At 43.2% G+C, this 134,654-nt stretch overlaps 5 protein-coding genes, 1 long non-coding RNA gene and 1 pseudogene across 12 annotated transcripts; 3 read left to right on the forward strand and 4 right to left on the reverse strand.

The window, feature by feature from the left end:
- Positions 1-785: 785 nt before the first annotated feature.
- Marchf9 (membrane associated ring-CH-type finger 9) lies at positions 786-4,809 on the reverse strand. The gene is made up of 4 exons (XM_027925915.2): positions 3,987-4,809; positions 2,777-2,932; positions 1,904-2,096; positions 786-1,645 (listed from the first exon to the last, which is right to left on the reverse strand). Exons 1-4 carry the CDS (start codon positions 4,341-4,343, stop codon positions 1,311-1,313), a joined length of 1,041 nt encoding a protein of 346 aa, XP_027781716.1. The 5' UTR covers positions 4,344-4,809; the 3' UTR covers positions 786-1,310.
- A 3,210-nt stretch (positions 4,810-8,019) lies between these two features.
- On the forward strand, positions 8,020-11,030 carry Cdk4 (cyclin dependent kinase 4). Its single transcript, XM_027925927.3, has 8 exons — positions 8,020-8,248; positions 8,676-8,912; positions 9,071-9,206; positions 9,319-9,486; positions 9,634-9,743; positions 10,101-10,151; positions 10,281-10,416; positions 10,629-11,030. Exons 2-8 carry the CDS (start codon positions 8,695-8,697, stop codon positions 10,716-10,718), a joined length of 909 nt encoding a protein of 302 aa, XP_027781728.1. The 5' UTR covers positions 8,020-8,248; positions 8,676-8,694; the 3' UTR covers positions 10,719-11,030.
- On the reverse strand, positions 11,031-13,900 carry Tspan31 (tetraspanin 31). Of its 4 annotated transcripts, none has more exons than XM_027925935.2 (6): positions 13,712-13,900; positions 13,031-13,198; positions 12,540-12,620; positions 12,076-12,204; positions 11,733-11,846; positions 11,031-11,638 (listed from the first exon to the last, which is right to left on the reverse strand). In XM_027925935.2, the coding sequence occupies exons 1-6, from the start codon at positions 13,772-13,774 to the stop codon at positions 11,564-11,566; spliced, it is 630 nt and encodes a 209-aa protein (XP_027781736.1). In that variant the 5' UTR covers positions 13,775-13,900; the 3' UTR covers positions 11,031-11,563. The 4 variants fall into 4 exon arrangements, with proteins under 4 accessions (XP_027781736.1, XP_027781754.1, XP_027781745.1 ...); XM_027925953.2 differs by lacking the exon at positions 13,031-13,198 and adding an exon at positions 13,224-13,381 and having other exon boundaries at positions 13,712-13,897; XM_027925944.3 differs by lacking the exon at positions 13,031-13,198.
- Positions 13,901-16,166: 2,266 nt separating this feature from the next.
- Positions 16,167-32,860, forward strand: Agap2 (ArfGAP with GTPase domain, ankyrin repeat and PH domain 2). 2 transcript variants are annotated; one of them, XM_027925983.2, is made up of 18 exons: positions 16,167-16,431; positions 23,546-23,604; positions 24,146-24,233; positions 24,418-24,503; positions 24,652-24,799; positions 25,819-25,953; positions 26,286-26,395; positions 26,806-26,964; positions 27,122-27,208; positions 27,290-27,394; positions 27,784-27,946; positions 28,130-28,249; positions 29,399-29,527; positions 30,698-30,846; positions 30,946-31,036; positions 31,153-31,375; positions 31,504-31,759; positions 31,944-32,860. In XM_027925983.2, exons 1-18 carry the CDS (start codon positions 16,272-16,274, stop codon positions 32,184-32,186), a joined length of 2,511 nt encoding a protein of 836 aa, XP_027781784.1. In that variant the 5' UTR covers positions 16,167-16,271; the 3' UTR covers positions 32,187-32,860. The 2 variants fall into 2 exon arrangements, with proteins under 2 accessions (XP_027781784.1, XP_027781775.1); XM_027925974.2 differs by lacking the exon at positions 16,167-16,431 and adding an exon at positions 20,546-21,832.
- Positions 32,861-35,228: 2,368 nt separating this feature from the next.
- Os9 (OS9 endoplasmic reticulum lectin) lies at positions 35,229-62,889 on the reverse strand. Of its 3 annotated transcripts, none has more exons than XM_027925995.2 (15): positions 62,697-62,889; positions 62,096-62,266; positions 61,239-61,302; positions 60,736-60,812; positions 60,416-60,514; positions 42,129-42,339; positions 41,935-42,036; positions 41,625-41,725; positions 41,386-41,440; positions 40,638-40,726; positions 40,157-40,432; positions 39,709-39,898; positions 38,643-38,807; positions 38,362-38,474; positions 35,229-38,040 (listed from the first exon to the last, which is right to left on the reverse strand). In XM_027925995.2, the coding sequence occupies exons 1-15, from the start codon at positions 62,856-62,858 to the stop codon at positions 37,915-37,917; spliced, it is 2,001 nt and encodes a 666-aa protein (XP_027781796.1). In that variant the 5' UTR covers positions 62,859-62,889; the 3' UTR covers positions 35,229-37,914. The 3 variants fall into 3 exon arrangements, with proteins under 3 accessions (XP_027781796.1, XP_071465815.1, XP_027781804.1); XM_071609714.1 differs by having other exon boundaries at positions 39,709-39,894; positions 40,153-40,432; XM_027926003.2 differs by lacking the exon at positions 38,643-38,807.
- A 12,827-nt stretch (positions 62,890-75,716) lies between these two features.
- LOC139705186 (uncharacterized) lies at positions 75,717-81,341 on the reverse strand. Its single transcript, XR_011707065.1, has 2 exons — positions 80,780-81,341; positions 75,717-76,593 (listed from the first exon to the last, which is right to left on the reverse strand). It is a non-coding gene; the product is annotated as an uncharacterized lncRNA (long non-coding RNA).
- On the forward strand, positions 77,624-91,356 carry LOC114083877 (tubulin beta chain pseudogene; annotated as a pseudogene).
- Positions 91,357-134,654: the final 43,298 nt, after the last annotated feature.

Raw genomic sequence — 134,654 nt, forward strand, 5'->3', positions numbered from 1 at the left:
CTTCCACTTAATACTACTAACTGGGCAAACCAGGATCAGACCTGTGATCCTGAACTGCCATCAAAATAGGTCGGGGGGACTCCCTCCATGGGTCCATATTCACTTCATACCACTTTTCTGAGGAAGCACAGTACCTGAGAAGAATAGAATTCAGATGACCTCCAGAATAAGATGGACATCTCCAACCTTTCCCCACCACCAGGCTCTAACGTTCAGAGAGAGGGTCTGAAGAGTTCTCAAGCAAGTGCTATACCCCTGAACTACATCCTTGGCCCAAGGAGTTCTTATTCTTACAAACAACCACCATCCTTCACATTTGCAGTGTCTATTACCCCTCATGTTTCCATATCTATTATAACACTCAAAACAAAATTCCAAGGTTCTGTGCAACTCCTGATGAAAAACACATTTTGGAATTTGTTATACCAGTTACTATTTGAAATAAATGAACCATCAACTAGTCTAGAAATATTTATGCCATTGTTGATTTTCTTTGCAATGGCATCCAACCTGTCCCTCGTTTATCCTCATTCCAACTCTATGAGGTAGACAGGAAAACTATAGCTTAGAGATTTTTTCCTAAATCACACAACTTAAAGGTGGCAGGTCTACCCTCCTTAGATAGCATTGAGCACTGCCATCTAGCAGCCAAAGTGACTTATTCTCTAGCAAGTGGGAGTCACAACTTCAACTCAGAACCCACTGCTGCATTTAGAATTTGCAACATGTGAACAGAAGCCTCCCAGCCCTCCAGAAAACCCCCAGATGAGAAAGGAGTCTCCACGTGCATATAAATGATTCTTTATGCCCTTCCCCCATGCAATGGGGGATGGAGCAGGGGGAAGTCCCCCGCCCTCATGCAGGGAACGGGAGGTCAATGTATACTAGTCTTATTGCCAGATGCCCTGTGGCCATGGGATGGGGAATGGGGGTCTACAGCCCCTTTCTTCTGGCATTGGTCCCCCTTTGCCAAGTCACCATGGTGGAGCTGGGGTGAGGGGGGCTGGAGGCCCTAGGAGCTGAGGTAAAGACGGTTCTTTCCAGGGAAGAAAAGCTGCTCTCCCCACCTGCCCACTGACCATCTCAGGATGAGTATGAGGAGCTGTCAATGGTGGCTAGAATGTCATCCAGGTGTCTACTCAGTGGGCAGTAGAGAACAGACAATGTCTCCAGCCTGAGGCTGCCCACAAAGATCCTCAGTGGTGGGGGCCACTGCCCCAAACACCTTGTCCAGGTGGTTCCTCCAGCAGCCATGAGAGCTTGTGTCTGGCTGATGCATTGACTTAAGATCCCTGCTCTTGGAATCCAGATCAGACGGTGGTGACCCTCATGACAACTTCTCGACCAGAATGGGAGCTGGAACGGGCATCTGGTGGCCGCAGCTGTCCAAGGAGGTGCAGGATTGTATAACCACAGCGCTGAGGCAAGAGCGTCCGCATGCGCTGGGCAGCTGGGGGACGGCTGGTAGCCCCATTGGGGGGGCCCGTCCGTGAGGTCCTGGGGCCTGGCTTCCCTGCTGTCCCTCCCCCTGCATCTCCTCCTATGTCTTTTGTCTTGTCATAATTCAGCACCTTCCACTGCTGGTTCACTGCCTGCCAGCGCTTGAAGATTCGGTAGACAGAAGAGCCTTCATGAACGATGAGGCCTGAACAAGAAGGATAAAAAATCTGGGATCAACTGCTGTTGAGACGGAGGCCAAAGGTCCTTAAAACACACATAACAGAGTGAGATGACACAGCTGCAAAGGATCCTGAAGAAGCAGGGAAGGGAGGGATATCAGGATACCTCTAAGGACCCCAATGGCAGAAAACAAAGCCATGAAACTGAGGGGATAGACAGGAAAGTTAAGTGAGTGACTAAAAGGAAGATGCTAAGCACATAAGGGAGAGAGAGGTGCCCTCACCTATGCAGACAACATCCATGAAGCCGTACATGCCGTAACAGATCTGAAAGAGCAGATCTTGACGTTGCCACTTGGCTGAAGGGCTGAGTGAGGACCAGATAAGCCAGGAGATGCTGGCGACGAGGAAGAGCGAGCCCAGAACTATGGCTGCAATCTGGACTTTCTCGATGACTGTCAGGGAGATGGCCTGCCACTGTGTAAGAGAAAAGACTCCAAATGGTCACAGAAAGGGACAGAGTACTGGGTAATGGGCAATCCTGAAAAGGAGGAGGCTCAGGGGCCTTCTCTACATCCTTTAGGTAGGATTTACATCTGTCTTCTCTGTGATGTAATCAAACCTAAAATGTGACACTCACCTGACACTATTTATCTGTCTTATTTTACAAAGGCAGAATCAGGCAAGTGCTCTAAAGCCAAAACATCTAGGTATAAATTCCAAATCTTAACTCTATCCCTTACTGGTTGAATAACCTTATGCAAGTTTTTAAATCCCTTTGTGCATCAGGGTTCTCATCTGTAAAATGGGGAAAATGTATCTAATTAATAGGATTATTATGAAGCTTAAAAGAATTAAAGAGTTAATGTATAATCACACTTGATAAACAGAAAACACTGCATTTGCTATCATTATCATCATCATCAACTTTCTTTTCCTTTTCTGTTGTCCCAGTGCCTGAAGCAGTGTCTGGAATACAAGTGGCACCCAATAAATGTCTTTGTGAATAAATGAATAAAGGATTTACAGACAGGAAACTTCCATAATGGTGGGGAGCAGTGTCTTTGGAAAAAAAGAGTAAATGAGATAAAATAGGCTCCCTGATCCCTATAGCAGAAAGGCCTTCCCCCATTCTGAGTCCCCTCTTTGCACCTCACCTGCAATGGGTTCTTGGTGCTGATCGCCAGGACCTGGTACTTGAAGTAGCAGAGTTCACAGCTCCAGGAGCCCCTCTCACTGATCCAGCGGATGAGGCAGGGCTGGTGAGTGCAGCGCACCGATCCGTCACAGCGGCAGGGGCTCAGGAGCTCCCCCTGGAGGAAGTGTGAGGAAAGGCCCTGTCAGTCATCACCATCCCACCTGATTCTGTGCTCCTGTTGAGGGAAACCTCTTAAATTCAGACCTGGACTAGGGAGGTAGCTCAGTAGTAGAGTGCTTATTTAATATGTGTGAGGCTCTAGGTTTGATCCCCAAAAGTGGGGGGGGGAGACAAAAACCCCTCAGGTCTTTCACCCAACACTGGGCAAAAGGCTAACGCTGCAGCAGAAAAGAAGGAAGTTAGAGTTCAAGAAACACTTCCCATACTAAAGTAATGCGGTATAGGGGTTGGGGGTAAGACTGGTCCTTCTCTTTTCCTAGAACTTGCAAAAGGTAGTTTTCAATATTTCTTAGAGGGAAGGCTTTGCCCTAGGATGCGGAGGGACAGAAGGGTGAGAGTTTCTGAACCATGGTTTCCTTCCCCCATCCTATCATTGTAAAGTACAGCGTTTCATAGATCTGATGGAGACTAGAATGGATTATTGGTCTTCATTTCCACAAGGGTAACTCTTGAAGGTGGGAGTGAAGCATGTTCCCCTTTAGTCAAGGAATCATTTCTCATTACACAGAGACACCCTCTGGCACTATCCCGGGACAACTTTGTCCATAAAATTTAACAAAGGCGGCTCTTTGGAATGAGAAAGTTGCAGAATGTGAAGTGAAAAGTGCCCCAGCGGGAGAAATAGTGAGGCAGGGTTCTAGTTTGGTCCCTCCCCTGAAGATGGGAACAGATGCATTCTCCATAGGTCCCCTCAGTCAATGGCGACCCTGGCTAAGGGGAGCAGGAGACAATGCTGTCCCCATTAATGGGAGAGAGGAATCATGACCCCTCCCAGGAAAAAGCCCCACCTCTTCTAAGGACCCCCGCCACCCCAACCCAAACACACTCTCCAGGAATCTCCAGCCAGCTGCCCGACCTCGCCCTATTCCCACCCAGGTCCTGGGTCCCGCCCAGCCTCCTCAGGCCCCGCCCCCTGCTCACGGTCCCCGCGGACAGCCCAGGTGCGCGCCCCCCACCCCTCCCTGTCCAGCCAGGTGCCCAGGCCTGACCTGCTCTGGGCCCTGGAAGCAGATCCGGCACTGAGGGGTTCGGAGTCCGCTATCCAGGCTGCTGCTGAGCGACAGGGCATCCAGTGCGCCCGGGGGCGGTGGTGGCGGCGCGGGCGGTGGCGGGGGTCCGGTCCGCGGCTCCTTGTCCCCGGCCAGGCCCCGGGCCCGCGGCTCCGACCCGTAGTACTCCTCCTCGTCGCCGTCGCCGTCCCGGGTGGAGCAGCCGGCGAAAGGCGCCCAGCCGCAGCCGCCTCCCCCGCCCCCCCGGGGCTGCGGCTCGGCCCGGGGCCGCCCCCCGCCCGTCAGCACCAGCAGCTTCAGCTCGTTCAGGAACATGCGGAGCCGAGACTTGAGCATCGTCCGGGCGCCGGGGGGCGGGGGGCGGCGTGCAAGGGGGGCTCTTGGGCGGCGGGGGGAAGGGAAGGGACAAGGCCGGGAAGGGGGCGCGCGCTGGAGAGCCGAGCCGGGCTGGGGTCTTCCGGGCCTGCAAACGCCGTTCACTGCTGACACCACCGGAGCTCCGGGGCTCGCGAGGCCGAGAGGGCTGGTGGCCCAGGGGCGGCAGGGTAGGCAACCATGACCGGGGCAGGGGGCGGGGAGGGGGGCTCAGGGTGCCGCGCCCTGCGGGTCCGGGTCCGGAGCGGGCCGGGCCCCCGGGGTTACGCGCCCGGGTCCTCCTGCGGCGGGGCCGCCCCCCATCGCCGTCCTCCGGCCCCAGTCCCGCTCCGGCTCCCGGATCCGGCTCGGCTCGGCCCGTGCGCTCGGCGGTGGCAAATGGCGGCTCCTTCCGGCGGCGGCGGCGGCGGAGACCCCCCCGGAGCGGCGGGCGGGCGGGGCGGGCGGGGCGGGCGGGGCGGGAGCCGGGGAGCCGGTGAGGGATGGAGGGAGGGGCGGGGAGGGAGAGAAGGAGAAGGGGCCGCGGCTGCGCATCCCCGCCCTGCCCCACACGAGCAGGTGTCCCCAGGGGCGGGGCGAGTGTGCTAGCCCCGGCAGGGTGGAGGGAGGGGAGTGGCCGAGGAAGGGGAGTGTGCACATGGGTAGGAGAATAGGTGTGTGTGTGGGAGTGGGTGTGTGTGCGAGAGAAAATGTAAGAAAAGGTAAGTGGTGAAAGGATGCAGGTGTACCGGGGGAGAGGTTTATGCGAAATGTGAGTGTGCACAGAGCTGAGCAACGTCTGAGGTTGAGCAAGGGATTGACTCAAGCAATAAACACTCTTATGCAAAAGACTGAAAAGTATGCTAGGCATTGGACTGTAAAAGAGAGCTGTGTGTGTAAGGAATAGAATCGGATTATGAGAGAAACAGAAGCGTTTCATTGTAACCATTGTAACACGTCAGGGAGGTGAATGAGCAAGACAAATAGTAGTGCCAAAGGGATGGGAGTATATTTCCCGATACCTTCTTGCCCTCACCTCCACTACACTGAAGACAGACACACTCTCTCTTCTCTCTCTCTCTCACACACACACACACACACACACACCTTTGTTTTTATGGGGGCCTTGAGCCTGAGAAACAATTCTCCCCGATCCCTTTTCTTTTTTTTCTTCCTGTTTTACACTTAACATCCTCCCTCTCACCCTTTTGCAAAGCTGAGGGAAAAGAGATTCCAGGGGAGCCCACTGGGTCAAACATGCTGGGAAAAAATTAATTAGTAAAAGAGTAATTAACAGGAGAAAGGAGGAGATGGAGCCAGGGACAGACTGCCAAATTAAGGCTCCCAACAGAAAGTGACAGAGAAGAGGCAATGTTTTTATGAAGTATTCAAATGTTTTGGATGGACAAATGAATGAATCAGAAAGAGAGGCTGGAAATCAGGCAGACATAGAGGATAGTTTCTGTTTTAGAGACAATAAGCTGCAGTAGTCTTAGTAGGGGGAAGGTAAGGGAACTAGTATATGAAGGGAGTTTGACAAACTTGCAGACATTTAGCTTAGACTTCCAGAAGCCATATAAACCAACCATCCCTAGCAAGGAAGCCAATAAAATATTTACCTCTCCAGCCTGGGCATGGGAGGTGTTTGTTGTTGTTTTGTGTTTTTGCAGTTTGAACCCAGGAACCCATTACTACCTAGGTACATCCACAGTCCTGTGTGTGTGTGTGTGTATGTGTGTGTGTGTGTAATTATTATTTTTGAAACAGGGTCTAAGTTGGCTAGGCTAGCCTCAAACTTTCCATCCTCCTGCTCACTATGGTGGCAAACACCTATAATTCTACTGTGGAGGTTTTTCTTTTGAGTGTCCCAGGTGCTCTTGCCAGCAAGGGCCCAGAGCTGCATCAGAATGAAAAGCAAGAAGAAATCTATAGCAACATGTCTTCCTATTTTACCCTGAATCATGGCTTACATTTCTCTTTATATGAACTCTTACATTGTTAGCCAGATAGTTAGGGAAATTACAAATTTGGATAAAAGAAGTGGCGAATGCAAATGATAATAAAATAGTTACAGACTTTAGGGCTAGGGGTGCAGTTCAGTGGTAGAGCACATGCTTACCATTCCAAGCCCTTGGGTTCAATTCCCCAGCAACCAACCACCCCAATTTTTTTTGTGCCGGTACTGGGGATTGACCCAAGGCCTTGCACATGCTAGGCAAGTGTTCTACCACTGAGCTATATCCCCAGCCCACCAAAAAATAATTTTTATATGGTTCCATATTTTAGACAAATTCCCACAAATGGGATAGTAATCCCTTAGTCCCACACTCCCAAAGAGCTCAAAGATAATAAAGTTGGAGTTAATAATACAAGAGAAGTCAGAGATGGGCTTGCACTGTAGCTCAGTGGCAAAGGGCTTACTTAGCAGGTGTGAGGCACTGGGTTCAATCCTTAGCACCACATAAAAATAAACAAAATAAAGGCATGCTGCCCATCTACAACTACAATTTTTTTTTTTTTTTTTTAAAGAGAAGTCAGAGAAATCTTCCTCTATCTAGGTGTGTGTGGACAGGATCCTTTTGAAAACAACAACTACTACTTCTGGGCAGGGATAAGGGGTAAGAAAGCTGCACTGGGAGAAGAGAGGGAAGCACAATGATCTCTCTGAGTAGTCATAAGATTTGCAGAGGGGCACAAGTCATTCTCATATTACGTAGTGGTCTGTGGGGAGGATGACTTCCTTGGACATGCACACCCCTATATCTACCTGTCTGTATACAACACACACATCACAGAACCGCAGAATCTTAGTGCCAAAAAGAACTTTTCAGGTCAAGTATTCCAGTTCAGCTCATCGATAACTGTCTCTGCCAAGTGACATCTAGTCTCTGGCTTTAACACCCCCTAGGAGGTTTGGGAGTTGGGAAGAGGGGAGGGAATTACCTTGTCACTCTTCCTATTAGATTATTGTATTATCTCCTGTCCATTTTTTAAGTCCTACTTTGGTCCTCACATGGGAATTGTCTACTCTATTTTATAAGATCACACGATTGGCTGCATCTTTATAGACAGCCTTATCACTACTTCGGAGAGCTAGTGACTGAGATGCCAAAACCTAACCAAAACAAAAACACCACCTACAAACTGGAAGTAAGCACTTAACAAAAATTTTGTTGAATGAATGAGTGAAACAAAGACCCAAATGAGAATCTGTTTTCCCATGGCGATGGAGCGAAAAGATGACAGCACCACCTCTAGTACTCGGATCCCTCATCCTCACACGGACCACAACCTGGCCACCAATACGGAAGAGACTGAGAGACAAGCAAGAGACTGGAGTAACGCTCAGGTTCAGCCTTCAGCCAGGAGTTGAAAGCTGGGTGGCCCAGGTTGCCATGGCACCGCCTTGGGCTCCACCCTCCCTCGCCCCCGTGCGCCCCCCCTCCACAGACCGGGTTTTGTCAGCCAGTCATGTGTCTCGCTGCGTAACCACACCTCTGCTCCTACGAGCAATGTTAAGCGGTCACGTGTGATAGCAACAGGTCACGTGGCTACCGTCGCCCCTCGGCCCCCTTCCCTCATCACTCTCCTTCCTTCATCGCCCCCCTCTCAAAGAGGCTCCGACGGACCCTCTGCGCATGGGTAGCAGTCACGTGTCCCGAACGTCCGGCGTTCGCCCCTCCCTCCCCGTTTCCGCGCGCCTATTTGGCAGCTGGTCACATGGTGAGGGTGGGGGAGAGGGGGCCTCTCTAGCCTGCGGCCTGTGTCTATGGTCCCGCCCGTAACGTCCAGCTGCCCCGGACGGAGCTCGAGTGTATGGCGCCGAAGGAACCGGCTCCGGGGTCCCGATAACGGGCCTGCCCTCGTAGCTCTTGGCCTGCAGTGAGGTAAATGCAGCCACTTCTCAGGAATGGGGGCCAGTCTCCGCCTCCCAAGACTTCCGATGCGTGCGCCTGGCGGGCTGCTTTTGGAAGGGTCGCCCAAGGGCGGGAAGTGGGGCCTTTGTGTTGGTGGAAAGGTGTAACTTTAGGGACTGGGGTGTAAAATCGTCGATGCTAGATGTGCCATGTGTGATCTCCTTTGTGCACGGCACAGTGGTCCCCAAGAGAAAAGCGTATATTTTTCTTTCAGTTTCACGTGGCCAGAGGAGTTGCTGGTAGAGTCATTGTGTTACCTGAGCGCGGCCTCTGGACTGTTGGGAAGGGGATGGGATGCTGATGATGGTGTTCATGTGGGAATCGCTTTACTGCTACATGCTGCTATTATCCTAACTCTGGAAGGAAATTTTAATGGTAGATGTCTCTGTGATTGTAGGGTCTCCCCTTATCTGAGAATGGCTACCTCACGATATGAGCCAGTGGCTGAAATTGGTGTCGGTGCCTATGGGACGGTGTACAAAGCCCGTGATCCCCACAGTGGCCACTTTGTGGCCCTCAAGAGTGTGAGAGTCCCCAATGGAGGAGGAGCTGGAGGGGGCCTTCCCATCAGCACAGTTCGTGAGGTGGCCTTATTGAGGCGCCTGGAGGCTTTTGAACATCCGAACGTTGTCCGGTGAGAAGAAGGTGGAAGGGTGGGAGTGGGAGTAAGGGAAAAGACAACCTTTAAGTGGGATGCGTGGTCAGAAAAAAAGTGGGGAACCTGAGAGAATATGGGAAACTGTTATCAGATCAAAGGGGATTGAGCAATATGTGACCATTTATTCTGGCCAGGCTGATGGATGTCTGTGCCACTTCCCGGACCGACCGGGAAATCAAGGTGACCCTAGTGTTTGAGCATGTTGACCAAGACTTAAGGACCTATTTAGACAAGGCACCACCACCAGGCTTGCCAGCCGAGACCATCAAGGTGAGTATTGTGGGTAGATCTTGAGAGATGGATTGGGATCTATGTTTAGAGCTTGGAATTTCAGGTATGGTGTCTGTTTCCAGTGAGTCTGTACCTCCCCCTTCCAAACCAGGATCTGATGCGCCAGTTTCTAAGAGGCCTAGATTTTCTTCATGCCAATTGCATCGTTCATCGGGACCTGAAGCCAGAAAATATTCTGGTGACAAGTGGTGGGACAGTCAAGCTGGCTGACTTTGGCCTGGCCAGAATATACAGCTACCAGATGGCCCTTACACCTGTGGTCAGTAGAAAGATGGGAGCTAAAATGGGTTCTGGTTGGTGGTAAGAGAGTATGTATAGTATTTGAGAAGTTCTGTGCTTCATGTCTTCAGTCACACAGTTGTGATTCATAACTAGGAGCACCCTCACCCACTCCTGTTCCCTTTAGGTTGTTACACTCTGGTACCGTGCTCCTGAAGTTCTTCTGCAGTCTACATATGCAACCCCTGTGGACATGTGGAGCGTTGGCTGTATCTTTGCAGAGATGTTTCGTCGGAAGTATGGAACCCCAAAATCCTAAACTGTATCGAATTCTCCAAACCTTTTATTCATCAGCCATTATCTATATATACCATTCCCATATTCCCCCCCATGCCCATTGATCCCCTTAGTGCTGGGGATCAAAACTAGTGCCTTGTGTGTGCTTGGCAAGCATTCTGCCACTAAGCTATGTCCCCAGTCCACTCTGCCCTTTGTTTTACTTGAGTATTACTGACCACCTTTATCTTTAACCAGAGACACTGAAATTTCCCGGAGTTAGTAATTTACTATCACTGTTCGTTTTGAACCGCTTAACACTAGTCGTTCCACTACTTTCTTTGAAAATGATCACTACTTAAATCTTTTTCACCTCAGGCCTCTCTTCTGTGGAAACTCTGAAGCTGACCAGTTGGGCAAAATCTTTGAGTAAGTACCCAACAAGGAGAAAATGAATTTCCCATTTTGAGTCCTATTTCTGCTGAGCTCTAGATAGCAACAGGCTCTTTCCCTGGGGAACTGGAAAAGGTCCTGACCAGATTTCTTCTGTCCCCACAGCCTGATCGGGCTGCCTCCAGAGGATGACTGGCCCCGAGATGTATCTCTACCCCGAGGAGCCTTTCCCCCAAGAGGACCTCGCCCGGTGCAGTCAGTGGTGCCTGAGATGGAGGAGTCTGGAGCTCAGTTGCTGCTGGTACTAGTAACAGGCATGGGGTGGGATTGGGATGAGAAATGTAGTAGGTAAGAACCCAGATCATTGTAGTTCATGAGACCTTATTGGTGGATGGGCTGCAGTTATTACTGCTGTGAATGGCCAGAAAGGGGCATAGAAGTAGCTCATTCCAGGATGTTGGAGGTGCAGGGTTTTTTCCCCCATAGCTTTCTAACCTTTGCCTCTCCCCTTAGGAAATGCTGACTTTTAACCCACACAAGCGAATCTCTGCCTTCCGAGCCCTGCAGCACTCTTATCTACATAAGGAAGATGATCCAGAGTGAGCATTGGAGTGGCTGCCACAGAAGGAAGAGATGATGCCATTTTCCCTCTTCTGGACACTTGAGTGGAGAAAATGCCATTGAGAAGGCGACCTCTGCCTTTCTCTCTGAGGCTGTGAAGACTCCTCCAACTTTTTACAGAGAATTTTTTTGCTGCCTTAATGAAATTTTATACTCACCCTTCCTTTTGAGGCTTATCCTTCTCCTGCCCCCCGCTCCCATTTCTATACACTAAGGGGTCTATCTTTCCTCCTCTTCCCTACCTTGATATTGGGGTCCTTTTTTTATACAGGAAAACAAAACAAGACAAAGAAATATGGTCTTTTTTTTAATGTTTCTTACTCTGATTGGCTTTGCCATTGGGTGATTTGAAAAACCACTTGAAAGAAGGAACTTCCCTGCACAACTATAAAGACTCTTTCATTAAGTTACACAGGGCCTAGGCTGTCAGTGGAGCTCTTTGACTGGAGGTTAAGGCGGCTTATGTTCACTAAGTTTTCTCAAAGTGGGTCTTGCATCTGATTTACTCTTGGAGCCAGGCCAAAGCATGTTGAGGTGGTCTAGCATGCAGAAGAGTGAAAAAAAAGAAAAAGCTATGAGTGAGTGACTCTACCCCACATCCATGCACTCCCAGGCTCTGTCTATATCCATAAAACAGGGAGTATTTCCTCCTCCTTACTTACTCTTGTTCCAAAATATGTCAGGACTTAAAGCCTAGCCATTCAATTAGTTTTAGGGAATGTGGCAAAGGGCCTTTCCTTTTTCTTAAACAAAAAGGGCTTTAGACCCTAAATTTTCCCAAAGGGAGGAATAAAAAGCTGAGAGAAAAGTCAGAAGGGTCCTTAGTCTCATAGAAAGGCACTAGGGTTAGCTCGAGGGTCCTTCTGATTCCGAAATCTCATTGCTAGCCAAACGCCAAGGATCTATGGAAACAAAGGAAGAGAAGCACAAGTTAGTTTTGAAATTTGGGGGATACACTTACTAGAGAAAGTGTATGAGGGAACTGAAGAATATTACCTCCGTAAAGCTAAAGAATAATCCAACACCCCCCAGGATTTTCAGGGCTTCGTCTGAATGCTTAAGAAACTTTTCTCCACACATCTGGCATGTGGAACTCCTGTTCTTGCAAATCTGAGGATTACAAAATGTGTTTACAGATAATGCAAAGTCCCTAGTAACAAAAATCCCACTTAGCTATGTTCCCAGCATCCATATCCATATCTTCTCTTGTGCCAGTACAGTCCCAATACAAAGCTGCTAAAGAGGTAATGAGATTCCAATTAAATCGGCCAATGTGGGCATTGTCCTGATCTAGGTTGCTATTTTTCTCCCTGTTGTGCTTCTCCATCCACCAACTCACTGCATTGCAGGAAGGATCATCTTGGTACACAGTTGTGAGGTTGAACAAGCCACAGCAATCAAAACTTCTTTCCAGTTCATGCCTGGTGCTGTTGCTCATGACCCACCAAGAAGCATTGATGACATCTGTCTAGAGAATACAAGCAAAGGGAAGTTATCTCCTATTCCCCTACATCCTGATCTTGGTTCAAGTGTCTCAGTTTCCCTGTTCTAACAAAAGAAGTCAACATCCTTTGGAAAGGAATGTATGTCACAATTACAGTGATAAATGTCTGCTTTGTCAGGTTCTCTAGATAACCCTCATGGAGAATTAACCATGTATCTCAGAGGAAGCGCATGGCTGAAGTAGTGGACCTAGGATGATTTGGGGGAGCAAAGTCAAGACTTAAAGTAAGGAGTTACATCAGAATCCCACTTGGTAAGGTGGCGAAAGGCAAGCAAATACTTGAAAGGGCATCCCCTTACCTGTTTGCTTCGGTTAATAGCCAAACATGAGCAAGAGATTCCAAACTGGAAGATGAAGACCAAACCAAGGATGATCATGTACTGAGAGGAAGAGTTAATGGAATAAAGTAACCAGATATATTTTTTTAATTTGACCTTTCTTTACATATATTAGTTGTAGATGGACACAATACCTTTATTTTATATAACTATGTGGTGCTGAGGATCGAACCCTGTGCCTCACATGTGCTAGGTAAGCATTCTACCACTGAGATACATCTCCAGCCCCAGTAACCAGATTCTTTTATGTTCCATTTAAAATAACCATCTGGTCTCATATGTTCATAGAAATTACACAATCATGTCAAGTTGAAACATCAGCTTTTGCTGTTTTGCAGACTATGATACAGGGAAGGTCAAAGAGACATGTCCCTACAATCAGAGTCCCATACCCTTTCTAACTTATTCCTAGACAAGAGCCCAGGTGTCCCTATCATTTCACACCAGGATACAAAGAATAGCAGGACTTGGTGGTGGTTGACAGCACCCACTAGTCCTGCAACTGCAATTAGGAGAAGGAAGACTCCCACAGCAATGACTCCTCCAATGATGTGGATGCTGGACACCAGACCCAGGCCCTTGCCCCAAGCAGCCACTCCAATGAGCAACAAGCCCACCAGCTATAGGAAACAGAAAGCAGGATACATCTCAAAAGAATTCTGGCATACAGCACAGTCAAAGGCTATCACAAAGGGAATCTGGCAAAAACTGGACAATCCAGGTGCGTGAATGGTGGGGGGTGGGGGAACGGGTGCTACAGAAACAGCTTTCCTGGGTTCTCTTTCCAAAGTAGGTCAGAATGGCTGGGATAGGGAGACAAGGGAAATAATATACACATTGAATCCTTAGCGCTGTCTACCACTTGTTTTGGAAAGAGACCGGTTCACGAAGTGAGGGATGGGACTTTATACCCACAGCCTTCACTTCTTAGCCCCCATCCTCAGACAAGGCCCCTGATCACCGGAAGTCTCTCCTCTTCCACGGAAATCCCCAGGAATCCCCTCCTCGCCGGAAGTTCCTGGGAATCTTCCCGGAACCCCCAGTACACCCCTCTCCCCACCGGAAGTCCCCTAGAGATTCACCCCCCTCGCTTTTCCCCCCCGCGAAGCTTTCCCCCACTTCCAACATCTCACCATGTAGACCACGTTGAGAGCGCACAGCGCATTCTTGGAGCAGGCAAAGCCTCCGCAAACCATCTCCCCAGCTCTGGGGACCCAAGTGGTCCCAAGGACTTGGGGGGAGGGTCTTAGGGGACCGTCTTCAAGGAACCCGACAGCTTCTGTCTCTTTAAATCGAAGACGGCCAAACTAATTCTCTGCGCCTGCACGGTCCCACCCCTGCCTGTGGATTGGCGAAGCTCGAGGCTAATCCAGGACGTTGATGGCCTGAATGCCAATCAATCTGCTTTACGTCACCGACCCGCCTCCCGGTCCCTCCTTTAGTTTCTTCATTGGATGAAATTTATAACTGGGGGCCGGGTTTCTAGACAGTCTCATACCCACCGGAGCCTAAACTTCAAAGGCCCGGATTGAAAGCTGAGCTTTCAATGCTTAGGGTTGAGAGAGGGCTGATCTGGGGTGGGAGGCTCTGGAGAAGCTCAGGGGAAAAGCGAGAAAAGGGGTTTCGAAAGCTGGACGAAAGGGCTCTGCCCCTCGAAGGCGAGCCTTCCCCCCCCCGCCCCCGCCTCTTTCCCCTTGTCTTGCGGTGACCTCATGATGACACCATTATCTTGTTATTGCGTCACACTGGGGAACGCCCAAAGGAGACAAATATTGAGCTATTTGACCAGGCCACTCAGGCCTCGGGTTGAGCATAGCACCACCCAGCAAACCCTCACACGTTTTGTGTACACTAGTACACAAGTTCTGTTCGGTATCCCCGATTACCAGGGTGTGAATATGCAAGAAATTCAATTTGGAAAACAGCGGCCTTCGACTGGTGCTTTCCTGTTTGTGACAAAGCCACAAGAACACACACGGGTGTGCTGGGCATCTTGCAAGCCTGATCCAGGGCTTGTGTTGGCGCGGGGGGGACGGGGAGGGGGGGCGGGGACATAAAGGGAGGGGTCCGGAATATGAATAAATATGAGAGGATTCTCACGTTATCACTCAGAGGTGGGTACAATGGTTGGTCAATAACCGTCTTTTATTGCATAAATGCTTTGACACACCTACACACCTCCCTTTTCATAGGAGTGGGGAAAGACATAATCCCTTTCTCCCCCAGGAGAAAGGAGCAGTCTTAGTGGGAATGATTTGTGTGTACTTAGATTCTATGTTGCCTAAGCAATATAGTCTCACTGAGTCCGACTGCATGGGTTCCAACTTTGCCAGTTCCTAACCTTTGGCTAGGTATTTAAACTCTGTTCCCATTTCCTCATCTGTAAAGCATAACAATACACTTACTTTAATAACACACCTCTAACAGTTCTGGATTGTTGTGAGGATTACCTGGTTACCCCCCCACACACTTTATGTGTGTGTGTGTGTGTGTATATATATATATTTATATATTTATTTTATGTATGTATTGTAAACTATTATACATTATACACGTTAATTATGAAACTAATTGAACACACAACACAATAGTTTTATCTGGTTATAGGTTACTTTCCTTCTTTATAACTCATTCTACACACACACACACACACACACACACGCACACACACACAAGAAATTGGCAGGCCGGCAGGTTTAAGTCTTGAAACAAAGTAACTAAGTCACACTACCTACCAACTTTTACCCCTAATCCTACCCTCCACTTCCATTTCTCCTTCAATTCCTTATGCACCCTCTTCTCTTACAGGTTCTAATTAAAGGTCTGACTATATTAGGGAGAAGGGAAACTGTCTGGCAGGCATCTTGGTGTTGTGTGTGTGTGTGATGAAAAGGTCATTAAAATTGTAATCAGAAGACCATATCTTTGTTGAAAAGCTCACCTGTTTCTGGCCTCTCTGAGCCTTAATTTCCTTTTCTATATAATAAAGATAAATAATCCTTCCCTTTGGGCCTGTTATGAAGACAATATATATGAAAGTATTAACTATTATACATTATACACGTTAATTATTATGAAAATAATTGAACACACATCATGATAGTTTTATCTGTTTATTGGTTACTTTCATTCTTTATAACTCATTCTCCCCATAACTAAAGGGTTACATTACAAGATATTAGTCTTCAGGGCTCATTAAAGGGTGTGGAGAGTGGTAAGTATAACTGTACACTAGAATTCAGGGCTATGAGTAATAGACTACTTGTGTATGTATTTCTGTGTGAGTTTGAGACAACACAAGTTTGCAGATCCCCAACTTTGGATTTGTACCCGAGACTGGCTGGCCACATTTTCCCACAACTGACACCCATCTTAATTAGCCACCTCCCACAGGAGGCTCTGGGACACTTGCTAAGGTTCTCCCTCTACCTGACTGGGAAATCATACCAGGGGCTGGCTGGCAGGGCTAATGAGCCAACGCTAGAGGGAGTGGGAGGTGCAGGAGGTAGTGCTGTCCCAGGCTGTGGGTTTGAAACTCACCAGTCAGGAAGTGAGGCCGACAGACGGAAGGGCAGGCAGGGGCGGGGAGTTCTGGGGCACAGCAAAAGGGGCCTTCTAAGGTTTGGGGGCTACAGAATCATGGGCTTCAGGGCAGGAGGTTGCTGTTAGTCTGGCAAGACAGGTCTGGGCAACATGCATGCCCAGAGGCAGTTGGCTATAGCCACAGTGAGAGCAGAAGTCAGACGACATGAGGTGGCCAAGCAGGCTCTAAGCCACCTCAGGAAGCTGGCAGAAAGAGTGGGTGACCCTGATCTTCGGGACAGCATCCAGGCCTCGCTGAACAACATACAAGGTAAGAGAAGTATCAGTCCCCCAACTTGTATGTATCGGGAACCAGCAAGGGCATAGAAGAGCTAGCAGTATCATGTATCGTTTCTCAATCAGCTACTTCCTAGTCCCCAGGACAGAGCTAGGACTCTAGGGAAGAATACATTTGGGGAGGATTGAAAAAGACACGGGAGGTTATCATCCTTCCTTTTCCACAACTCTAATCCTTCTCCCAAGAGAACAAAATACAGGTCACTGTTGACCTGACCTTCTTGGCAGTGGAGAAGCATGGGGAAGCATGGGGAAGACGGGCTGTGACAGACCCATGGTAGATGTATTCCCTGCTTAGGGAGTATAGAACAGGAAGCAGTCGGGGCAAGAGGTTCTGGGACTGGATATTGTGTTCATTCCCAGGACCCACTAAGGATAAATGACCTCTTGTTTTCCAGTTGTAGACACACAGACAGACACACATACACACACTCTGGCTTCCAGGCACATTTAAAGACCATGCTCAGCACAGCTAAAGTGAAGAGAGGGTCCCTATGACTCTCCTTGGTCCCCTCTCCTCCTCATGTTCCTGTTCCTGTCTTCCCCCCACATACCTTCCGCTCTACCTCCTTAGTGCCATTAGAGCAAGTGATGACAACACAGGGAGGAAGTGCTGCCATGGCAACACCATCCGCCACATCCTCCTGCCCACCCCAGCCTTCAATCCTGTGGTGGGGCCCTGGCAGGAACAGAATCTCTCCATCCATAAGGCCTCACCACTAAGGAACTGGTGGAACTGGATGTCACTTTCAGCTTGTTCTCATCTCATTCACCTCTGATGTAGCAAAGAACTCACAAAGGGAAGCTCCCTAGTTCATGAAGGGTGTCTGGTAGAAGCACATCCTCCATCATATCCTGATCTTTTCCAGTCACTTCAGTCTTTCTCCATTTTTTTTTTTTTTTTGTGCTGATCCCAGGCCCTTGTGCATGCAAGGCAAGCACTCTGCCAACTGAGCTATATTCCCAGCCCTCCATTCTTTTTTTTCCTTCCTCTTCTTCTCCTCCTCCTCCTTTTCCCACCCCCACCCCCAGTAATGGGGAGATTGAACCCAGGGTCTCTCACATGTTAGGCAAACATTCTACCACTGAACTACATCCCCAGTCCTTTTTCATTTTGACACATGGTTTGGCTAATTTGCTTAGAGCCTCCTTAACTTGCTCAGGCTTGCCCTTTAACTTTTGATCCTCCTGCCTCAGTCTCCTGAGTCCCTGTGGTTGCAGGCTTGCACCACCACACCTAGCTAGTCCTCTCCATTCCTAGATGCTACTTAGGGACTCAAGAGAACATTCTTTCCACCATGGATAGCTTCTGCCACATCTCTCTGATGGGCCACCAGAGCATGGGGGAAGAAATGGTTGGTTTGGGTTCCTAGTAGGACAGTATGATTCCCTTCCCATGTCTCCCTCTTTCCATTGTCCTTCTGAGGCTAGTGCTCCTCTCAGCTTCTGTCCCCACCCTTTGATAGTAACTACACCTGACTTTTCCCCTGATAGCCTTTGCATTTGGAAAGGCAGACCTCAGGGGAGTGGCACATGGGGCCTCCTAGGAAAGAACTCTTAAGGTCCCCTGACTTTAAAAGGGGGGCTCTGATGTTATAGTTCAGTGGTCAAATGCTTGCCTTGCATACACAAGGCTTTGGGTTTGATCCCCAGCACTTGGGGTGGGGAGTGTCCGTGGAAAGCATACAATGAAAATATCCTTTAAAAAAAAAAAACAAAGGAGGAGAGAGGTGTAGGCCAGGTAAAGAAGCTCCCTTTAGCTCTGGAAAAGGAGAGAGAAAGGAAGGTAGAGGCTGATGAGACTCCGTGTGTGTGTGTGTGTGTGTGTGTGTGTGTGTGTTTTTACTGGTGATAGAACCAAGGGCCTCAAGCAGGCAACTGCTCTACCACTGAGACCCCTAGCTCAAGGCTGTATTCTATATAAGTGATTTGTTCTACTCCTTCCCCGAGTCAGAAATCTGTTACTATTGAATCCTCAAGGAAAACTGAGGCCATCAAAAGAAGGAAGATAAAGGCAGAGCCAATAATTGTTCTTCACCTTCTCCTTCAAAAAAGACCAGTGAAGGGTCTCCTGAAATGGGGATGGTGGTGTCATGGTTCTACAGGGTGTGGGGAAGAAGCTGTTGACCTCCAGGACAGGACCTGGGAGGGACTGGATACAGGCCTCTTGAAGAGCAAAGGGCTCCTGGCATCCTGGTTCAGCCCCCCCAGACCGAGTGTGCCTTGGGCTCCTGCCTCCAAGAGCCGCCCACGGCAGCACTTAATATAGTCTCTGCGTCAGGAGGGTGGGATGCCAAATTAAGGGACCGCTTAGACTCTCCAAATCCTTAGGAGGGGGTCTCCAAAAGGCTGCAGGGAGACCTCCTCCTTCCCAGCCCACTCCTGCCACTCCTGGGGTCTCAGCCTATCTTCCTCATAGGCCTAATTGCTCATGCTTCTTTTTCTCTGGGGCTAGAGGACAGAAAGCTTTGAACTCCAAGGCTTCTAGAAGGGTGGGGGACACAGTAAATGATGTCCAGTTTGCTCTGCCTACTTCCTCTTTAACCTTCTGAAAGAGCCCTGCCCCATAAACCTCAGGAGACTGAATGGAAACCCAGAAGAGGCTGGCTCTTGCTGCTTCAACTAAGGGGTCTTTATATTCTAGGAGCAAAATCCCCCACAGGTGGGTAACCAGGGGTGAGGGTAGTACCTTCACTAACCCAGCATCCCCTGTCAGGTCCCCCACCTACTCTACACACTGATCCCTCCTCTCCCTCTCATCCCCACGTTTCTGAGGCACTCTTGGAGCTGCGGTTGCTATGGAGACTGGATGCATTTTGGTATTAGGGGGGGCTGTCAGTTCTACATGTATTTCTTCTTGTTTCACCTTGAGCTGGGGCCTTTGACTCACTGGGCAGCTTAGGCTCCTGAGCCCTCAGATCTCTCCACTACTCTCTCTCTCTCTCTCTCTCTCTCACACACACACACACACACACACACACCCCTTTTCTTATCCTGCTAAGTCCCATGTTTGTCCCCATCCCTAGGGAACACTTTCCAAGTTCACTTTGGGGCCATCAAATCAAGTTGGAACCCGTCAAAGAATTAAATGTAGGGGTATAGGTGGAGAGGGAGCTGGGTGAATGAGAAAGGAACAGCATCTGGTCCCCTGGGAGGGTCTCGGGAAAGGGATTTCAGGGTTCCCCACTTTCCCACTTCAGCTTCCCCAGAATTTTCAGCGACCCCAAGTTTGCTATGTTCCTGGCATCTGCCCATTCAATAAGTCTATATTTACCCCTGTCCCTAAGTGCCACACCCCACAGTGTTGCTCACCAGCCTCGGTGTTCAAGAGGAGGGGGCTAGGTTGTTGGATATGAGTCCAAGTCCCAGGAAATCCAGCCCAGGATTTGGGAGGGAAATCCAGTCCTGGATTTTGCACCGCCCTCGCAGACAGCGGTGCTGCTAGAGAGGTGGTGGGGGGGAAGGGGTAGGGGGGGCCGGGGGCCGCCTCCTCCTCAATGTGAGGGGAGCGCCCGGACACAGCGCGCATCCGGACCCAGCCGAGCCCGGGCAAGGCCCCCGGACTCTTCACCGGGATCTCACGCCCCTTCCCTCCCAGACCCCAGATCCGTTGGTTCCCACCCCCTCCTGTCCCCTCCTTCCACCCCCGCCGCCTCCTACATCTCCATCCCCAGCATCCTCCCCGCGCCCCTGCGAATCCCCAGCACCGCAAGCCCCACTAGCTTTCCACCCTCCTCAAGACCCCCTCTCACACCGCATCCCTGGCCCCTGGCCCTTCAGTCCCCATTCCATTCCCTTGCCTCCCCCGCATTGGTTCTTCTCTCCTAGCCTTCGGTCCCCTTTTCTGCCCCCTTTTCCTCCCTCTCTCTCATTTGCCCCCACTACTGTCCTCCCCGCCCTCCTCCGCCCATCTCAGCGCCCCCACCCAGGCCGGGGTGCACGGTCCGGCGCGCCTCCCCGGAGCATCACCAAGGTCCCGGGGCTCTACGGGGGTGGGGGCGCAGGGTGGGGAGCATGGGGAGGGGGAGCCCCATGTGATGGGAGGGGGGCGCAAGCGGAGGCGGCGGAGGCGGCGGCGACAGCGGAGCCGGACTGTGGGCTCAGCGGGGTCCGGGGGCTGGGGGCAGCGAGCAGGGCGGCCCCATGGCCGGGCCCCCCTGAGGCAGTCCGGGGGAGTCCCCTCCCCTCCCCAGCTCGGGGGTCTCCGGGCCCCATGAGCCGGGGCGCGGGCGCGCTTCAGCGCCGGACAACGACCTACCTCATCTCGCTGACCCTGGTCAAGCTCGAGTCGGTTCCTCCGCCGCCGCCTTCTCCGTCTGCTATCGCGGCCGGCGCCCCTGGGGCCAGAGGCTCCGAAACCGGGGATCCTGGCAGCCCCCGAGGCGCGGAGGAGTCGGGCAAGAAGCGGCACGAGCGTCTTTTCCACCGACAGGATGCGCTGTGGATCAGTACTAGCAGCGCGGGAGCGGGGGGTGCGGAGCCCCCAGCCCTGTCCCCGGCTCCGGCCAGTCCGGCTCGCCCGGTCTCCCCCGCTCCGGGCCGCCGACTCTCCCTCTGGGCGGCCCCTCCGGGACCCCAGCTCTCCGGGGGACTGAGCCCCGACCCCAAACCCGGGGGCGCCCCCACCTCCTCCCGACGCCCTCTACTCAGCAGCCCGAGCTGGGGGGGCCCGGAACCCGAAGGTCGGCCAGTCGGCGGCGTCCCCGGTTCGTCCTCCCCTCATCCTGGCACAGGCAGCCGGAGGCTCAAGGTGGCGCCTCCTCCGCCGGCTCCCAAGCCTTGCAAGACCGTGACCACGAGTGGAGCCAAAGCCGGCGGGGGCAAGGGCGCCGGTAGCCGCCTGTCATGGCCCGAAAGCGAAGGCAAGCCCAGGGTCAAGGGGCCAAAGAGCAGCGCCGGGACTGGAGCTTCAGCCGCGGCCGCTGCTGCCACCGGCGGGGGAGGGGGCGCTGCAGCCGCGACCTCTGGTGGGGTCGTGGTTGGGGCTGGAGTCCGAGGGAAGCTGTCCCCTCGAAAAGGCAAGAGTAAGACCTTGGACAACAGTGACTTGCACCCAGGACCGCCTGCCGGCTCTCCTCCTCCTCTAACCATCCCAGCAATCCCGGCTTCTGGCGCTGCAGTTACCGCCACCTCCGCGCAGCCCCCCGGGCCAGCACCTCCAATCACTCTGGAGCCTCCAGCTCCGGGGCTGAAACGGGGCAGGGAGGGGGGCCGAGCATCCACTCGCGACCGCAAGATGCTCAAGTTTATCAGCGGTATCTTCACCAAGAGTACAGGGGGGCCTCCTGGCTCAGGGCCCCTTCCAGGTCCCGTGGGCCTGTCTTCTGGCAGCGGGTCCAGGGAGCTGCTGGGTGCTGATCTCCGCGCCTCCCCTAGTGAGTAGGATCAGGGCCTGAGAACAAGGAGGGGAGGGCACCTGGAATGCTCAATTGGGGGTGGAGGAGCAGAAAACTAGGAAAGCTTTTCCCTTGGGTGGACGGGGAACCAGGCTCACTCCTCTGCTAAGGACTGAGGCAAATAAGAGGTCCCTGACGCGGGAGGAGCAGTTACACTGTGCACCGTGAGTGATGACTTGATTTTGGAGGGATTCAGAGAGCCTCAGAGCTTTTTTTTTTTTTTTTTTTTTTTTTTTTTTTTTTTGGTGGTGGTGGTGGTGGTGTGGGGGTGAATGCCCTTGGTCAGAGTGACTGTAGGAAATTGCTACCAGAGAAGTCCCAGATCCCACTTTCATCCTCCGCTGGATTCTGGGAGCGCAGAAACGTGCTTTGCCTTGTCTAGAGGGGCACTGAAGGTGAAGGGGATGAGAAAACCTCAGTTTTCCCTGAGCACTTAGGGCAGGTGGCATGATAGTGACCTTGCAGACAGCTCCTCGCCAGGAACAGGTCTTCTAGGTTGAGAGCAGGCTAGTGGTGTTTTCCGTGCAGGAAAGGCGGACTGGGCGGTCCGCAAGTGCGCGGGGGCTGGAACGTGCTTGAATATTCAAACGTGAAGTGAGAGAACGCGGATAGGAAGCCTCACTTCCCCCACTGCCCACCCCCGCTCCACAGCAGCGTCGAAACCCGCCTGGGGCTGACCCCGGAGTGAGTGGGGTGGGGGGCGGAACTGTTGCAAAGGCAATTCTTACACCAGGAGAATTGGGAGGCCGTACAGGGGAAGGTAGTGCCACCCAGGGGTGTCTTTATTATTATTATTTTTAACTGAGGTAAACAGGCAGGGGACTGAGTTCGGCTCACAAGCTCACACTCCCCTGAGGGGAGGCGGGTCTGGAAGCGGGGGCGGCCCCTGGGGTTTGGCTCCGGAGCGGGTGGGAGCAGATGGCTCCGGATCCCAGAGTTCCCGCGGCAGCTGTGGCGCCCCGGGAACGTCCGGCCAGTGTCAGGCGCGGGGGCTGGACCTGGCGGGGCGGAAGGAGCATCCTTCCCCCCACCCCACCCTAGGTCTGTGGTTTCTCTAGGGCAGGGGATGGATCCTTTCCCCATAGTTCTTTTAGAGGGTGTTTCGAGGGAAGCCGTGGGAGAGGGAGGTATAGGAAAATCCAAGCCCTATCCCTTGGAGTGTGTGTGTGTGTGGGGGGGTGGTCAGAGCCACTGTGCGGTTGACCTTGAAAAGGGGGAGGGAAAGCCCTCACCTCAGTTTCTCTATGTGAAATAGAGATTGAGGAAGACTCACTCCCTTCTAAGTGCCAGAACCTCCTCCCAGGATCGGTCCTGGGAATCTTTCCGTCAGGGAGGAGCCCCTCCTCTTTCTTCCAGAGGGAAGAAGTTGCCACCGTGAGAGCCTTGTCTCCCGGTCTGGGGCAGGGACCCACCGTTTAGGGATGTGCTTTAAGGGAGATGCCAACTGAAGTATTTTTGTCTTGCTAGCTCTGTTGCTAAGCAACCACTGAGCGGTGGCAACAGCTGTGGGGAGAGCGGTTAGGATGGGAGGACTGGGGACCACTCTCAGACCTATCTGTTGCACAAACCTCTCCAGAGCAGGCAGGCAGGGTCCTGGGTATTAAGGGACACTCAAAGAGAGGAGGGGTTGATGAGGGTTGGGAGTCCTCCTGGGCAGCAGCCTCCCCTCTTACTGCCCCTCTTTCCTTACAGAGGCTGTGGTCAATAGCCAGGAATGGACTTTGAGCCGCTCCATTCCCGAACTGCGCCTGGTAGGTAACCCAGGCCCTTGGCCGCCTCATAGGACCTGGAATGGTTTTCCAACTCTCCTGGGAGTCTACCTTCATTGCACTATTGTGGGGCTTGATACACCCTCACAACTTTTTCTTCATTTTTTATGCTCTTGTTTCCCTGTTTGTCCAGGGCCCTCTTCCAGGCTTCTCATTTCTGACATCTGCCCTTTGTACCATTCATGTACCATTGCCTAGAATTGGGTACTACTTTCCAACTAGTGTCTAGGCCTGTGACATGCCATGCACACACAGGTCTAATGTTTCCTAAACAACACAAAAGAACTGGCACTGTGCTGCTTATGTTTTTCAGTGATGCACTTCAAGCTTGAGTTTATTTCTTACCCTACTTAAGCCATACTTATCACAACTGCTCTCTCTTAACTGACAGTTGTGCAGGACCTCTAGGACCTACTTGGGTGATTTAACACTGCCAGCCCCTTGGAAGTCTCTGGCGTGTGTAGACCCAAGCATTTCCCCCCTCATAATTCCCATTGTCTCTGCCTCACAACCTTGCTTTCAGGGTGTACTGGGTGATGCCAGGAGTGGAAAGTCATCGCTCATCCACCGATTCCTGACTGGTTCTTACCAGGTGCTGGAGAAGACTGAGAGTGAGTTCTCAGGAGCAAGAGTAAGCTAAGGATTGGCGTGGGGTTTCAGGAGTAAAATCAATGTCTGGGTAGTTATGAAGACCATGGGAATGGTGAAGCCATAGTAGCTAAAGTACAAGGAACTGGAAAGGTTTGATGACCTGGCTACCTCTGACCTATTAATCCTTTCAACTCTTCTGGACAGGTGAGCAGTACAAGAAAGAGATGTTGGTGGATGGACAGACTCATCTGGTGCTGATACGAGAGGAAGCTGGGGCACCTGATGCCAAGGTGAGGGGCAGAAGCAGTGGGGAGGGTAGATTGATTGAGGACAGCACTGAATACGGGAGAGGACTCTGGTTTCCTAGTTCTCCCTCTGGGTAGTCCAGAGAGGTAGTGGACCTGTATGACCCTCCATTTGCCACTTCACCCCCACAAGTTCTCAGGCTGGGCAGACGCCGTGATCTTCGTCTTCAGCCTGGAGGATGAGAACAGTTTCCAAGCTGTGAGCCGTCTTCACGGGCAGCTGAGCTCCCTTCGGGGGGAGGGACGAGGAGGCCTGGCCCTGGCACTGGTGGGGACACAAGGTAAGGAGGGGTTGAAGAGATAGTGCTTTCAGGGGAGGTCTTGGGATGCCCCTAGGATATTGCCCAGTGCAGTTGAGTTCAGTAAGGTGTAGAAATGGCTACTTGAATTTCAGTAAACCTCTGGAGGGAGCCTGATCTTTCAATAAGGAAGTCATGAAAGCATCACAAACTTTCCAACATCTGAGCAGAGAAAAGGGGACTGCCAGGGTGGAAAAGGCAGCCATAATGGCCATCTCTGTTCCTTTCCTGAGATGTCACCTACCTTGTGTTCTCACACTGCCATTTCCCAATGCCACCACCAAAGCACATAGAGAATCCCAAGTAGGATAGATACAAAGCCTTTTCCATTTCCGCCTTGCTACAGATGGGTCAGGCTGGCACCTTTTGAAGGAACTTATCTGAAAACAAAGAGAAAGCACCTGGAGAAAACAGAAGGGCAGAAAACCCCTTTTAGTTCTCAAAGTAGTGATTCAGGCTCTCAAACTTCACTGGGACAGGAAAAGCTTTGCCAGTACCCACCTGTATCTACCTGGCAGGCTCTCTGTCTGGATGCCTGTGCTGCAGGTGCCAGCCTCCACCTGTTGCTTTCCTCTTGGTTTCTCACTATAGAATGAGCAGTGCACCTGTTACTGATGGGCATACAACCTTTTCCTCATCTGCACTGCCATGTGATCTCTCGGATCATGGTTCCATAGATTTCCAGGGCAGGGTAATTATCACTCACGAGTTTCAGCCACTTCAGATGGGGTCAGGAAGCTACCCTGTCAGGATAGCTCCACTCTCCTCTGGAGTATTTTTTGAACTGCTTATGCCTTGCCTTCTTACTTGCAGCTGCGCATATGACCTGGGCCCTACACTCAGAACTTACATACTGCCATTCTATTTGAGCAAGGACAGATGCTCGTTGATACTCTGCCTTCAGTGGGTTCAGCATAAGCCTGGAGCATAGATAAAGAGAATCATGAATAGTGGGGGGAAGGGGCCCCTCATCGTATCCTGCCCCTTTCCTATTCCCTCAGACAGGATCAGTGCTTCCTCTCCTCGGGTGGTTGGTGATGCTCGTGCCAGGGCTCTGTGTGCAGAAATGAAACGCTGCAGCTACTATGAGACTTGTGCAACCTATGGGCTGAATGTGGATCGGGTCTTCCAGGAGGGTGAGTGTGGCTATCCCCAGTGTATGCAGGAAGCAGGGAGCTGAGAGCCTGGGATATTCTAGAGGACTGGAATCCAGGCCTCTTTGTCAGCCAATGACAAAGGAAATTAGCTTCTGTGGAAGGGAGAGAGACCAGGGAGACCAGAGAAGTTTTGCTTTATAGCACAAGATCTTTCTGGGCTCAGGAACTGGCAAGGCTACAGGGGGCATAGGCCACAGTGACAAGGAAGTTGGAGCCTATGTTATCTGCTGGGGATTTCTCAAAGCTGGACATGGAAGGGTGGTCTTGTGTATCTGCTGTGCTCATTCCTCTCCCTCACTCGTTCCTTCAAGTGGCCCAGAAGGTGGTGACCTTGCGCAAACAGCAACAGCTTCTGGCTGCCTGCAAGTCCCTGCCCAGCTCCCCAAGTCACTCAGCTGCTTCCACCCCTGTAGCTGGGCAGGTGAGTTGGGGTTTGAGGGACAACAGAAAATGGGCTGGGATCTGAAGATAGACACAGAATACCAAAGAGGTTTGGGGAGCAGGAGAAAAAAGAGGGAATGGTGGTGATACTAAGTGTAGAAAGTGCATTTGAGGAAATCAACCAAGTTTGAGTCACCATTTGTCCTTGAGCAAGTCGCCTCACTTCCCAAGATTATCTAGAAAATTGTATGGCATGATACTTGTGAAGTCAACCTTTGCAAAACTTAAAGCACAGTAACAATGCTAGTATATATTTTTACTATTAATTATAATGTAAATGAAGAGTGAGAAGATCAAGTAATGTCTCCAGTTCCCCAGAATCAGATGTAAGAGTAGCTTGTCTGGGGGAGGAAATAGCTCAGCTCTGCTGACCCCTCCATATGTCCTCAGGCTAGTAATGGAGGCCACACTAGCGACTACTCTTCCTCTCTACCATCCTCACCCAATGTTGGTCACCGGGAGCTTCGAGCTGAGGCAGCTGCAGTGGCTGGATTGAGCACTCCAGGGTCCTTGCACCGGGCAGCCAAGCGCAGGACCAGTCTTTTTGCGGTATTGGGCATACTGACTCCTTATTCTCCTGTCCTCTGTTACTTGCACATCTTTCCTCATCCTTAGACCCCTCTGTTGGACCCTTCTTTATTTGTCTTCCCTGTCCTTCCATCAGTGTATCTCTCTATCAATCCTCTGATTCCAATAATCATTCCAGAATCGTCGGGGTAGTGACTCTGAAAAGAGGAGCTTGGACAGTCGGGGAGAGACAACCGGAAGTGGGCGAGCCATCCCTATCAAACAAGTGAGTAGTCTAGGGATTGGGGGAAGGCAGGGAGTTGGTGTTAGCTGGCTTTTCTTTCACACCCCTTTTTCTGTACTCCAGAGCTTCCTACTAAAGCGAAGTGGCAATTCCTTGAACAAAGAATGGAAGAAGAAATATGTGACTCTGTCCAGTAATGGCTTCCTACTCTACCACCCCAGCATTAATGTGAGTAGCAGAGACTGGGCATCCTGGCCAGCCTCGGAATACCCTTCCAGCTCTACCTGTCTGTGTTTCTGATAAGCACTAACATAATCTCTGGGGAGATCTAGTTCTATTCTTTTAAGTTTAGGAAGCATGTTAAGAACCTGCTGTCTGCCCATGCTGGCAGTCTAGAGAGAGAACACTTAGGAAGGGCCTGTTCCTGGTCTGCCACTCAGATAATGCTTTATGGAGGAAATAATTCTGGAACAAGTCTGATGGGCTCCTCTCTTAGAAGTTCATTCCAGTCCTGTCAGTGCCTGGGGCCCCCTTTCCATCCCATACTATTGACTGCTTCCTAGAACCACCAAGGATCCTAACCTTCTCCACACTCTCAACTTTCTGTACCCCTCCAGGATTATATCCACAGTACCCATGGCAAGGAGATGGACTTGCTGCGAACAACAGTCAAAGTCCCAGGAAAGCGGCCTCCAAGGGCCATATCTGCTTTTGGTCCCTCAGCCAGCATCAACGGGCTGGTCAAAGACATGAGCACTGTCCAGATGGGTGAAGGCCCTGGTGAGTGGGGCTCATGACAAGGGGGAAGGAGAGGATCCAGAGATGGATAAAAGAGAGGGATAAGAGGGGAATAGGGGCTGACCCTGGATAAGTGGGAAAGTAGGTGATCAGGAGGGACCAAATAAGGAAGGGTACAGGAACACAGAAGTTCACTGACATTTTATCCTCTTTTCCTTCCAACAGAAGCCACGACTCCCATGCCCAGCCCCAGCCCCAGCCCCAGTTCCCTGCAGCCACCACCAGACCAGAGCACCAGGCACCTGCTGAAACCAGATCGGAATTTGGCCCGAGCCCTCAGCACTGGTCAGTGGGATCACCCTTCATCCACTATCTTTCAGAGCCAAATAGGATGTAGATGGGAAGTACAGTGGGGTTAGAGGCCTGGATCTGGAATAAATGCACAAGTGGACACATGGAGTGTCTGCTGGGTGCCCAGCACCAAACAGCCACACTGTGTCTATCATGATGGTTAAGACACATGGGCTCTAGAGCCAAACTGCCAGAACCCATATCCTGACTTATCACATGGGCAAATTATTCAAACTCTCCATGTCTAAATTTCCTCATTGTTAAAATGGAGATAATAGTTTCTACCTCATGGGCTTGAGACTTAAACAAACTGAGAACATTGTCCAGCATCAACATTTAGAATGTCTGAAAATAAAAAATAATATCTACATACGTCTGTATAAAACATTGTAATAAATGATCCTCAAAACAACTTTATCAGGTCAAGATTACTCTCCATGTTTTAGTGATGAAGAAATTGAGACTTACAAGATTAAGTAACTTACTCAACGTCTCAAGGCCAATAAGTGGCAGAGTGAGGATCTCAGTTCATATCTGACTCTAAACATGTCCATCTCCCCAGGAATGATCCAGGGGGCTTCTCCTGGAGAGGGACAGTTGAGGAAGGACACCCCAAAATGCCAAAGCTAGTTCAGAGGAGAAGACAGGCTATCAAGAAATCAGGGGTGGGAATAAGCTCAATGGAAGAGTAACTTGCCTATTATGTGGGAGGTCCTGGGTTCAATCCCCAGTACCACCAAAAAAAATAAAAAATAAAATTTAAAAAGAGGAAGAAGAGGGTGTGGTGGCACATGCCTATAATCCCAGCAGCTCTGGAGGCTAAGGCAGGAGGATTGTAGGTTCTAAGTCAACCTCAGCAACTTAGCAAGGCTGTAAGCAACCTAGCAAAAGCCTGTCATAAAATTTAAAAAATAAAATAAAATAAAAAGGTCTGGGGATGTAGCTCAGTGGTTAAGTGACCCTGGGTTCAATCCCTGGTACCAAAAAAGAAAAGAAATCAGGAAATCTGGGCAGGGGCTAGAGCTCAGTGGTAGAGTGTTTACCTAAGCATCCTCAAGGTCCTAAGTTCAATCTCCAGTAACCCCCCCAAAAGCAGGAAATTTGTGGAGGGGCAACTGAGGTAGCTGTGTCCCCCTCCCTAAGACTGTACCCCATCTGGAGACCTGAGCCCCCTGAGTCGGGAACCCCCTCCTTCTCCCATGGTGAAGAAACAGAGGAGAAAAAAACTGACAACACCATCCAAGACCGAAGGCTCGGCTGTGCAGGCTGAAGGTGAGGCTCTGGTTGGCCATTCCATTCCCACGCTGGACCCTCATCCCCAACAGCAGATCCCTGGCCTAGTTCCTGCAGCAGGAGGAAAAGTGCCTGAGCTGAGTGCTTGACTCTCATTACCACTGCACATAAATGAGTGGAATAATGGATGGACTTTTCTCAGCCCATCCTTCCCCTGTTCCTCAGCCAGTGCCTTTCCCCCAGTAATCTCCAGCCCCTGTTCTCAATGACATTATAAGTCTGAAGCTCCTGCTCCCCCTCCTAATGACTCTCTAGTGCCTGTTCCTATCCTCATCTCTACTTATGACCCCATCCCCTGTACCCCCAACCCTAATGACTCAGCCCCTGATCTCAGTGTCCCCATTGACTCCCCAACTCCTGGACTCTGGCCACCCAACCCCTGCTTCAATAACTTTAAGTGATCACCAGGCTCCCTCAACAAACCTGTCCACAGCAATACCATTCCTGACCCCCAGTAACCCACCCCAGGCATCAGTGATTCCTAGGTCCCAGGGACCTCTCATTCCAGCCTGTGTCCCAGCTTCTGTTCCCTTCCCCCATGTTCACTCAGATCCTGACCCTCCCTCCTCCTGCAGAGACCCCCGGCTCCTCTCTGATCATGATAACTGTCCCTACTGCCCCTGCTTTCTGCCGGGTGCTCAGACCCGGGTTCCAGATCTGCCTACTCTCATGGCTCTTGGCTTCCGCTCCACTCTGCTCTGGGGCCACTGACTTTAGTTCTGCTTTCTCTCCCCATCTGTCTGTCCTGCTTTGTCTCTGGCACTCTGTCACTCTCTCCATCTCTATATCTGCCTCTCTTTTCTTGGTCTCTCTGTTCTGCTCTCCATTCTATCTCTATCTCCTTCGCTTCGGGAAACCAGCCAAGCGCAAAATGTGGAAACTAAAATCCTTTGGTAGTTTAAGAAATATTTATAAAGCAGGTAACAAGCGGGAGCCTGGAGGGGCGCTCAGCTGGGGTGCAGAGGGGTGGGGGTACCCCTGCCTCTCCCTGCATGTGCTCGGGCTTCCTGCTCTCCCTGACCCTCTGCTTCCCCTTCCCCCACTGCCCCACTCCCAGGGGCTCGGGATGGACATCAGGGAGGAAGGGTCTGAGAAGGCAGCCCCTGCTTGAACTCTGTCCCTTATGCCACCATCCCATCCCCCACCCAGAGGAAAACTTTGAGTTCCTGATCGTATCCAGCACTGGTCAGACGTGGCACTTTGAGGCAGCCAGCTTTGAGGAGAGGGACTCCTGGGTCCAGGCCATCGAGAGTCAGATTTTAGCCAGTCTGCAGTGCTGTGAGAGCAGCAAGGTCAAGGTAATGGTTGAGGGGATGAGAGGAGAGAGGGGTGAGAAGAGAGAGGGAGGAGAGGGGAGTTCCTTTAAGAGTCAATAGTAATCCTAGCCCTCTCTGCAGCTGCGCACAGACAGCCAAAGTGAAGCCGTGGCCATCCAGGCGATCCGGAACGCCAAAGGAAACTCTATCTGCGTCGACTGCGGGGCCCCCAGTGAGTGCAAAGGGGCAGCAGAGGGTCCTTGGAGGTGGTGTCTCTGGCTAGGGAGTATGGTTCGCTGTAGGTGTAGTCGGTAAAACCGGAAACCGATCCCCGCACTCCGTCCCCAGACCCCACGTGGGCCAGCTTGAACCTGGGCGCACTCATCTGTATCGAGTGTTCTGGTATCCACCGGAACCTGGGCACACACCTGTCTCGCGTACGTTCGCTCGACTTGGATGACTGGCCGCGGGAGCTGACCCTGGTGCTGACGGCTATTGGCAACGACACGGCCAACAGCGTGTGGGAAAGCGACACTAGGGGCCGCGCCAAACCCACACGGGACTCTTCGCGGTAGGTGTGAAGGAACAGAGGCGTCGGGGACGGGCAGTTGCTGGGGCCCGAAAGGATCCCCTGAGTAGAGGACAGAGGTCCTAGTTAGAGGTTTCTAGAACCTTTTCCATTGCTCCCTGGTTCTGTAGGGAGGAGCGTGAGTCATGGATTCGCGCCAAATATGAGCAGCTGCTGTTCTTGGCGCCGCTGGGCACGACCGAGGAGCCGCTGGGCCGCCAGCTGTGGGCCGCTGTGCAGGCCCAGGACGTGGCCAATGTTCTGCTGCTTCTGGCCCATGCGCGACACGGGCCGCTCGACACCAGCGTAGAGGACCCACAGCTCCGTTCCCCACTTCACCTGGCGGCCGAGCTTGCCCACGTCGTCATCACGCAACTGCTACTGTGGGTACGTGAATGGGGGACGAGTAGGTAAAGGAATCTTTGAGGACTTCATCTCAGAACACGACTAGCGCGGTAGAGTCCGATGTTCCCAGAGAAACCCTGGAGGTGGGCTTGGAACTCTTGGGGTGTCGGTGTGTGGGTGTGGGCCCCTCGGGGACGCGCGGTCACGCGGCGATTTCTCTCTCTAGTATGGCGCGGACGTGGCGGCCCGCGACGCGCAGGGCCGCACGGCGCTGTTCTACGCCCGTCAGGCTGGAAGCCAGCTGTGTGCCGACATCCTTCTGCAGCACGGGTGTCCAGGCGAGGGAGGCAGCACAGCCACCACGCCCAGCGCGGCCACCACGCCCAGCATTACTGCCACGCCCAGCCCCCGCCGCCGGAGCAGCGCAGCCAGCGTGGGCCGTGCGGACGCCCCGCTCGCGCTGGTATAGTTGCCCAACAGCGGGAGAGACACCCCTACCCCCATGCGGGCCGGGCACGAACACACCGGGTGGACAGCTGGACAGATGCACTCACTCACCTCTCCAATCCGCACCCCGCCCCACGGGAGCACTTCCTACCCTCACGAGGGCACAGCCCCCACGCCTCCCAGAAGACACAAACTCACCTCCCTCTCCCCAATGAGGCATGGAGACACCCCAGCTCAACACGCTCCCTCTCCACTGTTTCCACCCTCGGATTGCTCTGGGTCTACCCGCTCGGTGTTTGCAGAAAGGGACGTCCCTGCCGCGGTACCGGTTCCAGGGCGCTTGGACATGCCCGCCCGCGCCCTCTAGGGGCGGGAAAAAGACCCAGTCCTGCCTGCATTCAACAATCCACGGCAGGAGCCCAAACCCAGGCTGGCTCCTGGGGCGACGCCACGCCAGAGGGAGGGGTTAGTACGTGGAGCGCTAGCCCTGGGACTTGGGGCCGATACCGGGGCCCCCGACCCTTCAATGCTGATCTCACTGCCCAGTAAATGGGGGAAGGGCAGCGAGGGGCAGGACCCCTGCTGCCTGTGGAGGTGGAGGGGTCCCCAACCCTTTCCGTGAAAGGGACCATGAGGAAATAAGGATGTTCCCCTACACCTACCCATGGGTAACAGTAAAAGGCCAGGGGGAGCCAAGATCCTGGGTCCTTCCCCTAATATCTTGGGAGGGAGAAAGGATGAAGCAGGAGCAGGCTAAGGGGGCTGGGGAGGGGCCTTGTAATTTATTGCTTTGTTCCCCAACATGGGAGTGGGGTGGGCATGGGCGTGGGGAGGGCGTTCTGGGGTAGGGGGAGCCAAGGGTGGGCAGGGGGTGGGGTGGGGTGGGGGTGCTCTCGGGTTGTGTCTGTGCCTGTGACTGCGTACCTGTGACTGTGCAGCGCCCGTGGTGATCTGGGGTAGGGGGCACCCCTGAAATGGGACCCCTCCCCCATTATTTCTTTCTGTCCAGCCCCTCCCTCCCACTGGAGCAGCTCCAGACCTGTCCCTCACCCCAGTGCTCTCTCCCAGCCAGGGCTGAGAGGATGTGCAGTGGTTGGATTTCCAGGCCCCCTGCCCCATCCCCAGAATGGGGGTGGTGGGGTGAACTTAACCTGAGCCCTGCCTCCCTCAATCAACCCAGTCCTTGGGCTGTCTGTGTCAGTGGTTTCCGGTCTTTTTTTTTTTTTCCTGGCTAAAATAATTTGCAAAAGACCAGGTAATTGGGGAGGGAGCGGGGGTGGGGGAGCAAGGGATGCCCCCCTCATCTCCTCTGAGGCAGGTGGTGTGAAACTTCAACAGCAATTAAAGAGGAAGTGATTTTGTCTAGGGGGTGAGCTGCTGGTCTGTTCTTGAAGAGACAAGTCAGGGTACGGCCTTGGTGAAGGCCCAGAACTGGAGGTGGGAAAGGGCCAGGCAGAAGTCCCTCCCACTGACCTGAAGCAGGGAAGTACCAATGGGCATGGAGGTGGTTCCCTCTTGTACAACAGTCCTGGGTTCATGCAGTGGAAAGAACTGTGGGGAACTTGGAAGCAAAGAAGTCACATTTAGAAGATGATACCAGTTCTGGAAGAGTTCGAATGTGATGCTTGGAGGAACAGATAAGGCTGTGGTAGGTGGTGGGTGTGTGGTGAAATGACGTGGTCACCCTGGTTAAGAGTAGGAACAGATCTGATTTTGAAACCTGACCCTCCATTCCCTAACTAGGGGACCTGAGGCAGTTGACCTTGGAGGCATCTATTTATTTGTGATCTGAGAAATCCGTTCAGAAGACACCTGGTAGGTGCTCTAGCCCTGGAGGACTGCCCTACTCCAGCCTACTCACCTTGAGTACCAAGTACTAGAGTAGAGCTAATAATAGGGATCCTGTTCCTGGCCCCAGTCAGGGGGTGCTAGGGAGAGCAGGGTTGAAAGATCTGGGAATGATTTCCCAGCCAGTTGTAGGTCCCTGATGTCCATAAACTCCATACTAGCTGATGCATTTGCCCACCTGTGTCATCAGTGGGGCCACCCTTATCACAGTTGCTGGAGCTGCTGTACCGCCTCAGTAGCCAGTTCCACCATTTCCTGTATATAGCTGAAAGCATCTGCCCTGATGGAGAGGCTGGGCAGGGTGGTGCTGTAGGCCACTAACTGGTGCAGGTTGGACACAGATGCCACATGTTGCATTCCATCACACGTTGGTGGCACCAGTATCTTTGGGTAGGGTAGTTCCAACTTATGGTGCCTCTCAGCCCTCAGACACTCAGCTATAGATATTCCAGCAAGCTGATGAAGTATAATTGCAGTGCCAGGCCCAGGTCCAACTCACATGCTGCCTTCTGCTGTGTAGCATGGATGATCACCAAGGACCACAGAGAGGTAGATGCAGTGATGCAGGGACAGGGACAGGTGTGTGGTCTGGGTGAAGTGAGAGGAAGATGGTCCTCCTAGAGGACCTGGTCATTTGTCCCTTAGCTCAGACCTGAACTCCCTTACTTCATCTTCACCTTCCTTCATCATGGCTAAAGCTCACTCACTTCCTAAAAAACTCTGAGTGTGAGTACAGGGAGGAAACAAGAACCCCAAGAGAATAAAGCTACCTGCAAAGGGAACCACAGGCCAAAGGGAAGGTCCTTTTATTTCTAGACAGCAAAAATGGTTGAGGTGTTGGCAAACTGCACAGCAGATCCCACCAACAAATAATCCACCTGACCCTTTTTTTTTTTTTTTTTAATGTCCTGTATTTTTGGTCTTGAGGAGAGATAGATGGAGGTGACAAAAAAATTAAACCTTCTAGGTTATGGCATAATAAGACTCTAGAAGGGGACGCCCTAGGTGGGTGAAGGAGAGTTGCTGCTGCCCCTTTATGTCTGTGTGCCTCACAGCTCACCATGGGTTTCCTTGCTTGGGTTCCTGTTGCCATCCCTCAACCCACTCCTCATCCCCTCCAAGAAGCCATCTGACACACACCCTGTTCCCTTCCTTCTGTTTGCCTTAGCACAGCTGGGGCAGACTGACTTCCATGGGAGTTTTGCCAAAAGCCAAAGGAAGTAAAAAGGAATTTATTATTGAAAGTACAAAATGATTAAATACAGTGATGTTTCCAGAATTCAGTTTTCTGATCTTGCTGGGACTCCATCCCCGTCAAACCAAAGATAACCTCCTGTCCCAGCATCTCACCCTTCCCATTCTTAAAGATTCTACTGTAGCATCTGATCAACTTTTGGAATTCCTTTTAAGACTCTTCCTCTACAAATACTCTATATCTTGTGAACTTGGAAGCTGGTTTATAAGTTACTATGGACAGATCCTGTGTGAAGGGCATGAACAGTAGGGCCAGTGATACTTCTAGCCACAGCGTACCAATGAGGAAACACAATTTGAAAAATGAAATGATGCACACGTCTAACCCCAGCGGCTCAGGAAGCCAAGACAGGAGAATGGCAAGTTCAAAGCCAAACTCCCTCAGCAGTTTAGCAAGACCCTAAACAACTTAGTGAGACCCTGTCTCAAAATAAAAAATAAAAAGGAGGCTTGTAGCTCAATGGTAGAGTGCTTGCCTAGCATATGTGAGGCACTGGGTTCAATCCTCAACACCACATAAAAATAAACAAAATAAAGGTATTGTGTCCATCTACAAGTAAAAAAAAAATTTAAATATAAAATTAAAAGGGCTGGAAGTGTGGCTCAGTGGTAAAACACCTCTGGGTTCAATCCTCGGTATTAAAAAAATGGTGAAATGACGTGTTCAAGGCCCACTTACGGAGATAGAAGAGTAATGATTTGAACTTAGTGCTCTGTCTATAAGCCATTCCCAAGGCATTTCTTTTTTGTTGAGACAGTTCTAGCTACATTGCAGAGGCTGGCCTTGAACTCATGATCCTTCTGCCTCAGCATCCTAAGTAACTGGAATTAAAGGTGTAAGCCATTAGGCCTGGCTCCAAAGGACAGTTTCTAAATTCTTGCCCAGCTGAAGCACCCCTCTCAAGATACACACATGAATCTCAGGAATCAGGATTTATAAATCTACCCACTTACATTTAAAAACAAAACAATTTAAGCATAACGCACACAATAACCACTAGTCCATATGAAACTTCCTTCAACAACTGAATCCCTCCCCTCTCACTTTTGAAGACATTCTGTGTCTTCTGTCCCTTTCCTTATCTTGTAAGCCAGTGGAGACTTCAGCAGGAAGGCTGTACACCTCTGAGCTGTGGAGCAACAGGAGAGTCTCTGCCCTTGGAGAAGGAAGAAGGAATGTGGGGGGATCCACACCTACACTTGGCAGGCCCACCTACCCCTGGCATATTAAGAAGCAGGCATGCATGAGTGTCAGCCCTCTCTGGAAAAAAAAGGTTGATGTTTTTTGGTTTCAACAACAAAAAACTGCCTTGGGGGCTGGGGAGATAGCTCAGCGGTAAAGCACCTGCCTACCAAGCATGAGGCCCTGAGTTCAATCCCCATCACCACATAAAAAATAAACAAAAATAAAAAATGATATTTAAAAAAATCTGCCTTGGAAATGGCTTATAGGCAGAGCATTAAGTTCAAGTCTTCACTCTTCTATCTCCTAAAAGTGGGCCTTGAACAAGTCATTTCACTATTTTTCCCCTCTGGGGAATAGCCGTGAGGAGCATGGGGTGTGGCTGGCAAATGGAACCTGGAATATGCTGCAGGGAAAGAGCTCAGCAAAAGGAAGATGTCCAGGTCTGGGGTCAGGGGTACAACTCCACAGTGTGCATATGGTACATGATGTCAAGGGGGAGAAGATAAGGAAGGAGTTGGTGCTAAGGAAGGGAGGGAAGTGAGCTGGAGGTACAGCTTAGTGGTAGCATGTGCAAGGCTCTGGATTAAAGGCCCAGCAAGGCAGAAGTTTAAAAAAATAAAAAGGGAAGAAACAACAGATGAAGATATGGAGAGAGAACAGTATTATAGGTCTTTAGCTCCCTGCCAGGTGGCTTTGTCGTGGTCTGTGTGTATGTATACCACGCTCACTGATACCACCTGGGATGTGTGCCCTCTGGTCTGAAAAGAACAGCAAGCCTCCTCCCTATGAGAGCACCCTCCACCTACCCCCTCCCATCCCCCAAAAAGGCTGATGGACTGATGGTCCAGTTCTTTATTTAGAAACCTGATTGTTGAAGAACACAGCGGGTGGGTCTGCACCCCACCCTCTTTGCTGGGACTGTGTCTGAGGTATGTGCAATGGTCTCCCATTTCCTCAGCAACAGAGGTGAAGGATCCTCGACTCAGAATTGCAGATTGTAGAGGACAGTGGGAACAGGGAAAGGGAGAAGGAAATCCCAAGTCAATCCAAGAGATGGGGGGTAAAACAACTCCACACAGCAACAGGGCAGGGGTGGGCAGCCACTTTCTTGGAGCCTGCTAAACGCCCTGCTAGTTCAAAAGATCTCACTGAATCTCTAGGTAGGAGGAAGAAAAAACCAACAAGTTGGGGGATAATAGCAAGGAAAGCTGAGGAAGAAAGAAAGAGCATATGGGGGAGCCTGGGAGAGCAAAATCCCAAGCCCAATGAGGTGTGAGGCAGCTGGGTAGCTCCAGCAGAACTCACCCCATGCCCTCCACACCCTAGAGCTGGGGGCTCAGATGCCTACAGCTCAGTTCCTCTTCACCATTTTGCCTTCAGGGCCCCAGGGGTGGGAGATGAGGAGGAGGCAGGGCCATTCAGGAAGACTCTGTACTCTTTGGAGGGTCTTGTTGTGGTAGTTTCAGAAGTCAAACTCATCCAGGTCCCCTGTGCCTTCTCCATCTTGAGAGCCCCACACTCGGCGATAGTTGCTCTCCAGTTCTTTTTGCCGCTGGCGCTCTTTGTGGGCTTCTTCAGCTCCCTGCACCTGGTGGCAGGATAGGGGTGAGCAGGAGATGCTGTCTGCGGGCTAAGGGAAGTGCTGGGTGCTTCAGGATCCAGAGAGGTACTGAGACTGGGAGTGGTGAAGGCAGGGACTAGGAACACAGATTCCTAAGGGGCTCTTCCTGAATGGCAGGCAGCCCATACTCAGCCAGAACATTAGCTTTGCTTTACAGTCTTACAGACCACAGCTCAGCATGGGGCAAGGCTGGGACATGCCATTGTGACTTTAAACCATACTCCCAGCAGCACAATGTGCTAGAAGAGGGAAGGCTGGAGTTGGGGACTTTGGGGTAGGATGCCTCACCAAAATATTGAAGAAAATCTCCTTGAGGTTTTTCGTGTCCTCATCAGTTAGCCAACGTGCATCCTCCTCAGTCCCTTCAGCCCCAGGGCGGACAATTTTGATCTCAATTTTCCCTGTAGAGGAGCAGTATGGGTAATGAGGAGGGAAGGCTGGGAGCCTAAGGGCAGGTCCCCTGCCCCCAGGTTCCCAGCTGAAGTTTCCAGTCCACCTTGACCCAGCCCCTCCACTTCAGCGGCAAGCCCTTCCAACAGCTCTTAATCAGCCCGCCCTCCAGGGCCCACCTTCAGCTGTGAGTCCCTCCCTCTCCAGCAGTTCTTTCACCAGCCCCTCGATTTGTTTCAGTTGTGGGTTTTCCCGTTTCATCTCGAGGACAGTCAGATCCTGATTGGGGCCTCCGTGACGGAGCTTGGTGACCCGGACCCGGACTCTGTGCTCAGGATCCTCCTCTTAGAGGGGGAGACACACAGGGAGACACAAAGCAGAGCCGTGACTCCAGGGTTAGGGGCTAGGGTGGTCACCTCTTCCTAAGCCGTGAATTGGTTTTGGTGGCTATATATGTCAACATGTAAGTGAGCCAGGGCTCAAAAAAAAAAAAAAAAAAAATCCGTCCCCCACATCCCCACCCTGGCCATCACTATAGCATTGTTTCTTCCCATCCCAGCCAGTAATTCTGCTCATCATCTACAGGAAAATGTCTGTTTTCTGAAAGCAAATATCAGGCTGCCTGCACCAACAAAGAAGTTTTGTTTTAAGGAGCAGGCTGGAAAAATGTAGTTTGGCTCTCCACATTCTGGAACTTTACAGACCTTTCAATGTTTACAGAAAGAATGAGGAAGGTCTGAAACTAGAATGTTCCATCTGGAATGTCTGATCTCCACATCTATGGAATTCCCCTGTGGCATGAACACAAGGGGATACAAGAAAGAAAAACTTTAAAAAGTTTTGTACAGCCTGGTGGCTTATGTGCCACTGGGCTTGCCTATTCATACCCTGACAGCTGGGGACTCTCCCAGTGCAAAGTCCTAAAGTTGACAGACTTCACAGATTGTGGTTTTCAGCATTTATGCTCATGGCCAATCAGATTATATCTATGAGCCAGCCAGAGTGGTAGGCTCTGGATGCACAGAAAGCAAACCAGAAATCAAGACAGACATACTTAAAGGCTGCTTTCCAAAAGCATGACTAGGAGGTCATGCAAAGGGAAGACAGTGGTAAGAAGTGTTCTAGAAATCAGGAAGAGAATGTGCACTCTCAGAAGGGAAAGAACACGGTGCCCTCCAGGAACAGCACCAGCTGAGGGATAGAGACAGCAAACCCAGCTGCTCCTTCTTATCTGACAGCTCTCACCTGTAGGGTGGGGTGAGGGTGGAGGCTTTTTGGGGACAACTCTCTTTTTCTTGTACTTTTTCACCAGCTCTGGACTCTGTTTTTCCTCCAGCTTTTTGATGAGTTTGTTAAGTGTGGATGTCAGAGCCAGCATTGCCCGATCACGCTCCGACTCCTTCTTCAGCCCATCTGGGTCCAGCTCCTTTTCTGTCTGAAATGCCCAAGACAGGGCAGAGAGTCAAGGGCCTGGGGAGTTGAGGACAGTGGGTTTGCTTTTCTCTGCAGGATTCTAATAACTGGGTCTTATCCCTTTCTCTATTGTCTCTTCCCTATCACCCCCTTTTAATTAAGTAAACAACCATCATGTTGAAGTGCCTGTGCCATGACCTGAGCTGTGCTCGGTGCTGTACCATCCTGCCCCATAGGAGCTGGCAACTGTGGGAGCCTCAGGAATAAGAGCTGGACTTGCCTCCTGGATGATATTCTCCAGCTCCCGTTCCATGCCAGCCTTCACCTCTGAACGGAACCGCTCTCGGTCTGATGGGAGCAATATCCCTTCCAGTTCCTTCTCAAATTCTCCCAGTAGTTGACGTTCATCCTCATCCTCATCCTCATCTTCATCATTGTCCTCTTCTTCTGCCTCACCCTGACGTTCTGTGTCACCCTTTCCCTTCACTACAGGTTCCTGTTGAGGGGCTTCCATAGCATCATCTCCAGGCTGCTCTTGGCCAGCATTTGGCTTTCCCTGGGTGGAAAGAAAGAAAAACAGTTTTGGTGTTCTAGTAGCAAATCATGGGGGATAGACAGGCAGTGATGGGGTGTATGGGGGGGACTCAGAGTCAAATACAGGAGTCAGCTCTGTCAATTCAGTTCAGATTACAGGAAAGGGGTGTCTTTAAATGCTCCCAACCAAAAGGTATGACCACCCCTCCCCCAAGCAGGTACCATACCTTTTTTGTTCCACCTTTCAGCTCTTCTATCAATCGAATCAAGTCTGCAGGACTCCGAATAACTTTGACCTGTACGTTGTTCTGAAAATCTGAGATGAGAGAATAGGTATGGACTTGTGTTTTAAATTCTGATTCCTTAGGAGAGTCAATGAGAGACCAAAGAGAGGGGCATGGTATCTGTCTGAGAGCTGAGATGGGGCAAACACATCCTACAAGGAGTACTGTCTTAAGATGGGCTCTAACAGGGAGATGGATACTACAAGGTGCTAAGTCTCCAGGTCTTCCACAAACTTCTGAGTCCCTTTCTTTGCAAACTCTGGCTTTTGGGACTACAGAAGAAATTCTGGGGCTAAAGGCTCTTCTTCTCTGGACCTTCTCTCTCCCCTTTCCACAAATATTAACCATTCATTATCTGTTCAGTTCTAGGTATTCTATTATGAATTAAAGATCCAGGTCAAAGTCAACGAGTGGTGGAGCCTCTGAGCTTTGCTATCTCCCTCAAACAGTGCTGCTGTCCATAATGAGTACTAACTCAGGTACAAGTGAATTCCCTGGGGCTGGATGTAGCTCAGTGACAGAACATCTGTTTAGCAACCAACACACACACAAAAAATTTTTTTTTCCTGCTGGCCTGTCTAACCTCCCTCCCAGGGGTTAGCTATACCTCTGTTCCCCCCGCCCCCAGTCCTATTAATCCTACATTACACTCAAGCATAAGCTGTAAAAGAGAAAGAGAGGGTTGATTCACCATCAGGAGGGCCTGGAGCTGGATCCACTGCAGCCTCAAGGTTCAGGTCTTGCTCCTAATCAGGAGAAAAGAGCTGATTCAATCACAAAAGCTTGTTTATGCCTAGCATGCTCTTCAGGAAATGGTTCTGAGGCTATCCTTACATCCCTGAACATATGTAGGTCACCTCATAATGACCTCCCCATCCCAAAGCCCAGATCCAAGCTCATAAAAGAAGTACATGGGAAGATGGTTCTCACCTCTGCTTGTACCTCTTCTCCTCCTGGAACCGGGTCCTCTGGTTCATGAAGCATCTTCCAAAAATCAGATTCCTTACTGTCATCCTTGGTTGGGCTTGCACCTGGGAAACAGAGAACAGAAGGGAATCTAGAAGGAGGAGAAAAAGGAAAGGAGAAAATAGGATGGGGTATGCTGCCTCCTCAATTGCCAAGAGGTGAGAACCCATGACAATCTTTCAGCCCAGCCTAATCAGTCAGTACAGACCAGTAAGATTAGAGGAAAGGAAGAAGTAGAGGTCAGTTTCATGGAACAAGTAAAATCAGGTCTTACCTGCTTTCTTTGGAGGCACTGCCTCAGACTTGGTCTCACTCCACATTTGGGGGTCCAGGTCTTGGAGCTCCTCTGTGATTTTGTCATCATACTGCTTTGACTCTACCAAGAAACAACATGCAACAGGATAGGGACACATTCTTATCTTCCACCTGAACCTCCCTACATCTCTCCTTCCTCTTCCAATCACTCACCAGCTTGCCTCTGAAGGTAGGCCATGTACTCCTCAGGCTGCAGGGAGGGGTGACAGAGAATGGCCTGCGGAGCAGCACTGGGTGGAGGACGGAGGAGAGGGTGGGGGCAGAGCCGAGGAGTCCGAATAGTTAGCACATAAGAGCAGGACAAGGGCTCATCCACACGATCAATGTAGTCCCCAGAGATACTTGCACCCTCATCACAAAGGAACTGCCAGGACAGAATGGAAAATATATTGTAATTACTGCCAATAAATGGCTTTAGTCCTTGGAGTAGCTATCTTTTATTATATGCTTATTATGTGTCAGGCACTGTGCATACACTGTGTATATGACACATTACATAGATTAGCTCATTTGATTGTCATAAAAACCCAACAAGGCCGGTATTAGTATCAACTTTGAGGCTTAAGAAACAGATTTGATGTGGGGAAGAAACTTGTTCAGCTTGACTGGCTCGTAAATGGTAAAATAGGAACCAAACTCAGGCAGCTTAATTGTAGGTAACCAGCCAATTTTTGTTTTTTTACTTATACTTTTTATGAATATATATATATACACACACACACACACACACACACACACACACATATATATGTATACACACACACACACTCTCACACACACACACACGTTTATTTAGAAATAAGTACAAGTTGTTTATGGTAAAAAACAACTTCAAACAGTTCTAAGGTCCTAATTATCATTCAGAAAGACAGTGAAGAATTTGGCTCAATGGCACATGCCAACAAACCCAGCAATTCAGGAGGCTAAGGCAGGAGAATTGCAAGTTCAAGGCCAGCCTCAGCAACTTATCAAGGTCCTAAGCAACTTAGGGAGACCCTGTCTCAAAATAAAAAAATAAAAAGGGGCTGGAGATGTAGCTTATTGATAAAGTGCTGCTGGGTTAAATCCCCAGTAGTCCCCCCCCACCCCCGCCAAAAAAAAGAGTGAAGATACTGATTAATGTTGGCCTTTAATAAATTAAGCACACATTATTGTAATTTGTGTTTACATGATGGGGGGAGCTGGGGATTGAACCCAGGAGCTATCTATCACTGAGCCACATCCTCAGCACTATCTATCTGTTTATCTATCCATCCATCTAGCCATACTAGGGATTGAACCCAGCGGTGCTTTAACACTAAGATACATCCCAGACTGCACCCCGCCCCCAGACTTTTTTTCTTGAGACAGGGCCTTGCTAAGTTGCTGAGGCTGACCCAGACTTGCAATCCACCTGCCTCAGCCTTCTGAATCAATGGGATTATAGCTATGTGATACTGCCTGCCCTGCTCTTTCTTTTAATATTTATTTTAAAAATTACAATGGCCATGCTAGGGTGGATATGGTGGTACATGCCTATAATCTCAGTGGCTGGGGGACTGAGGCAGGGGAAAGGAAAGTTTGAGGCCAGCCTGGGCAGTTTAATGAGACACTATTTCAAAATGAAAATCAATCAATCAATAAAAGGCTAGGAATGTAGTTAGTGGTATATCACCCCTAGCTTCAATCCCTAGTACCAAAAAAGGTAAAAGAAAGAGAGGTCTTATAAGGTACTACTTCTGTAGCATTAGGGGCTGTGCAGTCTTGCTTTAATTTGATAACTGCTAAAAATGTAAAAAAACAAAACATCCCAAGTCCTTGGAGATTTTCCTAAGGACATATAACAAATGATGAAATATTTAAGAAAATATACTGAATCTTTAACAATAGGAGTTTGTGGCACTTGAGCCATGACCTACTCCTTCCCCACCCCACAGCTCAGTCTGACAGAAACTCCACTACAGGTGAGTATAGTATGGTCAGAAAAATGAGGCTTCCACATTAGTCACAGATGTGGTATTTTACAACGAGGCATAGGCTGTCTATATTGCTCAAATCCTCCCCAGAGTCAAGTCTTGGAGACTAAATCCCTGGCAAATTTGGCCATGAGATCAACAGTTCTCTTCCTACACTCAGCTCCACTCACAGGGCAGAGGCTTCATCTCGAGTGCAAGAGGATAAGAATCTGAGGACCCTGATTACATTCACTTGAGCTCACTCATAGGGTGAAGGTTTCACATAAGAAGATGCAAACTGAGAGATCAGAGGCTCTCATCCCTGCTCAGTTCCTTTCTAAAAAAGCAGGACGGTCACTCCTGCAAACTACTGACCCTGACACCAGCTCCACAGCAAGGTCTCAGATTTTGCCCAGGGAGAGAAGATCACAAGAACAGGGAGCTCCAAATCTGTCCAATGGACATGACTTTAAGTGAAACAGAATAGGAAAATTCAAGGTTGCCAAGATAATTCAATGGGATTAATCTTTCCAACAAATGATGCAGGAACATCTGCATACCTGCATGTAAAAAAAAAGGAAGGTGAACTTCTGCATAATACTACATGCAAAAATTAACTCAAATGGATGAAAGATGTAAAATTTAAAACTCTTACACGAAAAGATAAGTGTTAAGTCTTCATAACTTCAGATGACACTAAAGTTGAATAGCTACGATGTCAAAAGCAAAAGAAACAAAATAAATAAGTAGATAAATTGGACTTCATCAAAATCTAAAGATTTTGTGGTACAGAGGGCACCATCAAGAATGTGAATTTAGGGCTGGGATTGCCGCTTATTGGTAGAATGCTTGCCTAGCATGTGTGAGGCACTGGGTTTGATCCTCAGCAGCGCATAAAAATAAATAAATAAAATAAAGATATTGTGTCCATCTACAACTAAAAAAAAAATTTTAAGTGTGAATTTATAACACACAGAATAGGAGAAAATATCTAAAAATCATGTATCTGATAAAGAACTTGTACCCAGAAGATATAAAAATGCTTATGCCTCAATAACAATGAGACAAATACCCAAATTAAAAAACAGGAAAATTATCTGATTAGACCAAACAGTAACTCATTGAAAGCTGTTAATATATATTAATATCACATAAGAGATTTTCAAAAATTACTAAATTAGGTCACTTTGTAATATTAAAAGGTTCAATTTTGGAAGAAGTTAATTTTAAAATTGTAATTCTTTATCTTGTTCTTGTCTGTCTCTCTCAATTTACAGCAGGAAATTTTGTCTGTTTTGTTTACTGAAATATTCCTATAGCAACGAGAACAATGCTTATCACAGAGAAGCACTTCATAAATATTTGTTGAATAAATAGCCCAAAGATATAAAGAATAACAATTGACAGTATAAGAAGGAATAAATTGAACAACTAATAAGGAATAATACACAAATCCATAATTATATCAGGAGACCAATAAGGATACAAGAGATTTGAGCAATGTAATTAACAATTATGATCTGTTAAAATGCATAGTCTACATAGTAGCCAACATTAGAGTACACATTCTTTTCAGGCACAAAAAACAGTCACAGAAATTAATGTATATTGGACTGTTCTACAAACTCAACAAACTTAAAAGGCCTCAAGTTAAATGGTACAACTTATCTGACCACAATTTAATTTAGCAAGAAATCAATAAAAGATAATTAGAATGAACCCAATTATTCAAAGAAGTAACTTACAAAAAACTCACAGTTCAAAGACAACAGTGATGGGGATGTAGCTCAGGAGCAGAGTGCTTTTGTGCCTAGCATGCACCAGGTCCTGGGTGTGATCCCCAGCACCACAGAGGAAATAACAGAAGTAAAAATAATACATCAATATTTAGAATTGAAAATTATTGTTCATCAACGCTATGAAACGAAAAGAGAAAGAAAAAGAAAGATATCTAAAATCTGATCAGGACCTACCAGATCTACCAATTTACAGGAAATAACAGGAAGACTAAAAAATACATTAAAAGAAATTCTTGGGGCTGGGGTTGTGGCTCAGTGGTAGAGTGCTCACCTAGCATGTGAGAGGCCCTGGGTTCAATCCTCAGCACCACATAAAAATAAAGATATTGTGTCCAACTAAAAAATAAATATTTAAAAAAAAAGAAATTCTGAGGATGCAACTAGCAAAACCAGACTATGGAAAACTGTTGTATTTCACCATGTAATAGTCACAGACTTTATTTTACAAAAAAAAAAGGGGGTGGGGTGGGATTTTAACTATTATGTGAAGCTTTTTGTGAAAAACAAAACAAAAAACACCTTTTCTCCTCCTGAAAACTCTTTCTTCAGCTGTTTTCATGATGTTTAGTGAACATAATCACTTTCTGCTTGAAGTCCGCAGAATAGTTTTTTATTTACCCACAATCAGAAAGAAATGCTTCATACATTAATGTATTGCTGGTAGACAGAAATGTAGTTAGCCGTTGTGGGAAGGTTTGAGTCTTACCATATCATGCAACTTAGGCATGGCAGCTTCGTCTGCCCACCTGCTCCCTTTGCACCTATCTCCGCTTGAGCCTACAGCTCTTCATTAGGTTGGGTGACAATAGAGGTAGTATTCCAAGGCTCTAAACCACCCAAGTCAGCTTTTGGAAATACACTTAGATTGTGCATCTGCTCAGATCCTAGGTTCATGGCTCATAGTGTAGGAGAAGACAAATGTACATCCATATGTCATTGGTGAGTACAGTGCTGCACTGTTTACCTTTTAAGCAGATGTCAAATAGAATCATATCATGCCAGATTATGCAAGTAAGGGTTATAAAACATTTTTTTGGACTGAAAAAACAGGATGTTACAATTATGCAGTGAAATACGGTACAGTAAAAAGTTTCTTCACCAAACTGTGAGGAAATAAGAAAAGATGGAGGGGCTATCAAGATATTAAAGACTTAAGAGCCACAATCTTCCAATATATTAAATGAACCTTATTTGGGTTGTAAGTCAAAGAAGCCTACTTACCTACCTACCTATAGAAATATGATAATTAAACTTAGAAAATATCACATATTGGATGGTCATAAGAAATTATTATTTTAAAAAAATCTTTTCTTTGCATTTTATTAATTTTTAGTATGATATGGCATATACTTAAGTTTTTAAGAGTTCTTAACTTTTAGGGTTATAGAAATATTTATAAATGAGCTGGGCTTGATAGCACATGCCTGTAATTCCAGCAGCCTGGGAGGCTGAGGCAGGAAGATGCCCAAGTTCAAAGCCAGTTTCAGCAACTTAGCAAGGCCCTGAGCAACTTAGTGAGACCCTGTCTTAAAAGATAAAAAGGGGCCTGGCATGGTGATAGACACCTGTAATCCCAGTGGCTCATGCCGCAGTCTGGCTGGGCACAAATAACCGAGCCGCCACGAAGCACTTGTAGGTTCAAACAGCAACTCTTTATTCCCAAACTCCACCAGCACACTCCACACAGGCTCACCGGGGAACACTCTCACCCTCCACCAGGCTCCGGCGCACTCCAAAGTAGTGGGCGCCCTATTGCCAGACAGCAAAGGTCTATATACAACTGAATACATAGCTTAACTTAACCATCATCATCTCAATGGCTCGCTGCGGTCACCTCTTAACCACTCCTTCTGGCAAAATGCCATGCGCCATCCCAATCCGGCTGTGGCCCTCAACAGGCTCAGGAGGCTGGGACAAGAGGATCTGGAGTTCAAAGCCAGCCTCAGCAACAGGAGGTGCTAAGCAACTCAGTGAGACCCTGTCTCTAAATAAAATACAAAATAGGGTTGGGGATTTGAGGATGTGGCTCAGTGGCCAAGTGCCCCTGAGTTCAATTCCTGGTACATCCCCCCCCCCAAAAAAAAAAGATAAAAAGGACTGGGGATGTGGTTCAGTGGTTAAGAGCCCTTGGGTTCAATCCCTGGTATCCCCCAAAATGAAAAAGAAATATTATATTATTATATTCATAATGAAATAATATGATGTCTGTGATCCACTTCTATATTTTCTGGGAGTAGAGGTGGTAGTGGGGGGGGAGGTAGGCAAGGGGGTAAATGAAATGGCTTGGCCATATTTGTTGAAGCTAGGTAATACGCAGCCTGTCACAGCACAATTATCTCTGACTTTATGTGGTTTTATATTTATTTTTTGGGGGGAGGGGTTTCACTATATTGCCCTGCTTAGCCTCAAATTCCTGGGCTCAAGTGATCCTCCTGCCCTTCTGCCTCAGTCACCCAAATAGCTGACATTATAGGTATATAGAATCATCCCTAGTTTGATTTTTATAATTGTTCCTTTCTTTATTTCTTCTTCTTCTTCTTTTATACTAGGGATAGAACACAGGGCCATGCACATGCTAGGCAAGTGCTATCCCACGGAGCTACATGCCCAGCCCAGTAAGATTTTAAAAACTAAGCCTTAAATATACATAACCTACACCCAGAAATTATACTTAGGATATATTTACACATGCACAGATGTGTAATATAATAATTTTTTTTGTACCAGGGATTGAACTCAGAGGCACTTGTATTTTATCTAGAGACAAGGTATTGCTGAGTTACTTAGGGCTTCACTAAGTTGCTGAGGCTGGCTTTGAATACATTATCTTCCTGCCTCAGCTTCCCAAGCTGCTGGGATTACAGTCATGTACCACTGTGCCCAGCATCTATAATAATCTTTTTAGTTGTAAATGGATGCAATACCTTTATTTTGTTTATTTTTGTTGTTGTTGTTTTGTTTATTTTTATGTGGTGCTGAGGATTGAACCCAGTGCCTCACATGTGCAAGGCAAGCACTCTACCGCTGAGCCCGAGCCCCTATAATAGCAAGGCCCTAAGCAACTTTGAACTCGCAAGAGATTAATTTTTTAATAAATAAAAGAAAAAGTAGGCCCTAATCTCCATCATATGGGATTACGCCCCAACTTCCTTAATAAGACTCCTATAGCGCAAGAATTAAAATCAAGAATCAATAAATGAGATGGATTCAAACTAAAAAGTTTCTTCTCAGCAAAAGAAACAATCTGTGAGGTGAATAGAGAGCATACATCTTGGGAGCAAATTTTTACCCCTCACACATCAGAGAGATCACTAATCTCTAGGGTATATAAAGAATTCAAAAAGCTAAACACCAAAAAACCAAATAACCCAATCAATAAATGAGCCAAGGACCTGAACAGACACTTCTCAGAAGATGATATTCAATCAATCAACAAATATATGAAAAAATGTTCATCATTGCTAGCAATTATAGAAATGCAAATCAAAACTACTCTAATTTTTCATCTCACTCCAGTCAGAATGGCAGCAATTATGAATACAAACAACAATAAGTGTTGGCGAGGATGTGGGGAAAAAGGTATGCTCATACACTGCTGGTGGGACTGCAAATTGGCACAGCCAATATGGAAAGCAGTATGGAGATTCCTTGGAAAACTAGGAATGGAACCACCATTTGACCCAACTATCTCTCTCCTCGTTCAATACCCAAAGGACTTAAAAACAGCATACTACAGGGACTCAGCCACAACAATGTTTATAGCGGCACAATTCACAATAGTTAACTTGTGGAACCAACCTAGATGCCCTTCAGTAGATGAGTGGATAAAAAAATGCGGAATTTATACACAATGGAATATTACTCAGCAATAAAAGAATAAAATCATGCCACTTGCAGGTATATGGATGGAGTTGGAGAATATAATGCTAAGCAAAGTTAGTCAATCCCAAAAAACCAAATGCTGAATGTTTTCTCTATGGGAGAAATAGAAGAACCCCAGATAGGGCAGACGGGTGAGAGGGGAAAGGAGGGGGCATGGGGTTAGAAATGATAGTGGAATGTGATAGTCATCATTATCCAAAGTACATGTATGAAAACATGAATGGTGTGAATATACTTTATATATAACCAGAGATATGAAAAATTGTGCTCTATATTTGTAATATGAATTGTAATGCATTCTGCTGTCATATATAAATTTTTAAAAAAATTAATAAAAATTTTTTTCAGTGATGGGGATTAAATCTCATGAACTCTACCACTGAGATACAACCCCAGGCCCACATTTTTTTTTTTTCAGTTGTAGATGGACACAATACCTTTATTTATTTATTTATTTATTTTGTGGTGCTGAGGATCAAACCCAGTGCTTCATGTGTGCTAGGTGAGTACTCTACCACTGAGCCACAACCCCAGCCACCCAATCCCAATTTTTATTTTAATGACGTAACAATTGTTCATATTTATGTGATATAGTGTGATAATTTGATACATGTAGACAATGTGTAATGATCAAATCAAAGCAATTAGCATTTCTTTATCCTTAAACACTTTTTTTTTTTTTTTTGGCACTTAGCCACTAAGCCATATCCCCAGCCCTTTTTAATATTTTATTTAGAGACAGGACTTGCTGAGTTGCTTAAGGACTCACTAAGTTGCTGAGGCTGGCTTTGAACTTCTAATCTCCTGCCTCAGCCTTTTCAGCCATTGGGATTACAGGCGTGTGCCACTGTGCCCAGGTAAACATTTATTTTATAAATAATCTTTGTGATAACAAAATATTGGAGGAAAAGCTATTTAAATTAGTACAGTAATGGTGACAGGACAATGGAACATACATGTAATGGAATATTATACAGCTGTAAAAACAAATAAGAAAGCACTAGATGTACTGCTATTGAAAGATCTCTTAAGAATTATTGTCAAGGCAAATAGAAACAAGGAAGAGGTGTACTTACTATATTTTGTGTATGAAGAGAGAGAAAGGAAATCAGAATCTTTATTAATAACTGCTTAGAAGTAAACAAAAAGAAGCTGGAAGAAGACATGAAAAACTAAGAACAGGGGTTCCCATGGGGCAAGGGCAAGTTGAGAAATGAGCAAGTGAGAAATAAGTCTTGGAAGGATACTTTTCACTGTATGTCTTTTTATATTTTCTGGGTTTTATATCATGGGAAAATAATATCTATTTAATAATTAGATAAGGAATTTGAAATAGCCATAAAACTTGTCAGAGATATAAGTAGTACTTGCAGAAAATTTTATAAGAGAGCTATTAGAGAAAAAGAAAAGGTAAAAATGAATGAGATAGGCATTTCAATAAGTTAAATAACAGTAAAAATAAAAAAAGTAAAAGGAAGGAAAGATTAAAGATTAGAGTGGGGACTGAAGGGCAGGAGGACTGCAAGTTGGAGGCCACCTCAACAACTCAGCGAGACCCTCAGTAACTTAGTAAGAGACTCTTTTTCAAAATAAAAAATAAAAAATGCTGGGGATGTAGCTTAGTGGTAAAGTACCCCTTGGTTCACAAAGAAAGCGTAGTCCAAGATGACTTTACAAGTGAATTCAAATATTTCAAGAATAAAAAGTTCCTATCTTACATAATCCTCAGAACATAGAAAAAAATGAAAAGATTTTTGAATTTATTTTTTAAGGTTACCATGATCATTCTAACCAAACATTAGAAGAAGAGTACTAAGAAGGAAAATTACAGGTCAATATCTCTGATTTACTTATATATAAAAGTCCTTTTATTTATTTATTTATTTATTTAGGTACTAGAGATTGAACCCAGGGGCACTCAACAACTGAACCACACCTGGAGCCCTTTTATTTTATTTTATTTAGTGACAGGGTCTCACTGAGTTACTTTGAATTCTCAATCCTTCTGCCTCAGCTTCCTGAGCTATTGGGATTACAGGTGTGCACCACCACACCGGGCATAAAAATCCTCTTAAAAATTAGCAAATTGAAACAGGTGCAGTAATCCCAGAGACTTGGGAGGTTGAGGCAAGAGGATCGCAAGTTCAAAGCCAACCTCAGCAGTTTAGCAAGACCCTAAGCAACTTAGTGAGACCCTGTCTCAAAATAAAAAATGAAAAGGGTTGGGGATGTGTTTCAGTGGTTAAGCACCCCTGGTTCAATCCCCAGTACCAAAATTTTAAAAAAATTTAGCAAATTGAATCCTGGAAGATATGAAAAGAATAATCAAGGATAATACATATGACTAGTTGGGTCCATCTCAAGAATGAAAAATTAGTTCAACATTAGAAAACCTATAAATCATTTATAAATTAAAATAGGCTCAAAACATATGGAGGAAAAATTAATAAAACCACCAAATCCACCATTATAGTAGGAATTTCATCATACCCCTTTCAATAATGTTTGATCAATTCAACATAAGATTATAGAAAATTTGAACAATATGATCAGTATCATTGGTTTTGAGACAGGGGTTTGCCATATTTCCTAGCTAGTCTCAAACTTCTAGGCTCAAGAGATTCTCTTGCTTCAATCTCTTGGGACCACAGGTGTACTGCACCCAAGCACTGATTAGAAACCTGAACTGAGTTATTAGAAAAAGTATATGCTGGGGCTGGGGATATAGCTCAGTTGGTAGAGTGCTTGCCTTGCATGCACAAGCCCCTGGGTTCGATCCCCAGGAACAAAAAACAAAACAAAACAAAACAAAAAAAAAGAAAAAACATATGCTTTCAAGCACAAACATACCATTTTTAAAAATTCATCACAAAGAAAGTTTCAACAATCATCAAAGAATCGTTGACAAAATGGCACATTATAAAATCAACAACAATCTTATAAAAATAACAAAAGCAAAACATACTTGTTTAGAAATATAATAAGCATAATTTTAAATAAATTCTGAGCAAGGTCAAGATGAAAATGGAAGTACCACATGTCAAAATTTGAGAGATGCAACCAAAATAGTACTTAGAGTGAAAAGAATAGCTATAAATGTATAATTAAGAAAGACTAAAACCAGAGAGGTAAGCATCCCACTCAAGAAGTTACAGAAATAGGGGCTGGGAGTATATAGCTCAGTGGTAGAATGCATGCTTAGCATTTGCAAGACACGCATGCACACTTGTACACACACACACACACACACACACAGAGTTACAAGAATAGTTGTAAATCATAATACAGTCAAAAGATTGATCTTTATAATGCATAAAAAGTCCTTATAAATTGAGAAGAAAAAGCTCAATAAGCCAGTAAGAAAACAAGCAAAGAACATGGATTATTGAAAGAAAGGAATAAAAGAGAGACAAACAGCTCTTAAATAAGATTACATCTTTTCATAAGAGAAATGCAAATTAAAAACTCACTAAGAAATAATTATCATATCCCTGATGATTGGCCCAAATCCAAAACTTTAAAAATACACCAGGTTGGCATGGCTATAAAGAAATTGGCATTCTCATACATTGCTAGAAGGAGAGTACTTTACCTAAGCAGGGTAATTTGGCAGTACATACCAAAATTACACAATTCTACTTCCACGAATTTGATCTACATATATTCAGTAGATACAAGATTATTCATTGCAGCACTTTTGTGTTAATAAAGATTTAAAACAGGGGGCCAGTGTTATGGTTCAGGGATATGGTTCAGCAGCAACTGATGGAGCATTTGCCTAGTATGTGTGAGGCACTGGGTTCAATCCCACATAAAAGATAAATAAAATAATGGTATTGTGTCCATATACAACACACATATATATATATATATATATATATATATATATATATATATATATATATTTTTTTTTTTTTTTTTTTTTTTTTTTTTTTTTTCTTTTTTTTTTTTTAAAGATTTAAAACAGGAGGACTGGGATAGTGGCTCAGCAGTACAGTGCTCACCTAGCACATATGAGGCACTGGGTTTGATCTTCAGCACCACATATTAATAAATAAAATTAAGTTATTGTGTCTACCTAACAGCTAAAAATAATTTAAAAAAAAACAGGGCTGGGTTTGTGGCTCAGTGGTAGAGCACTTGCCTAGCACATATGAGACACTGGGTTACATCCTCAGCACCACATAAAAATAAAGAAATAAAATAAAGGTATTGTGTCCATCTACAACTGAAAGATATTTTTTAAAAAAATGTAAAATAAGCTAAATGTCCATCAATAGGGAACTGAAGGTACAGATGTATAACAGAAAAGCAGCAACTGAATATAAGAACAAGGGAGGTTTTTATATATTAATCTAGACAGAGCTCAAAGAAATGCTTATAAGTATATCTTTAAAAATCTGAGAATAGAAAAAGAAACTAGCAGTGGGGGCTGGGGAAGTAGATCAGTGGGAGAGCATCAATTTAGCACGCATGAGGCACTGGGTTCAGTCCCCAGAAACACACACATACACACAGAAAACTACAATGGTTACCCTTTTAATGAAAATGAGAACAGGCTGAAGAGAGCCAAGGGGTGTTGAGATTTTTCTCTGTATACTTTTAAAGCACTTTTACATTTGAGCTATTTTAAAATTATGAAATTTTTAATTGTTGAAAAATACAAAAATCTAGAATGAGAACAGAATACACAGATAAAAAAGGAAAGGAATAATTAATATAAAATAGTGAAGATATTAATAAAATAATAAAGAAACAACAGAAAAGATAAACAAAATCAAGAACGGTTCTTGGACTAATTAAATAGATAAGTCTCTGGCAACAAAACTGACAAAAGGAGAAAAGGCAAAATCAACATTAGGAATAAAAAAGGGGAAACAGCTATAAGAACAGATTATTAAAAAATAAAAATACTATAATTTTATGCTAATACATTTGAAAATTTAGGCAAATAATGGTTTTTGAAATTATAAAAATCTTCATGTGTAGCAAACCTAAAAAGCCTCAATCATTAAATACATAAGTAGTAAAAAATTACACCTCCAATATAACAGTTCTGTTATATACTGTGGGGATAGAACAGCCTTACAGAGTTCTATCAGATCTTGAAAGAATATATTAATCTCTACCTTAGCAAACTATTCCAGAGAACTGAAAAGGAGGGAAATTCCTCAAGGCAGTTTATGAACTCAATATAACCTGATATCAAAACAAATAAGGATAATATAAGAAGAGAAAATTACAGATCCAAATTACTTATGAAAACACCCATAAAAGCCAATTACAGTATTAGGATATTGAATATAGTATCTGTTAAAAAACATTTTATGATATCAAACTAAAAAGCTTCTGCATAACAAAGGACAGGGCTGGGGCTGGGACTCAGCAGTAGAGCGCTCACCTGGCACGTGCAAGGTGCTGGGTTTGATCCTCAGCACCACATAAAAATACATAAATTTAAAGGTATTGTGTCCAATTACAACAACAAAAACTTAAAAAAAAAAAAAGCTTCTGTACAACAAAGGAAACAAGAAAAAAGAGACTCTACAGAATGGGAGAAAATATTCTAAAACTACATTTGACAAAGGGTTAACAACCAGAATATATAAGGAACTCAGATAATTCCACATTAAAAAAATCAAATAATATGATTAAAAATAGGCAATAGACCTAAATTGACTTCTCAAAGAAAGACACACATAGCCAACAAGTATATGAAAAGATGCTCAGCATCACTAATTAATTGGGAAATGCAAATCACAATGAGATATCACCTCTCTCCAATTAAAAGTTATTATCAAGCCGGTGCAGTGGCACATGCACATGTGAGCCTGGGTGACTTGGCAAGCCCCAGTCTCAAAATAAAATTAAAAAAAAAAAAAAAAACAGGCATGGGTCAGCCGTGGTGGCACATGCCTGTAATCCCAGTGGAGGCTGAGACTGGAGGATCTCGAGTTCAAAACCAGCCTCAGCAACATCGAGGTGCTAAGCAACTTAGTGAGACCCTGTCTCTAAATATTAAAGTACAAAATAGGGATGGGGATGTGGCTCAGTAGTCAAGTGCTATCCTAGGTTAGTTCAATGCTAGGTTACCCACCACTACCAAAAAAAGAAAAACAACTGTGATATTACTAGAATCATGAAAGAAATGAATAGGGATCTAAATTTATTTAATTCCATATTGCTAACAATTTGTATCCAAGCCCTTATGAAGACTGCTCTTTCAACAAATACTATGCACTACTTCTACTAAGGAGGCATGGGGACCATGAAACTTCACCATGCCTGATGGAGTTGGAGGATTTACCCAATCACACAGAACATTAACTTGGGAGTCCATGAGGACATAATAACTAAAAATGAAAAGCAACCAGACAGAAATGCCCTCAGCGTTCTGCCATCAAACATCCAGAGTCACCAGCAAAAACACCATCCTTTCATTTTAGGTACAACCCCAGAGCCCTCCTCCTGAGGCCAATTGTTCTTCCTGTGTTCTGTTTCTTGGTTCTGTCCATATTCTCTTCTCATTCTTTCTTCTGTACATCAATCTCTCCTGTCTACTGCAATTAGTGCTTACCTTTGCCCCATCCTTCACATCCAAACTTCTTCAAAGATTCCCACTTCACTTTCCTCAACATTTACCTTCACTCCATTGAAATTGTTCTGGCAAAGATCACTGAGACTTTTGCCATTGAGTCCAACCAATGGGCTGGTCAGGGGCGATGCGATATAGAGGATTCATACTTTTCATCGGGTTCCTTTTCCCCACTAACTGAATTTTTTATTTCCATGTAAATATTTTGCTTTTAAAATAATCCTTGTCATCACCTCCATATTAATATGCCCCTCTGTGATATGTACGTAATCTGTGATATTATTTATTCTGCTTGTTGTATTGTTTACTTAACATCTATCTCCTGAGGGCAGGACCAGATCTCTTGGTCATCCTTTTATCTCCAGAAATACAATCATAAGCAGTTTTCTTTTTTTGGTGGGTGGGGGCGGGGTGGGGATAGGGTACCAGGGATTGAACCCAGGGAACTCAACTACTGAGCCACATACCTAGCCTTTTTTTTTTTTAATATTTATTTTTTAGTTTTCAGTGGACTATTTTATTTTTATGTGGTGCTCAGGATCCGAACCCAGCGCCCCGCGCATGCCAGGCGAGCGCGTTACCACTTGAGCCACATCCCCAGCCCCCATACCTAGCCCTTTTTATTTTTCATTTTGAGACAGGATCTCACTAAATCTTTTAGGGCCTAAGTTGTTGAGACTGACTTGAACTTGTGATTCTTCTGCCTTGGTCAGCCGTCTGAGTCACGGGGATTATAGGTGAACACCACCATGCCCAGCTCTTAAGCAGTTTTCAATCCTCCTCTTCCTTGAAAGTTCAGAGCAGTCAACACCATGGATCTGTCTTGAGACTCTTTTTGGGTTCCATGTCACTGTAGTCCTCTGTGACCTCTTCTTGGTGAAGCTCTTTTCTGTCAATGTTTTCTATGATGGCTTCCTCAAGTTCTGTCCCCCTTTCCTCACCATACGCTGTTTATATGAAGATTTCATGGATACCCATGTCCTCCATCACAACTGAGATGATGATGACCCCCCATCTCTGGCCTTTCTCCTGAGTTCCAGATCCTGTAGATCCATAGTATCCTCAGAAATCTCTACTTGGATGACTGGTGGCCTCTAGAAGTATCATATTCAAAATCAAAGTCATCTTGTTCTTTTACAAACATTCCTTTTCCCACTAATCTCAGTAAGAGGAAATACCATCTATCCAGGAATCATTCTTGACTCCTCCTTCTTATGCTATTGATCCCCCCCTCTCCCGGAAATATCTTTCTCAATAAATCACTTCTTCATCCCCAAGCCACCTTTATTTCTCACCTGGCTTTCTACAGTGTCTATAACTAACCTCTCAAACATTTGCTAATACTCCATCTAGAGTGAGCCTTCAAAACCAAAACTGAATGTCATTGTTAGGTTTACAATACTTCATGGCTCTCCATTATCTTGTGGTTATCCAAATTCCAGTTAGAGAGCCCTCATGATCTGTGATCTGTCCCCTAATGACTGCCCAGCCTCATTTTCCACATCTTCTTCCCATGATTATCCCTCCTGTGGACTTTTAGGACATGCCACTGGCTCCTGTTCCCCAGGCCTTTTGTACTTATTGTACCTTTCACCTGGCACTCTTCTTACCCTCTCCTGCCCCACCACATCTGCTGGGCTAGCTTCTCATCCTTCAATCATCAGTTCAAAAGTCACTTTCCCACAAGGACTTCCCTTTATCCTATACTCAGTTCCTCTATTGTGTGCTCCCTTGCTGTGCATTTCACCAGTCACAATGTTTATCCCGCTTAGTTGTGATGGAAGCCGTGGGTATCAATGAAATACTTCTAAGAAACAGTATATGGTAAGGAAAGGGGAACAGAACTTTGAGGAAGCCATCATAGAAAGCATAGGCAGAAGGGGGCTTCACCAAAAGAGGATAATACAGTGATATGGGACCCAAAAAGGACTTACCTCAAGGACAGACAGGACCATGATGTTGATCTATCTCCTAAAGGCAGGATGAAGGCTCTCAGTGCACTGGGTATGTGTTCAATAGATAAGAGGAAGATATGGTCTTTGACCTCAGTTACCAGCCTACCAAAAGTACAAACACTGAAAGAACTCATTAGAACACAATGACGTTAAATGCTATGATAGTCATGTAGATGCTGGAGGGTATACAGATGTGAATGTCTGTATGTGAAGGACCAAAGGAACTCAGCTTTCTGGGTTATTCAAGAAAGGTGACATTTGAACTGGCTTATAACTCACTCCATTCATTCAGTAGAAAAGTGGATACTACTTGGTGCCAAGCACCACTGCAGGCACTGAGGATACAGCAGAAAATAAGGCAGACTGTCCCTTCCTTCTTGGATCTTATTTTAATAGGGTTACGCAGAAACAGATATTAAACAATTTCAGATAATGATACATGCCTTGAAACACTATCATTGTAAAACACTGTAGCTGCTCACCAGGATGGGAGTGGAAATGTGTGTGTATCAGATCTCCCTATATAGGTGTCATTTAATTATATCTTGAATGAGGGGATAGAGCCAGCCTTTGGAATACTTGTGGGATGAATGTTCTAGGCAGAAGGAACAATGAGACACATTGGTTCAAAGGACAGAAATAAGGCCAGTGTGGCAGAAATACAATGAGTATTTTTATCTCCAGCCTATATCTTGTCCCTGAATTCCTGAGTCACAGAGCTAACTGCCAAATGAAAATCACTACTGGGATGTCTAACAGGCATCTCGACCTTCATATGTCCAAAACTAACCTAATTTCTTCCCTTCGCCCTGCTCCTTCACACTTCAATAAGAATAATTCTATCATTTCAGTTGCTCAAGTTAAAAACCTGGGAATCATACTTACCTCTGCCCCACAGTCAACCCATTAACAAATTTTATTGGCTCTACCTTCAAAATATATCTAGAATCTGTTTCCTACCACTTCCACTGCTACTACCCTAGTCAGTGCTAAAGCTTTGGATAGTATTCTTTGTACAAAGAATCACTGAAGGTTTCTAGCACTGAGAAGAAACAAGTGCCTCTAGTGATATGTTAGAGTTAGCTCAATTAGCTCACAAGAGCCAAGTGGTAAATTCTTGCAAATGTTGCAAGATGGATTATATCACATTGATAGGAGGGAATATTTATACCACAGATATTGATTGGCAAAAGCTGCAAATCAGAACTTCTCGCCAATTCGGGGATATGCGTATTCAACACTTTCCAGCACCCAATTGCCTGTGCAAATCTTTATTATAGAAAAATAACTGATTGGTGCCATGTGGTTCTCTACAGGTGTGTATGTTTTTGACTGTATTAGAATCACCTGAACTTTTTCTACCATAGAGCTGCTTAACTGCCTACCTGCCTGTCTCCACTCAGTTAAGGACTACCAGATTAGAACTGCTTGTTAAGAGGTTACTGATAGTGCTGCAGATGAGAAATGAAGACACCAATCATAAGAAAGGAGAATTTTAGAAATACCTAGTTAAAATCATGAATGGGCTTTGTCATTCACTCAGAGAACTAGATTCCTTTCTTTCATCTTGGTTCTTAGTAATTACAGACACCAGCACACAATTGCCTGTGAAAATCAAAAGACTCTGATTCTTTTGTTAGCCATCTGTCTTCCTCTCTAGATGGTGCATTACTGAAGGTCACTAAATCTTCACATCTGAGACCAAATGCCTCAACACCCAACTATAAGACCTTCGTAAAGAGATGTTAAATGAAGAATGCAGAACAATGAAGCCAAGTGAATTGGCACATGTCTGTAATCCCAGAGATTCATAGGCTAGGAAGGAATATTGCAAGTTCAAGTAGCCTTCAGTTCAACTAGCCTCAGCAACTCAGCAACATCCTGTCTCAAAAATTAAAAACAAAAAGGACTACGGATGTAGCTCAGTGGTAAAGTGCCCCTGGGTTCAATCCCTGGTACCAAAAAAAAAAAAAAGAAAAGGCAGGACAATGAAAGAGGAAGAGTCAAGAACTGACACCCAGGTTTACAGCTTATGTGACAAAAAGGAGGAATGTGGCTGAGGGTACACTAACAGGAGGGGAGGATCTGGAAAATGTTGACTTGAAATACCCCTGAATAGTCAGACAATGACATCTAGCTAGCAGGGAAATGAGTCTTAAACTTTGGGTTCAGGCTCTAGGACAGACCTTCTCAACTAAACATCCAACACTACCTCCCTCCCATAGAATGTGGATTGTCAATGAGGTAGTATCAACTTCCCTTCCTCAAGACTCACCCGAACCTCAGCCTCCCGGGGCCTTCCATTGAGGTCACACTTGGATCCGTTACCATAGGTCTGGCTGTGGTAGCGTTTCAGCCGATGCTGCTTGGAGGCCTGGAGAAGACATCAGGTGGTGGTGGTGGGGGGGACATAAGAAAGACAGCAAGGTGGAAAAAGGCACTCTGCCCCCACAGGGACTTTCAGAATCCAAGCCCTAGGGGACTTTGTCTTGATGGCTACCAAGCCCCAAGAAACACATCAGCTAATCCTCGCCTTGTCCCAAATGTCAGTCTGCAGTCAGACCCATCTCTCTCCCAACCCCACACTTCTCCCACCTTGGCTGTCTCATCATCCCAGTCGAAGGCCGATTGGTAGTAGCCGAGATAGAGGACGTCACCTTTGATCTCTGAATCTGCAAGAAAAACCACAATGAAGTATGTCATTCTCTCTCTCTCTCTCTCTTTTTAAATACTAGGGATCAAACCCAGGACCCCATGCAAGTGCTCCACCACTGAGCCACTGAACCACATCCCCAGCCCCATGTCATTCTCTCTTAAGAGGACAGAAAAACCATAACCAGGCTCAAAATAACATGGTGAGTGTTCAACAGGATAGGAAACAGTGTTGAGCATCCAGGTGAACATAGGCCTCGATTGTACAAGTTTTTCAGAGCATAGAAATTGTTCAATATCCACATATGTTTAAGGATCTTATCCTTAGTAAATCTTGATAAAAATGAATGGAAAAAAAAAAGACTAGAAGAGAAGGAGACTGGGGAGGTAGGTCACCTTCTATATTAGGGTGCTGAGAACTTAGGGAAAATGTAGGAGTGATTCACCTTCCATGTGATACTGCTGGATGTGGCGTCCATAACAGAATTCATAGGTCCACCAGTCCTTGGTCTGACAATTAAAAAATGAAAAATCAGGGGGACAGAGTGCAGATCCCTTTTCTTAGAACCAGAATCTTCTGGCTTATCTACTTCTCTCCCTCTACTTCCATACTAATTTTTCAAGACTCTCAGTGAGCAGGGACAGCTGTTTTCTTTCCACGATTGGAGATATACCTCTAAAATCCGGCTGTTTTCCACCTGTAATCTTTCCATTTCTCCTGTTTTAACTTTTTTTAAATACTTCCCCCTCCTCGTAAAGAAGTCATGGTATCCTAGAAGCATTCAGACCAGGGAAACAGAGAAGGCCCTAAAATCAAGTATTACTTGAACTTCTACCACATTTCTTACACTATTTTAGCCACTAGGGATACAGCTTTGACAAGATAAATTCCCTGACCTCATTAGTGCTAGTTTTCAGACCAACAATAAACAAACTGATTCATCTAATAAAATGACTTTGGATCACGAAGAATGATATGATGAAAATAAAGTAGGATACTGGGGCACAGGGTGATAGGATAGGTGGTAACTTATGTGGGCTTCTCTAATGAAGGGCCTGCCCGTTCTACCCACACTGACCTTCTTTAGGCACCTCAATCTTGATTTAACCTAGTTTGAGATATTTTATCCTCTCTTCTATATTTAGCAAAGTGTTATAGAGTCTTTGCTTCTTTCTTGTCTGGATTATTATGTCTAGTCCAACAAAAGCCTCAACTCCTACAGGTCCTCTAGATCCTGCTCCACTGTTCTCAGATGGACTGTTAGTTCCCAAGCCCTCGTTCCATTCATCCCAATTCTTTCACCTTCAGCAGGCAGGGAGCATCTCTCATTGGGCTCAACAACTCAGGGATCCCAGGCCCTTGGTAGGCAGGTGCCTCCTCCTCCCTTTCACGCTGGAAGTGAATAGCTCCAGCTGGCAGGCGACACTCGTAGCGCTGTTTGTACTTAGAAGAAACAATCACCACGTCCGAAGCCTGGGTCAGGGAAAGAAGGGAGAGTCGGAGACATGGAAGCAAAGAGAGGCTGGTATCAGAGAGAACAACGAGATCCCTCTTCAGACCCTGGGGAAGAGCCCAGTCGAAGACAAATCCTCCAGCTGTACTGGGGTATGTGTGTGTTAGGGGCGGGTGGAAGGATACTCCCACTTATCCACTGGGGCGGAGTCTCAGTGTTTTCTTGAGGAACTGGAACCTGAGGCCGACAGTAGGAAGCCCCACCCCTCCCATGCTGGGTCTCTGGGGGAATGCGTCTGCCTGAGATCCCCAGGTGTCACCGTAGAAGCCCTACCTACGCTTCCGGACTCCCTTAGTCTCCTACCCCAGATTCCGCAGCTGCCCTTTCTCCTCTACCTTTCCTCCTCTTCCTCTTCTCCCCAGGACCTTCGTCCCTTCTACGCCTCCTCACCTGCCCTCCCAAGACAGGCAACGGCAGGATCTGTATTCCATATCGCATTTCACTCAGTTCTTCCAGGTTCAGGCTCCCAACACCGCCTGTCAGGCTTGCAGGTAATATGAAACCCAGAAACAGCAGCCCCAACAGACTGGACAGCAGCGTTTCCGCCGCCATCTTTCGTTCCCTTTCTTATCCCGACACTCCTTCCGCCCTAAACCTGGCAGCAGCCTCACCGCGCCCATTAGCGCCGCAAGCTCTCATTGGCTGTATTTTATGTCCCTCTTACGTATCCTATTCCCATTTGTAAACGTGGCCTCAAACCCTTCGGGGAGGTGGATCCAGACGATAAGCAAAATCAATTGCTGCGCATGATTGGTCAGAGAGATCAACCAATCATCAGCGAGGTTAAACCCCCACCCTCTCTATCAGTTTCAGAGAGGCGTGGCCTATGCTCTCTCTGGGTTCTTCTAAGCGATTTTTCTCTGGCCTAGCCCAGCTGTCATGCGCATTTTTCTTAGTTTTTCAGACCTTTTTTGCAATGTATCCCGTCCCCACCGGGCGGAGTATTGAGGCGGATGGATAGGTGTGTGGAGCACCCCTGGAAATTATTTAATACTTTTGGAAGACAGTTACCATACAAAACCATACCTTTTGTCATATATCCATATTACTTACTCTAGGGCAATCAGATAATTGTGTCAGTACCTTTCTACACGATCCTGCAGTTGTCCTCCAATAAAATTATCCTAAAGAAATAATGGGTCTTCCATTATTTGTGAGGATTAGGGCTTTGTGTGGGCGAATGCACCTAATATTATCCAGGCCACAAGGTAGAAACCCCCAAGAATAAGGAGGGAAAGGAGACAACAGCAACAACATTTTGGAAACTGTAAAGCAAACAGGAATAGTAACTGGTTTAGCAAACCTGAGAAAATGGATTCCTAAAAAAAGATTAACAAGAGCATGAATATAGCTTTGGAAAACCTTCTCTAGGGAATCTCACCAGCCCAGGAGAAAAATCCCAAAGATACTCTCATGAGGATTTTCTTAATGAAATAGACAATGAATCCTACTATTAAGCCCTTGACTTTTATACCGCAGCCCTCACACACTTTCCAAACAGCTTTTTAATGTCCTTACTTAACCATAAGCAGACAGCCAAGCATCACAAGATATTTAAGAAAAGTCTTTAATATACAAGAAAGAAACCCAGAAAACAAGAAAGAAAGAAGCAAATTAGAGGAAACAGACATTGCAAAGGAGAAAAAAAGACTAAAAATAAAAAAGAAAAGTTCAAATATGTCATCAATATATTCAGAAAAAATAATACAGTGAATTTATAAAGTAACAATGAAAAGCTATTTTTAAAGTAACTCCTATTCAGATAAGCCAAAAGAACTCTTGAATATCAAAACCACAATAAGAGAAAAATTCAAGAGAAAGAATATAGAGAATAAAATTTGTTCTACTTTAAGATAAAATTGATAAAAATTAGAGGATCAGTTCAGAAGGTTAAACATCTAAATAACAAGAATTCCAGAAAGCAAACAGAGAATTGAAGGGAAGAAATAAGTAATTTATAAGTAGATTGGTAGCCTTCCATGGTGACTCATGCCTGAAATCCCAGCCACTCTGTAGACTGAGGCAGGAGCATACCAAGTTTGAGGCCAGCCCCTGTATCTTAGCGAGATCCTATCTCAAAATAAAAATATATATATGGACTGGGAATGTAAGTCAGTGGTAGAGTGCTTTTGAGTCCAATTCCCAGTATCTATAAAATAAAATAAAATAATAAATGTCTTTCCCTGAAGAAATGAGTCTCCAAAGGCAAACTAGGTATCCAGCATATCAAATCAATCCCATTCCAAGTCACATCATTATAGAATTTCAGAACACAAGAAGACAGAAAAAATTTTAAAAGCTTACAGAGAAAAAGATCAAGTTGCAGAAACAGATCAAAAGTCAGAATAGTAGTAAGCATATCAACTCATCAATACTGGGATCTAGAAGATGATAGAAATTGCCTTCAAATTTTTGAGGAAAATTATTTTCAACCTGGAATCCTACACTGAGCCAAACTATGGGTTAATTGTAAGCTAGACTACTGCAGATATGCAATATGTCTCAAAATATTAATATTCCATGCATTGTTTTTCAGAAAGGTTGGAGAGGATTTATTACATCAAGACAAATTAGCAAACGAAAAAAGAGACATGCAAGTTATCCAAGAATCAGGATCCAAAAGAGATACAAAAGAAATCTGCAAACCAGGCATGGTGACTCACAGCTGTAATCCCAGCTGCTGGGAAGGCTGAGGCAGGAGGGGATCCAAGTTCACAGCCAGCCTCAGCAACTTAGTGAGGCACAAAGCAACTCAGTGAGACCCTGTCTCTAATAAAATATAACAAAGGGCTGGGAACGTGACTCCTTGGTTAGGCACCACTGGGTTCAATCCCCCCACTAACCCCCTGCCCCATACAAAAATAAAATAGAAAGAAAGAAAGAAAAAAGAAAAACAAAAGAAATCCCCAGGGCAATGATGAAAGTAGATATCAAAATGTACTACAGAACTAGATATCAACTCATCAAAATTAGAGCAGTTCAGAAAGGTTTGGAAGTGCTTTCTTTAAGAAAATAAAATTGATAGGATACCTATTGCATTACAACTTATAGAGAAGAAATTTGCCTAATCAGAAGACAGTTCAGAGACATATTGGTGATAGGTAGGTAGAAAACTAAGGAGGGAGAAACTGTGAAGAAAATAAAAAGGTTGGGTTGGAAAAACAACAGAATTATGTTTTCTTTGATGTGGTGGGTGTTTCTGAAATAACTAAAAATTATAGGAAAATGGAAATTTCTTCTGAAAAGCATACAAGAATCCAAAAAGAAAGTAAATAATTAATGGGTCACAATCTCAATGAAGTCAGGAAACTAGAGGTATTCAAAACAATGCAGTCATATTTAGCAGGGTAGATGATGAACTTTGCTTACCTGTCTGTGTTATAGAGGAAAGGATGAAAGAGCCACTTGAGCTGCAAAATCTAAGAGATCCTCCCTGCTGGGAACCTTCCCTCCCCTCTGCATTCTCAGGGATCTTCAAGAAAAATTGCCTTGGTATCCAATGGAGAATGGTGGTATTAATAACCACAGTAGGTCCTTAAAGAAACTTGAAGGGGGATAGGGTTATAGCTCAGCGGTAGAGTTCTTTTAGCATGTGTGAGGCACTAGGTTCAAGTCTCAGCATTGCATATTTTTTAAATTTTTTAAGTCTAATTTGTTATATATGACGGCAGAATGCATTACAATTCATATTATACATATAGAGCACAATTTTTCATATCTCTGGTTGTATACAAAGTATATTCACACCATTCATGTCTTCACACAAGTACTTTGGATAATGATGAACATCATATTCCACCATCATTTCTAACCCCATGTCCCCTCCCTTTCCCTCTCACCCCTCTGCCCTATCTAGAGTTCCTCTATTTATCCCATGCTCCCCCTCCCTACCCCACTATGAATCAGCCTCCTTATATCAGAGAAAACATTCGACATTTGTTTTGGGGGATTGGCTAGCTTCACTTAGCATTATATTCTCCAACTCCATCCATTTACCTGCAAATGCAATAATTTTATTCTCTTTTATTGCTGAGTAATATTCCACTGTGTATATTTACATTTTTTTCCATTCATCTACTAAAGGGCATCTAGGTTGGTTCCACAATTTAGCTATTATGAATTGTGCTGCTATAAATATTGATGTCAGCACTGCATATTAATAAAATAAAATAAAGGTTTACTGATAACTAAAAAAAAATTAAAAAACAAACTTGAAATCTGAATTTGTGTGTGTATGGTGCTGGGGATTGAATGGAAGGCCTTGTGCATGTGAGGCAAACACTCTACCAACTGAGCTATATCCCCAGACCATAATCTGATTTTATTTATTTATTTTTTATTTTACTGGAGTCCTATTTATTTATTTATTATTGGTTGTTCAAAACATTACAAAGCTCTTGACATATCATATTTCATACATTTTATTCAAGTGGGTTATGAACTCCCTTTTTTACCCCGTATACAGTTTGCAGAATCACATCGGTTATACATCCACATTTTTTCGTAGTGCCATACTAGTGACTGTTGTATTCTGCTGTCTTTCCTATCCTCTACTATCCCCCCTCCCCTCCCCTCCCCTCCCATCTTCTCTCTCTACCCCATCTACTGTAATTCATTTCTCTCCCTTGTTTTTTTTCCCTTTCCCCTCACTTCCTCTTATATGTAATTTTGTATAACAGTGAGGGTCTCCTTCCATTTCCATGCAATTTCCCTTCTCTCTCCCTTTCCCTCCCACCTCTCGTCCCTGTTTAATGTTAATCTTTTTCTCATGCTCTTCCTCCCTGTTCTGTTGTTAGTTGCTCTCCTTATATCAAAGAAGACATTTGGCATTTGTTTTTTAGGGATTGGCTAGCTTCACTTAGCATAATCTGCTCTAATGCCATCCATTTCCCTGCAAATGCCATGATTTTGTCATTTTTTAGTGCTGAGTAATACTCCATTGTGTATAAATGCCACATTTTTTTTATCCATTCATCTATTGAAGGGCATCTAGGTTGGTTCCACAGTCTTGCTATTGTGAATTGTGCTGCTATGAACATCGATGTAGCAGTATCCCTATAGTACACTCTTTTAAGGTCTTCAGGGAATAGTCCGAGAAGAGGAATAGCTGGGTCAAATGGTGGTTCCATTCCCAGCTTTCCCAGGAATCTCCATACTGCTTTCCAAATTGGCCGCACCAATTTGCAGTCCCACCAGCAATGTACAAGTGTACCCTTTTCCCCACATCCTCGCCAGCACTTGTTGTTGTTTGACTTCATAATGGCTGCCAATCTTCATAATCTGATTTTAAAAACAAAAAACAAACAAAATCTCAGTCTGTGAATCGAGTTTAAGGTGATTCTGCAGAGGAACGTGGAATGCTCCGAAGCACTTTGCAGAAACAAATGCAAATCTACTCCAGGCAAATGTCCTCTCATCCTAGGTACCAAAGAACTATAAATCATTTTCTAAGGAAAATTATTAACTCATAATAATAATAATAAAATCTAAATACACAAGGAACAAGACACCATAAATTATAACCAGAAGAGAAAACAAGACTTCAGATATTGTAATCATATGACATGAGTTATAAAACAATTATGCTTACTCTGTTTAGAAATAAAAGAGAAACTTGAAAATATATTAGAAAAAAAAGAAATCACAAAAGCAAATATAGCACATTTAAAACAAAAGCTCTAGAAATGAAAATGAGAAACAGTGGAATGAGAGGGACATTATTACTCTACCTGCATGTATGATTACACTACCAGTGGGACCCTACACCATGTTCAGCTAGAAAAGTTGTGCTCCATTTGTGTACAATGTGTCAAAATGCATTCTACTATCTTGTATAACTAATTAGAACAAATTTTTTTAAAAAGCTGAAAGGATAAGGTAGCTAGTTTAAGAAGCAATTATTCACCCGGCATGGTGAATTCACAAGCCTGTAACCCGAGCAACTCCAGGCCTCCGGGAGTTCCAGGCCACAGCCTCAGCAATTTAGTGAGACCCTGTCTCAAAAATAAATAAATAAATAAATAAATGTGACTCAGCAGCAAAGCACCCCTGGGTTCAATCCTAATTATTCTTCATAGAAGAATTCCAGCTAATAAGTGCAAAAAGTGTAATATACAAATCTAATCTCCCTTATCTGAAATGCTCAGGATCTTCAGAAGTATTTCAGAATATGGGTTTTTTTTTTTAAGATTCTGGAATATTTTCAAATATATAATGAGATATCTTGGAGATGGGATCCAAGTCTAAAAATGAAATGCCTTGTTTCATATACAATATATAAAATAACCTTAAACACATTGTCTGAAGATAATTTTCTACAATACTTTCATTGCATCTGCATTTTGACTGCAACCTGTCACATGGGGCTAGGTGTGGAATTTTCTATTGTGCAAGTCATCATCATATTGGCACTCAAAAGTTTTGGATTTTGGATCATTTCAGATTTTGAATTTTGGGATTAGTCATGCTCAAACTGTAATGCCATGATTTCACAATTCTAATGGAATAAACGATCTAGGTGGCAATTTTCAATGATGCCAAAAAATAAGAGACTTAAGGGTGAATCAAGCTGACACTGTGTGAATACACTGACCAAACTTAACATCATGAAAGGAGGGAATCAGTGCTTCTTGAGGTGATAAATTAGGAAGTATAGGTGGGAATTCTGATGCATGCTTGTAATCCCAGCAACTAGGGAGGCTAAGATGAGAAGATTCTGAGTTCAAGGCCATCTGGGCAACACAGCAGGACCCCATTTCAAAACAAAACAAAAACAGAAGGAAGTATGTTCCATTATCTATGAAGGACTGTTGTTAAAAAAGGAAGACTAAATATAACCACCAGTTTATAGGAAATATGAGAAACAGGAGATTGTGTTAAATGACACCACAGAAATGTAATAAGGAACAAATAGGATCAATGTCCCAGTTTTTTTTCAATAAATACATTGCAAAGGAACAAAAGAGGGAGAATTTTATGCATTAAAAGAGAATCAAGCAAATATAATATATAGATTTCGTTTTGATCCTAAATCACACTAGCTATAAAAAGACTTCAAAGGATCTGGGTATAGCTCAGTGGTAGAGCACCTACCTAGCATGCACAAGACCCTGAGTTCAATCCCCAGTGTGCATGTGTGCACACACACACACAAACACACACACACACACACAGTTTTATGAATCAATTAGGGAAATTTGGACACAGAATGCTATGTGATTTTAATAAATTATTAAATTTTGTTAGATGTAATAATAGTTATTGTGGTTATGTTTTTTTAAATGATCCTTAACTCTTAGAGATACATATTCATGTCTATCAATAGAATGGCATAATGTATGGGATTTTCATTAATAATCCTGTGGGAGTCTAAGGGGAAGTGTTGAGGTATAGATAAGACAAAATTAAATATATTTATCATGGTCGAAGCAGTGAACGGGTACTTAGGGGTGCATTATACTTTTGACTGTGAATTGTTCCATTTAATTTTTCCTCCAGCACTAGGGATTAAATCCAGTACCTTGCTCAAGCTAGACAAGCACTCTACCACTGTTGTGGTTTAGGTCTGGAATGTCCCCCCAAAGGCTCATGTGTTGAAGGCTTGATGTCCAGTGCAGCAGTGTTCAGATTGAGGCTCTTAGGAAGGGATTGGCTCATGAGAGCTCTGATCTCAATAGTAGATTAATGTATTGGTGAATTCATATTTGATGGCATTATTGCAAGGTGTGGAAACTGTAGGTGGTAGAACCTAATAGAAGGATGTGAGTCCTTTGGGGCATGTCCTTGGAGACTATATCTTGTCTCCAGTGTGCAAAATGTTGTTCTCTCTCTCTCTCTCTCTCTCTCTCTCTCTCTCTGCTTTCTGGATGTCATGAGGTAAACAACTCAGCTCTACCATGCTCTTTCAGTCTCTGCATTGATGCTCTGCCACACAACAGGCTCATAGATCATAGAGCCAGCTGATCATGGACTGAAACCTCTGAAATTGTGAGCCAAAATTAAGCTAGTTTTTTTTTTTTTCAGGTTTCTTCATCATAGCAACAACAAGCAGACTAACACTGAGTTATATCCCCAGTTCTTTTTTATTTTGAGACAAGTTATCCTAAATTTCCAGGTTGGCCTCAAACTTGTGATCCTCCTGCCTGAGCCTCCCAACTAGCTGGGATTATAAGTGTGTACTGGCTTAAAATTTCCTTTAAAAGTCTCAAAGAAGGGCTGATGGGGGTTCACAGCTCAGTGGTAGAGCACTTGCCTCGCATGTACACGGTCCTGGGTTGGATCCCCAGCACCACAAAATAAACAAATAAACATGAACTTTAAAAAATAGTTTAAATTTAGCTCGAGATAACATTAATGAAGTAGAAGATTGATCAGAAGAAATTATCCAAAACGAAACACAGAACACCAAAGAGAAGAATGTGAGAATAAAATATATGAAGAGTGAAAAACCTAATAGGAGTTCCAGAAAGAGTACAGAGCAAAGATATATTTTCCAGAAATAATGAAAAATACAGGGGGTAGGAAGGGCATCAGAATAAAATAGACATTATTATTGCTGTATGTATATAGGTGACTGTATGACCAATGTGATTCTGCCACCTGTACAATCAGAAAAGTGAGAAATTATACCCCATTTGATTCAAATGTATGAATTGTCAAGATCATTGTACTGTCATGTGTAACTAATAAAAAAAGAAGAAAAATAATAATAATGAAAAATACAAATCACAGATTCAAGAGGTGCAACTTATTTCAAGCAAGATAAGTATTTGTAGGGGCTGAGGTTGTGACTCAGTGGCAGAGCACTTGCCTAGCATATGTGAGGCACTGGGTTCGATCCTCAGCACAACATATAAATAAATAAAGAATAAAGGTACATCAACAACCAGAAAATATTTTTTAAAAAATTTGAAAAAAAGATTAGTATTTTTAAAGCCTATATAAGGCTGGGGTATTTAACTCAGTGATAAAATGCTTGCTAAACATGCACAACACCCTGGGTTCAATTCCCTAGCACATACACAAAAGAATCTTTATATAGACAGAACACAGTGAAACTGAATAATACCAAAGGATAATAGCAGATCTTAGAAGCAGCCAGAGTGTGGGTTACATGGGCATATGGCCTTTATCAAAATTCATTGATACATCTAATTTCAGATGTATTAAAATATGAAAAAAAATTATATCTTTGAATCAATGATATATATGCTACTTACAAGGAAGAATACCTAAAGTCTAAGAATACAAAAAGATTAAAAAGATAAAAATATAATATAAAAATATAATACCATGCAAACTATAAATAGAAAGAATTTGTTTTTGTTTATGTTTTAATTTTTTGTTTTTTTTGTTTTGTTTAATGGCAGAGACGATGCAATGTTTTACCAAACTAGTTCTACGGTCTCCTGATCACATAGACAAACTTCCAGCCACTTGTTTAGGCCATGTGATCAAGTTCTGGCCAATAAGATATGAACAGTAGTGATGGACATTGCTTCCAGGCCTGCCTTCTAAAATACTCTGTGCTTTCTTCCACATTCTCTTCATCCCCTACCTGCAGACTGGATTACAACTCCCAGACATTTTGGCCACTATAATTTTAAGATGGTGGATGGCTGTCAATCTAGTCCCTGAATGAATGCATGGAGCAGAGCACACTAGCACTTCCACTTCCAACACATGCCAGACTCTGTAATGAACAATGAAATAACTTTTGTTAACTCACTGAGTTTGGGGTCTGTGATTGGCATTTCTAACCCTAACAAATATAGATATTGATAGAGCAAGTGGAATACTGCTATAACAAAAACAGCAACAACAATAAAAATATTTGGCATTAGCTTAGCAACCAGGTGGCTGGAAATTATAATATGCATATTGGAGATTCAAAGGATGTCAATCAATTTGTGTCAGTAAATGAAATTTGTGTTAGGAAAATAGAAACATTTCTAAGTATTTTGAATACAGGGAATTTAATACAGATAATCATTTAAGAAAGGGTCACAAATGATGGAGCAGTGAAAAGAGATGTTAAGATGACTTAAAAAATTAGTAAAACAGGAAGCCACAGGGGCTGAGGATGTGGCTCAAGCAGTAGCACGCTTGCCTGGCATGCGTGCAGCCCGGGTTCGATCCTCAGCACCACATACAAATAAAGATGTTGTGCCCGCCGAAAACTAAAAAATAAATATTAAAAAATTCTCTCTCACTCCTTCTCTATCTCTCACTCTCTCTTTAAAAAAAAAACATAAACAAAAAAACAGGAAGCCACAAACACAGGGAGCAAAAGGGGAAATGATGTTAACCAAGTCCAAGATAGCTGTGCTGCTGAAGCTCCTGGTACTATTAAACTAAGCTGCCTGAACAGGAGCCCAGGAGTCCCTTAGTCACTGTTATCACCACTGCATCTCCAGCCGTCTAACTGGACCTGACAGGAAATCAGACAGGAAGTCTGAGAAAAATTCTTACTGGCCAGTGGGGAAGATACTGTGAAAGAATAAATGTTAAACTGAAAGACCATAGACTCTTTGTAGAACATCACATTATGCAATGACAAAATATTTTGTAAGCTGGCACCTGAAATAACACAAAATTCACACCATATGCTCTTGAGCCTAGAGCTCTAGGGGAATGGGTTGGAAAGAATCAAATGGCCAGCATGTATCAGCAACTCTTGGCTGCATTACAGACATAAAAATGAGCTTAGGAGGGAATTGTCCTTTTTCCTCCTAGCAAAAATGAAAGGCAATCACATGTTCTGAAACTTTGGACCTTGAAGTATTGGAAATTCAATTGCTTTAAGACCCAAAATAGTAGGGAATAAAATCAAGAAAGCCTTTGACCAAAAAGGCTTTCAACCTGTGACAAATGTGTCTTCTCTTAACAGAGAAGAGCATAGAAGTGGGGAAGCAAAGAAATAAGGCAGATTTAAGAACTAGTCATAGGAAAGAACTCTGGATATTGTTATTAGTAGTAAATGGAGCCCATTCAAAATAAAAAAACCCAGAAACTAGAACATTTTTGTTTTAATAATCTTATATAGGTATAGTTGACTTAAAACACACATATTTAATGATTACCATTTGAGTTTCAATATGTATACACTCATGGAACCACCACCACCATCAAATTGAGGAACATGTCTATACCTTCTGAAAGTTTCCTATAATTTTTTTAAAACATATTTTTTAGTTGTAGTTGAACACAATAACTTTATTTCACTTATTTATTTTTATGTGGTGCTGAGGATCAAACCCAGTGCCTCATGTATGCCAAGCAAGCTCACTACCACTTGAGCCACATCCCCAAGCCCTCCTATATTTTAAGGTTTGTTTTGTTTTAGTTGTAGATGAACACAGTTCCTTTATGTTATTTATTTTTATGTGGTGGTGAGGATGAATCCCAGGGCTTCACACATTTTAGGCAAGCACTTTACTGTTGAGAGCCACAGCCAGTAGGAATGGCCCCTGGCATTTTGCCAGAAGTAATGGTTGAGAGGTGACTCCAGCAAGCCATTAAGATGATGATAATTAATTTAAGCTGTGTATAATTGCTGTGGCTGAATGATGCCGATTGAAACAGGCTGTGTATTCAATTGTATACAGACCCCTGCTGACCGGCAATAGGGCGGCTCCAGCTGCCTTGGGCGCCTGCTACTTTGGAGTTCTCGCGGGGATTCCTGAAAAGTTCAAGTTGGTTGGTGAGGTTCCGGTGGAGGGAGTTCCAGTTTGTGTGTGGTGTCCCTGAGAGGGCATGTGGGTGGCGTTTGGGAGAGTTCGGAAATAAAGTTTGTTCCTGCTTGAGTGGCTCATGATTTGTGCCCAGCCAGATTGCAGTACTTTACCACTGAGCCAGAACTGCAGCCCATTCTATAAGTTTTTGAAGCATTGTATTGCAAAAAAAGCACAAGTTAGTACTGAGAATGTCTTTGATAGCTCAGATGTAAAACAAGCACAATGCTTTGTGATGGCTAATTTTCACAGTACTGGAGAAACACAGAGCCTTGTGCATGGTAGGTAAATGTTTTATCGCTAAGTTACACCCCTAGTCTGTGATTGTTTATTTTATGTGTCAACTTGACTGGTTTGGGTGTTGCCCAGAAGCTGGTAAAACATTATTTCTGAGTGCAAAAGTGTTTCTAGACAACATTAGCATTTAAATTGGTGACTGAGTACAGCAGGTGTCCCTGACCTAAGTGGGTAAGCATCAACCAGTCTACTGAGGGCCTGAATACAATGAAAAAGGCAGAAAGGCAAATTTGCTTTCTCTTTTTGAACTGGAATATCTTTCTTCTCTGCCCTGATACATGAGTGCTCCTAGTTCTTGGGTCTCTGTACTCAGATCAAGACTTACACAATTGGCTCACCTCATTCTCAGGCCTTTGGGCTGGGAATGGAACTATACCACTGATTTCCCTAGGCCTTCAGCTTATCAGTAGCATACTGTGGGATTTGTGAGCCCCAATAATCATGTAAGCCTATCCTTCTGTAAGGGACCGGCGAAAGACGGAGGAAGAGACCACCAAGAGACCAACTCATGCAACCGCAAAAGGGGGTTTATTGAGGATCCAGCATGCTGGGGCTCCATGCTCACTCAAGAAGGGAGAGCGGCCAAGAGCCCCGAGCAGAGGTTAAGCAGTGCTTAAGTACACTTTTTGGGGAGGGCGGGGGCTTTGCATACATCAGAGCAAATCATCATGAGGCGCGGGAATATCGAACAACAACTCTCAAACTTGATTAGCACATTCATTGGCGGGAACAGGTTGGGCGGGGGTGATAGGTTAGTCCTAAGAAGGGGGGTACATTCAAACTGATTGTTTGGGCCCTGAATGCCTACGTGCCAAACTGCACAGGGCCCAGGTTATATAACAACTAAATGGTCAGGGGGAATATCTACTGGGCAGTCCCGTGAATTATCCTAATAGCTACAGGAATTTCAGGTTTTGAGTGTAGCATAGGAGCTTAACAATACCTGGTCTTTTACATTTTAACTCAGGCTTTGCAGCTTAGAAGCTTTACAATGCCTGGTCTTTAACTTCAGTTTCTTTTATCCTTTCACTTCACAGTAAATCTATTTCTATTTATCTCCATATATGCTATTGGTTCTGATTCTCTGAAGAATCCTAACACAGCTCCCAAATTTCCACATACAGGAAGAAGGCTAAAAAACTTCTATGGTTCCTGAGGAGGGAATATTCTCTATAGTTTACTTGAGATGTGACTATGGAGAATAGGGAATAAGGAAGCCTCTACCTACACCAGGAGTGAATCCATAGGTTATAGGGAAAACAGACAATGATGTTTATTCAAATTAAAAAATCAGAGTCTAATGAGAGAACTTCACTGCACAGCAGGAAGGCTTTCTGTCAGTTTGGGCCCAAACCCTCTGAAAGGAAAGTGACCACAACACTCAGAGTAACCAAAAGATCTTTATTGCAGCAGTGCAACAAAGAGAAAGGAAAGAAGGAAAGAGTGAGAGAGAAAAGAGAAGAGATGAACAGGGAGAGAGCAAGAGCAAGAGAGAGACAGAGAGCGTGCGTAAGAAAGATAAAGAGCAAGAGAGAGAGAGCAAGAGAGAAAGAGCAAGAGAGAGGGGGGCCTGGCAGGAGGGAGGTTTTTATAGCCCAAATCTAATGGGGCCTCTGAGTCTGCAAGCTGCCTTGTTGGCCCAAGGGGGGGGTTAAGTGTTCAGCCTTGAGCAGGGTTGAATGTTCAGACTTGAGGCAAACAGGTGATAAAGGACCAGATAGAGGGGGGTTTGAGTGCGTGGGCTATCTTGCAGCCAACATCTGTTCAGCCTGCCCTGCAGACAACACAGTTCAGCCTGCTCTGCACCCAACATTCCTCCCTTTTTGTTTTTCTAAGTGACATGGGGGACGCGTAAAGTCCTCTGGCTACTTCATGCTTAATGGTGGGCGGCGTTGGACCTAGAAGGGGAAGTGGAGGAATGTTCGGGGGACAGGTCTGAGAACACCAGAGCAGAAATAACACTCAGTGGCTACAGACAACTACTGTGGTAGGGGTAAAGTCCATAAAAGTTCCTTGAAGCCACAAGTCCTCGATGGCATCAAACCAGTCCTGGATGGAGGATATTCTTGGTATCAGCCACTTGTCCTGTAGCAGGGACTCTAGGAAGTATTGGAGGTGGCTTGGTTGAATCCAGTAATGTTAAGAGTGACAGCCTGATTGCAGCCAGTTGAAGGGCAATCACCTTAACCCATAAACTGAGAGTGGGTGGTGTCATGTCGCTTGGATGTAGAAGCGGTATCTGTGGTTTGAGATAAAAACTTGAGAGAGAATAATGTTTAGTAAAAGAAGAAGAGGGTTGGCAAGAAATTTTGAGTTTGGTGGGCATGGTGGAAGTCCAGGACTGGACATTTGGAACAAGTGCCTTTTTAAGGTGGGAGGCATGGTGGTACCAGGGGGAGTTTAGGTTTGATGCTTCCTTGTGGGGATACTGTAGAGCAGACAGAATAAGCAGAGTGGACGTGCTGGAGAGTAGTTCTCATTCCTAGGAAGTGAAAGAGGGGTTGTGAAAATTGGAAAAAGGGTTAGAGAGGGTTTTAGATGGGCACAGAGTCTCTGGAGCTAGAGGAGTTGGTCATGAGTCATAGGTGTCCATCTTGGGCATCAGGGCTGGTAGTCTTAAAGAAGTAGTTGATTGACCAGCTTGCTGGTGAATTTGTGTATCTGATCTTGCATGAACTTCTGTAGGCAATTTAATAGACATGGTTCTATTAGGAGAAACATAGAGAGGACTAATAGGGGTCCTGTGAGGGGGAGGAGCCAAGGCCATACTTGACTGAACATTCCCCATGGAGCCTGTTGGCTTAGTTGCTGTCTCCTCTTTTCTAGCTGTTCTTGTCCTTCATTACTCCCAGGAATGACTGGTTTTGGCTTAACTGGTTTTGGTAGGTGTTTAAGATCAAGTTGGTCAAAATTGACTTTGTTTCTATTTATTGTTAAGAGTCAGCCAAGTTCCCATAGGGGTCACTCGTGGGGGAACTTGAGAGCAGCTTCTTAGTTCTGCTAGTGCCATTTGTGCTAGGATGGGTCCAGGTCTTGTTTGACCATGTGGCTTCCCTTGGAAGCATCAGGGATGTCTCCTGTCTCCAATGACCCTCCTATTCACAGCAAGTGCACTGATTGGCTTTTCATTCTCCAGTGGTCTCAATAATCTCCCTGATCAGGAGGTTATGTGGCCCAGAGTTGCAAAGCTCTTTAGAGAAGTTCCCTGTTCCCTGGATTCAGACTGTCTCAGAGGGCCAGAGCCAAATATTGGTTTTCTTGGCCATTTTAGTTTAACTTTAATCTTGATCATAAACATCCAGCAAAGTCAGTTTCACCCTAAATTAAGAGTATTGGGCTTTAGCTGAAGTCTGGCCTACTTTGGAGTCATTCTGACATGTAGTAAGATGGGAAGCACAGCCTTATCCCAGGTAAGCCAGGGCTCTTTATAAATCTTAGGTAAAGTGTTCTAGTATTGAAGCTGATCTTTTTTTTTAAATATTATTTTATAAAATTTACATATATTGTTGCTTGATGTCACATGAATACTAGGTAATAGAGTATATTACATTTAAATTGTACCCAGTGTATAGAACTTTATATTAATCTTATTGATAACAGGTCCAGTTATAAAACATTAAATGATATAAATAAATCTCCGATATGTTATTCTTATAAGCCTAAAATAACCATGCAACCTTTTGGAGAACACCAGCTTGATTATATATATATATATATATATATATATATATATATATATATATATATATATATATATATATTTTTAAAGCTTCTATCTTAATGACATATACCTGGAAAATATGAACACATTTAATATACAAAGAAGAGTAATAGTACCACAATTACTACTGATGTTTTTATATTGATCAAGTTTAGCTTTTAAAGAAATAACATACTACAATATTGCAAAATGACAGTTGTTGTTTAACCATAGTTGTATATACAGACCTTCTTTAGCACTTACTTAAACCCTCTTATTTACTTAATAGACTCTCTTATCCAGAAATACATTTTCCTTCTATTAAATCCATACCTAGAGCCTTCTAATTTCTCTTTCCTATTTGTTAACGCTTTCTTTTTTTACATTTTTAAATAATCCTTGTAAATTTCTGAATTTAGGCAAATTATTCCATTTTAATAAGAGATACTTTGTTATTTGCAGTACACAATTAATCACAACTGTTGACCATTTCATGAAAACATGAACAATGTTTAAGTATATAGAATTATACTGTTGTAGGAACAGACAAGGCAAGGCACCTAAGATAGCACTAAAGATAGGGAAATAGTTTTATTTGGTTGCAGCCAGATTTAGAGGGCACATCTTCTGCTGTAATCAATTAATCCCCTGAACCCCAAGTTTAGGTTGTTTCAGAATTTTGTACCCAACATGTAAGGGAAGGGGCTCAGAAGTTCGCAGTCTGCAGGGTTCACAAAAAGCAGGTATTTTTTTTCCCTCTGTTCTGGGCAAGTTAACCCTTCAAGGACACTTGGGAGGGGGAGAGCTTTTTCTTCCCTTTCTCTCCTCTTCCCCCCACCCTCCCCACCCCTGCCAGCTGTTATCATGGAGCCCAGTTGGTAACCTCCTTATCTTAGACATGTAGCCTTCTCTGTGAAGCCCCAGCTCAAAGCCAGTGGCCTTGTTTTACATATTTTGTGAAAAACTAGTAAGGGGGTGTCCAGCGCCTGGAGTGCTGATTTTTCCAGCCAGTGATCAAGTAAAACAGGGCAACAGGAAAATAGGAAGTTTATCTACATTGAACTTTTTGTAGAGATTCTTTTGCTGAAAGTCCTAAAATCAGCCATGGTGAAGATTTCTGGAGAAGGTCAGTTAAGCCTTTTCTGTGGGCCTGGTAGGGAGGGGAAGACAGGAAGGTGGGGCTGAGAGCAGCTGTGGATCTGAGAATGAGGAAGGAGTGATGTAAAAGAATAGGATTTTCCCTAGCAAGGAAAACTTGAGCAGTAGAACAGGTAGAGCAGAGGGGAGGATGGGAGTGAATATCCCAAAAAGCCTGTAAGGGACAATTCTTAGTAACCTGTTTTCAGTGATGACAAACCAACTTTAAAGGCCATTTTCACCAGATCTCTGATAGGGGTCCAAGGGCTCTCCTCAGCTGGTTTGAGCTTTGGGTTAGCTGGTAAGAGGACCTGGTGGGACCCGGTGTGGGCACTGACAGGAGAAGAGAGGAGTGAGTGGGTAGAGGGATTCCTTCAGTACTTGCTACCTCAGAAAAGAGGCAATGTTTTGAGGAAAGACGGTTGTTTAGGTTTTTGATCTAGTGAGTGGAGAGGAGAAGTCAGGTTGTTCAGGTGGGGGAGACAGTGGAGGGGCTGGGGCAGAAGGTTGAGGGTGAGGACCTATTTGAGCCGGGCGATAGGGTGGAAATTTATCAGTAGGGTCAAAAGTAGTGGATGAGTCCGGAGGAGGAGGAGATTGGGGATCAGTGGTTGTGGGTGTTGGTTTGCAAGCTAGAAGAATTTGCAGAGGTCTGCAAGAGGTGCAGAGAGCACAAGCAAGAAGAAAGCTTTGATATAGCAGCTTTTTACCCATTTTTTCGAATGCTCACAGTAATTGTAGAGATCCCTTAGAATGGAGGGATCCAGGGACCCAAAAGGAGGGCCATCTGCTTTGGTTGTCTAAGGGATAAGTAGGCCAGGCCTGGGTGCTGTATTTAATCAATTTTGGGGGTTTGATGTCTGGTGTCAAGGAGAGGGTTTTGAGGTTATCCAAGAGGCATTGTAGGGGAGAGTCGACCGGCAGAGAGGACACATTACCCATGTCGCAAAGTAGTATAAGGAGGAGGGAAGGAGATGCAAACTTGGTATAGAGGAGAAGGAAGGAGACGCAACCATAGTATAAGAGAGAAGGAGGAAACTGATTTATTGGCAAAAGGGGCGTCCCCGCTAGAGCCAAAAATCAGGAGTGCCTTAGTGGCAGGTTCGAGCTGCAGAGATTGGTCGTCACCGAATCCTGACAGTCGAAGCTCTCGTCCTGGACAGAGCCGGAGCCGTGGGAGACCTTGGCCAAGGCTTTTCTTTTCGGGACCCCTCCTGGAGAGGCCGGGGACTCACAGGGCTGGAAAGAGGGGAAAGAGAGAGACAGGGGAAGAGAGAGGAAGGGGAGGGTAAGTGTCTGAGGACTAGGATTTTAGGAGAGCCACCAAGATGGTGAAGGTCTGGGTGGACTGTGATGTTCAGTTCTCTGTTATGTGTCCCCGGAGGTTACACAGTCCTTCGAGGGAGACCTACAAAGCCTGTGCTGGTAACTAACAGCTGGGAAGGGAAGGGAATAATTTTGAACCCAGGAGTCTATTCTGCCCTAGGAAGGAGTCCCTGAGGGCCACCGTAGCCTTAAAGGCTGTGGTGGGGTGTTTTCCTCCCCGCAGGTGGGGAATCCTCCTGACACCACCATTGGGTTTAGGACTCCAGGAAAGGGAAGCTCACCAATCGAAGGCTGGTGGTGGATGGAGTTCTGGCAGTCGAGAAAATGGGTTCAGGCCTGGGTTCAGGCCATCCGGTGAGTGGCATTTCAGAAGGAAGAGGGACCCAAAAGTGGGTTTTAACCCTCTCCCGGGTTTCGGCACCAATGAAGGAAAGTGACCACAACACTCAGAGCAACCAAAAGATCTTTATTGCAGCAGTGCAACAAAAAGAAAGGAAAGAAGGAAAGGGAGAGAGAGAAAAGAGAAGAGATGAACAGGGAGAGAGCAAGAGCAAGAGAGAGACAGAGAGCGCGCGTAAGAAAGATAAAGAGCAAGAGAGAGGGGGGCCTGGCAGGAGGGAGTTTTTATAGCCCAAATCTAATGGGGCCTCTGAGTTTGCAAGCTGCCTTGTTGGCCCAAGGGGGGGTTAAGTGTTCAGCCTTGAGCAGGGTTGAATGTTCAGACTTGAGGCAAACAGGTGATAAAGGACCAGATAGAGGGGGGTTTGAGTGCGTGGGCTATCTTGCAGCCAACATCTGTTCAGCCTGCCCTGCAGACAACACAGTTCAGCCTGCTCTGCACCCAACACCCTCCACAAACCCCCTAGTTTAGATTGTGACACCAAAATACATTATATAACAGCGGGCATGGTGGTGCTTGCCTGTAATTCCAGCAGTTCGGGAAGCTGAGGCAGGAGGATTGCAAGTTCAAAGCCAGCCCCAGCAATTTAGTGAGTGCCTAAGCAATTCAGTGAAACCCTGCCTCTAAGTAAAATACAAAAAAAAAAAAAAAAGGGCTGGGGATGTGGCTCAGTGGTTAAGTGCCCCTAGGTTCAATCCCCCATACAAAGAAGAGAAGAGAGAAAGAAATTTTATGTCAAAAATTTTAAAATTTTTAAAAAGAGAAGAAAAAAATAAAAAATAAGGGGTTGAGGTTGTGGCTCAGTGGTAGAGCACTCGCCTAGCACGTGTGAGGCTAGGTTCGATCCTCAGGACCACATGAAAAATAAACAAATAAAATAAAAGGTATTGGGCTGGGGATGTGGATCAAGCGGTAGTGCACTCACCTGGCATGCATGCGGCACTGGGTTTGATCCTCAGCACCACATACAAATAAAATAAAGATGTTGTGTCGCTGAAAACTAAAAAAATATATATATATATATTAAAAAAATTCTCTCTCAAAAAAAAATTAAAAAATAAAAGGTATTGTGTCCATCTACAACTAAAAAAAAAGTTTAAAAAATATGTCAGCTTCTGAGAATTGTGGAGAATTGTTTCCACAATAACACATTGATGTTACCTTTGTTATTAAGCAACATTAATACAAATATATGCTGCTGAAGTAGCTATGCAAATATCAGACAAAATAGACTACAGGGGGCTGGGGATGTGGCTCAAGCGGTAGCACGCTCACCTGGCATGCGTGCTGCCCGGGTTCGATCCTCAGCACCACATACAAAGATGTTGTGTCCACCGAAAACTAAAAAATAAATATTAAAATTCTCTCTCTCTCTCTCTCTCTCTCTCTCTCTCTCTCTCTTTTAAAAAAATAGACTACAGGGCATGGAGATAGAGAGGATGACTTCTAATGTTAATATATTCTATTTGCTAGCAAATGTACTTTAAGCTTGCATTCATTTAATAATAAAACTTCAAAATATAAGCTGGGGCGGGGCTGGGGTTGTGGCTCAGCAGTAGAGCACATGCCTAGCATGTGTGAGGCCCTGGGTTCAATCCTCAGTACCACATGAAAATAAATAAATAAATAAATATAAAAGCTGGGCCCAGTAATGTGTAACTATAGTCCTAACTACTCGGGAGACTCAGGCAGGAGGATCACTTGAGCCATGAGTTTAAGGCCAACCTGGGCAACACAGCAAGACTCCATGTCAAAAAAAAAAAAAAAAAGAAAAAAAGAAAAAGAAAAAGAAAGAAAGAAGGGGGTGGGACAAGCAGAAGGAGATGAATATATAATCTAAGTGGGTGATTTTGCCTCTGACAGATAGAAATATATTTGCAACCAAAGGGCAAACGAGGTGGGTAAGAGCAAAGTTGTATTGGACTAAGCAAAAAACACCAGATGGTAAATGGAATCCCCAGGAACAATGGAAAATAATAGAAATGGTAACAAGGTTAATACAACAGATACCATAAATAGACTTGCTCTCCTTCTTTCAAATTCCTTAATAGAACTAAATTACATAAATTAATAATTATAACAATATATTTTTAAAAACCCAAAATATTATTGGGTTTGTAGCATATATACATGTAAATATATAACAATATTACAAAAAATGGGTGGGAATAGAGCTATATAGGAGTAACATTGCTATAACTTTCTGGAATTAAGTTAGTATAAATATGAGGTATATTTGAATCAGTTGAGATGTATATGATGAGCTATAATACAGTAAAAGACTAATTAAAGGAATTAAAATGCTATACTAGAAAATATTCACTTAACGAAGAACAAAGAATCGGAGAAATCAAAGATGAGCCATATAGATAACACAAAGTAAAATGGCAAAAATAAATCTCACTAAATCAATAGCAATACTAAATAGGAACAGATTAAACAATCCACTCAAAGGGAAAATATTGTTAGACTGGATTTTAAAAAATCTAAAATCCAAAGATACTTTAGGTTCAAAGATACAAATAGATTGAAAGTAAAAGGATGAAGATGGTGGAATGAAATGGACATCATTACCCTATGTATTGAAGATACAAATGATGTGACTCTACTTCGTGTACAACCAGAGAAATGAAAAATTGTGCACTACATGTGTATTATGAATTGAAATTCATTCTGCTGTCATGTATAACAAATTAGAATAAATATTGTTTTAAAAGGAAAGTAAAAGGATGAAAAATATATCATGCAAGCAGCAACATAAGAAACCTGTAGTGTCACAGAATGAGAGAAAATTTTTGCCACCTGCACCTCAGATGGAGCATTAATGTCCAGGGTATATGAAGAACTCAAAAAAAAAAAAATAACACCCCAAACCCCCACATAACCCAATCAATAAATGGGCAAAGTAACTGAACAGGCACTTCACAGGAAGAAACACAACTGATCAACAAATATATGAAAAAATGTCCACATCTCTAGTAATTAGAGAAATGAAAATTAAAACACACTGAGATTCCCTCTTACTCTAGTTAGAATGGCAATTATCAAGAATACAAGTAACAACAACAAAGAATACAAGTAACAACAAATGTCGACAAGGACATGGGGGAAAAGGTACACTCATACATTGAGAGTGGGACTGCAACCACTCTGGAAAGCAGTATGGAGGTTCCTCAGAAAACTTGAAATGGACTCATCATTTGACCCAGCTGTCCCACTCTTCGGACTATACCTAGAGGACTTAAACTCAGCATACTACAGTGACAATGTTTATAGCAGCTCAATTCACAATAGCTAAACTATGAAACCAACCTAGGTGCCCTTCAACAGATGAATGGATAAATAAAATGTGGTGTATATACACAATAGGATATTACTCAGCAATAAAAAGAGTATCTTTATGACTTTTGCCAGAAAATGAATGGATCTGGAGACTATCATGCTAAGTAAAATAGGCCAATCTCAAAAAAATCAAAGGCTGAATATTCTCTCCAATATGTGGACACTAACACACAATAAGGGAGGAAGGGTGGAGAATAGCAGTTAAGTGGATTAGACAAAGGGAAATGAAGGGGAAGGGGAATGGGAATCAGAAAGACAGTGGAATGAATTGGACATAACTTTCCTATGTGAATATATAAATACACCACTAGTATTTATATATCCACATCATGTGTAACCACAAGAATAGGATTCTAATTAGAATAAGTTATATTCCATGTATATATTATATGTCCAAATACACTCTATTGTCATGTATATCTAAAAAGAACAAATTAAAAAAATAAATCTGTAGTGTCTATAATAATGCCAGACAAAACCATATGCATGTGTATCAAAGTGCATTCTACTGTCATGTATAACTAATTAGAACAAAGAAAAAAAAACAAATGCATGACTAGAAATAAAGAGGTACATTTTATAATGATAAAAAGGTTAATCCTTCAGGAAGATATAAACATATATATGCCTAACAATAGAACTCCAAAATATGTGAAGCAAAAACTGACAGAACTCGGGCTGGGGATGTGGCTCAAGCGGTAGCGCGCTCGCCTGGCATGCGTGCGGCCCGGGTTCGATCCTCAGCACCACATACAAAACAAAGATGTTGTGTCCGCCGAAAACTAAAAAAAAAAAAAAATAAATATTAAAAAAAAAAAAAAAACTGACAGAACTGAAAGAAAAAATAGACAATTCAAAAAGAAGAGTTGGAGACATAAATACTCAACTTGCAGGACTGGGTAGAAGAGAAATGCAGAAGATAAGCAAGCAAACAAAAGGCTCAAACAACATAATCCAGCTAGATTTAATTTTTTTCTTTTTAAAGTCATGTTTGTTGAGATATAATTTATATATGGTACAATTTACCCCATTTAGTTTTATAGTTATATGAATTTTGATAACACAAATATAAAAAATGACAACATATATATGGATATATAGTACTACCATCAAGATTCAGAATGATGGGCTGGGATTGTGGCTCAGCAGTAGAGCCCTCGCCTAGCATGCGCGGGGGCCCTGGGTTTGATCTTCAGCATCCCATAAAAAATAAATAAATGGAATAAAGATATTGTGTCCAACTACAACTAAAAAATAAAAAGATACAGAATGTTACCTTGTTCTCCTTTACTTCTTTTTTAAAAACAAATAGAGAAATTAATTTTAATATATTTTCATTTAACCCAATGGATTACCAACAAAATTTGCAAAGAAAATAATTATTAGTAAGATATTTCACATTCATTTTCTTTGTCCTAGTAATTCTTTGGAATCTAATGTCTATTTAACACTTAACACACCTCAATTCAGACTAGACACATTTCAAATACTCAGAGGCCTCATGTAACCAATGGCTGCCATATTGGCTCCTTTCTCCATCTTTCACCTTTTGGTGAGACATATGTTGTAGGCTGCATAAGTCCCCTTGTTATGTGGTTTCTTGGTGAGTTCCATCAGAAAGGGACACCAAAGAGATGAACTTAGAATATACAAGAGTACAGCAAGGTGTTTTATTCCTCCATATAAGACTCTATTAGACTGTGAGTTGGTTTCTACATGCTTTTACTGTGAATAACTTCAGTTAGGTCCTTCTCCTACAAGTTTGTCATAATGGCTTTCTCTTATTTCATCTCCTACCTCCCCAAGTTTATAGAAGGAAAGGTGCTTCACAAAATTTGTTAGTTTTCCTCAACCTTGCCCTTACCTTTATAAATACCTTATTAAACAATTTTTACTCTGATTGATCTTTTTATCCTTGAATCTTGAATAATGGATTTTAAATTATAAGAGAGTAAAATATACCTCATCTCATATCACAGGCAATGTATAGACACATACCAGATTAATTATATATTAAGATATAACATATAAAATGCTAAAACTTTTAAAGAACATATTTGTATAACTTTGTGAAGAGAAATGGAAAACAAAAAATGTGAAATAAACAAAAACCTGAAAAATTAGATGATATTGTAGTTAAAATTTTTATGTGTAAAAATTTATCAAAAAGAGTTGAAAGATATAATGAATTGTATTACAGGTCATTTTTGTTTATTTTTGATACTTAGCTTGACTTTGTTTCTCCTTTGGTTGGCTTTTCCTTTATTGTAGTTCTTCCCTTTGCAGATTTTCATTGGTGTTTTTTATTTCCTCCTCATGGAATATTTTGCCAAGAATGTTCTGTAGTGCAGGCTTTCTTGCTGTAAATTCTTTTAGCTTTTGTTCATCATGGAAAGTTTTTATTTCATTGTCAAATTTGAAGCTTAAATTTTCTGGATATAAGATTCTTGGTTGGCATCCATTATCTTTTAGAGCTTTGTATATGTTGTTCCAGGATCTCCTGGCTTTGAGAGTCTGGTTGAAAAATCTGCTGAGATGTGAATTGGTCTTCCCTTGTAGGTAATCTGATTGTTCTCTCTTGTGGCCTTTAAAATTCTATCCTTATTCTGTATGTTAGGCATTTTCATTTTAATGTAGATCTGTTGTAATTTTGTACATTTGGTGTCCTATAGGCTTCTTGTATTTGATTTTCCAGTTCATTCTTCATGCTTGGGAAATTTTCTGCTATTATTTCATTGAAGAGATTGTGCATGCCTTTGGTTTGAATCTCTGAGCCTTCCTCTATCCCAATAAAATCTTAAATTTGGTCTTTTGATGGTATCCCATAATTCTTGGATATTCTGTTCATGGTTTCTTACCATCTTCACTGTGAAGTCAACTTTATTTTCAAGATTGTTTATTTTGTCTTCATTGTCTGTGGTTCTAACTTCCAAGTGATCTAGTCTATTGGTGATGCTATCTATTGAGGGTTTTTTTCATTTTTTTAGTTATAATTGGACACAATACCTTTATTTATTTTTATGTGGTGCTGAAGATTGAACCCAGCACCTCGCATGTGCTAGGCAAATGCTCTACCACTGAGCCACAATCCACCCCCTATTGAGTTTTTTAATTGGCTTATTGTTTCTTTCATTTTGAGGATTTCTATTTGTTTGTTTGTTTTTCAGTATCTTTCTTTCTTGAAATAATCTCTTGCAACTTGTATTTGCTCTCTTATCTCTTTGTTGGAGTGATTGATTTTTGCCTGTATCTGCTCACTTAGGTCGTGATAGATTCCCAAATCATTTTATTTATGTATATTCTGAACTCCTTCTCTGACATTTCACCTACTTCACTATCTATGGATTCTATTGTTGTAGTATCTTGGTTTGTTTGGGGCACTTTCCTCCCTTGTTTTTTCATGATGTCTATGAGTCTTCCTCTCTTGCAGTATAGATCCGAGGTATGACAGCTTCTGGCCTATTGTCTTATAATATCCTATAGTTTACCAATACCTCACTTTTAAGGGAGAGATCAATATTACAGCATTCAATGTACCAAACATGCAGCTATATATAAGTTAGCTTCTATTTTTACATTTACAATTTTGTCACTATTATCAGAAATGATGCATTCGGTTATTTTCTACCTTATAGTCAATAGGTTTGTGTAATGGTTTACAGTTCCTAATGGTAGAAGGGAGACTGGGGGGTTGGCTGAGATGTTTATGAGGTAGCATGTAAGAATATGGAGGTATTGATTATATGACTAGTGAAAGGAGAGGATAATCATAAGAAGTTGGCTATTAGTAGGAGGAACAAGAGATAGGCAACCCCACACAAGACTCCTGTTACCTCAGCAACAGGATAACTGTAAGCACCCCTAGAGATACCTTTTGTGCAGCTAGGCCCATAGGGACCTTGATGATGTCTTATCAGGTCCTTACTGTTGTCCCTTGATACAAGTGGTGATATCCAGTTTTATGGTGGTGGCAGCCTCAAGCCTATATGTACCCTGATGTTGGGCTGTGGAGCCATGCTTTGGTGAATAAGAAACCCCAGCACGGGTTTGCTCACCACATATCTCTGGGCCTGGGACAGGCTTCTCCTCCAGATCTCCAGACCACAGTGTGGCTGGTGGGCCTCTCCTCCAGATCTCCCCCAGCTAGATTTAACAACTATATGTATAACATTCAACAACAGCAGAATACATACATTCTTCTTTAGTGCACATGGAATATTTCCCAAGATAAATCATAAGCTAGGCCAAAAAAACAAGCTTCAATACATTTTATTATTATCATTATTACTATTAGTAGTGGTACTGGGGATTGAAACCAGAGGTGCTTAACCACTGAGCCACATACCCAGCCCTTTCATGTTTATTTTGAGGTAGGATCTCCCTAAGTTGCTTAGGGCCTTTCTAATTTGCTGAGGCTGGCCTTGAACTTGAAATCTTCCTGCTACACTCAGCTTTCAATACATTTAAAATACTCAAAGAGAATCTTCCTGCCGTTGCACTTGGATCTGGCTGCTCCATCCTCCCAGCACGTTCCTTTTTTTCAGCAGAAGACCAGCACAGAAAACTAATTACTATTTCCTTGCCCCTAGCATATATTGAGGCAAGCAAAAATAAATTAAAATAAATTCTTGGGCTGGGGATGTGGCTCAAGCGGTAGCGTGCTCGCCTGGCATGCAGGGTGCTGGGTTCCATCCTCAGCACCACATAAAAATAAAATAAAGACGTTGTGTCCACTGATAACTAAAAAAAAAAAAAAAGAAAGAAAGAAAAGAAAAAGAAAAAAAATTCTCTCTTTCTCTCTCTTTAAATAAAATTAATTAATTAATTAATTAATTCTAGCCATGAGGGAAATCGTGCACATCCAGGCCAGTCAGTGTGGCAACCGGATCAGTGCCAACTTCTGGAAGGTGATCAGTGATGAACACGGCATCGACCCCACCGGTACCTATCATGGGGACAGTGACCTGCAGCTGGACCTCATCTCCGTGTATTACAATGAAGCCACAGGTGACAAATATGTTCCTCATGCTATCCTGGTGGATCTAGAACCTGGGACTATGGACTCTGTTCACTCAGGTCCTTTTGGCCAGATCTTCAGACCAGACAACTTTGTTTTTGGTCAGTCTGGGGCAGGTAACAACTTGGCCAAGGGTCACTATACAGAAGGGACTGAGCTGGTTGACTCAGTCCTGGATGTGGTGCGGAAGGAGACAGAGAGCTGTGACTGCCTGCAGGGCTTCCAGTTGACCCACTCACTGGGAGGGGGCACAGGTTCCGGAATGGGCACCCTGCTCATTAGCAAGATCCGGGAAGAGTATGCTGACCGCATCATGAACACCTTCAGTGGGGTACCCTCACCCAAAGTGTCAGATACTGTGGTGGAGCCCTACAATGCTACCCTCTCCGTCCATCAGTTGGTAGAGAACACTGATGAGACCTACTGCATTGACAACGAGGCCCTTTATGACATCTGCTTCTGTACCCTCAAGCTGACCACACCAACCTACGGAGACCTGAACTACTTCATCTCAGCCACCATGAGCGGAGTCACTACCTGCCTCCGCTTCCCTGGCCTGCTCAATGCTGACCTCCGCAAATTGGCAGTCAACATGGTGCCCTTCCCACATCTCCACTTCTTCATGCCTGGCTTTGCCCCTCTTACCAGCCGTGGAAGCCAGCAATATCAGGCCCTCACTGTGCCTGAACTCACCCAGCAGGTCTCTGATGCGAAGAACATGATGGCTGCCTGTGACCCCCGCCATCGTTGTACCTCACCGTGGCTGCAGTCTTCCGTGGATGGATGTCCATGAAGGAGGTAGATGGGCAGATACTGAATGTGCAGAACAAGAATAGCAGCTACTTCGTGGAATGGATCCCCAACAATGTCAAGACAGCTGTCTGTGACATCCCAACTCATGGCCTCAAGATGGCAGTTACCTTCATTGGCAACAGCACAGACATCCAGGAGCTCTTCAAGCGCATCTCAGAGCAGTTCACTGCCATGTTCCGCCGAAAGGCCTTCCTCCACTGGTACACAGGTGCGGGTATGGACGGGATGGAGTTCACCGAGGCTGAGAGCAACATGAACAACCTTGTCTCTGAGTACCAGCAGTACCAGGATGCCACCGCAGAAGAGAAAGAGGATTTTGGTGAAGAGGCTGAAGAGGAGGCCTAAGGCGGCTCCCCCATCATTTCATGCTTCTCAGTTCCCCAGCCTTCTGCTGCCCCTTTCTTCAGAATTTGTGTTCACTGCCTTTTTTCCCCCTTTTTTTATTCCCTTTTGGGAGGCATGCAGAACAATACCTGACCCATATTAGGTGCTCAATAAATATTTGTTTCTTGAATGTCTCCTCTTTCCACTCTGGCAAACTTAAATTTCTTCCATTCTGGATTACCCTGCATTTCTTTCTGGTACCCACTTTTCACATCTGTCCAGTTAATATCTTCTGTTTCCAAAATGATTCTCCCAAGAGCTGGTTCTTGTCCAGATCCCATTTAGAACTAGCCAGGTGCTTTCAGTGGCCACCATCCTAAGGCAAATTAGCACCAGGTAGAAGGTAGTAGCAGGTAGAAATCACTTGTGATGGGGATTGGATTTTTCATCTTAGGACAGTTTTTTAAAGAGGGGAATCTATGCTTTTACAGTCATTTTTAGGCATTTCCATGCTCCATCTCTCAGCTTCAGGAGAGGTGTTAACAGTATTATTTCCATTTGCTGCCTCCCTCTCAGCTGTCCCGAGTTGTGCTCTCCCTTTGGAGGAATCTGCCCCACTCTGGGAGGTGTGAATCCTTCCTCTTTCTGCTTTACCTCTCTCAAAAAGGAGAAGGCCAGCCTTGGTCCCTAAGCTTCCAGAATTGCCCTCCCCAACCCCCACCTTTTCACCCCGCTCCAAAGAGTAACATGCCTGAAATGTGGAAAGGTATGTACTATCACCTAAATGTGAGTCACTCCAGAGGAGGGGCAACAAAACCCTTTTAAAAAAATGTTCTCATTTCTTTTGCTATTGCTTTTTCCTTCCTACTGTTGATTTTGTCCTATCCTACCCTTCAGATTTCTAATTTGTGTTGAACTTGCTGCTTTTTTCATATTGAAAAGATGACATTGCCCCAAGAGCCAAAAATAAATGGGAACTGGAAAATAAAATAAAATAAAATACTCAAAGAACACTTCAATATTTTAGAATATACATGTTATTAGAAAATAACAGAATGAAACTAGATATTAATAACAGAAAACTTAGGGCTGGTGAAAGGAAAGTGACCACAACACTCAGAGCGACCAAGATATCTTTATTGAGGTGGTGTCGGATTAGCAAGGAAAGGAAGAGAAAAAAAGAGAGAGAGAGGAAAAGAGAGTGAGAGAAAGTGTGTGGGGGGAGCAAAGCAAGTGAGAGAGGAGAGAGTAAGAGAGAGTGAGAGAGAGGAGGTGAGAGAGAGTGAGAGAGAGAGAGGGAGGAGTGGAGGGGACCGGGCAGGAGAGAGTTTTTATAGCTATAGTTTTTATAGCTAATGGGGTCTCTGGGTCTGCAAGCTGCCTTGTTGGTGTACAGTTGCTAAGGGTGTCATCTTCTGCCCTCAGGCAGACCCGGCAGGGGTCAGATTTGGGTTTCTGTTGCACTAGACAGGTGGGGGGTTGAGAATTCAACCTTGAGTTGGGTTGAGTGTTCAGCCTTGAGTTGGGTTGAGTGTTCAGCCTTGAGTGGGGTTGAGTGTTCAGCCTTGAGTGGAGTTGAGTGTTCAGCCTTGAGTGGAGTTGAGTGTTCAGCCTTGACACAAACAAGTGATAAGAAACCAGATGGGGGGCTGGGAATGTATGTGGCTCAAGCGGTAGCACGCTTGCCTTGCATGCGTGTGGCCCAGGTTCGATCCTTAGCACCACATACAAACAAAGATGTTATGAACGCCGAAAACTGAAAAATAAGTATTGAAATTCTCTCTCTCTCTCTCTCTCAAAAAAAAAAAAAAAAAAGAAAAAGAAAAAGAAACCAGATGGGTGAGAGTCAAGTGTTCAGCTCACCCTGCAGCTAACATTTGTTCAGCCTGCTCCACAACTAACAGCTGTGGCTGTAGCTCAGTGGCAGAGTTATGTATTATGACCAAAAGTGACTTATGTCAAGAGTGCAAAGTTGGGTTAGCATAAAAAACAAATTAATGGGGGCTGGGGTTGTGGCTCAGTGGTAGAGCACCTGCCTAGGATGTGCAAGGCCCTGGGTTTGATCCTCAGCACCACATAAAAATAAATAAATAAAATAAAGGTATTGATAATTATAACTAAAAAATAAATATTTAAAAAAACAAATAAATGTAATACATGCCATCCATGGAAAAAAGCACAATAGATACATTGGACAAAATCCAATACTTCCTCATGATGAAAACATTTAAGAAACTAAGGACAGAAAGGTATCTAATCGAGCTGTTAAAAGTCATCAGACACCCACTACACCCACAACTAAAATTAGACGTAATGGTAAAAAACAAGTGGTTTTCCCCTCCTGTCAGGAACAAGACAAGAATGTCTTTTCTCATCAATTTTTTTGATATGGCAATGAAATTTCTAAACAGGGCAATTGGGCAAGAAAATGACATACAAGCCACACAGATTAGAAACGTAAATTTTATAAATTATCTTTATTTACAGATTACCTGATCTTATATGTACAAAATCCTAAGGAATACACTAAAAAAATCTATTAGAACTAATAAATAAGGCTGGAGCTGTAGCTAAGTGGCTATAGCTTAAGGCATTCTGTCCAATTACAACTACAAAAAAAGAACTTTTTTAAAGAACTAATAAACAAGTCTCATAAGGTTGCACTAGACAGAAATCAATCGTAATTCCATACACTTGGCAATGAACAATCAAAACATGAAAGTAAGAAAATAATTCCAAACAATTGGGCCCAACACCTACTTAATAAATAAATAAATAAATTTTAAAATGAATAAATAAATAAACAAATGGGCCTAACAGACATTTACAGAACATTTCATCCAATAATTGCAGAACACACGTTCTTCCCATTAGCACATGGAACATTCTCCAGGGTAGACCATATGTTAGGACACAAAGCTAGTCTCAACACATTTTTAAAAAATCAAAATCAGCCTGGCACACCTCTAGGGAGGCTGAGACAGAAGAATCACAAGCTTAGGACAAATCTCAGCAACTAGAGGAGATCATCCCAAAATGAAAAGGAGCTAGGCATGGTAGTATATGTCATAATCCCAGCAACTCAGGAGAGTGAAGCAGGAGCATCACAAGTTCAAGGCCAGACTGGGCAACTTAGTGAGACCTGTCTCAAAATTAAAAATAAAAAGGGATGGGATGCCACAAAATAGTAAAGTATCCCTGGATTTGATCCCCAGTACTCCAAAAGTAAACTAATTACCTTAAAAGGGCTGGGAGTATAGCTCAGAGGTAGAGAACCCCTGGGTTCAATTTCAAATACCAAAAAAAAAAAAAAAAAAAAAAAAATCAGTAACAATATGTAAATTCTCTGACCACAATGGAATAAAATTATCACTAACTATCATCAACAAAAGGAACTTATAAATTGTACAAATACATGGAAATTAAACAACATTCCCTTGAATGACCAATGTATCAAGGAAGAAATCAAAAGGGAAATTTTAAAATTTCTTGAAACAAATGACAATGAAAACACAACGTACTAAAACCTGGGAAAAAGAAGCAGGTGCCTACATTAAAAAAAGAAAAAGAAAAAGAAAAGAAGAAAAACTGCAAATAACTAGATTAATGATGCAACTCAAGGAATTAGAAAAGCAAAAATAAACCAAATCCAAAATTGGTAGAAGGAATATATAATAAAAATCAAAGTAAAAATAAACAAAATAGAGACTAAAAAAAAACAACAAAAGATCAGTGAAACAAAGAGGTTTTTTAAAAGATAAAATTGGCAAAACTTAGCTACACTAACCAATAGAAAAGACAACAAATAAAAGCAGAGATTAGAAAAGGAGACGTTAAAACTGATACCACAGAAATACAAAAGATCATTAGGGACAGCTAAATATCAAAAAATTGGAAAACCTAGAAGAAATGGACAAATGCACAAATCTCTGGACATGTGTAAGCTTTCAAAAAATTGAACCATAAGGTCATTAAAAAACCCTGAATAAACCAATAACAATGAACAAGATTATATCAGTAATAAAATGTCTCCCAACAAAGAAAATCCCAGGACTGGATGGCATCACTGATGAAGGCCAATTCTTTTCAAACTCCTCCAAAATATTGAAAGGGCGGAAACTCTTCCAAACTCATTCTACAAGGCCATCGTTACCCTGATAATAAGACTAGACCAAGAACATGACAAAAAAAAGAAAAAGAAAACTGCAGACCAAAATCCCTGATGAATATAGATGCACATATTCTCAACAAAATACTAGCAAATCAGGACTGGGTTGTGGCTCAGTGGTAGAGAGAGACCCTGGGTTCGATCCTCAGCACCACATAAAAACAAATAAATAAAATAACGGTATTGTGTCCAGCTACAACTAAAAAATAAATATTTTTAAAAATACTAGCAAATCAACCCAACAACACATAAAAAAATTTTATACATAATGATCAACGGCAGTTTATCACAGGGATGCAAGGGTGGTTTCAAATACACAAATAAAATACAACATATATCAACAGAATGAAGGACAAAAACTACATAATCATCTCAATAGATACCTTTTCATGATAAAATTCCTCAAAAATACATATTGGAAGAACATAAGTCAACACAATAAAGGATATTTATGAAAAACTCCCAGCCAACATTATATTCGATGGGTAAAAGATAAAAGCATTTCCTGTAAAATTAGGAAAAAAGACAAGGTTGTTTTTTCTCATCACCTTCACTCAATATATTATTGGAGATCTAGGCAGAGCAATAAGGCAAGAGAAAATAAAGAGAGGGGCATCCAAATAGGAAAGAAGGAGATCAAATTATCCCTGTTTGCATAGGACATTTTTTGAGATTGATTCTTGCTACATTCCCTATGTTGCCCAGGCTTACCTCAAACATGAGTCTACTGCTTCAGCTTCTGAATAGCTGGTACTACTTGATGACATGATTGGATATGAAGAAAAATCTGAAGAATCCACCAAAGATTGTTAGAACTTACAAATAAATTTGATAAGGTTGTAGGATATAAAATCAACATACAAAAAAATCAGTAGATTTTTTGCATACCAATAAAAAAAACTGCTGAGAAAGAAATGAAGAAAACAATCTAATTCCCAAAAACTACAAAAAAATAAATAGAATATATAGACATAAATTTATCCAAGGAACTGGATAACCTCATGATGAAAATTATAAATACTGATGAAAGAAATTGAAGAAGACACCAAAAAAATGGAATAGAAATTCCATGTTTATGAATTGAAAGAATTAATATTGTTAAAATGTTCATACTACCCAAATCAATTTAAGAATTTGATGTAATTCCTATCAAAATACCAATGACATCTTCAAAGAAGTAGGGAAAAAAAATCACAAATTTCACATGGAACCACAAAAGACCCCTAATAACCAATGCAATCCTGAGCAAAAAGAACAAAGTTGGAGGCATTACTATACTTGACTTCAATACATACAACAAATAAAACATCACATTGTATCCCACAAATATATATAATTATTATTTGTTAAATAAAAATAAAACTTAAAATCATAAAACAAAGTTATAATAACCAAAACAGCATGGCACTGGCATAAAAATGGACACATAGATCAATGAAACAGAATCAAGAACACAGAAATAAATCCATGTATTTGGAACCAACTGATTTTTAACAAAGACAGCAAGAACATTAGAAAATGGAAAGCCTCTTCAATAAATGATGCTGGGAAAACTTGATATCCATATGCAGAAGGAAAAATACTAGATCCCTATCTCTCATTATGTAGGAAAAAAAATCAGCTCAAAATGGATCAAATAATTAAATGAAAGGCCTGAAATTATGAAGTACTAGAAGAAAATATAGGGGAAATGCTTCAGGATATTGTTCTGGGCACAAATTTTTTTTTATATATAATCCTAAAAGCATAGGTAAAAAAAGCAAAATTTGACAAATGAAAGTACATCAAACTAAAAACCTTCTATACAGCAAAGGGAACGATCAGCAGAATTAAGAGAGAACCTACAGAATGGAAGACAGTAGTTTCCATTCATCCAACAAAGGACTAATTTTTAGAATACATAAGGACTCAAGTGAAATGTAAATCAATGGATGTGTAACTGATGTGATTCTGCAATCTGTATACGGGGTAAAAATGGGAGCTCATAACCCACTTGAATCAAAGTGTGAAATATGATATATCAAGAACTATGTAATGTTTTGAACAACCAACAATAAAAAATTTTAAAAAAAAGCAAAAAAATCAATAATAATAATAATAATCCAATTTTTAAATGGGTGAATGACCTGAATATACATGTCCTGAAAGAAGATAAGCAAATGGCTAATAAGTATATGAAAAAAATGTTAAGCATCGCTAATCAACAGGGAAATTCAAATCAAAACCACAGGGACATATTATCTCACCCCAATTAGAATGGCTTTTATCAAAAAGACAAAAAATAATAAAATTCTGGGGCTGGGTTATAGCTCCAGAGTAGTGCATATGCAAGGCCCTGGATTTCATTGAAGGGGGAAAAAAAGCAAAAACAATAACAAAAAACAAATCCTGGCTAGAATGTGGAGAAAAAACTTTCATATACTGTAGTTTCAAAAGTAAACCAGAACACCTATTATGGAAACAATATGAAGGCTCCTCAAAATAATAAGAACTAGGACTAGAATATGATCCAGTAATCTTACTACTGAATACGTATTCAAGGGAACTGAAGTTATTATATTAAAGAGACACCTGCATTTACATGTTTCTTCAGTATAATAACTTCAGTTCCCTTGGAGCACCGTTCACTATAGCAAAGATCTGAAATTAACCTAGGTGTCCATTGACAGATGAATGAAGAAAATGTGATACACACTCTCTCTCTCTCTCTCTCTCTCTCTCTCTCTCTCTCTCTCTCTCTCTCACACACACACACACACACACACACACACAGGAATATTATTTAGCCATAAAAGAATGAAATTCTGTCATTTGCAATAATACGGATGGAACTGAAAGACATTATGTTAAGTGAAATAAGTCAGACACAGAAGGGCAAATACCACATATTCTCATTCATATGTAAAAGCTAAAAAGATAATTTCACAGAAGTAGAGAATAGGATAGTGACACCAAAGCCTGGGAAGTGTGTGTGCAAGGAGAGAGGGGATGGTTAAGGGGTACAAGGGTGCAGTTAGATAGCAAGAATAACTTTGTACATTCTACAGCACAGTAGGATAATTATGGTTGATGAGAATTAATTAAATATTTCAAAATATCTAGTAGGAAGGATTTTGAATATTTCCATCACAAAGAAATGATGTTTGAGGTGCTAGATATGCCAATAACCCTGATTTGATCATTACACAATGTATATATGTATTGAAAGTCACACTGTACTCCATATTATGTACAAGCAGTATGTATCAAATAAAACAATTTGAAACAAAAATAGAAATATAGAAAGTTGGAAGGAACTGGGAGCATTGGTGCATGCCTATAACCCAGCAACTTGGGAAGCTAAGACAGGAGGATCACAAGTTCAAAGTCAGTCTTAGCAACTTAACAAGGTCTCTAAGTAACTTAGTGAGAACCTGTCTCAAATTAAATATAAAAAGGACTGGGAATGTAGCTCAGTGGTTCAATCCCTGGTACAAAAAAAGAATTTAAAAAAATAAAGAAAAGAAGAAGAATGTACAGGATATAAAAAATATTTTAAATAATAGTAATTAAATATAAGCTGTCATAGCAATATTAACATCACATGAATCAGAGTATACATTAAGCAGGATGTGGTGACACATGCCTCTAATCCTAGCTATCTGAGAGGCTAAGTTAGAGGACTACAAGTTTAAGGCCTGTCTGATTAACTTAAACCCTGTCTCAAAATGAAAATGAAAGGCATTGCAATGTAACTAAGTGGTAGTGTGCCCATGGATTCAATTTCCAGTACTGCAAAGAAAAAGATTAGATGATACTTAAAAATTATTAGGTCACTTCATGATATTCAAAGCTTCCATTTAAAAAAATAATTTCAAAACTGAATGCAATTATTTATCTTGCTTATCTGACTCTCCCAACTACTGCAGGAATTTTTGTGTTTGGTTCACTGCAGTATCCCCCTGGCAACTAGAACAGTGTCTGAGACATAGAAGGCACTCAATAAATATATGTGTTAAATAAATGAGTAAGTAGCTCCAATACATAAAGCAGCAAGCTAACAGAATAATAAAGCACATAATTATAGCGGGAGACATAAATTAGTAAGGATACAAAAGATTTGAATAGCATATTTAACAATCATGACCTAAGGGACATACAGAAAACATGATAATCAACAAAAGAATACACAATATTTTCAAGCATAAAGAAATAGTCACAGAAATTGACATATACTGGACAATATGTGAAGTTTCAACAGATATAAAAGGACTCAAATCAAATGTAACAAGTTCTCTGACCACAATGTAATTAAGCTAAAGTCAGTAACAAAGAGATAACTAACATAAATGCAAATGGTCTGAAAAGAAGAAATTTCTAAAACTCAATTAGTTCAAAGTACAAATCATAACATAATTAGAACATATACATAATAACAATAATATTTCATTGTCTGGATGGAATGACTTATATATCCATTTACCCACAGAAGGGCATTTGATGGCTTTTAAGTGTTGGCAACTAACCACAAAGTTTCTATAAATATCCATGCGAACATTTTTGTGTGGACATAAGTTTCAACTCTTCTGGAACAAGATTGCTGGATTATGTGGGAAGAGTATGATTAGTTTGGTAAGAAATCACCAAATTATCTTCCAAAGCAGCTGTACATTTTGTAATGAAAGATAGTTCTTGGTGCCCTACAGCGTGGCCCACATTTGATGCCATCAGTGTTTTGGATTTTGCTCATTCTAATAGGTGAAGAGTGATATCTTATTGTTTTAATTTGCAGTTCCTTAAATATACATAATGTAGAGCATCTTATTTAAAAATACTATCTGTATATCTTTTTAAATGGGTTTGTTTGTTTTCTTACTTTTAAGTGTTCTTTGTGTATTTTGGACACGAGTTCTTTGTCAAATATACCTTTTCAAATATTTTCTCCCATTCTGTCTTCTTATCCTCTTGAAGGATTTAGTATTCTTAAATAGAAAACATTACCCAGACTGAACTGTGGTATAGATTCAATGCAATCCATATCTGAACCCTAAAGGAATCTTTTGAAGATATTAACAAGACTATCCTAAAATTTATATGGAAATGCAAAGGCCCCTTAATAGCCAATCTGAGGGGGTACTGGGATTTGAACCCAGGGGCACTCTACCACTGAGCTACATCTTCAGCCCTTTTTATTTTTTATTTTGAGACAGAGTCTCACTAAGTTGCTGAGGCTGCCCTGGAACTTGTTATCCTCCTACCTCGGCCTCCCAAGTTGCTGGGATTACAGGTATACACCACTTGGCCTGGCCAAAATAATTTTTATTTACAAAATAATTTTTAAAAAGAAGAAATTCAGAGGATTTACCCCAATCCATTACACAATTTAGTATAAAACCTCAATCATCAAAATTATCATCAGGGGCTGGATGTGATGATGAATGCCTATAATCCCAGCAGCTCAGGAGGCTGAGACAGGAGGATCGTAAATTCAAAACCAACCTCAGCAACTTAGTGAGATTGTAAGCAACCTAGTGAGAACCTGTCTTAAAATAAAATAAAAAGGCTGTGGCAGGTGCTCAGTGTTTAAGCACTGTTGGGTTCAATCCCAGGTCACCACCCCCCAAAAAATTGTCATACATGTGGCTGGGCATGGTGGCGCATGCCTGTAATGCTATCAACTCTGGAGGCTAAGGCAGAAGGATCACAAATTTGAAGCCAACTTCAGCAACTTAGCAAGACTTCTGTCAAAATAAAAAATAAAAAGGACTAGAGATGTAGCTCAATGGTAAAGAACCCTGGGTCTTCAATTCACAAAACCAATGAAAAAAGTTGTCATCAACTTGAATCCACACAAAAACTCCACATGGATATTTATAGAAACTTTATGCTTAGTGTCCAAGACTTGAAAGCAATCAAGATGCCTTTCTGTGGGTGAATGGATAAATAACCTATAGTACATCCAGACAATGGGATATTATTCCATTATTGTGTATATGTTCTAATTACTCTATGATTTCTACTTTGAACCAATTAAAGTCTTGTGAAATGTCTTCTTCTCTAAACATTTGTGTTTATTCTGTGGGGGGTTGGGAGTATAGTTCAGTGGTAAAGTATTTGCCTATTATGCAGGAAGCTCTGGGTTGATCCCCAGTGTCACCCCCCAAAACACAAACACACACACACACACACAAAATCACAAAAAACTACCATACTGGGGTAATATAGGCATACAAATAGATTAATGAAATATATTTGCAAGTCCAAAATAATCTTCAATTGATTTTTGGCAAAGATGCCACGGTAATTTAATGGGAGAAAGGGTGAACTTATTAACAAATGGTGCTGGGATAATGAGATATTCACAAGCAAAATTTAGACGCTTGACACACACAGAAATTAACTCCAAACAAATCACAGACCTAAATATACAAAGTAAAACTGTAAAATTTCTGCCAGATGTAGTGGTGCACGCCTGTAATCCCAGCAACTCAGGAAACTAAGGCAAGAAGATCACAAGTTCAAAACCAGCCTTAGCAACATAGTGAGCCCCTAAGCAACTTAGTAAGACCCTGTCTCAAAATAATAAATAAAAAGGCTGGGGATGTGGCTCATTGGCAAAGTGCCCCTGGGTTCAATCCCTGGTACCAAAACCAAACAAACAAAAAACTATAAAATCTCTAGGTTTTATTTTTAAAAAATTGTTCATGCCTTACATTAGGTAAAGATTTGTAGATGTGACACAAAAATACGACCCATAACATTAAAATTATTAAACTAGACTATATAAAGATTTAACCCTTTGGTGGAGGACAGTTCTAACACTTTCTTGCTTGCAATTCTCAAGAATAACAAAAGAATGTGCCGCAGTCTGGCTGGGCACAAATCACGAGCCACTGAAGCAGGAACAAACTTTATTTCTGAACTCCACCAGCACACTCCACACACACTCCCCGGGAATTCTCCCGCACCACAGGGCTCATCCAGCAACCAGCAGCCGGAAATATCTCCTCCGGAAATCTCTCCTCCTGCACTTCCCCAACCAATGGGAACTCTCCGGGAATCCCCGGGAATCCCCACGAGAACTCCAAAGTAGCGGCTGAGGCGGATAGTAATGCCTTGCCTGTCAACCAATACTATTGGCAAAATGCCAGGGGCCATTCCGACTCATCTGTGGCTCTGAGCAAGAATGTGCTGGGAGTGCAATATCTGGAGATAGCGAGAAAATTCCTGAGAAAGCCAGGACTTATGCCTGCCCTGCCTGGAAAATGTAGCATTTTGACATAAGGAAGAACTGCCTGGGACAGCCCAGGCTTGATTCCTCTCTCCTTGGAAGCAGGACATCACTCAAAACCTTACCAGGTAAGTCACATGGACCCTGAGGTAGATAAACCAGGTGGGTTACCCTTCCAGGTCTGTTAGCTGCGGTGTCAATGGGATGCATGCAATCAAGGTTCCATCCATACCTGGCACCTTTTTTTTCCCGTCCAATTTTGGAGTTCTGGGATCAAACCCAGGGCCTCTCAAGCTAGGAAAGTGTTCTACCACTGAGTAACAAACAGCCCCAGCCCCTGCCAGCTTTCTTGAGTCTTGGGAAATTAGCTCACATGGATCTTAGGCTTCTGTTGTCCCTTGCTATCTATGTGAAGTAATAAGCCTGATCCATGTAACTTGTTGCGTATGTGTGTCCTGTCTCATCAGACTGAGTCACCTTTGTACCCAGTGCACAGTGAGCCTGCTTCACAAAATTGGCACAGCTTTCTCTGCTTGTACTGATTGGGAAGGCAATGGCCTCAGCCTCAATACGCAGAATAACCCCAGGTGATATCATGAAGCTTCGCCAGTATCAACATCATTGACCACAAGGACCACATGTTCATCCAGAAGAACGTGGCCAAGGTTGACAAGGTATTGCAGGTTTAACTGTCAGTTTAAAATGTAAGCTATCTTCAGAGTTATCGGCAGGATGAGTGACTCAGATGACTCCATTCTCCAATTGGCCCAGGCCAGTGACATCATCTCAAAGAACTTCTGACTAGAGAGAATTGTGAATATGGAATATTTGTCATGAATAAAAAGTGAGAAACAGAACAAATAAACAAATTTTGGTATAGTGAACAGAAAAGGTCTGACAGACAGTAGCTCACAGTCAAAAAGGAGGCAGGCACTGATATCCACTAGTACCTGGCCTAGGATAGAGACCTCAGCCTGGGAACACAGGGCTAGCCGTGCAGCTGGATGACTGATGAGAAGGAAGCATGATAAGTGGAACATAGGTCATTTACATAGACATACTCCTGCAGATGTGGGTGAGCTGACTGGGCCAGAAAGAAAGCAATGTGGAAATGGGTGCAAGGTGCACCCTTGATTGCTCATTTCAAGGGCTGAGAGCTTGGAGAGTGAGCACTCAGATGGACCTTGAGTTATGAGAAAGAGGGACTCAAATGGCCCTTGAAGCATCTGAGAGGGAACCAACACACACAATGTGGGTCTTCAAGAAAGGATACTCACTATCCAAAAGAAGGACATGGAGGCAGACCATGGAAGTTTCAAGCAGCCTAACTGGTGTGTTTGTTTGATAAAGAGGCATTGCAGATCCAAGTGCATCTGTCTCAATAGTGCAAATAGAAATGAGGCCAAGGTCTCTGGGTCCTCACTGGAGGACAATGACCCTATACTTCTGTCAAAATAAAAGAGGAAATAAAAGGTGAATTCAGATTTTTCTGAGGTTCTTATATACTGGAGCCCACACAACAGTATTTCCATTTCCCTTAGGAGAAAAAAATTAAACTGAAGACAGTGACAAGTTTTGGGATGGATGTGGTGACTGATAAATGATGCTTATCTGGTTATTGACATTATCTGCTTATTGGTGGGGCTCTGTGGGCCATTCTGTGTGCCAGTGACTGTGACTCCCACCACTGAGAGCATTATAGGCATTGAAATTTTGGCTGCTTGTGTCACAGGACATCACCACCCCTTGAGGGGGTATGCTCCTCACAGCTGAGATCAAGCCACAACAGTGACACATATCCACTCTTACCTGCTCCAAAGCTATCCAAGCCCCCATGTGTTATTCAACAACTGCAGTATTAAAAGCAGATCTTTCAGCTGCTTTTATTTTAATTTAATTTTAGCTTTTTGAGATTGGGTCTTGTTATGTTGTTCAGGGTAGCCTCAAGTTCCTGGGCTCAAGTGATCCTCCCACCTCAGTCTCCAAAGTATCTCAAGGCCTGTGCATGCACCCAGCTGATATCCCCTTTTTGAATGGCAAACACTTGCTTTCTGCACAGGCTCAACAGAACTCAATAATCAAATGGAAACTGTACATTCATGATGGAGATTTATCTGGGCATGGTGGTACATGCCTATAATCCCAGCTATTCAGGAGACTGAGACAGGAGGATTGCAAGTTCCAGGCCAGACTGGGCAACTTTGCAAGACCCTGCCTCAAAATAAAATTTAAAAAGGGCTGGGGATGTATCTTATTAGTAAGGCATCCCTGGGTTTAATTCCCAGTCCATACACACAAAAAAGGATAGGGCCCAGCCAGGACCCCAAGGGACTAGTGGTCTCCATAAACAAATGTTTACCAGGAGGGATGAAGCAACCTATAAAGGATGACCAGTCTCCTCCTGTGGCTACCTGGAGTCCAAGACTCAGAGTCATGTCTACCAACAATGTAGCATGGTTTACTCATGGCTTTGCAAACATTAAATATGGCCACCATCTGGCCAGTGACTGACCATTCTTTGACTAACACTGGACAGAGATATTCTGCCCAATGGCAGAACTGTATGCCAAACTACATACAGTGATGATGACCATGCAGGCCACCTTTACCACCAAATCTTGCCAACACCCTAGCCATCTGATCAGAAGAATGGCAACTGAATGACTGACTACTAAAGGACCCCCAGTGTGCAGACAAAGACTATGGTAACAGCTTACTACCTAGAAGGGACAAAACATGTGTCACTCATGTGGATGGTGGGACTGCAATGACAATGAGAGAAACAGGTTACATTTTTGGATATCCCATGGGAGTTCACTCTTACCAAAAATCATCCTTCACTGTCCAAACAACATGACAATGGGCACAGTCTCATGGAGTGTGATACATTATACCCTGTCATCCACAGGTCAACAGAGCTTTAAGTGATGGAAAATCCATCACATAGCAACTGAAGAATGAACATCAAGTGGCTTTGTGGTGGAATGGCAACCTGTATGACAAGGAGTATGGACATTAAGTACTTCCCTCCAATGCAAGGGAAACACAACCCTATATGCATGGTGGGGGGTGGAGGTAGAGCAGGCAGCCACCAGACTAGGCTACACTTTCAAAATTCCAGTATTCCCAGCCATTCTTTTTCTCTTTTTGATCTTTGGAATGCATGCTCTCAGGATGGTTTGCAGTTTAGGTCACCATAATCCCCAGCCACAGGCCCTCAACTGTAATCTGAATATGATGCCTCTCAACCTTCTTCTCCCTTACCTTGCCTCACCTCTGTGGGATCTTTCAGGGTGGGAAATGGGACCAACGAATATAAGGCAATGGCCTCAGCCTCAATACGCAGAATAACCCCAGGTGATATCATGAAGCTTCGCCAGTATCAACATCATTGACCACAAGGACCACATGTTCATCCAGAAGAACGTGGCCAAGGTTGACAAGGTATTGCAGGTTTAACTGCCAGTTTAAAATGTAAGCTATCTTCAGAGTTATCGGCAGGATGAGTGACTCAGATGACTCCATTCTCCAATTGGCCCAGGCCAGTGACATCATCTCAAAGAACTTCTGACTAGAGAGAATTGTGAATATGGAATATTTGTCATGAATAAAAAGTGAGAAACAGAACAAATAAACAAATTTTGGTATAGTGAACAGAAAAGGTCTGACAGACAGTAGCTCACAGTCAAAAAGGAGGCAGGCACTGATATCCACTACTACCTGGCCTAGGATAGAGACCTCAGCCTGGGAACACAGGGCTAGCCATGCAGCTGGATGACTGATGAGAAGGAAGCATGATAAGTGGGACATAGGTCATTTACATAGACATACTCCTGCAGATGTGGGTGAGCTGACTGGGCCAGAAAGAAAGCAATGTGGAAATGGGTGCAAGGTGCACCCTTGATTGCTCATTTCAAGGGCTGAGAGCTTGGAGAGTGAGCACTCAGATGGACCTTGAGTTATGAGAAAGAGGGACTCAAATGGCCCTTGAAGCATCTGAGAGGGAACCAACACACACAATGTGGGTCTTCAAGAAAGGATACTCACTATCCAAAAGAAGGACATGGAGGCAGACCATGGAAGTTTCAAGCAGCCTAACTGGTGTGTTTGTTTGATAAAGAGGCATTGCAGATCCAAGTGCATCTGTCTCAATAGTGCAAATAGAAATGAGGCCAAGGTCTCTGGGTCCTCACTGGAGGACAATGACCCTATACTTCTGTCAAAATAAAAGAGGAAATAAAAGGTGAATTCAGATTTTTCTGAGGTTCTTATATACTGGAGCCCACACAACAGTATTTCCATTTCCCTTAGGAGAAAAAAATTAAACTGAAGACAGTGACAAGTTTTGGGATGGATGTGGTGACTGATAAATGATGCTTATCTGGTTATTGACATTATCTGCTTATTGGTGGGGCTCTGTGGGCCATTCTGTGTGCCAGTGACTGTGACTCCCACCACTGAGAGCATTATAGGCATTGAAATTTTGGCTGCTTGTGTCACAGGACATCACCACCCCTTGAGGGGGTATGCTCCTCACAGCTGAGATCAAGCCACAACAGTGACACATATCCACTCTTACCTGCTCCAAAGCTATCCAAGCCCCCATGTGTTATTCAACAACTGCAGTATTAAAAGCAGATCTTTCAGCTGCTTTTATTTTAATTTAATTTTAGCTTTTTGAGATTGGGTCTTGTTATGTTGTTCAGGGTAGCCTCAAGTTCCTGGGCTCAAGTGATCCTCCCACCTCAGTCTCCAAAGTATCTCAAGGCCTGTGCATGCACCCAGCTGATATCCCCTTTTTGAATGGCAAACACTTGCTTTCTGCACAGGCTCAACAGAACTCAATAATCAAATGGAAACTGTACATTCATGATGGAGATTTATCTGGGCATGGTGGTACATGCCTATAATCCCAGCTATTCAGGAGACTGAGACAGGAGGATTGCAAGTTCCAGGCCAGACTGGGCAACTTTGCAAGACCCTGCCTCAAAATAAAATTTAAAAAGGGCTGGGGATGTATCTTATTAGTAAGGCATCCCTGGGTTTAATTCCCAGTCCATACACACAAAAAAGGATAGGGCCCAGCCAGGACCCCAAGGGACTAGTGGTCTCCATAAACAAATGTTTACCAGGAGGGATGAAGCAACCTATAAAGGATGACCAGTCTCCTCCTGTGGCTACCTGGAGTCCAAGACTCAGAGTCATGTCTACCAACAATGTAGCATGGTTTACTCATGGCTTTGCAAACATTAAATATGGCCACCATCTGGCCAGTGACTGACCATTCTTTGACTGACACTGGACAGAGATATTCTGCCCAATGGCAGAACTGTATGCCAAACTACATACAGTGATGATGACCATGCAGGCCACCTTTACCACCAAATCTTGCCAACACCCTAGCCATCTGATCAGAAGAATGGCAACTGAATGACTGACTACTAAAGGACCCCCAGTGTGCAGACAAAGACTATGGTAACAGCTTACTACCTAGAAGGGACAAAACATGTGTCACTCATGTGGATGGTGGGACTGCAATGACAATGAGAGAAACAGGTTACATTTTTGGATATCCCATGGGAGTTCACTCTTACCAAAAATCATCCTTCACTGTCCAAACAACATGACAATGGGCACAGTCTCATGGAGTGTGATACATTATACCCTGTCATCCACAGGTCAACAGAGCTTTAAGTGATGGAAAATCCATCACATAGCAACTGAAGAATGAACATCAAGTGGCTTTGTGGTGGAATGGCAACCTGTATGACAAGGAGTATGGACATTAAGTACTTCCCTCCAATGCAAGGGAAACACAACCCTATATGCATGGTGGGGGTGGAGGTAGAGCAGGCAGCCACCAGACTAGGCTACACTTTCAAAATTCCAGTATTCCCAGCCATTCTTTTTCTCTTTTTGATCTTTGGAATGCATGCTCTCAGGATGGTTTGCAGTTTAGGTCACCATAATCCCCAGCCACAGGCCCTCAACTGTAATCTGAATATGATGCCTCTCAACCTTCTTCTCCCTTACCTTGCCTCACCTCTGTGGGATCTTTCAGGGTGGGAAATGGGACCAACGAATATAAGGGTGCTGGAGTCTCTTTAGTGGTACCAAGGCTATCTAGTCTTTCCTTCTATTAGCAGGCATATCAGGTTTGTACAGACTGAAAGCTCTCTTTCTGAACTGGATGGTTGAGTCTAAAAGGTCTGGGTCAAGAAACAAGAACAATGGATGTCCACAGAGGTAGTAGCTTCAGGACAGGGACAGATAGGCTGGGTCACTACACCAATGCAGCCCATCCCCTATCTAATAAGTAAGAAACACCTGAGACCTGAGGGGATAGGAGTGCAGCATAACCTATCATTCTGCTTTTTCCTCAAGGATGAAGCAGCAGAAGACTGGGAGCATAATGCCCTTATTAAGTTCTCCTAAGCTGTGACCGCCAAGATAACCTGATGAAGTGCTGGATTTGCCATCCAAAACCTCATACTTTCACCACCAGAGTATTCTTCTCATCCTGCCAGTGCTAAACAACATGGGCATTCCTAATGCCACAGTGCACCTTGACTAAACCCTGGCTTACTGAGTGGAAATCTGACACCCAGTGTGCAGGACAGAACTGAAAGCGCCCTGTTATAATTTAATCATCTCTGTGGCAGAGTGTCACAACCACAACAACCTGTTTTAGGCAATTCCTCCTTATTTCAGGATATTGCTTTCCCAATATATTCTACTATTATTCTTGAGAACTACAAGCAAGATAGGGAGGAAGACTGGGCAGGTCCAAAGCTACCCGGGGAACTGTCCTTCAGACCCCTCCCCAACAAGATATCCTCCTTAGCAAAGCTAGTCCATTTCATGTGCCCATAGACCACCCAGTTCTGGAGGGAGAGGTTTGTCTTCTCAAATCCTTGGAACACTTTGACTGACACAGTCTCAAGGCAGCTCCATTAAGTCATAGTCAGGATACATTTTACAGACCCAGGAGAGCCACCTAGTACTACTACCACCAGCAGGACAGCCAGACCTGCCCAAAGAAGTGGTCTAGCCCAGGTTCTAGTGATTCAGTAAAAAGGCTGTAATGGTTAATTGAGATTGTCAACTTAGTTGGATTGAGAGATGCCTAGGAAATGCCTAGGATTAAAAGACTTCTAGGTATGTTTATGAGGGTATTTCCAGAGGCAACTGGCATATAGGACATCAAACTGAGGGATGAAATCCACCCTGAGTGTGGTGGGCAGCACAACCATTAGTCTGGGGTCCTGGGTTAAACAAAAGATGGAAGAAAGAGGAAGCTACAGGGTCTGCAAATGCGATTCTTCTGGAGCAGGTGAATATATTGCTGCCAGGGGATATCAAACTCACTCTTCAGTGTGAACTCTCACCAGCCATTCTCCAGGGAACTTCCAGGCCTTCTGTCTTGGTCTTGGACTGCATCAGGTCAAAGGATCTTCGGCCCCCTGTAACAGGAGTTCACTTGATGCTTTGACTATATCCCTTGTGGCTTTGAAACTAACATGCTTTTTTCTTTTTTCCAACCTTCTTCTCCCTGACCTTCTCCTCCCTGACCTTCTCCTCCCTGATCTTTTTCCTAACCTCTTTCCTGATCTTCTCCTCCCTGATTTTCCTTTCCCTAACCTTCTCCTTCCTGATCCTCTCCTCTCTGATCTTCTTTTCCTTAAACCTCCCTGATCTTCTCCTTCCTGATCTCTCCTCCCTAATTTCATTTTATCTGAATCACCCCTTTTAAAACCCCCTGTTTCTGCTGATGGGCAGAATCACACAGCCTTTGGGATGGGAGCCCCCTGTGTTTCTTCTTTGCTAGCTGTGTTTCTCCTTTTTCTCAAAACCTTGTCCTCATTATTGGATTGGCACTGGAGACAAGGACTAAGCTTTTGGCAACACCCCCATCTGCACCAGCAGGCCTTCTTTCAGAAAACTCTAACTTGTGTTTCAACAATGCTTGAGGTGTTGCTAGGCATGGTGGTGCATGCCTGTAATCCAAGCAACTTTGAAAGCAAGGCAGGAGGCTGGTAAATTCAAGGCCAGCCTGGGCAACTTAGCAAGACCCTCAGTAACTTAGCAAGACTGTCTCAAAATAAAAAATGAGAAGGATTGGGATGTAGCTCAGTAATAAAGTTCCCCTGGATTCAATTCCAAGTTCTGAAATAAAAATAAAATACAATAAAACACAATTCTTGAGGTGTTTATATAGGTACAGCCGGTGTTGACAATCCCACACACACCCTCCCAGAAAGTCTATAGCAATTCTGTTGTTTGGAGAAACAGTGTTGAGGGATTTCTGATGGACTGCCAACACAGCAGCAATGAGGAAGTGGACACTGGTTCCTATGTATGGTAACAAAGATCTCCTAAAGAACATAAGTCCAGTCAGTTACACCTCCTGGCAAGTCCCAGGAAAGCCTTATGTACAGCCACAGACTGCTGGCCCAGCAACATTTCTTTTTTCCTTCTTTTTTTTAAATTTTTTTTAGTGTTGATGAACCTTTATTTTATTCATTAATTTATATGTGGTGCTGAGCCACAACCCCAGCTCCCCCAGCAACATTTCTTATAAGGCCCCTGCTTAGCATCTGGATGGCCATCTTAAGTGACAATTGCCATTTTAAGGAAAAAGTTTCACTTTCCCACCCAAGGGCGTTTCTGAAAAAGGCTAACCACTCCCTCATACCAATCCAACCCTTAACTGCCCACATTAGGACTCGTCTAGCTATGATTCCTGAGCCTCCCCAATAAAAGTCCCAGAATTCAAGCCTGTTTTGCCTCTCTCTTCTATAGAGAGATGGCCTTTATTTGTCAGCTCTGACAAACTCTTGTGTGTATCCCTGCCTGGTCTCTGTCTTTCAATTCTTGCTTACCTGTCTCTCCTTCCTCACTTTCCCTTCATTTCTCACTCTCAGGCTTCTATCTAGGGACATTTCCAGTAAGCCTGCTTAATATTTTGCATTTCAAAAGTTATCATTAAGAAAATGAAAACAGGGGCTAGGGTTGTGGCTCAGCAGTAGAGGGCTTGCCTTGCATGGGTGAGGCACTAGGTTCAATCATCAGCACCACATAAAAATAAGTAAAATAAAACAAAGATATTGTGTCCATCCATAACTGAAAAAAAAAAAAAAGAAAAGAAAGAAAATGAAAAGAACTGGGTATGATGGCCCCTGTCTGTAATCCCAGCTACTCAGGAGGCTGAGGCAGGAGGATTCAGAGAGTTGAGAGTTTGGAGCCAGTCTAGAAAATTTAGCAAGGGATAGGCATGTAACTCAGAGGTAGAGCATTTACCAAGCCTGCATAAGGCCATAGGTCCATAGATCCAATCCCCAGCACAACTCAGCACCCTCTCCACCAGAGGAAAAAAAAAGAAGAAAAAAAACCACAAAAAAAGTCAGATGCAAAAGAATGCATATTTCATGACTCAGTTTCCACAAAATGTGCAGAAAAAGCAAATGTCCAGAGAAAGAAAGTAGAACAAAGTTTAGCTGGGCAGGGAGTGGGAGAGGGTGTTGACTGAAAATGGGCACCAGGAAAACTTTTTTGGGGACAGAATATTCTAAAATTTTATTGCTGGGTTGAGTGTACAACTATACATCAAATAAAAACCACAAAACTCACCCTATGTGCATATATAACCACCCGACCAGTGTGACTACATCTGTACAACCAGAAGAAAGAGAAGTTATACTCCACTTATGTATGATGTATCAAAGTGCATCTGTCTGTCATGTGTAACTAGAACAACAACAAAAAAAAAAACTCTACACATTTCAAGGGTGAACTTTATAGTTCGTAAATTATATCTCAATAAAATTATAAAAAAAATAAGGGTTGGGGCTATTGCTCAGTGGTAGAGTACTTACCTTGTACATGTGAGATACTGGGTTCGATCCTCAGCACCACATAAAAATAAATAAAGATATTGTACCAACTACAACTAAAAAAATTTTTTAAATATTTTTTAATTGTTGATATACTTTATTATTTATTTATTTATATGCTGTGCTGAGGATCAAACTCAGTGCCTTACACATGCCAGGCAAGTGCTCTGCCACTGAGCCACAGCCACAGCCCCCTTTTTTTTTAATTATAAAAAAAATTGCCAATAACAGATTGTGAAATAAAAGGTAAAAACAAAAACTAGGTCTCAGGCAAGTCAATAGCATCTAGGAACTCACATTTGGAAATTTAAACTATAGAAAATATAAAAAGTGATTAGTACAAAGCTGGAAAAATGGTCAGTTTGGGGGAGAGTAGGGCTGAGACTGGAACAAGGCACATGGATGGATTTGTGGAGAGGCTGGCAAAATCCTGGCTTTTAACCTGGCTAGTAATTAGTTTCTCTTCTTGGAATAACTCAGGATTGTCTACATGTAATTTGTGTTGTATTCTTTTAGAATTATATATTTTTTTAATATTTATTTATTTATTTTAATTTTTAGGTGGACACGATATCTTTTACTTTTATGTGGTGCTGAGGATCAAACCCAGTGCCTCATGCATGCTAGGCGAGCATTCTACCACTGAGCCACAATCCCAGTTCCTATATTTTTAAACTCACAAAAAATTAAAGGAGAATATTTAGGCTGCTAAATATAAAAGTGATGTACCAAAATCAATCACATTTCCACATATCAGTAAGAAATTATGAAATTAAACATTTAAAGAGATATTATTAGCTGGGCATGCTGGTGGTCATCTTGTAATCCCAGCTACTCAGGAGGCCATGGCAGAGGACTTCAAACTCAAGGTCAATTTAGGCAATTTAGCAAGACCTTGTCTCAAAATATAATTTTTTAATAAAATAATAGAGGATCATAGCTCAATGGTAGAATACTTACCTATAGCATTTGTGAATCCCTGGGTTCATTTCCAGTACTTGGGGGGAAAAAAAGATATATTACAAAAACATAATGTACCTAGTAAATTTATCAAGTTTGTGAAAGTCTTTGGAGAGGAAAACTGAAAAACTTTATTTTCAGTCATAAGCAAGATCTACAAAAAAGCCAGACATGGTGGCACACACCTGTAATCCCAGTGGCTCAGGAAGCTGAGGCAGGGGGATTATGAGTTCAAGATCAGCCTGAACAATTTAGCAAAACCCTAACCAACTCAGCAAGACTCTATCTCTAACTAAAATACAAAAAAGTGCTGGAGAGCTGGGGTTGTGGCTCAGCAGTAGAGCTCTTGCTTAGCATGTGTGAGGCTCTGGGTTCAATTCTCAGCACCACATACAAATAAATAAATAAAAATAAAGGTTCATCCACAATTAAAATATATATATTTTAAAAAGGGGGCTGGGGCTGGGGATGTGGCTCAAGCGGTAGTGCGCTCGCCTGGCATGCGTGTGGCCCGGGTTCGATCCTCAGCACCACATACAAACAAAGATGTTATGTCCGCCGAAAAATAAAAAAAATATTTTAAAAAATTCTCTCTCTCTCTCTCTCTCTCTCTCTCTCTCTCTCTCTCTCTCTCTCTCTCTCTTTAAAAATTAAAAATTAAAAAGGGAGCTGCAGATGTGACTCAGTGGTTAGGTATCCCTGGGTTCAATCTCCAGAACAAAAAAAAAAAGAAAAAAGATACTCATTTCTTCTTTGACTTTTGAGTTACTACTTAATTTCCAAAGACATTGTATTTTGTTAGGCATTTTTGTTATTGATTTACAATAATATAAATAATTTACAACACTATCAATAAGTTGGTTGGAAAATGTGGATTTCTATGATATTAATCATTTGTTTATATTTATATAAGATTAAATACTGAGAATATATTAGTTCTGCACAAATTGATTTATCAATTGAAGTGAAATCCCAATCAAATTGTAAATTATTTTTGTTGATCCTAGCAAATCAATTCTATGGTATATATGGCTAAGAGTGCCATGAAGGTGAAGGAAAAGATGAGAGAATTTAAACTACCAAGTATCAAAACATCTTATAAATTTATAACAATTAAGACAGTTTAGGGGCTGGGGTTGTGGCTCCGTGGTAGAGCACTTGCCTGGCACGTGTGAGGCACTGGGTTCGATTCTCAACACTATATATAAAAATGAATAAAATAAAGATTTTTAAAAATTTTTTAATTGTAGATGGACAAAATATCTTTATTTATTTATTCCTATGTGGTGCTGAGGACCGCACCTAGTGCCTCTCACGTGCGAGGCAGACATTGTACCACTAAGCTATAACCCCAGCCCTAAAGATTTTTTTTAAAGTATTATATTGATGCAGAGAAAGATAAATGAAGAGAATAGTATAGGGAGTTCAGAAACAGACACTTGATATACAGGAAAAGTATTACAGATAAACTTTTAATAAATGGTGCAGGGACAAGTGAAAGCCCATCAGGGAAAAACATTAAACCCTAAGGTACAGTTTGGATTTGGAATGTCCCCCAAAGGTCCATTTGTTTAAAAGTTGGTCTCCATCTCAGCACTATTGAGAGACAGAAGTAGGACAGAAGATGCTGGACACCCAAGGAATTTTCAGGAAGAAGGTTAATTGACTGCAGGGTTCAGAGGTGGCTCTCACCTAAGAATTCTTCCTCTGAACAAAGATTTTGGAAATTCTTTGAACTTTATACCCACTGGGGGAAGAGGTGCTCAGAGGCTCACATGATAAGTGCTCTCTGTTCCATCCTCTAGACCAGACACAGGTTTCACAAGTTATTACCAAGAGAACAGAGATAATATATTTTTGTACAACAAGCTTGCAGACTGGCACACCTTTTGTGTACAAACCTGGCATGTACAAGAAAGACGAAACTTCAACCCTAATAACTTCTGCAGATGGTCTGCTGACCTGACAAGAGAAGAAGCTTAATTATGGCAAGGGTGTTTTGGGTTGGGGTACCTGGTCTGCTTCAAGATGATGGAAACTTGGGCTGGGATTGTGGCTTAGCGGTAGAGCACTCGCCTAGAACCTGCAAGGCGCTGGGTTAGATCCTCAGCACCACATTTATGAAAATTAAGAACTTGGGGCTGGAGTTGTGGCTCGTGGTACAGCACTTGGCTGGCATGTGTGAGGCCCTGGGTTCAATTCTCAGCACCACATACATTAAATAAAGGTCCATCAATGACTAAAATAACATTTTTTTAAAAAAGAAAGAAAATTAAGAACTTCATCAAAAGCTAGTGTAAAGAGAATAAAAGAGGCTGATGTGGTAGCACATAGCTGAAATCCCAGTAACTTGGGAAGCTGAGGCAGGAGGATCACAAGTTCAAGGCCAGCCTCAGCAATTTAGGAAGTTTCTGTCTCAAAATTTAAAAAGGACTGGGGAGGACTGGGGTTGTGACTCAGTGGTAGAGCGCTTGCCTAGCATGCATGAGGCACTGGGTTCGATCCTCAGCACCACATTAAAATAAAATAAATATATTGTGCCCACCTAAAAACTAAAAAATAAATATATTTTTAAAAAGGAATGGGGATGCAGCTCAGTGGTAAAGTATCCCTGGTTTCAATCCCTGGTTTAAAAAAAAGAAAAGAAAGAGAGAGAACAGAAGAAAAGAAAAGAAAAAGAAGAGAAGCCTTAAAATTGAGAGATTTTGCAATGCTTGACCTAGAAATGACAAGTATCTATAATATATAATGAACTCCTACTACTCAAACTGAAAATATAGACAGCCCAATAAAAAACTGAGTAAAAGACTTCAATAGACATTTCCTGAAGTAAAAGAATACAAAAAACAAATAAACTTATGAAAATATTCTTAGCCTCATAAATAATTAAGAAATTAAAATTTGACATCAAAGTGACATTTCACTACCCAGTAAATAATTGAATGGTCTTACTATACTAAATGCTTCAAGGCCATGAAATAAGGCTGGGGCTGTAGTTCAGTGGTAGAGTACTTGCCTAGCATGTATGAGGCACTAGGTTCAATCCTCAGCATCATACAAAAATAAACAAATAAAATAAAGGTATTGTGTTCATCTACAACTGAAAAAGAAATTTAAACAAAAGGGGGGAAAAGGGCATGAAATAGTTGGAATTTGCATATATTGCTGGTAAAAGTATAAATTAGTGAAGCCACTTTGGAAAACAGTCTGGCTTTACTTCATAAAATTGAAAATGGCTTTATATATGACCTAATGTATGTATACATACACCACCCCGAAGTAGTACGTGGCGGGAGTATAAATTGATATAACCTTCTGGATGACAACTTCACATTAACTATTCAAATTTAATATGCACATTCTCCTTTCATTTACAAATCCCGCTGTTAGGGGTTTATCCTATGGACATTATAAGTGTAATTTATAAATAAATTACTAGGTAATATGATATAAATTCAGAGTGATATAACATATTCTATCATCCTGAATTATTTGCTATGCTATATTGGATAGAGTGAAAGGAGAAATTTGTAAATAAAAATGTCATCTTAAGGTAATAAACACATTTGCAGATCCACGAGGATACCACACTCAAATATGTATTATTTATACCAGTTTACCACTAATAAGCACTTATTGCACACTTAAGATGTAAACAATTTGAAATTATAAATGTATTTATATAAAACATAATTGGTAAAGAAGTAACATCTGTGGTACACAGCCTTATTTACTAGGGACATAAAGCATATGCTATAACATCGAACAAATAGAATGTCCAGCAATGTCTAAAATACTCAAAAATACAAGCTAATATTAAAATCCTAGGCTGGGGCTGGCAATGTAGCCAAGTGGTAGAGCATTTGCCTAGCTTTGGGTTTGATGCACAGCACCTCAAAAAATAAAAAATAAAATAAAAAGAAATGAAAGGAAAATCTGTGAGAGCATATGTACAAATCATGTATTTCTAATGGACTTGTACCCAAAACACATTTTTAAAACCTCCAATCTCCTTTAACTCAATAGTAACTCAACATTTTAAACAAGTAAAGAGTCGAAAAATTGAATAGGAATTTCACCAAAGAAGATAAACAAATGACTAAAAGGTAGAGGAAATGATAGTGAATCAATCAGGGAAAATGAAAATTCAAACCACAATCAGATACCACAAGAATTACTATAATGAAGCTAGGTGCAGTGGCACACATTTGTAATCCCAGCTACTCAGTAGGCTAAGGTAAGAGGATCACAAGTAGGAGGACAGCTTTGGATACTTAGTGAGACCCTGTCTCAAAATAAAAATAGAAGGGACTGGAGATGTAGCTCAGTAGTAGAGTGCCCCTGAGTTCTGCATGGGCTCTCTCTCGTCCAGCAAGGAGGTCCACGGAACAGGGTAGAGGAGAGTATGGCTGCAGAGTTGCTAGTCAAGACCTCCGGAGACCAAGCGGGAAGCAGGTCTGATTTTATTGCGCAGTTACCATGTATATGTACTCAGGCAGTAGCTAAGCAGATTACAGGCAGCCACCAATGCAATGTCTGGCCAACTGTCCCTGCAGTGAGCAATCAAGGAGTAGGCCATGGAACAAGTGGAGGTACTGCAACACACAGCCTCATTCCCAGGGTTGTGCCTACAAGGGTAAGTGGTTTGCCACTCACACACCTAGCATGGGGGAGTGGTTTGCCACTCAGACACCCTTAACGTATGCCATGTATGCAGTATTGCATGCACTTGTCCCACATCCCCCTCTGACTGCACTGAAAGGACTTCAGCCAGCATTGCTGTTTTTTTGTTCAGTGGCCTTTACATGGTTACATAAGCATCTCACAACACAAGAAAATATTATCGCTATTATAAACAGTAGAGCCAGGGTAATTGCATTATAAGGATTAGTTAATTTGGCTATCAGGTTTTTCCAATGTTCAGTCAATCCCTGGAAGAAAGAAGAGGTTGTCAAGATAGACACCTTAGTCTCATTGATTTTGACAATTGCCTTAGTAATGTTATGCATAGTCATAATATAGATAACATCCCAAGCACCCTTAATATACTGAGAAAAATTGGAGAAGTGTAAGGTTACATTGTCAGATAGAGCATATTGGGTGACACAAGATGAAATTCAGGGTCAGAAGTGAGCTTTTGCACATAAACAGAATATCTAGTTGTTTCTGGTGGAGGTCTAGTTCTTGCTTAATGTCTAAAATATCTATCGGCTCAAGACAGTTTATTTAAGTCATTTGGAATGGCAAAGGCTTCTGCTATGGCAGTAGACAAATTGTTTACTGAAAGGCAAGTGACTCACCTGAGACGAAGATTCAACCAAGAGATTTTATTGGGGGGCTGCCCGCAGGGGAAGAAAAGGAGAGGCAGAGAACAGAGAGAGGAGAGGAGGGGGGCAGAGAGAAAGAGAAAGAGAGCAGAGAGAGGAGAGGAAGAGGAAGAGGGCAGAGAGCATGAGCTTGCAAGCTTCCGCTTAAGAAGGGTTGTGTAGGCGATGTGGTGGGTGCTGATTGACAGAGTGACCCAGGAACAGCCAGTGAACACTGTGTCCTGCGGTGATTGATCAAGAAAACTTTTGAATTTGGCGCTCTTTGGCTTGGCACCCTTTGGAGAAGAGGGGGAGGGGTAAGGGGTCCTGTGATGTTCTCACAAGATGGAAACTTAACTTTAGCGGGGGGGTCTCCCACACACCCAATATTTACAGTCTGAACAATCTGAATACTCTAAGAAAGCCAAGCAGTGGCAATGGCTGGGGCAGCAATGGCAGCTACCAGGGTAATAATTCCAGAGATGATGAGGCTAATTTCACACCTTGTCTGGTATAGGATCTCATTCAGAAGACTCTTCATCTCCATGTACCAAGGACTCCTCTACTTTCTGGACAGGTTCACTGGAAGCCAGATTGGTGCTTTCATAGCAGGGGTTAGACAATTTGTGAGCCATCAGGATGTATTGACTGCACAAGGGATCTCTGTGTGAGTGATATTTATGCCATCAGTATCATTATTAGCATGGCAAAGGGTGGTATAACACAAGCTTGTGCATAGTGGGTATGGGTATAATTTGGCACAAAGGCAAATCCATGGTCAGGGTCTGGACTCAATATAGACCATTCATCCAGCCAGCTGCTGCCCATTTGTGGGTCTAGAAGCCAGCAATATTGGTGTGATAGCCATCATGCCATACTGATTTCCTGCATACCAGTTGGTAACGGCTTGTCCCGTGTAGCAGTTACTGCAGTAGCCCATATAGTTTTGGGGCACATCAGTTACATTCCAGGGAGCTGTGCCTGACCAGGTGCATAGATCTTGTTCTTCCCCAGAGAAATTCCTCTTATCAAGGAGATAAGGTATGGCTGTGACAGATTGATTCCTTGGGATGCTATCATTATCTGAGGGGGGGTTGCCAAAAAGCATTGTTGGGCATGTTGGCAACAAGGGTTTCTTGCATTTGCCATAGGGGAGTCAATGGCTATAGGAAGCATTAACTATAACTCTAAGGTCAGTGAGAGATAGTCCAACATATGAATTATTATTTTTTAATGGAATTTTTATTTTAATTGTAGTTGGACACAATAACTTTTATTGTATGTGGTGCTGAGGATCGAACCCAGGGACTTGCAAGTGCTAGACGAGCACTCTACCACTGAGCCACATCCCTAGCCCTATATGAATTATTATAGTTATCTACAATAGTTTCATTGGCAAGAGCAAAACAGAGGGGACTGCCTGGATTATAGGTCTCATTATCTACTATAGAGAAATAAATAGGCAGAGTACGTACGGAAATGCTGGTATTCCAAGGTACAGTTACCTCCTAGATGGATAACTCAGGATCAATAAGGTTGGAATTATTAGAGTTCAGGTAAAGCCCCTTCCCAATTAGCCACTGCTAAAGATAGTGGCCTAGTGACCAATGCTCAATTTAACTCGTGGGAGATTTCACTGTTAGCAGTAAGCAATGCACACACTAGGACCATCATCATAGGCCCAGGGATGGGATTGCCACCGGCAAAGGGGCCAATCTGGTGACTTGTTCAAAAAGACCTTTAATATTACCCCAAGTAATTTTATATGAGGTCCATTTGCGTTGTTGAGTCCTTTTCTTGTGAGATTTCTCCTCCAGAGTTAGTTGCTTCATCTTCTTGGTTGGTGGTTCTGGGGATCTGGGGCTTGACTTTCTGGCAGGCACCCAGATGGGGTGAGGCTCTTGTTAACATATGCAAACCTCCACCCATGGTTAGGAAGGGCCCCAGACCATCCCCTGCATTTGTTATGGGATCCTTTCATATGACCATAGGTAGATGGGAGGGCCCTGTGAGGAGGTGGGGGGCTACCACCTGTGTCCAGCACTAACTAAGGTCACTCGGTGGAAACTCCTAAGGTATTAGAAATAAAACACAAGACACAATTTATCTTTAAACCAAGCTCCAGGATGACTCCTCTGCCCTCGCCTCAAGCTCTCCAAACAGGAGAGTGAGGAACTACACGAGAGGCTGGAGGGAGGGAGGGAGAGAGAGAGAGAGAGAGAGAGAGAGAACACTTTAGAGTGGACTTTTATTAGGGGGACTCTAAATTCTTTGGAATTCCCGACTAATGAAGGTCAAGGGGGGCAGAATTACAAGGACAGGTGAGGTAACTGGATCCCTGGGAATGTAAGAAGGCACGCCCATGCACAAAGACACAGTTGCTCACACCCTAGAAGACCGGTGCTATCCAGATCACAGCGTGACCAGCTGGATGCCACACGGGGCAGCAGGGGGTGTCAGACACAGTCATGTGCTAGTTTGGCCTCCCACATATTCCCCTTCTTTCTTTGAAAAAGCAGGTGATGATTCACTCTTTCGAGTCCCCAGATTCTTGTTTTGAAGGTTCGCCATCCTATAATTACAACACAAAAGAGAATTAACAGCAAAGAGAACAATGCAAAAATATACCAGGCAGAGTGTTTAAGAATGTTTCCATGGGCTGGGGATGTGGCTCAAGTGGTAGCGCGCTCGCCTGGCATGCGTGCAGCCCGGGTTCAATCCTCAGCACCACATACAAACAAAGATGTTGTGTCTGCCAAAAAACTAAAAAATAAATATTAAAAAAAAGAATGTTTCCAGGGTTAAAGCCATTTAATTCTTTTAATATTTGATTAACTAAAGAAGAAGGATCCGAAAAATCAGTTTTACTATTTTGTATATCTTGAATATGATGATGGAGCTCCAAAAGATCCAAGCTGTTATTATTATTTTGCCAAATACCCAATAAAAGATTTTTAACCTTTTCCCAATCCCATTGGGAATCATTGTATTTGGCAGCTGTGACACACACGAATTTATAACTAGTGTGACATTTAAGTCTTTCTTTAAACTTTAAAGACGAAAGCTCATTACCTATATTTATGACAGTTGCCTCTAAGGCATTTAGCTTAGTCTCAATCCTTTCATCAATATTTATTTGATTATGAAGAGCCTTGGAAGTATTCTGAGCCAAATTATTGAGAAAATTCGCATGTTGAATATTTTGAGATATAGCCACCGAAGCTGTGACTGTTGAAGCAATAAAAGAAACCAAGGCAACACTCCCACTATTATGAGTCCAATAGCACGTTTAGCTCTTGCTATTTGGGCGTGTACTTGTTGTAAAACTTGAAAACCAGCATCAGCAAACCACGGCTCTGAAATATTAGCTGGCAATAAGACAAAAGAAGGCTGATGGTGTATCAGCGCTCCTTTTCCTCTATTATATCTGGTAATATAATTAGTTAGATTACATCTGTTACATGTTACAATATATCTATCATCTTTCCATTTAACTTTTACATTTCCAATAATTAAAACATAAGGAGATTGAACACAGACCCGTAAGCCATAGCAAGAACCTTTCTTACAGCTCTTGCCTACAAATTCTGGTAAAGACTTGTCTGTAAAATGTAAAAATTCTGGGCTGGGGATGTTGCTCAAGCGGTAGTGTGCTCGCCTGGCATGTGTGCAGCCCGGGTTCGATCCTCAGCACCACATACAAACAAAGATGTTGTGTCCGCTGATAACTAAAAAATAAATATTAAAAAATTATCTCTCTCTCTCTCTCTTTAAAAAAATGTAAAAATTCTGAGGCAGCAATTAAACACAAAATATCCTTCTGTATACCACCTCTACTGAAGGTCAAAATATTGCTAACAAACCCTGCAGGGGTCATAGCAGTACTTTTGTGTAACTGTCTTTTGTCAATTTTAGACCAATCTAAAATATACCTACTATTTTTAGACATCTTACGTTGTACTGGTAAAGTATTTATACAATCTATCCATCTAGGAAAGGTGCCAATTTCTATTGCAGAACTGTTAGGACAATGAGGTATTTGTGGATGTTCTATGGAGATGACTGGTTTGTTATGAGAAAGTCTCATTTTAATAACTGATCTAGTATAAAGTTTTGTCTCCATTAATAGTACAATTAATTAGTCTACATCTCCCAACTTCTGTCTTTTCCTCAAATTATACTTTTAGACAGCCAGCATGCTTATTGTGGGACCAACACAAAGGTAATTGGGCACTATAGCCAGAATAATTAAATCCAGTCACATGACTGAAAGTAATATGAGTGTCTGTAAATCCTCCCATCATATATGAGTCATTAGTAAATACTGGGATGGATTCTCCAGTCCACACTGCTAGGTGTACTAAAGGTGGATCTGGAAAATATGTTCAATTAAGTGTCTGCTTGACTACCTTTTACCTGACAGCCCAATAGGGCTATTACTGAAGCAAGCATCATCATTGGAGTTTTATTTCTCCCAAGGAGTCAAATCATCTGTGTAGCTTGTGACATTATTTCTCTTAGTTCCTCCCACGAGATCAGCTTCTTCATTGGATTTTTCTGGGCCATTTTCTTCTTCCTTTGAGATTTCTTCCTTTTGAGGGAACGCTTCTCTGGGTCAATCTTCAGTCGTTTGAATCTTGTTCTAATTCTTCCATGTCTGATTGGGTGTTCAGGCACCCAAATAGGACGAAAAGCATCTTCTGGAAAAATACAAGCAGAAAAGCACCTTCTGGAAAAATACAAGCATGACCTCTGCCCCACATAATCACTGGATCTGGTCCTTTCCATTGACTAGTCTGTAAGTCTTTCCACTAAACTCAGCCTAAAGGGTCTGTTGCTTTGAAATACATATGTCACTCAGCTGCAGTGTGACCTTCCGAGCCACAATTTTAAAAATTTAAAGCAAACAGAGCATGATTGAGGTTATTTTGGGGAGTCATAGTCCTATCTCCCCCTTTTAGTTTTTGTAATTGCAGCTTAATAGATAAATGAACTCGTTCTACAATGGCTTGACCTTAGGGGTTATAAGGAATACCTATTTTATGGTCAATCCAAAACTCTTGGCAAAATTGTTGAAAAGAAGAGCTTAGATAAGCTGGTGCTTTATCAGTTTTAATTTGTAAAGGACATCTTAATACTGCAAAGTCAGCTAAACCATGAGAAATAATATGCTGAGCATTTTCTTTTGTATGAGCTATAGCAAAGATAAATCTAGAATAAGTATTACATGGACATAACACTGTTTACCAAATTGTGGAATGTGAGTTACATCCATTTGCCATAATTGATTTGGTTTTAATCCACTAGGATTGCCCAGTGATGGGAAAGATGGAGTGTGTATAACACACTTGGGGCAGTGACGTACAATTTGACGAGCTTGTTCTCTGGTAATATTAAATTTTTTACATAAACTAGTAGCATTTTGCTGATGTAAAGAATGTGAGGCTTGTGCACAGTCATACGAAGACATTTGCTGACAAACAGCAACTAATTTATCAATCTTATCATTATCTGATGTTAAAGGTCCCAGAAGATTAGTATGGGCCCATATGTGGCCTATAAAACATGGGTGTTTTCACATTTGCACTGCCCTTTGTAGGTTATGAAATAAGTTAAATAACTCTTATGATGATGTATACCCAATAACTCAAGTTTCAATATTTTTAGTAAGTCTGACTGCATATAAGCTGTCAGAATAAATATTAATAGGCTCATTTGTAAAATAGTTTAAAGCACAAATGAGAGCTTGTAGTTCTGCTTGTTGGGCAGAAGCAAACGAGGTTTGTATTACCTCTGTATGAACGTGACTATAAAAACCTGCTTTACCTGAACTTGAGCCATCAGTCAAAACTGTTAGCGCACCATCTATATGTCATGCACATACAATCCTTGGAAAAATAAATGGCATTATTAGTGCAAATTGAATAATTTTATCATGAGAATAATGACTTTCTATCTGACCAGGAAATTCAGCAAAAGCTACTTACCATAAATTAGAAGTTTGAAAAAGCCAATTATTTTGTTGAGCAGAAAAATGGAATGATTATAATATCAGGTTCTGATCCAACTAGTTGTAAAACTCTTGTTCTGCCTTTTATTACTAATTGAGCAATAGATGAAAAGGAATTAATTAGAGTGGGCTAAATTAATCCACTCATAGCATGAGCAGTTGGAAATATTAATAAATATATCAGCTCTTGAGAATTAATTCTAGTAATCTGCGCATTCTTTTTTTAAATTTTTTTGTGGTTGCAGATGGACAGCATGCCTTTATTTTGTTTCATTTTTATGTGGTGCTAAGGATCAAACCCAGTGCTTCACACATGTTAGGCAAGTGCTCTGCCACTGAGCTGTAGCACCAGCCCATAAGCTGTGCATTCTTAATAGCAATTTCAACCTTTTTTAAAGCTGTTCTCACCTCTGCTGTCAGCTGATGAGAAGAAGTTGGAGAAGGATCTCTTTGTAATATCTGGAATAAAGGACTTAAGTCAAAAGTAGTTAGCTTTAAGGATGGCCTTAGCTAATTAATATCTCCTAGTAATTTTTGAAAATCATTAAGGGTGTGTGACTCTTTGACTCTTATTTGTAAGTTTTGAGGACGGATTGTATGTCCTTCAATTACATGACCTAAATATTGAAAAGGGGGCATCTTTTGCACCTTTTGAGGTGCAATGCACAAACCCATTGCTGTAAGTGAAGTCTCTAATTGGGCAAAAATTACTAAAAGTACATCTGGATTAGCATAAGCTAGAAGTATGTGGTCCATGAAATGAATAATATGTGCATCGGGAAAATTATTTCTTACAGGCGTTATTGCCTGGACTATGAAATTTTGACATAAAGTTGGACTATTACACATTCCCTGAGGCAATACTTTCCAGCAATATCTTTTGACTGGTTCTTTAAAATTAATTGCTGGGACACTAAAAGTAAATTTCTCACAGTCATCAGGATGTAACTGTATAGAAAAGAAACAATCCTTTAAATCTATTATTATTAAAGTATAATCTAAAGGAATAGCTGTGGGGGAAGGAAGTCCAGATTGTAATGCTCCCATAGGTTGAACTACATGATTTATTGACCTTAGATCCTGTAATAACCTCCAACTACCTGATTTTTTCTTAATAACAAAAATGGGTGTGTTCCAAGGGCTGATCATAGGTTCTAAATGACCATCTTTAAGCTGTTCTTCAACCAACATATGAGTTATTTTAAATTCTTCCCCTATTAGGGGCCACTGACTAACCCATATTGGCTCTTCTGTGAGCCAAGTGATCTTTTCTGCTGTCTTTTGGACTGGGGAGACGGTAAGGGCCCCTGCCAGAAATTTTGGTTGGGTTCATTTATTAATGTCTGTTGAGGAGACTGGTTTATAAGTAGATCTTTGTCCTGTAAATTTCTTTCACTATCCCTAGGAAGAAATCCTTGATTAAGTTCCTCAAATGACCTGGTAGGATTTAGAGTTATTAATAATAATCCTAATCTTCTTAGGACATCCCTTCTCCATAAATTTACAGTAAAGAATCTAACACATATGGCTTAAAATTTCCATTATTTCCATCTTGGTCCTTCCAGTGAAGGCAGGTTGTGATATCTGCCCTATTTCTTCTAAATTGACTGGCATAGTATGTAAAGGCCAGGTTTGGGGCCAAAATCAGAGAGACAAAACATTTATCTGCCCCAGTATCTTAATTCCTGAAATTTTTTTTATGATTAAATTTAAGTTCCAGTAGGGGGCGCTCCTGGGGTACTAATTGGGCCCAGTATACTCTATCTGGTGGCCTGGGAGTTGAGGTTATATCCAGACAGTCTGCGGAATTACAGGGTAAAAGAATTAATTGAGCTAGTGCATCTTTAGTAGAAAGCCGAATGGCATATTCCGATTTTACAGTAACTGTTATCTCACCTCTAAAATAAGAGTCAATAACTCCCAGTAATACTTGGATTGCCTCTTTTAAATTATTTTGTCCCAAAATTAATTCTATAGTTGCTGCAGGTAGCAGCCCATAGATTCCAGAATCCACTGTGGTCCCATTTCAGGCATTAAATCAACTACCATTGTTGGCCGTAAGAATACCGTCTGGGGGAAGCCTGCCAGTAAAAATGGCGGTTCGCTATGGCTGGCTGTGATGACTTGAAAACCTGGGCCCCTCTCCCATTTTCCCTATTTGTTGGGCCTGGGGAAAGGCCCTTGAGAAGTTTTTTGATTTGTCCATAGCTGGAAGTGAAGGCCAAGATGGAGGCGGGAAGACGCCATATTGATCTCTCTCCTCCCTTGTCACGTGGCCTCTCGCCCTGTAATGGCACCAGTGCAGACTGGGAAAAGTCCTTGCCTTGTGGCATTGAGATTCACAGTCTCGTGCAAAATGACCATTTCTCCCACAATTAAAACACCACCTGCGGGAATGACATACCCGAAGTTGTGGATGAAGTACCTGTTTTAAAGCTGCTGCAAGTGTAAAACTTTGCAAATGAGTTGGACCAACATCCGGCAAAGGTGAATGAATTCTGAACTGGTCCCCTTTTTCGATGGGGTCTGAGAATATCCTGACAAAGTTTATTTGTATTTTTGAATGCTAGCTGCTTAATGATAAATTCACAAGCACCTGGATCCCCTATTGATCTGTTAGCTGTTTGATGCAGGCGGTCCACAAAGTCCGAGTATAATTCTTCTGAACCCTGTTTTATCTTAGTGAAAACTAAACTAGACTGGTCCCGGGAGGTGATTTGCTGCCATGCGTGTTTAGCACATGAGGTTATCTGATCATAAACTTCAAATTCATAGTTTAGCTGTCTTTCCAAATCTGTGAATTTGCCCATCCCCATAAGCATTTCTAAGAGGGTTTCAATATTTTGCCTTTGGTTTCTCTCCACCTGCTCAGTACAGAAATCCATCCAATAGGATCTCCAGAGGAGGAAATCTCCACCACTCAAGCAAGACCTCGCCATAGATACCCAGTCACTTGGAGGGAGGGGGCTGATGACATACTAATTCCAGCAAGCTTTGTACAAATGGGGAATTAGGGCCATAAACATCACAAGCGTTTTTTAACTCTTTTATAGTTTTAAAAGGAATTATAGCATGTATGCAGAAACATACATGGTTTTGTGAATAAGAATTACCGGATCTGCGTACTTGGGAGAGACTAGGGAGAAAATTACATAAGGCCTGTCTCTCTGCCAAATTCAGAGATCAGACACTGATCTTTCTCATTAACCTGTTCAAAAACTGGGAAAAACTGAAACTCGGTAATGTCTTCCCCTGCCTCCTGCACTCTCCTGAACCCATGTTGTAATGGTGTAAGCAAAGTGATAGCCAGTACGTATCAAAATTCCTTCTCCCAACTGGAAGCAGCCGAATTTGGATGGCTGGTGCCCCTCCCGCTAAATGTAGTCTAGCAAAATCCCCTGATAATTCCTGGACTTCGTCATCTGACTGAGATTGATCTCCTTCCAACTGGGATTCCTCACCTGTCTCCTGCCTGTTCAGTTCCTTGCCATTTTGAATCCGCCTCCCAAAGCTCGGAGGGGGACTGTCTAACTCTCTGGAATCTGCCCCTCAATGTTCCTGCGAAGAGTGTTCCTCTAAATTACTAATCTGATGTAGTTAGGTTGAGACTAAACCTTTATTTTTTGGTCTTGCCCCAAGGCTATCTGTCTGATGGGCGATTTGAATGGGATTCAGACTCAGTAGAGGAAGAGAGATTCTTTTTGAAGAATTAGCCTCAGGCTGTTTTTCTTGTTCCATAGACTTAATGGCCTTTTGGAGTCCTTTCAAGCAGTCCTCTGGGGGCCATAGACCTTGATCTACGTCATCAAAAATGCCGCAGTCTGGCTGGGCACAAATCACGAGGCATTCAAGAGGAACAAACTTTATTTCTGAACTCCACTAGCACACTCCACACACGCTCCCCAGGAACTCTCCTGAATGCCATGCCGCTCCTCCAGGAACCACCAACCGGAAATCCCTCCTCCAGGCACCTCCCCAACCAATGCGAACTCTTCAGGAATCCCCGCGAGAGCTCAACCAATACTTCTGGCAAAAATGCCATGCGTCATCCTGACTCGGCTGTGGCCCTCAACAAAAAAGACATATTTCTAATGTAGTCCAAACTTTCTGAATACTATCTATTGTACTTTTGGACAATTTGGCAGAGAGACAGGCCTTATGTAATTTTCTCCCTAGTCTCTCCCAAGTACATAGATCCGGTAATTCTTATTCACAAAACCATGGACAAAACTCGCTAACCGTTTTTAAAAACTGTGATAACTGGCTCGTTTTAATTTGCTTTCCTTTCCAGTTAATTATAGTTTCCAAAATAGTTAAATAGATGTCCTTATCTGTTGACACTGAACTTCCCATTATTAATCTTTAACATCCTTGGCTCTAAAACTGTCTGCTACATCTATGACCCTACAAAAAAATTTTTCATGGTCCAATAAATTTTTATAGCGCGCTTCTCAATTCTACCTGGAATTTCCCTTCTAGTGCCCTCACATTGGGTGCCAATTGCCACCTGCGTCCAGCACAGATGGCTAACTAAAGATCACTCAGGGGAAATTCCCAAGGTATTAGAAATAAAACACAGACACACAATTTACCAAGCTCTGGGACAGCTCCTCTGCCCTCAGCCTCAAGATCCCCAAGTGGGAGAGCTAGGAACTGCATGAGAGGCTGGAGGGAGATGGAGAGAGAGACAGAGAGAGAGAGAGAGAGAAATGGGGAGAGGAAGAGGGAGGGAGAGGGAGGGAGAGGGAAAGAGGGAGAGAGAGGGAGAGAGGAAGAGGGAGGGAGATAGAGGGAGAGAGGGAGAGGGAAAGGGAGGGAGGGAGAGAGAGAGAGAGAGTGCAAGCATGCTTTGGAGTGGACTTTTATTAGGGGGACTCTAAATTCTTAGGAATTCCCATCCAATGAAGGTCAAGGGAGCAGGGTTACAAGGACAGATGAGGTAATTGGATCCCTGGGGATGTGGGAAGGCAAGCCCATGCACAGAAGACACAGTCACTGGCACCCTAGAAGATCAGGACAATCGTCTTGGTTACCTAGGCAACCTGATCACAGCATCACCGACAAATGTGGCACTGGTCAGCAGGGGAGTCAGACACAATCATGTGTTAGTTTGGCCTCCCGAAAGCTGGCAACTTCCTCCAGGCTCTCAGAGCATAGAGCCACACCTGATGGAAATAATTTGGTGGACCTGTGGCTTATACTGCAGGGGAACCGTAGATTCCTTCTCCTTGCAAGCATTCAGCTGGGAGGTTCACATTTGTAGTGTGGTTACAATCCCCCTGCTGTTCACGTTCATCATAGAAGAATGCCTTCCATTCCACAAATGTTACAGGCTCAAGAGCTGCTCTGGCTAGGTCTTTCCAGTCCTGAGGGCAATTAAGTTCAAGACTGAGTGATTGGAGCATTTGCTCTGCAAATGGCCTCCTGGGCCCATCCTCTTTTACTGCCTTCTTTAACTCCTTCAGGGTACCCAATGTATGTGGATACCAAGTGGCAGGGCACTGTGGTGTGGGGGCCGTGTTGACTGGGAAGGCTTATATTCCCTTACCCCACTTTTTATCTCTTATCCTACATAGATCTTCAAAAGGATCCCTGGCCTCCTGGAATGGGTATCCGGCTTGGGCCAGGTTTGGGCCTGTCTGGCAGCCTGGTCATTTCTAAGCTGTCATAGTCTCTTGCTGGCTTTGGTGCTGCCTCATAAGGAGGCAACTGTCATTGATTCAGTGAAGGATATAATCTTTTCCTGTCAGTAGAAGGCACACCTGCACAATTTGTGGTCACCTCTTCCTGCACAATGAAGACTAGTGGTACCATTTCCCACCTCTCTCCCTCCTGAACCTGTTGTGGTTGTTTGCTTTCAAGAAGATTCTTGCCTCTGCTTTCCTGTGCCTGCTGCAGTTGCTTGCTCTGGAGTAGATTTTTGCCCCTGCTTTTTTCCCCTTTTCTGTCTCTCACAGCCTCATCTTCCCGCAGGGCCATCATTATATGGCAAGGGTCTGTTACAAGGCCCCCTAAACTTTGCTGAATGGCTGTCACAATAGGAAAATAAGTATACCCCTGTCTCACTTCAGCTTGCCACACATTTGCCATTATCTTGTTTCATCTCCTAGGAACAAAAACATCAGCAATATTGATCTACAGGTTAGTGTTTATATCCCAGAACTTCTGGGCTTCTCTCTTATTCAGGGTTAGACCTCTAGTATCTAAGAGAGTGTGCAGAACTTGTAGCTGTGAGTCTTTGATAGAACTTGGTAGGTTCCCCATTTCCCCTTCCTCACCACTCTGTGAGGGGCCATGCCCTGTCTTATAGGTTTACCTCAGGTCCCTGTTCGGGCGCCAGATGTGTGGGCTCTCTCTTCCAGCAAGGAGGTCCACAGAACAGGGTACAGTGTTGCCGCAGTCCGGCTGCAGCAAAATAACCGGGGGGTGACGAACAACTTGTGTAGATTGATACAGCAGGAGTAGGAGCCGTTTATTGCAGGACAGGAGCAGTATTTATACATTCCACACAGCTTATCTAATTAGCATAAACTAGATACATCAGTCAACCAATAAAGAATCTCCACACTTAATGGCTCGCTTTTGTTACTTCTCAAACCACTCCCTCTGGCATTTTGCCAGGCACCATCCAGACTTGTTTACGAACTCTAACATTTGCCAGGCGTCATCCTGACTTGTTTACAGACTCTAACACAGTGTGGCTGCAGAGTTACTAGTCAAGACCTCCGGAGACCAAGCAGGAAGCAGGTCTGATTTTACCGTGCAGTTTCCATGTATATGTACTCAGGCAGTAGCTAAACAGATTATAGGCAGCGACCAATGCAATGTCTGGCCAACTGTCCCTGCAGTGACCAATTGAGGAGTGGGCCATGGAGCAAGTGTGTGGACTGACTGCAGCACGCAGCCTCACGCCCAGGGCTGTGCCTACAAGGGTAAGTGGTTTGCCACTCACATGCCTAGCATGGGGGAGTGGTTTCCCACTTAGACGCCCTTAACATATGCCATGTATGCAATACTACATGCACTTGTCCCCACAGATTTCAAGCCCCCATGACCCCCCTCCAAAAAAAATAAAGAAAGAAAACCACCTCCTTGAACTGGAAATGAAAATATTGTAGATGTGGGGATGATGGGACAAGAAGCAGCAGCTGCCAAAAACCACAGCCCCTTTTGAGAACTCACTGGAGATTCTGCTGCATGACGGTTGACTGTATGATGTAGTGACCCCTAGCTGGGCTTTTATTCAGTAATAGCTGCTTGCCTGGACTGATTGCAAAGAGCAGAGAGGAAAAGGCTAGCCAGCCCTCACGGTTACCGTGATGAATGGGATCAAGCCTGCAGCTGACTGAGGGCAGAATCAGCAACATTCTCTCTGAAAGAAAAAAAAATTATCCCCCTCTACATGTCAAATTAAATTCTAGTCATGGATTGTGGAAACATTCTCAAAGCCATTCAACATGGAAGGTCATAGTTGGGAGAGAGGGAAAGGTGGTGTAATGGGTGCTACATGTGCCAGTCCCACTTACAACTCCAAATTGAACTGGCACATTTAGCACCCATGATACAACCTTTTTCTAATGAATCTGGCTATGCTGGAGTGCTAAAAACTACATTTTCCAAACTCCCTTGCCGATAGTGTTCTTTGTGTCAATGAAATGCCTCCCCAAGAAACCTAAACTGGGTTAGGCCTTAAATTGGGGGAGGAGGGAGGATCCTGAGTGGGAGGAATCTGCTTTTCCAAGGCAAATGGTAGCAGAGGCTTTGGGGTTCTGCAGTTAGTAGCTTCCTGTTTTCGGACTGCAGTTGTGACCTCTGTTTTTCTGACAGCAACGGTTGTGTGTTCCTGGAGGCTGGGATCTGTTCTTAGAAGTTCTGCCTAAAGCAGTGCCTCACAATTGTCTGTTGGCATCTAGAGAAGGGCAAAACTTTGTTACACAAGTTTTTTTTCTAGTCATTGTGGGACTTTTAACTCAGCTGACACCTGCTTGCCAATTGCTGGTATCTTGCTCAGCCATTGTAACAACAAAATGCTCCCCATATATTTCCAAAAATTTGGGATGCATTATCACCCATTCCAAAACCCAACCCCAGATTACATCATATGCCACCTAATGCCAAGCAAGAAATCCTCAGGGTGTTTCCTTTGCCTAATAACAAACCCTCCAAAACATTTGTGCAAGAAACTCACACAAAAGAAAAGTTAGCGAAGTAAAATTTATAAGTTCATTATGAAAATTAATACAAGGGAAGAGAACATGCTCAGTAAACAAAAGAATTCACACTATAGTAAATGGAAATAACTACCAACCTGAAAAAAATTTTAAATAGCTACATGTGTTGAAAATCTTCAAAGAAAGTGAAAAGACAAAACAATTAAATATAATAAGCCATCTTCAATTGAAATTTTTTTTTTTTAGTTATAAAAGACTTTATTGAAGGGCTGGGGTTGTGGCTCATTGGTAAAGCACTTGCCTAGCACAAGTGAGGCCCTGGGTTCGATCCTCAGCTCCACATAAAAATAAATAAATAAAATAAAGGTTAAATTCATTTAAAAAAATAAAAGACTTTATTGAGACAACTGGATTATTTAGGAAAATTTTCTTGTTGTTAGATGATACATATGGAAGTATCAGGAGTGAGAAGTCACAATGCTTACAACAAGAAAGAAAAAGAGTATCCGTTAAGGCTAAATACCATTATAGAATAAAATGCTGAGATAGAATAATTAATATGAAAAATTAAAATTTTAATTATTATAATTCCATTATAAAAATAAAATTAATTTTGGGGGGGTACTGGGGATTGAATTCAGGGGCACTTAACTACTGAGCCAATCCCCAGCCCTTTTTTGTATTATATTTAGAGACAGGGTCTCACTGAGTTGCTTAGTGCCTCACTTTTTGCTGAAGCTGGCTTTGAACTCTTGATCCTCCGGCCTCGGCCTCCTGAGCCATTGGGATTACAGGGATGCACCATAGTGACTGGCTTAACTGGGTCTTGGTGAGTTGCTTAGGGCCTTGATAAATTGCTGAGGCTGGCTTTGAACTCATGATCCTCTTGCCTCAGCTTTCAGAGGCACTACACTGGTCACTTTCAACCAGCATAAGTAGAAAAGTGATTTTTTTTACGTTTTTATTTATGCGATAGCACATGCCTATAATCCTAGCAAGTAAGGAGGTCAAGACAGGAGGATCTCAATTTTGAGGCCAGCCTGGCCAACTTCTCAAGACCCTGTCTCAAAATAAAAAACAAAAAGGAATGGTGATGAAAAAATAAAGGCAAAGTGGGCCTGGTGAAGTGTCCCTGGGTTCAATCACTGAAAAATAAATAAGTGAATATTTACTTTGAAATAATTTCAAACTTAGAAATTTGGAGAATAATATAGAACACTCCTATGTAGCTTATATCCAGTTTCATCAATTTTTAGCATTTGTTCACATTTGTCTTATCATCCTCCTCTATGTATATATAATTTTATGTAATTTATAATAAATTAATAATTATTAAACTAACATACTTTTACTACTTTATGTATCACATGCATATTTTATTACATCTATCTCATATACATTATTGTTTTTCTGCATAATTTGAGAGTAGGTTGTATATATCATGCCACTTTACTGCTTAACATTTTATGGTATATCTTCTAAGAACAAGGAAATTTTCTTAGATCAACAAACAGGAAATTTTCTTAGATAATCATAATTATCAACTTCAAAAAATTTAACGTTTACTGTTTATCTTGATCCCCCCATTACTGGGGATTGAACCCAGGGCCTCACACATGTTTGGCCAGTAATTACTCCTGAGTTATACCTCCAGTCCTCTTTTGTTTTGAGACAGAGCATCCCTAAATTGTCCAGGCTGGCCTTAAATTTGTGATCCTCCTGCCTTAGTCTCCCTTGTACCTGGAAATAGAGGTATGTGCTACCATGCCCAGCTCTTTATCTTTTAACAAAGATAAAACATTAACTGTTATCTAATCTATCATCCACATTACAGTTTTGTCACTTGTTCCCCAAAATGTCCATTATAACTTTTTATAAGTTAAAATGTCCATGGTGCATTTTGTTGTCATGTCTCTTTAGTCTTATTTAATCTGGAACAATTTCTCAGGTTTTCTTTGGAAAATGACATTTTTTAAAAATACATATTAATTTCATATATAAAAATATTTCTCATTTGGGGTTTGTTCCTTCATATTTAGAATCAAGTTAAGTAACCCCAGCCAGAATACTGCATAAGTGATATTATGTCTTTCTCAAGATAGTATATCTGGAGGCAGACCATATTCTTTTGCAACTCATTAATTTTGACCATCTTATCAAAGTGTTGCCTAGTTTTTCATTGTGCAATTACAATTTTTCCTCTTGTGACTAATTAACCATCTATGAAGAGACACTTTAAACCATGTGCAGGGCTGGGATATAGCACAGGGATAGTGCCCTTGCCTAGCACTCATGAGAACCTGGGTTCAATCCCCAGCACCACAAAAATATAAATAAATAAATAAATAAATAATAAAGATTAAAATAAGTCAGCTATGTACAAATCCTACTTCTGATCAGTCCCTCCCCAAGAATCAGGATTAATTGATGATTCTTGACCATATCTATTTTTATTTTATTTATTTATTTTTGTGGTAATAAGGATCAAATCCAAGGCCTCTTTACCACTGAGCTACATCCCTGGCCCTTTTTTGTTTTTCAT

This window comes from Marmota flaviventris, chromosome 3 (genome assembly GCF_047511675.1).
Source record: "Marmota flaviventris isolate mMarFla1 chromosome 3, mMarFla1.hap1, whole genome shotgun sequence".
NCBI lineage: Eukaryota > Metazoa > Chordata > Mammalia > Rodentia > Sciuridae > Marmota > Marmota flaviventris.

Coding starts and splice junctions, on each gene's coding strand:
- Marchf9 (XM_027925915.2), bottom strand. CDS start 4,343: ATGCTCAAGTCTCGGCTCCGCATGTTCCTGAACGAGCTGAAGCTGCTG. Junction 2,933..3,986: donor GCTTCCAGGGCCCAGAGCAG/GTCAGGCCTGGG, acceptor CACTTCCTCCAG/GGGGAGCTCCTGAGCCCCTG. Junction 2,097..2,776: donor GCACCAAGAACCCATTGCAG/GTGAGGTGCAAA, acceptor TCTCTTACACAG/TGGCAGGCCATCTCCCTGAC.
- Cdk4 (XM_027925927.3), top strand. CDS start 8,695: ATGGCTACCTCACGATATGAGCCAGTGGCTGAAATTGGTGTCGGTGCC. Junction 10,152..10,280: donor CAGTTGGGCAAAATCTTTGA/GTAAGTACCCAA, acceptor CTGTCCCCACAG/CCTGATCGGGCTGCCTCCAG. Junction 10,417..10,628: donor CTGGAGCTCAGTTGCTGCTG/GTACTAGTAACA, acceptor CTCTCCCCTTAG/GAAATGCTGACTTTTAACCC.
- Tspan31 (XM_027925935.2), bottom strand. CDS start 13,774: ATGGTTTGCGGAGGCTTTGCCTGCTCCAAGAATGCGCTGTGCGCTCTC. Junction 13,199..13,711: donor CTCTCAACGTGGTCTACATG/GTGAGATGTTGG, acceptor TGTTTCCTATAG/CTGGTGGGCTTGTTGCTCAT. Junction 12,205..12,539: donor CTATTAACCGAAGCAAACAG/GTAAGGGGATGC, acceptor TGTATTCTCTAG/ACAGATGTCATCAATGCTTC.
- Agap2 (XM_027925974.2), top strand. CDS start 20,671: ATGAGCCGGGGCGCGGGCGCGCTTCAGCGCCGGACAACGACCTACCTC. Junction 24,234..24,417: donor GGTGCTGGAGAAGACTGAGA/GTGAGTTCTCAG, acceptor TCTTCTGGACAG/GTGAGCAGTACAAGAAAGAG. Junction 24,504..24,651: donor CTGGGGCACCTGATGCCAAG/GTGAGGGGCAGA, acceptor CACCCCCACAAG/TTCTCAGGCTGGGCAGACGC.
- Os9 (XM_027925995.2), bottom strand. CDS start 62,858: ATGGCGGCGGAAACGCTGCTGTCCAGTCTGTTGGGGCTGCTGTTTCTG. Junction 60,813..61,238: donor CCAGCAGTATCACATGGAAG/GTGAATCACTCC, acceptor TTTTTCTTGCAG/ATTCAGAGATCAAAGGTGAC. Junction 41,726..41,934: donor AGTGCCTCCAAAGAAAGCAG/GTAAGACCTGAT, acceptor TCTGTTTCCCAG/GTGCAAGCCCAACCAAGGAT.